The sequence below is a fragment of the Carassius auratus genome, chromosome 32, assembly GCF_003368295.1.
Source record: "Carassius auratus strain Wakin chromosome 32, ASM336829v1, whole genome shotgun sequence".
Taxonomy (NCBI): domain Eukaryota; kingdom Metazoa; phylum Chordata; class Actinopteri; order Cypriniformes; family Cyprinidae; genus Carassius; species Carassius auratus.
This window is the reverse complement of record NC_039274.1, coordinates 9,212,185-9,356,363: the sequence shown is the minus strand read 5'-3', so window position 1 is coordinate 9,356,363 and position 144,179 is coordinate 9,212,185. Positions and strand designations below refer to the sequence as shown.

The 144,179-nt window shown below is 37.3% G+C and overlaps 6 protein-coding genes across 24 annotated transcripts; 5 read left to right on the top strand and 1 right to left on the bottom strand.

The window, feature by feature from the left end:
* The first annotated feature begins 10,282 nt into the window (after window positions 1-10,282).
* Window positions 10,283-34,350, top strand: LOC113051552 (kinesin-like protein KIF18A). Its single transcript, XM_026215419.1, has 18 exons — window positions 10,283-10,436; window positions 10,917-11,289; window positions 11,728-11,885; window positions 12,652-12,756; window positions 12,874-12,984; window positions 13,467-13,664; window positions 20,135-20,311; window positions 20,461-20,535; window positions 20,691-20,791; window positions 22,614-22,776; window positions 23,254-23,418; window positions 25,641-25,762; window positions 25,989-26,227; window positions 28,534-28,593; window positions 32,634-32,988; window positions 33,107-33,199; window positions 33,313-33,422; window positions 33,883-34,350. Exons 2-18 carry the CDS (start codon window positions 10,971-10,973, stop codon window positions 34,020-34,022), a joined length of 2,691 nt encoding a protein of 896 aa, XP_026071204.1. The 5' UTR covers window positions 10,283-10,436; window positions 10,917-10,970; the 3' UTR covers window positions 34,023-34,350.
* A 17,944-nt stretch (window positions 34,351-52,294) lies between these two features.
* On the top strand, window positions 52,295-70,453 carry LOC113051551 (brain-derived neurotrophic factor-like). 5 transcript variants are annotated; one of them, XM_026215417.1, is made up of 2 exons: window positions 52,295-52,500; window positions 69,204-70,453. In XM_026215417.1, the coding sequence occupies exon 2, from the start codon at window positions 69,225-69,227 to the stop codon at window positions 70,029-70,031; it is 807 nt and encodes a 268-aa protein (XP_026071202.1). In that variant the 5' UTR covers window positions 52,295-52,500; window positions 69,204-69,224; the 3' UTR covers window positions 70,032-70,453. The 5 variants fall into 5 exon arrangements, with proteins under 5 accessions (XP_026071202.1, XP_026071198.1, XP_026071201.1 ...); XM_026215413.1 differs by lacking the exon at window positions 52,295-52,500 and adding an exon at window positions 52,843-53,166; XM_026215416.1 differs by lacking the exon at window positions 52,295-52,500 and adding an exon at window positions 53,938-54,293.
* Window positions 70,454-72,675: 2,222 nt separating this feature from the next.
* On the top strand, window positions 72,676-81,189 carry LOC113051550 (protein lin-7 homolog C-like). The gene is made up of 6 exons (XM_026215412.1): window positions 72,676-72,828; window positions 73,796-73,914; window positions 76,961-77,032; window positions 77,666-77,875; window positions 78,278-78,441; window positions 80,683-81,189. Exons 1-6 carry the CDS (start codon window positions 72,792-72,794, stop codon window positions 80,756-80,758), a joined length of 678 nt encoding a protein of 225 aa, XP_026071197.1. The 5' UTR covers window positions 72,676-72,791; the 3' UTR covers window positions 80,759-81,189.
* A 2,595-nt stretch (window positions 81,190-83,784) lies between these two features.
* On the bottom strand, window positions 83,785-114,334 carry LOC113051548 (myosin-binding protein C, cardiac-type-like). 9 transcript variants are annotated; one of them, XM_026215405.1, is made up of 35 exons: window positions 114,230-114,334; window positions 110,606-110,875; window positions 110,067-110,201; window positions 109,870-109,956; window positions 109,638-109,786; window positions 109,409-109,526; window positions 109,235-109,283; window positions 108,879-108,923; window positions 105,861-105,920; window positions 105,300-105,302; window positions 104,639-104,662; window positions 104,067-104,230; window positions 102,514-102,646; window positions 102,322-102,324; window positions 101,637-101,761; window positions 101,363-101,468; window positions 99,515-99,681; window positions 98,518-98,683; window positions 97,720-97,826; window positions 97,587-97,616; window positions 97,300-97,439; window positions 96,673-96,738; window positions 95,821-95,980; window positions 95,393-95,497; window positions 94,930-95,118; window positions 92,233-92,367; window positions 91,517-91,684; window positions 91,017-91,105; window positions 90,258-90,453; window positions 89,927-90,066; window positions 86,847-87,006; window positions 86,538-86,674; window positions 85,833-86,019; window positions 84,598-84,644; window positions 83,785-84,133 (listed from the first exon to the last, which is right to left on the bottom strand). In XM_026215405.1, exons 1-34 carry the CDS (start codon window positions 114,252-114,254, stop codon window positions 84,634-84,636), a joined length of 3,849 nt encoding a protein of 1,282 aa, XP_026071190.1. In that variant the 5' UTR covers window positions 114,255-114,334; the 3' UTR covers window positions 83,785-84,133; window positions 84,598-84,633. The 9 variants fall into 9 exon arrangements, with proteins under 9 accessions (XP_026071190.1, XP_026071188.1, XP_026071189.1 ...); XM_026215403.1 differs by having other exon boundaries at window positions 84,642-84,644; XM_026215404.1 differs by lacking the exon at window positions 84,598-84,644.
* A 3,285-nt stretch (window positions 114,335-117,619) lies between these two features.
* LOC113051547 (cysteine--tRNA ligase, cytoplasmic-like) lies at window positions 117,620-131,614 on the top strand. 3 transcript variants are annotated; one of them, XM_026215401.1, is made up of 23 exons: window positions 117,621-117,830; window positions 119,069-119,305; window positions 119,890-119,981; window positions 120,838-120,926; window positions 121,204-121,300; window positions 121,437-121,535; window positions 122,470-122,619; window positions 122,716-122,856; window positions 123,333-123,421; window positions 123,551-123,672; window positions 124,023-124,135; window positions 124,312-124,440; window positions 124,912-125,041; window positions 125,695-125,798; window positions 126,979-127,076; window positions 127,168-127,357; window positions 128,499-128,567; window positions 128,745-128,826; window positions 129,038-129,118; window positions 129,196-129,263; window positions 130,298-130,357; window positions 130,585-130,668; window positions 130,854-131,614. In XM_026215401.1, the coding sequence occupies exons 1-23, from the start codon at window positions 117,809-117,811 to the stop codon at window positions 130,980-130,982; spliced, it is 2,475 nt and encodes an 824-aa protein (XP_026071186.1). In that variant the 5' UTR covers window positions 117,621-117,808; the 3' UTR covers window positions 130,983-131,614. The 3 variants fall into 3 exon arrangements, 2 of the variants coding, with proteins under 2 accessions (XP_026071186.1, XP_026071187.1); XM_026215402.1 differs by lacking the exon at window positions 119,069-119,305 and having other exon boundaries at window positions 117,623-117,830; XR_003276915.1 differs by lacking the exons at window positions 130,585-130,668; window positions 130,854-131,614 and having other exon boundaries at window positions 117,620-117,830; window positions 128,745-128,825; window positions 129,036-129,118; window positions 130,298-130,317.
* Window positions 131,615-132,424: 810 nt separating this feature from the next.
* On the top strand, window positions 132,425-142,116 carry LOC113051546 (nucleosome assembly protein 1-like 4). Of its 5 annotated transcripts, XM_026215399.1 has the most exons (15): window positions 132,425-132,535; window positions 133,755-133,802; window positions 134,313-134,409; window positions 135,258-135,399; window positions 137,794-137,880; window positions 137,956-138,084; window positions 138,259-138,330; window positions 138,477-138,616; window positions 138,698-138,843; window positions 138,947-138,966; window positions 139,205-139,324; window positions 139,422-139,457; window positions 139,594-139,641; window positions 139,811-139,848; window positions 141,298-142,116. In XM_026215399.1, the coding sequence occupies exons 2-14, from the start codon at window positions 133,778-133,780 to the stop codon at window positions 139,811-139,813; spliced, it is 1,065 nt and encodes a 354-aa protein (XP_026071184.1). In that variant the 5' UTR covers window positions 132,425-132,535; window positions 133,755-133,777; the 3' UTR covers window positions 139,814-139,848; window positions 141,298-142,116. The 5 variants fall into 5 exon arrangements, with proteins under 5 accessions (XP_026071184.1, XP_026071180.1, XP_026071182.1 ...); XM_026215395.1 differs by lacking the exon at window positions 139,811-139,848; XM_026215397.1 differs by lacking the exons at window positions 132,425-132,535; window positions 139,811-139,848 and adding an exon at window positions 132,754-132,774.
* Window positions 142,117-144,179: the final 2,063 nt, after the last annotated feature.

Sequence of the window (144,179 nt, the reverse complement as noted above, 5' to 3'; positions counted from 1 at the left end):
TATATATATATATATATATATATATATATATATATATATATATATATATATATATATGTATATATATATATATATATATATATATATATATATATGTATATGTATATATATATATATATATATATATATATATATATATATATATATATATATACATCCAAAAACATAATCTTTTAGCTGAGGGGTTTACAAAGGTTTTTCTTACAGCCCTAGTTTAACTCTCTGCCCTCAAGCCATCTATACCTCTCAAAACAAAGTGGTATACAACCAACCAAGACACCTGCATCACAACAACAAAATGAAGCGCCATACATTACAATTCCTGTCACTCATAAAACCAGAATGGGCCCTCATCACTATTACATCCATCCATTCAGAAATCAACAGGAGCCGGTGAAATGCTACTTTAAAACAGGAGTCAACACAAGAACATCAACACATATAGATCTATATATTTTGCAGTGACATATACAAATTAACTGATTATGTCCATCAGTCAGATGCATCAGCACTTTAATTAACTCAGAAACAGCTTTCAATCAGTTAGTCTAGGCCACGGCAAGAAGGCTTTGTGCCAGGAAGCTGACTCATAAAGCACAAAAACTTTATATGTTTTTTTTTTTCTTTTTCTCTCCTTGTCTACCATACTTTCAGGGGAAGAAGTGTCTGCTGAATGAGATCTACTAGTGATTAAAAATGAAGAGAGGGAGGGAAAAAAAAGAAAAAGAAGTATAGGCTATCTGACCTTCTGTGAAGCAACTGCGCTTCCGGCCCTGGACACAAACTGTTATGCCTATTGACACCTGGCTCCCCAGCATGGGATCGGTGGTGCTAAATAACACTCAGGATCAGCAAGACGCTCTGCAAGTATCCGGCTCTGAAAGCATCGCAGTCACATATTGCGAATAGTTTTAGTCCGTTTGGGCTTTTAATTTGGGTGTAAAAAATTTGGATTGGCATCCTTTAAAATTAGCTTTTGTTCAAAGTTGTATCCTCACCTCAAAATCTCTGCTTACAGTGTGTTTGACATGTGTGAGACGGTGTGAGGGTGGATAACAATCATGAATTTTATTCTCAGAGCCTCGTTCTCATAAGTGAAGAAGCATCTGTGAAAGTGTTTAGCAAAGAACAAATATTTTTGCATCGTAAAACAACATCCAGAGTTGCTCTTAACCCCATTGCCCTTATTAGTGCACCTGCATCAAATGCGATTATGACGCTCGACAACCTGACTAGTCAGGCTTCTGTATGAAAATCTGGTGCAATAAATTACGGAAAATCATAATTCAAATAATGGCCTGCCTGTGGTTTCTGAGCTTTCATGCGAACCCCAATCAAGGCCATGTTGCTGTGATGAGTCATCGCTCTATCCAGCTGTCCAAGGGGCATACATCTGATTAGCAAGCCCACGCTCACCCAGTAGGCGCAAATGTAAATATTGTTATAAAACCCTCAGTAATAACTCCCGTGTCTTGGAGAGGCTTCACTTTATTTATTTTCCCCCACTTTTCAGCAATATTGTTCAGATGGAGACCACGTACTTAAATATCAGTTATTAAAGCAAGCAGTCAGGTGTGGGTTTCCAGAAACCATTCTTCAACTTCAGGCTTCTTTTTTTTTAAGTCTCCCACGAGGAGCTACTTGCATCATTAGTGTAATTATCCTTCACATCATTGTTGGAGTTATTTACCATCAAAGAAGTGGGTGTTTCGTTTCACGTACAGAGCTGCAGAGTGACACTCTGCACTGTGACTAATATGCCGCAATATTTACATTTTTTTTCCCCAGGTCCCTGAAGCGAGAACAACGTTATAAAATAAATAAATAATAATAGTAGAAAAAAGATCACAAATGACATGCAAATCAAAGTTCAAGGGCTGCTGTAGAGGTTGCATTTCCTGTAGAGGATTAGAACAGTGCATTTCTTAGAGATATACATACAGGAAGTGCAAAAGTGACCAGCATCGCCCTGGGGGTGGGGGTTCAACGGGCGTGTTGCCAGGGAGACTCAGAATGCTTGAGGGCCTCAGCTGAGCTCCCACTAAGAGGCTGTCCCCTCTGTGCCAGCTTAGCCACCTGGTACAGCCATGATACATTTGGCTAATGATGTCATGGACTCTCTTTCATGCCGCGCCCCCACCACCACGGCCCAATTGTTTATTCATGAGAGTAATGAGAAGTCAGGGAGAGTGAGAGACAGACAGAGAGAGACTTTGCTCATGGCCACTGATAACCCCAGACTAAACTTGCAACCTTACGAGGCTCGGGCTTAATATCTGGCCGTCAATCAGCTCTGCCATCCCTTGCCGGAGTGTTTAATTACAGAGATCAATTATTCACCAGCCTCGTCTTTCAGTGGGCCACACTCCTCAAAAAAAAAAAAAAAATACTGCCACAAGCTGAGGGAGGAGACAACGGCTTGCCAGGAAAGAGCAGAAATATCCCTAGTACAACATGTCCACCAGGAGAATGCCGTCTGCACCTTACCTAAGATCACGGACTTATTTGCCATGCATGATCGGTGCGAGTGTAACATTACATTAAATATTATTGCGGTCTGCCAGCTGTCCTACTGGCCCCGTCAATGCGCTGACGTCATGGCTTGTTGATAAATACTACGGCGTCAGCATTGCTGATTGCCATCATCAGGTCATTCACAGCCGGCCATGGCATTCATTATTATTTTAGGATCCCACTATATTTTACACAAAGTATTAAAGGGAAAGTTCGCCCATTACTGAAATTTTATCATCATTTACTCACCGTTGTGTCCTTCCAAACCTGTGTGGAACACAGAAGACATCCACACAATGAAATTCAGTAGGGTTCTGTGTTGTTCTGGACCACATTGACTCAAAAACAAATCATTTTTGGTGAGAAAATTAGTTTCCATTACTTGGTGAACTATCCCTTTATATTTAGGTGTAACCTGTTGCAGTGCCCCCCTCAAAAAAAGGAAAAAAGAATCTTTATGTTGGTGGTGTGAACAAAAGATATGCACACAAATGACAGCAGGTGATATTCTACCTCAGTGAAAGAAGAGAAAAGAAGGTGCGGCCATGATGTGCATCTTGTCAGAGGGTCACTTATCACTGGTCTCCGTGGTTTATGCAACTCTAAGCTCATCCCATTACCACCATCCAGTTCTCAATCATTGAAAGACAAACTGTTCAACTGACCCCAAATCAGACCAAAAGGTAACTTCAGCCAGTTCCAGAATCCTCCCCCGTTCTCCAGACTGACAGCTCATTAATCTCCCTTGGCTGCGATCCCTCCTCCCGGGTGACAAAGCCAGAGCCAGAGCAGAGGATTCCCCAATGCCTGGCTGTGTCCATCCCCGCTGGTCCAACTGCCTGGATCAGACACTCTCCACAGGGAGGGGACAAGATGGTAAAAACCAGAAAAGTGGGGTGTTGGAGATTTCGACTGGCAATAAAACAAATCACTTCCTGTCAGGGTGTGTCTTTAGTGAGTGGGTGTGTAAATGTGTCTCACCAGGCACTAAGAGCAGGGCCACTAAATGAGACAGGACATGAATAAAGCAGTGGCTGGCTTCAATTGTTCGTGGGCAGGCTCCAGGGGAAAGCCGGTAACTTATAATCTATCACAGGAGATTGGCTAGGTCGTGGGTGGACGTCACAGAGTAAAAAGGCCCTTTGGTGAGATCTGAGACTGGGCCCACCAGATCGCAGTGTATAAATTTAATAGACAATAACATATGCCCCTTCACCAAGGAAACTGGAGGGAAATGCACATTGCAAACTGTCAATAAGAATGAGCCTTTTGTTAAAAAGCTCTCCTCAGGACATTCTAACACCATTATGCTCCTCAGCTGGGGTTGAGGGGGTGAGGTGGAGTTTAAAGTTAAAATACTTCCTAAGTCAGTTTAATGCACAGGGACAACCTTAGTCACAACATATCTCTTTATGTTGGAGCGGCCTGACATAGCAACACTGGCTCAACCAATAGCATTATTTGGAGGTGGGGCAGTCTGTTTGTCCAACCAATGGGAGATAAGCAGAGTGATTGGGGAATACAATGTTTCCCATAAACTGATTTATTTGTGGCAGCCCGCAACTATATCAACACTGACTTCCGCAAATAAAAAAATTAATATGCCTTAGTAATCTTTCATCAAAATCGTTAACCTCCCCTCCCCCTCAAAACAACTATGATAAATAAATGTTAGACTTTGGTAAACTTTAACAGTGTTATTAAATTAGTGTTGTATGAAAGAGTAAAATTAGAGGAAACAAATAGCAAACTATGTTTGGATTTCATATCCAAAAATCAACTGTTAAATTAAAATCTCTAATATTGCATAACCAATATGGTACAGATATATGGTATAGATAACTCTAATATCGTTTGCATTACATTAAAGTCCCAACAATGCCCATTTGCCATGAAATGCCAAGCCTCTGTCCTGCCTCTCAAACCTATTCTTCTTTGAAATGTCAGTGTTCAGATTATGAGATGTGACTAAATCCTGTCAATGAAATTCATAACAAAAACTGAGAAGACAATACATACATGTAGATGCATCTGTAATGTTAGTAGGCCTGCATGAAAAGCCAGGGATAAATTAATGGTAACACATGTATACAGGCCTTCTGGCCTTTCTAGTTGGCACTGACACTATGAGACGGCAAGAGGATCCTTACTAAAGGGTCACATCTGGTTTTGAAATTGGTCTGAAATGACATGGAATGAAAACGCTGAACCTGTGAACTTCCTCATATCAATCTGTTACTCTCAGTTAAGCTCTGTGTGCACTTGAAGATTGGGACAGAGAAGTAAAGGTGGAAAATGAAATGAAGTAAAAATTAAATCAGTCTCACTTCAATTTCCATTTAACGCAAACTATCCCATCGCCCTACACACACGCACAGCCGGAAAAAAACTAATCCAACTGAACGAATCATTTAAACCAATCTTCAACTAATGTTCAAACAGAAGGGAGCAAGGTATGCATCATTTCTTGGTCAGATAGGTCACATACAGTGCAGTATTACACAAAGCTTTTGGTCTGATGTGGACAGGCATGCATGTTCCCCTCAGACATATGGATATTCCCACGCCTTTCCGCCGTCTTTTACTCCACTGCTATTGTCATTCTCAAATGGCTTTCACATTACACCCCTTTAATCAAACTGTATGATTCAAACTGGTCATTATTCAATTAGCCAAATGCTACAATCACATCCTGATGGCTAAGATAATTAGTTTAAAATGGTTACCCAGCTGGCAAAATGAATCTGCAATTCAAGGTGAATAGAATATCCAGTTGTACCAAATGTAATTTTTTCAAGGCTAATTTGGTGTCTAATGAGGCTGCTCTAGTTTGGTTAATCTATGGACAAGTGGAAGGTGAAAAAGGCCAGAATAAGAGAGAATAGAGAGAATTAACAAAGCATTTCCTCTCGCCCTCTACTCATTCTTTCCATCAATGAAGGTTTCTATAATAAGACACAAAACAGGCTCATGAAACTAACAAAATGAGAATGTAAAATGACAGGTCACTATGATTTCGTATAATATTCATTGTTCCTACTTGTACACACTTCCATATCTGTGCTGTGACATCTATCTTCACATTTCAACAGAGCACAAACCAAACCCGTTCATTTTCTCCAAGATTTGTGATTTAACTTACATTTATTTACATTGTAACATTTTATGATTCAATTATGTAATTTCTCAAAAAAAATGGGATCACTTTGTCTTTTTCTGACTTTCAGGTAGTTTCTTGCTTTGAATCAAATGTCATAATCTTATGATTCATGCACTCTACAGGAAAGTACTAAAGGCAGTACAGTTTCATGCTTGAAATCCCCAAAACAGGGCTGGGAATCACTAAAAACTGTTTTGTAATTGGCTCTGGGTGGTAAGCTAAATATGGGTAACCTTCCCTCAACTGTTTCAACAGTTCCCATGGCAATAGCAAACTTGGCCACGACACACGTTGGTAAAACCCTTAAGCAGAATGAGAAAAAGTCTGCAGCTGTCAAAGTGTTCATTCTGGATTTTTTTGTGGTAATTATCCAATTGCAGGTAAAGTGAGGCTGAGTAACCCTTCTGAAACTTGAGCACGGGAATACATTTAATATTCTATAAAAAAGAAACCATGATGTTGTCCGAACCGGACGTATAGAAGCAAAATGTTGTCAAATAAATAAAGCAAACACCCTGTCATCACAGAGCATTCAAGGGCAATCCCGCTTACGGAACAAAATTTGATGGATTGTCAGTGAGATCTCTACTCTGCAGCTGCCGTGCCAAGGGGTGATGCGTGAAAGCCCTTCACCTGTGCTGCGTAGGAGGTGGCGGCTGGCTGAAAGCCTACATTTACCCACTTTGGTGTAATTGTAGCGTTTACTCTTTGATTGCCTAAGAGCTCCATTCATACTCACTCCTGCCTCGTTGGATGAGAGCTTCTGCAGTGGGGTTGATTGCTTTACAATGGCAGATCAAAATATTAGAGTGATCCCTCTGAGCAGTCACAGTAAGCGTTTGACTAACAGTAATTATTAGGCTGTCTGTCAGTGCAATAATAAAGGAAGCTAAATTGTTAAATGGGAGGGGGGAATCTTGTTCATGCTCTTCTAATAATTACCAATTTGCAGCTTGCTTTCTAGGTTTTGATACTAAAGGCATCAAGCTATAAAAAAAATACATCTGACTAGATGGCTGAAGCCATGGCAGTAAAAGCACATCTTGTAATCCTGCTGTAACTACCACCTAGCATTAAATCAGTACGACACAGCATTTAAAATACCTGAATCATTTCTCCACGTATTAGTTTACTCTCATTGGCCAAACCCTTTAGAATGAGAAATTGCTTGTGTATATACTGTACATAATTTCATTTTAAAACAAATTGACTTAAAAGCATGTTCTGATATCCTTTTGCCCCATTCTCTGGGAGGAGAAATTATACTGAGCTCTTTTGCTCTTTAAAGAACTGATTCCCTTTCAGTTCATTTGTGTGAATTTAAATTCGTTTGGCCACAATGAAATGGAATTTAAATTGGTGAATGACAGGAGGAGAAATTTACATAATTGCAATTTAAAGAAATTGAATGTGTAATTTGTGGAAAATGTGTAGAAGAAGGTTTTGAGAACACTTTAAAAGAAGGTTTGATTTGTAAACATGCATTTAGTACTATGTACTAACAATATATTAATTGCTAACTTAATTTCTACATTTTTATCATAAAAAGATGACAAAAGATCATTAATGTTATGAAAAAAGTGAATTACTAATAAAAAATATAATATTTATAAACTAACATTAAACTAGATTAATACACACTGTAGAATAGGTTGTTCATTGCTAGCTCATGATAGCTAAATGTTAACAAATTTATCTTATAAAGTGCTACCAACACTTATAAACTTTTTTTTACTTCTAAACAAGGACATCAAGCCAACATTCAAAGTTTATCTTGACAAAATTTCTTATTTGAAAAATATGAGTTTTATGAATTTTAATTTCAATTCTAGTTCCCTTTTGCTAATTCAGTTCAATTTGAAGAAGCAAAGTGGAGTACAAAAGGCATTCTTGGTTCAGTTCTAAATGACGCACAAGCCCGCTGCATACACAAACACATCTGTGACATACATTCCTTATTGAAGCACAGACGGTGTTAATTATTATTTCATTTGATTATTTGGTTAAACGCAGGCCTTTGGCAGGCTGTCTCTGCACCAGTTGGCCCATGGGCGGATAGTGAAGTTAAGAGGTGCAAACCTTAGTCAGGAGTGGTGCGGTACTGTGTCGCCAAACGTTCTGCCAAAAACCCAACAGTGGTGCCATCACTGACTCAGTCACTGACCCGGAGCCCCCACCTGCATGAGCAACACTTTGAGCCGTAGGACCAGTGATGCCCATCTCATTCTGCCCACTAGAGCAGAAGGCCCTTTGACTCACGCCCATCTGGCCTGCTAGCACGTTAGAGTACGCCAAGGTCTGTGAGCACACTGCAAACTTCCCTACCCTTTCCAAAAGGGGACAGTTAACAAATCCTAAAAGTTTTGGTGACGAGCAACTTTTTTTTTTTTCTAGTCAAGACGGCATGTGGTTAACAGAGGCGATGACAAGTCAACATTCCGCCTCCAGGTTTTCCCACATACATAGACAAATACACAAACACTAAAGTTCAATTTTGCACCCTGTGTAGGAGTTAAAAAGGATGCACGTTATGTTCTTCTTCATTAATTAATTCCATCGAAACATGTCACGAATCGCATGATTTCTGATGATACTGAAAGTCAAAAAATGATATTTGCACCAATATTTTGATTTAGATCATATATTCATTTATGCATTTCATATTTTACAATCTTTTCTCATGAAACCAGACTTAATTACTAAACATACACTACTGATCAAAGGGTTGAAATAATTCAGATTTTTGAAAGAAGTCTCTTGTGCTCCCAAAAACTGCAATTATTTGATAAAAAATACAACAAAAAAATTTATAATTGTATTTCTTTTTTTAATATATATATATACATATATATATATATATATATATATATATATATATATATATATTTTAATTATTCTTATGATGGCAAAGCTGAATTTTTAGCATCCATTACCTGAGTCTAGTGTCACCTTCAGAAGTCATTCTTATGTTCTAATATATTTGAATTGAATTGAATTGAAGTCGTGGCCTAATGGTTAGAGAGTTTGACTCCTTACCCTAAGGTTGTGGGTTTGTGTCTTGGGCTGGCAACACCATGACTGAGGTGCACTTGAGCAAGGCACCGAACCCCCAACTGCTCCCTGGGTGGCGCAGCATAAATGACTGCCCACTGCTCTGGATGTGTGTTCACGGTGTGTGTGTGTTCACTGCTGTGTGTGTGCACTTTGGATGGGTTAAATGCAGAGCACGAATTCTGATTATGGGTCACCATACTTGGCTGTATGTCACTTCACTAATAGTAAGTGTAAACATTTAAACTCTGTGAAAGCTGATTTCCGATGAAGAACTGACCGACCTGCCCGGGTTTGATGTCTAGAAACTGCAACACCTCCTTCGCCATGACTGGTGTGTGAAAGGGTTTCTCACTTTAGGATAACATCTCCGAATTGCTGAACTCAGAATCAGGGTTTGAAGTCACTGCCAGTATAGTGCCTCTCTGGATGCCACAACGTCCTATAGCATCACCTGAACATTTTGAAGTTGTGGTCAAGAACAACGTCTCCCAAAGACCGTTTGCAGGGTGCAACCATGAAATGACTACAATATAGAGGCATTTGAGTTCTGAGCAGAATAGAGAACAGACAAATGTATTTATATTTCATGTGAATAATACTGACAAGCTATAAAATCCAAGAAGAATCATGTTGTCAAACCTGACATCTGTCTTACCTACTTTGTAGGACTCACTAAAAGTTAAATTAGAAGCTGAGATATTTTAAACTCACAGTACAAACACTAAAAATGCTAATATGCTGTGAACATGTAAAAGTAATTTAAACATTATTATTAACTCTCAAACACTTATGTCTCAGCAACTAACATGGGAAGAGACACAGGACATAAAACTCCAAACACCATACAGTACATCATAGTCAAAGGTAACATCCAACTTACAATGTAAACCAATAAAATAACACAGCAGGCTGTGAATTAACAATTAATCGCTGTTATCCTATTAAACACGACTGGTCCTTTATTCGGCGTTATGGTAGAGGTTTATGAGTTCAACTGTAAGTGACTGCTTGCGGTAAAAAAAAAAAATATAACGATTTTGTGTTCCTCCGGTAACAAGACAAGCATTTAAAATCAGATATAATCGATGTATCTTGGAACATTATTCAGAAATCTCGACAGTATTCTGTAGCGATGTTTTACATATATGTATGTGAATGCATGTGCGGCACTATTTTATTCACAATTTTTCCCATTAAATGTGTTTTAATCCATAGTTCGATGATGCATGCCTTTTCTAAAGATATTTAATATTTGTTTACTCCCTGGCCACAACTGTGAGAGTCACAGGTACCTGGGGCTTTAATTTTGGTCACATATTAAGAATACATATGGCAAAAATTAAATCCCACGAAATTACATTCAAATTGCACTAATAACAATTATATAACTTAAACCTGTCATATTTTACATGATTTGGCAATTCTACTTTTCATTTTAAGAATAAAGGTTATGCTTTATTCCACTGTGCATTAAATTCTCTTTCGCCTTGTTTTAGTCGCAGCGTAACACGTCCCTTGACGTCAGAATGTTGTCGTCCAATCAGATGCAGGTACGGAACAGCAGCTTGTTTTTGAAATCTTCGCGCTTGGGGCTTTGGTTTTGTGTACTATCAGCTCGAATGTTGTCTTTAAAGTTAAAAAGGCGAATAAAACATTCTCTTAATACCATTGTCAAATCAGTCGTCGTGGATTCATATTGTATCAGATGGTAGGTCACACATTTTAAAACGCTGACTTAATTATTTGTGATTGAAATGAGAGAGATTAGCAGTTAGCTGCTGCTGTTAGCGCAACGCTAGCAGATGCTATTTAATAATAAACATAAGAGTTTTCAAGTAAAAAATAAAAAATTCAGCTGAACTTCACAGACATATGGATCTGATGATATAGTACATTGATGATACAGTGAATGGCCTTTTATTACATAAATGAGCACCGGTTCAGCCATGCCTTACAATGAAACCATGTTATGTAACGTTACAGTCTAGGAGAATCTTATGGTTTACCTGTAATATGAGCCTTAACGTTAATTTTATTATTTAAATTCCCCTTCTGTTAGAGTTTACTTATAAAGGTATCATGCCATAGTAAAACTATTTTTTACCTACATAAAGAGGTAAACATTTTAACTAATGAAGAATTATTTGGAATATGCCTTGTTTTTAAATGATTCTCTTGTGCTTTATAGATACACAATCCTTAAGGAGCAGAGATTTTCAGTGGGAAGCTGTAAAAAAGGACAATGTCAGATGGCGAGGTCTGCAGCCACATGAAAGTGGTGGTCCGTGTCCGTCCTTTAAACGACAAGGAAAAGGATGGAAATCACAAGAGGGTTGTCCACGTTGTTGACAACCACATGCTTATATTTGATCCTAAAGAGGAAGTGGTGACATTTTTCCGGGGACAGCGGGTAGGCAACAGGGATGTGCGGCGCAGAGCCAATAAGGACCTCAAGTTTGTGTTTGACAGTGTTTTTAGGGAGGACTCTTCACAGGTGGAAGTTTTTGAGAACACCACTAAAGCAATAGTGGATGGTGTCCTGAATGGCTACAACTGCGCTGGTGAGATTTAATTTCTCTTCATTGAATTTCAAAATAACTTTCTGTGCCATGAACTTGATTTATTTATCTTGAGCTGACAGTCTTTGTCTTGCTAAAACTTGATGCAAAATGTGAATGTGTCAGTAAAATATTTTTGTTAATGAATTAAAGTACCTGGTGCCTTTTTGCCCTTTGTTAGTGCTACAAGAGCATGGCCTTTTAATTTGTACTGTGTTTTCCCTCCTCCATTTCACCTTGTTAGAGGAATTTTGCATGGTTTGTGTTTTTATTTATCATGCTTAATAATATGGTTGTTTCTGGATTTATTGACGCTATAAACAATTTGCCACTGTTTGATACGTCTCATGAATATAGGCTGTTCATACAGTTGATGTCATTATGACAGCTGATATATACCTGATAATAATTTTATTCATAAATATGTGTCTGTTTGGCCAGTGTTTGCTTATGGAGCTACAGGAGCAGGAAAAACACACACAATGTTGGGTAGTAGTGATGATCCAGGAGTGACGTTTCTCACTGTGAAAGAACTGTTTGCTCGCATGGACCTCATCAAGGAGGACAAAGTGTTTAATGTAGCCTTTTCATATCTTGAGGTGAGGTTTAAATGTCAGTGTGTTTAATAAATACATTTTAATAATTGAATGTAGTAATTTAACATTTGTTTGTTTTTGCTTCCTTTACTGATACTGATGCAGTTCTAAAATTGGGATTTGTAAGATTTTTTTAAAATGTTTTTTAAAGAAGTCTTATGCTCACCAAGGCTGCATTTTTATTTAACTTTTTTTTTTTTTTTTTTTTGGATAAAAAATAAATGAAGTAAAGTAAAAAGTGATGTTGTGAAGTAATGTAGTTAATTCCTGTGTTGGCAAAGCTGAATTTTACCAGTTGTGCTGTTTAATATTTTCGTGATGCACAAAAAGTTTGAAAGAACAGCCTTTATTTGAAATATTTTTTGTAACGATGTAAAATACTGAAACCTTCGCTTTTGTTCAATTTAATTAAACCTTGCTGATTAAAAATCTTAATAAAAATAAAAAATATTACTAACCCCAAACTAATGAACAGTACTGTGTAACAGTACAGTCATGGTTAAGGTATATTTATTTATTTATTTATTTTGCACTAATTAAAATATTAGTCATCTTAGACTTAGACACTTAGCAACATTGATGCAGAAGCACACAAAAGCAAACATTTTCAACTTTTGGAAATACCTTTTTAATGAGAGTAAAATACAGAGTGCATCTTACAAAAAGTGCTGTATTTGTGTTCGTCCTGGTTTATGGTACCTGAAGCACTGTTAGTCAGTCAGCCCGTTTGTGTTCTAAGCAATGGGTTTCTGCTCTTTCTCCTGAACAGGTTTATAATGAGCAGATTCGGGATTTGCTAACTAACTCTGGGCCATTAGCGGTGAGAGAGGACAGCTCCAATGGAGTTGTTGTTCAAGGACTCACCTTGCACCAGGTGAAGTTGGGCTGCATGTGTCATCTGTGCATTTTCTTTGACCGTGATTCATCTCATCACAAAGAACTGTTGTTGATTTGCCTTGTCTGATGTGTGTGTTATGTCATTACTTCGTAGCCCAAATCTGCAGAGCACATCCTTGAAGCTCTTGATTATGGTAACAGAAACAGGACGCAGCACCCCACTGACATGAACGCCACGTCTTCCCGCTCTCATGCCGTATTCCAGGTAAAGGGCTTCTCACAGTCTCGTCTCTTTCTCTGTAAATATCACATCCGCTTCTGTGTAACTGTTTTTATGCTGCTAGATCTCATTCTGTGTGCGGTCGCCCCCCGTGGGGTTTGAGCAACTTTACATTAATCTTCTTGTTTTGCGATCGAGAGTGAGCTACCAGTTGACTTGCGTGAATGAACAATTTCCAGGATTTTTTTTGTGTTTCCTGGAAGATTTGACGAGGCAATAATAAATCACGATGTTTGGCTTCTCTATTTATTTGATTTCTAGACTCTAAAATGTAGTTCGTCTAAAAGCAATAAAGCTTTAATCATCTCTGCACCATCTCAGTCATCTATCTGTTGATCTGGATGTTTCAGAGTTAACTGCGCAGTTCAAATCAGTGTCAGCTGACTTATAAAGTTGTCAGGCAAAAGTATAACTATTCCGTCTGACTGAATGATGTTCTCATGCCATCTTTTTTTTTTCTTCTTCAGATCTACTTGAGGCAGCAGGATAAGACCGCCAGTCTCAATCCAAATGTTCGTGTCGCCAAGATGAGCTTAATCGACCTGGCCGGCTCAGAAAGGGCCAGTGCCACCAATGCTAAGGGGGCTCGTCTCAGAGAGGGGGCCAACATCAACCGCTCCCTCCTCGCCCTAGGGAATGTCATCAACACACTCGCCAACCCCAAAGTAGGTCTACATCTTCTGTTAAGACTGAGGGATTCCCCAGATCTTGTTGAAAAGAGATCTGTTTTATTATTTCAGATTTCAATTGGATGTTTCAAACATGGGCTACAATTTGATGAAATTTGTACACTTCTTGTTAAAGGTTTGGACAGAATAGTTGTTTTTTTGGCATGATTTTAAATCTTTTAATCCAAAGAGAAATAATTATATTTTTGTTCACACAAATGCGTTGTGTGTGGTGTAGTTAAGGTGCCTGCTGCTTTAAATGCTCTTTAAAGTCAGGTGGATTCTAATTGTCTATCAATAATATTTTTATCTTTCATCAAAAAAAGGGGGGGGGGGTTGTTCTGAAAGTGATAAGTGATTACGATGATATTGTTTCTCTGTCGTTATCGCAATAGTTGTTATGTGGACTTCCTTGTTACTATAGAAGTAGAACAGTTATAACAAGTTTAAAGTTATTATTAGTTATGAAATTTTTTTTTTTTTTTATAACTTTTTATTTTATAGCTTCATCTAAAAATTTTGCCCATAAATATATGTTAATAAGTTTTTGGTCTCTACATGATCCATGAAATTTATTTTGATAAATGATGATAAATAATCACTGTTTGGCAAATTTGGAAATGCTCACATCATTGAAACCATACCATTAAATTCTGCTGAAAAACCTTGCAAGCTCTTAACACATTTTAAATACAGGGTGTTTGCGGGGTCTTTAAAAGTATGTCAAGTTCATAAATCAATGCAGAGAAAATTAAGCCCCTTAAAAAGTATTAAAAAGTCTTAAATGTCATTTTCATTTTCAACGTTCCCGTGATTTTTGTATATGCTCCCGCAAACATTCTCATATTGTATATAATTTTTGCGCATCAGGGCACCACTATCAATATGAGGTGTATTTAAATCCCTTTTGAATGAGCGCTCGCAGTTCACTTTTGGTTTTGCAATCATGCTCGGAGCACATCTATATTTATCAATGAACTCTGTATTTGTTGAGGAGCAAATCCTCCAACATCTTGTCAGTTATCTCTCCTTACTTTTACAATAAGTTTTGTCAATAGTTTTGTTTATTGGTCTAATTCTTGTTTCTTTGGGTTGCATTGGTTAGACAAAATGTATGGAAAGAGTCTTAAAAAGGTCTTAAAAGGTAAAAGATTCCTGTGTATACCCTGAAATATTTAATATAATATGCTGCCATATCTGTTGCATTCTTTCTTTTGCATTTTGCTATGTGGCTTTTGACAGTTTCCCTTGTTGTTGTTTTTTTTTTAAGCTGTAATATGTTTGTGCCATTGCTATGTGAGCATTGATGCCAAAATGTGTTTGTGGTAGTGCATTGATAACAAATTTGTTGTTCACTGTTATTGACAATGAATTTATTTGATCAAATAGTGCATCAAAACGTATGGTACTTTTATCTTTATTTAACACACACTTTAAATGCATACAATATAATATGGGTCCTGACACAAAACCAATTATCTGCAGTCCTACTGTATTGTAAAGAAATGTATTTACTGGATCACTCTTACTTATGTTTACTTTATCCTTTGTTGGTCTTTATCCAGTCTGGGTCAGCTGGGTTCATACTGTGCTGTCACTGTGGCACATTTGCTCCGATGGTGTTGACCTTCCTCCCCCTTCTTTGCTTTTGGGACAAACCCAAAGGCTCCGCTGGCTCTGTGGTTCAGGGACTGATGCTATCAGAGTTAGGAGACCTACAACTCAGTCTCTGTTGTGTACACTTATCGCTTTCCTCAGGGCTGCCGTGTGTGTGTGTGTGTCCTGCTCATTCACTAGTGCTGATTTCAGTACGCCTCCACCAGAGACATTGTGTGGAATTGTATCCAGATTTTCCATTTCAGAGGCGGTTTGAGGGTAATTTACCACCCAATCCCATTAGCCCGTGACAGATATAGAATGTAGTCTTAGAAAATAGCTGTTAAATCTGCCTCTTGGGGTTTGATTTGTGCCATAAACTATTATAAACCAATCCTTAATTATTACGGGGTGTTAGGTGGGAATTTGCTGCCATGTATGTCTCGAATCCTGTCACATTAGTACAACTTTAAACTATCATTGGTTATGAAAAAACACTTAATGCATGCCTTCTACACTACAAGGCAATTTAAGAGTCACAAAAAATACTAATAATGTAAATACTGTTTGAATGTTTGGGGTCAGTAAGTTCTTTTTTTTCTTGCAGAAGAAAGCGGTTAATGCTTTTATTCAGCAAGCTTAAACTGATTTGACATTGAGAGACATTAAAAACTTTAAAAGGAAATCTTTTAACTCTTTTTGTTGTCGTTAAAAAGATTAAAATTTTAAATAAATGCTTTTGAATGCTTTATTCATCAAATAATTCCACAACAACAACAATAAAAAAAATGTTTTGAACATTGATAATAATAAACACCATATCAGCATATTAGAATGATTTCTGAAGGATCGTGTGACACTAAAGACTGGAGCAATGGCTGCTGGAAATTCAGCTTTGTGATAACTGCAATAAATTACTAATATTTTAAGATGGCAAACTTATTGTAGATCGTAAAAATATTTGAAAATATTACTGCTTTTACTGTGTTGATTATCACATAAATGCAACCTTGGTGCACATAAGACTGCTTTCAAAAAACATATTCTACACCCAAAATCAGACGAAGAGGATCCAGTACTGTCTGTATGAACGGGTAACTGAGGTCAGTCTCTTCCTCTAGCTAGTGATATCCTTCTATAATGCCTGTAACCATAGTGACACACAACAGAATTAAATACTGTGTTGCTTTTTAATTTTTAAAATTCTAAACACTTTCAGGCAGCTCCTGCTGTTTTTAGCGTCTAAGATATTAAGACAGTTATGTCCAATTAGGTTTTCTTGTTCTCCACCTCCTAAACATTTCAAATGCGTTAGTGTCTCTCTCCGACCACACAATACCAACACTTTCTAAAATTTTCAGAACCTGATGGATGTTGACAGTCCTAACAATGGCGACAGCGCAAAGGACCACGTGCCTTATTCCATATGCATGTCAACGACACAACAGGTGACTAGTTGTCGACTGCATTTCAGCCCGTGCGGTGCACATCAACTGAACTCGCTCTAAAAATATGATTGTGGTGACTCAGGTCTCCAGTATCTCTGGCTGAGAGTGATAGAACAAGAACATCTGCTAAGGTTGTTTGTATATGCACAACGTCACTTAGATTCACACGATCCTTCAGAAATCCTTCTAATTTGCTTGTTTGGTGTTAAAACATTTCTTCTTATCAGTTTTGAGAACAGTTTTTGTGCTTAATATATGTATTTTTTTCAGTATTCTTTGATGATGGAAAGGTAAAAAGCAAGGCATTTATTTCAAATAGATAGTATCACTTTTGATCAATTGAATGCATCCTTGCTGAATAAAAGTGTTAATTTCTTACTGATCCCAAACTTGTGAATGTTAGTGTACATTCCAGACCATGCTTGATTAAGTTTATTCTGGGTGATCATAAAAGTTTGATTGCTCCCACAACCATGTGCGTGCACAACTGTTGTTTCTCAAATGTTTGTTTTCAGTGATGGAGTACTGTAGACAAGTTCACTTGTTCCAGCTCACGTCCAAGGATCTCGATTGCTGGCTTTGTTTGTGTTTATTTGCCTGAAGAGCAGAATGGAGAGAGGGAGTTTTTTTTTTTCTCGTTTGCTGTGTCTGGAATTTTTCAGCTTGCAGTACATCTTTGTTTTGTCCTGTAGTACAGCTGAATCTTAACAAGCCTTTGACCCATAAATATGGGATTGGTTGAAAACCTCATGGTCACTTGAGTTAATTTTGGTGCTAGATAATAGCAGGCCGTCTTTCTGTTTATTGTCTTTCAAAACAGGATGCATGTTCTTTTAATTTTTCTTGTAAATTGATTGTATATGTAGTCATGAACTCATTTTTTTGTGTGTGTGTGTGTGCGCTTTTGTGTGTGTGTGTTTGATGTCAGAGTATTTTGGCTGGTGTGTGTGTGTAAGGTGAGGAGGTTTGTGCCTGTCTCTGGGCCCCTCCAATAGGCAGCATCATAGGTATTGTTTTCATGCCATCCGCATAAATTAACCTGTCACACAGACGGCTCTTCTTACCCACATTGTCCTGGGAGGGCCTGAAACAGGCCACTCACACTCACACACCTTGTTAACACAGTCGTGCCAACAGAGCGAACATGCTGCCTTCAGAAATGTGATTTTTCACAGACTAGCTATCGTGATGGTGCTGCGTGTATTTTATTAAAAAAAATGTAGGTTACATAAGCTGTTTTTTTTATCACTAAAAGCGTGCCTTTTTCTTTTTGGTGCAGTAGTTCCTACCATAGAATAAGAAATTACTGAAAAGTTGGCCACAGTCTTTATTTCATCCTTTTGCAAAGGAGTTTGTGAAGTTCCCAGCAGGCCACCTCTTGATTCAAAACTATAATGAAACCATGAACGCATGCAGAGTCCAGATGTAGGCTATAGTTTGAGACATCAGCTGGATGAGATCAGATACACACAATTTTCCACATTTCCCTTCCCTGACTGCTGTGTTTTCCCCTATGTTTGCTTTGGCAAAATGTGTGTATGTTGTTCTCCATGTATGTTAACTGTTCCACTTCAGCTGTGGAAACTTGGATTTGAGGTTTGTTTTTTAATTATAAAATTTTTTTTTTGTTAGTTTTTTTTGTTGTTGTTTTTATGTGGATGCTGGGATGTGGACTGTGTATCAGTCACTAGATCCTGACATTAATTAGATCATCAGTTTGGCCATCGTTTTCTTTAAATAAATTGCTAGATTGTTCAGTAAAAAGTGGTGCAAGTTCACCTGCAATGTCAGTGGCCTACATTTTTTTTCTTTTTGATGTACTTGTTAATTTACAAGCATGACATTAATAAGAACGCCTACATTTGCTCTTAATGTTACAAACTTAATTTAATTTATACATTGAAATTGTTCATAGGAGATGAATGTGTTGCAAAAACTGAAGATTTTGGGCCAGGATGCATCACTAGCGAGAAGTATGTCATTTCACTGTTAAGTACAGTTTCATCATTTTGATTTAAAAATTTACAAGATTTATCCTCTACGGGAAGTTACTATAGCTTTTGCGATCATGTGATTCTTTCACAAAATTCAGATTGAGGGCAGGAAGTGGAAAGCAGAATGGATGAGATGGAGGAAAGTCTGTACTGTACTGGTTTAGACATTTGTTCAAGAGGAAGGTATTAACAGAAAATCATGACATATGCTGGACGTGATCCTTATGTTATGAAGAGTAGCGATTTTCAACTAAATTGAAATACTTGCCTGTCAGTAGATATAGACTAAGCAACAAATCCTGATTACAAGCGAATCCCACATTTATGTGAGAGATGCGGGATAATGTTAAGTTTGAAACTTTGCTGCATGTACAAAGTATGTGGCCATTGGTCCTGTTAGCAGCACGTAAAACAAAACTTTTATTCAAATTCTGAATTGATTCTAGACTAGATAGCGAGCTAATAGCGCTTCCATATTATCACTAAAAAGCTGTCACTCACTTTCATCGCAATCTCACAACATTCTGTGTGGAGTTGAGTGAATTCTGAGATTGAGATTGGCAGCAGTGTATCTGTTTACATATTTATTTTAGGGCTGAACAATTCATTCAATTTGTAATCGCGATTACAATTACGGATGCCACAATTACATAATCATTCAAAGCAGCAATTAATCACTCAAAGTCCACTTGTGTTATTCTGCATGCTTAAGATTTTTGATTCCTTTTTACATGTTATCTTAAGGGTTTTTCCTTTTTTTTGGTTTAAGCATAACATTTTAATACCATGCATATTTTTCCTTGTAATCGATAATAATCGATAATTATTATTTTTGTCAAAATCGTGCAGCCCCTAATTTCTTTATTAATATATAATCAAAATCGTAAAATATATTATTATGTCTCACATTAACCATTTGCGCACACACAAGCATTATCCGACTCGGTTTCTAATGACCCGCTGACAGATTTACAAGCGTTTTTCAGTAAATTTCTTGCCTTTTCCCTCCTTATGAACAGAACATTTTCGTACACGATACAAGCACCTTGTGTTTCTTGGTTTGACCGATTTGAGCATCCGTAAACAATACAAAACATTTTGAGTTTCTGCTAGTGATTCCTGTTCCTGCCCTCCAGCTGCCTTTCACACCACAGCAGTGACGTCATGTGCAAGCAACGTATTATAAGTGGCCTTGTAACAATGTTTAGCGTATTTTGGATTGCTTAATAACACTCTAAGGCAAGCCCAGTGACAGATCCATTGTAAAGTAAATGTAAACTCATTTCAGAAATGGCCTAGAATGACATTTTCACCCGATTCATGTAATCTCTGCCTTTGCCTTGTTTTTGTTTCTTACGTATTGTTGCCATTCTTTCGTGACATTCTTAAATTAGATTTTTCTTTGCTTTGGCTTGTTTTTTATCCTCAGTGTAAGAAGACACACATTCCTTACAGAGATAGCAAGCTGACACGGCTCCTCAAAGACTCTCTGGGTGGAAACTGCCGAACTGTGATGATCGCGAACGTCAGCCCGTCCTCGCTCTCCTATGAAGATACACACAACACTCTCAAATATGCCAACCGCGCGAAGGAGATCAAATCCACTGTGAGTCCTACACTTACACGCGCAGCTTCAGCAGTCCCCCGATCAACAACATGCCTCAAATCACCCATGACTTCACGTCCTTCTAAGATGCTATTAAAACGTCATTATAATATAGGTCATATTTGTGATTCTCTCTCCATGTGTTTCAGCTGAGGAGTAACGTGATGAGCTTGGACAGTCACATTGGCCAGTATGCTATCATCTGTGAAAAGCAGAAAGCTGAGGTAAAAAAACACAATGAATCTCAACCTTAATTAGGTCTTAATATGGAACTACTCACTTTTGTAAATCTGGTTTGCCTCTCCTGTTAGGTGAGATGGGTCTGAGCCACATGAGACTAGCTTGTCTAATGATAGAGTGTGTGTGTGTGTGTTTGCAGATTGTCATGTTGAAACAGAAACTCAAAGAGTACGAAGAGCGGAAGGTGGAGGTTCCTGCCCTTAATCCAATCCCTATCCAGAGGAGAGCCGAATTTGAGAAGTAAGCAGCCTACGTTCAGTCTAAAAGCGTGCACTCATGTGAAACAGCAGACTCTGTTTGCAGGCACCAGCATACATCTTGAGACCTGTATTTTTGTTTGTTTAGATGTTGTTAGTTTATGCCATGTGTGATGTGCAGCTCTTTAATGCTGTCCTTTGAAACTTTTAATCCGCCTCAATTATTCATGAGTAAGAGTACACAGGACAAAGCCAGACACCAACGCAGGTGGAGGTCTCCTTACCTCTGCATTTTTCATCAGGCCCAGTGGAGAGTGGAGACTTGTGCTTTGTGTAATTTTTTGCACCCCCCCCTTTCCTTTTTTTGGTTTATTGCTTGTTTTAGACAGGAAGTGTATCACATTTTTGCAACACATCCCATCGCCCCACCCCTCAGCCTTGAGATTTAGTCATTCTGTTTGTGTGTGGTTCTCGTCAGCAAAAACCGCCGCAGCACCCGTAGATGGGAGGGAGAAAATGAAGGCTAGGCGGAGGGAGGAGAGAAAGAGGGAAAATAACAAGGGTGGGAGGGACGGAGAGGGGAAGGAGGAGGGGGAAAAGCTGAATGAGTCTCACTCCTACGTGTTTCATTCACCGGCATCAGAATTCACAACTTGCAGAGCGAGCGAGTGAGAGAGAGAGAAGGGAGAGAGAGAGGTGCTTAGTGGCAAGGAGGGCTGGCACGCTTCTGCCCGCAGTAATAATGCAGGAGTCTGGCAGTGCCAGCGCTGCACCAACATTATGGCCCCAAATACAGCCTCTGCACTCTCTCTCAATGGACTTTTTTTTTTTTTTTTTCTAAAATCAAAACTAATACCGCCCACACACACAGTTCAGGTGATAGCTCAAAGCATTCATCGACGAGCCGTTTGCAGTGTTGCAAAAGCTCTCAGTGGAGAATATGTGTTTGAATGAGAGCGTGATGGCCTTTAGCGCTTACCTTTAATAAATAGAAGAGAAAAAGGTGCAGTAAGTTGAAATATATTCTCAGTTATCATAGGATGCATTCCTAGCCAACTGTCAGGTCTGCTTTTTATATTTTTCTCAGTGAGACTTAACTCTACCATTCAGAAGATTGGTAAGATTTTGAAATGTTCTCCAAGGCTGCATTTATTTGATTATAAATAAATTATTAGTAAAATGTTGTGAAATGTTAACTTAATTAAATCTATATTTTAAAATGTAATTTATACTTGTAATGGCAAAGCTGAATTTTCAGTCTTCAGTGTAGCATGATACTTCAGAAATAATTCTAATATACTGATTTGGTGCTAAAGAAACATTTTTTATTGTCAACGTTAAAAACAATTGAGCTGCTTAATATTTCTGTGGAAACTGACCTGTTCTTTGATTTTTAAAATAACTGGATTTATTTAAAATATAATTTTCTTCATAAATCTTTACTGTCACTTTTGATTTAATAAAAGTAATATTTACAATTTTTTGTGATATTGTACTTAGGAACTAAACCAGATAATTAAAACTTACATCTGATGTCTCATGTTGGGGATGTTTTTCTGGGCTTTATTTAAACCACAATATTCCATTAATTCTATTTGACTTCTTTGTTTTTAGTTTGTTTGTCTGTTTTCAATCAGGCAGTATAATGAGGAAATTGTCAGTAAGGTACAGGGAGCACATGACCCCTTATAGGTCTGAAGCAGTGCAGTGATCTCTGTTCCACAGTTCTTTTTTAAATATTATAATGTATACAGAGCATATACATTAACTAGCAGGAAATGTATAACGCAGAACCTATACAGTTGGTATAGGTGAGAGGAGTGGCATCCACTGAATAGAGACAATAACTCTTTTGTGTTCTGCAGGATGTCTCAGTCCCTGCGCAGTGTGTTTGCGGCACGTCTGCAGGTCCGTAAAGAGCATCTGGACATCGAGAAGCAGTTGAATGAAAGCAGGTTGACTATGAGACACAGGGAGCTGTGGCACCAGCAGAGCCTGATCTTCTTCCCCGACAACAGGGCCGAAAGGGTAACAACACTGATTCATACACACACACACAAGGGTGTTTGAAACTGATTTTCAGTCTCAAGGTTGTTTAAAAGTGATTTCATTGAGATATTTTATTATTTTGGTTTAGTTTTTTAATCATTTGGAAAGAAACAACAACAACAAAATACGTTTCTTGAGCACAGAATCAGCATTAAGACTGGATTAATTGCTGCTGAAGATTCAGCTGTGCCACCACAGAAATAAATCAAAAATGTCAATATATTCAAACAGAACACACATATTTGAAATTGTAATAATATCACAGCGTTACTGTTTTGATTGTATTTTGAATAAATATATGCAGCCTTGGTGAGCGTAAATAATTCTTTCAAAAATATGAATAGAAAAACAGTCCTCCAAACTTTTAATATTGTGTTTGGTGTTGTACATGGTAAAAGTGAATAGTTTGGTATGTGTGTGAAGCCTGATTTAGCCATCGTTTGTTTGGCGTTTTAGGCCACATGTAAGTACGAGCGTAAACTGGCCTCCCTGAAGTCTCACCAGGAGCACTTGCAAAAACGCTTGATGGAGAGTGAAAAGCGCTTCCAGGAGAACGAGGGATGGCTGCATCGCATCGAAAACGAAATGAAGCTGCTTGGACATGAAGGACACTCTCCAGAGGTGAGGGCCAAGTCACTTTTACTTCAGATTAATGCTGCACGGGCAGAATACATGTGCTGGCAGAGATGTCAACCAGTACAGCGTCTGCTATATTCAAATCCGAAAACTAAAGCACACACTCTGAAATCACAGACATGCACCTCCAATGCATTGTTGATTGTTATAGGAGCGTTTTAATGGCTCAGTTTAAGGGGCCATTTACACAGAATGTGGTTTTGGATTTAGAAATGTGAAACGCAAGCTGTTGTAATGGGGTGGGGAAGGTCTAGAAACATGTTTTTGTACAAACAAATTTGTGATTTAAGTACTTTGTTAATCTGCTTTTGCACTGATGGCCAGATTTGTCATTCACCTGTTTTGAATAATCTTACTTTTAGGATTGTCTCCAGTTTACAGTTTGTTTTTTTTCAATCAAATAAAGATAACATTTCTTTTTTTAATTAGTTAGTTAGGAGTTAGTAGACTTTGAAAATATGTTTTACTTCATGTTTATGTTGTAAAACATTTTGTGCAGAAATAGCTGTATTTTGTGTTGTTGTTTTTTGGTCCTTCAGCTTCTGGTGATATTTCTTTATTTGAGGGCACATTTCAGTCCCCGAGTGGACAGCCTTGGCCTGTTATCCATTTGGAAATGCCATTATTGAATGTTTGGATGTTTTCTAGCCGAGCATTGAAGCTCTAGGGTGCCAGTCTGCAGTGCTGTGATGTCTGAGGCAGACATGCTCCTCAGAGGCCCTGAGTAGCAGAGCTCATCTTGAGCCAAATACACTCAAAAGAGGACTAGTAGAATCTTTTGGACTAACTTGCATAAATTGCAGCTACTCTCTATCTTCACGTGCCTCATTTTTTAATATGGCAGTGATGTACTTCTCAAGCAGTTGACACATTTTAAAGCCGTGCATGCTGTTAATCAGACTGCATGTAGAAAGCAAACATTCATCAACCTACTGTAAAAACATGCACAATTCAGCATTTGTCAGTGGTTTTCTTGGAATATTGTGTAAACTTTGTTTTTGCCCTCGTTTGTGGCACTTTGATCGACATTGTGACCATTTTTGTGTCTCTCCCACATCCTCTTTTAGCTCCTCCTTCCATTTCCCCACCGGAGGTTGTCTTAATAAAAGAAAAATCAATGCTTTTCCTTCATCACTCCCTACAGCTGCTTACCTAAATCCACAGCCTCTTTTCTCGCTCTTTTTTTTTTTTTTTCTCTCTATTTTTTTTTTTTTTTTTTGGAAGTAGAACGGAGTAGTGACGCACTCGCCCCTCAAATGTTCTGTGCTAAGCTGCTTTGCATTTCCTTGCGTCAGAGGAGGTATAGAAGACTCCTCAGAAGGTGCATTTTCATTGAGACAGAAAGAAAATAAAGAGCTGCTAGACTAAAAACATCTAAGCTGTTTCATCAATTTAGCGCATAGATGAGATGGTTTAATCTTGTCATCGCTTCTTCACCCAGAAAACCTTGGCGGTCTCACTCCTGAGCTTGATATTCTGTTCAGATTTATCAAACAGACTGTCTCTGTCTGTGTTCTGATTTATGCCATATGCATAATTTGAGTTGACAATGTAAAATGATATGTGAATATCATATCGATTTTAAGGCACAATTTCATAAATAGCTTGTTTTTTTTTTTTTGTTTTTTTTTTTGTTTTGTTTTTTTGTAGAAAAAGTAAGTCTGGTTGAAAGATTTGTTGGCATCATCACTCAAAAAAAATTGTTTTTTAAATTAGGTATGAATTTAAACGAAATTTAAACAAATCATGCAATTAATATTTAATGAGAACAGCCTCCCAAAATAATAATTAAAACATATTTTTAAGAAAAAAAAGTATTGAAAAGACGCTATTAAAAAAAGAAGTTTTTTTCATATCGTAGAACATAAGCCTGCTACTTTTCCTTACTAATTAATTGCATAAATTAACACATTAATTGTAGAGGCTTAATTCAAATGTTTTGGTAAACACATTCACACATTGTGGTTTCATTGCTGTTTATTTGATTCATTGATGTGTGATGTTATGCTGGGTGCATATAAATGAAAATGATCAAATATCATAAAGTATATTGCATTTTCAGCCAACCTGTTTTAATTTGGAAATGATGCTGTTAAATGATTTTGATAAGCTTATCCACCATTAATATCAAGGGGATGGGGGTGGAGCTGTTGGTTGCAGCAACTGTTGCGTTTGTCTTTGTATTAAGATTGTGTTTCTGCATACAGGAACTGAAAAGAGAACTGCAGTGCCATCAGCTGCAGCTGCGGATTACTGACCTTCAGCAACACATCCAGCACATGAGCCACCTCATCAGTGTTCAAGACCAGGAAAACACTCACACACACAAGTATGAGTCAACACTCGTAGAGGTTTTGCACCAGGTTTCATGATTCGGTGCTTAGTCACCCTGCATCTATATGTTTGTGGGATACCATGTGCTTTTTTTATATGCTCTAGAACATTCTTTGTATAAAGTTCTGTGTGTTATTCAGAGAAATTGGACATTTGCAATCTAAATGCCTCCATCTGTATCATTTAACGATCCCACACTTGCTCTCCACCTGTCCTGTCAGGTTGGTGAACGCCCTGCTGTCCACCTGCCGCCGACAGCACCAGGCGTTGAAGGCCGCGAGCATTGCCACAGATGACGCTGAGTGGGAGGAGCTGGAGCGGCTGGTGCACAGGGAGAGGGGTGTGGTCTGGGCAGACCAGGAGAAAGCAGAGGAGTGGGATGATGGGGGCACAGGAAGCACTCATCTACAGCCCATCCTGTCTTTCTCACACCTCGTGTCTTGCCAGAGCACGCCATGCAGTGAGTGAACTCTTGATGGAAGATGAAACTTTCAAATGTTTTCTCTTTCTGTAGCAACACATATCACACATAAGGTGGCAGCTTACTTGAAACTGGTGCTATGCTGATGCACAAAGTATTTCACCCAAACCTTATAGACTTAGCTGTCCCACAATGTCTGACTGCTACACTACCATTCATAAGTGTTAAGGTGTATGTTTTTTATTTTTCCTTATTATTATTCAATGAGAACACATCAAACTGATCAAAAATGACAGTAAGGAAATTTATAATTCTACAAAAGAGTTCTAAGAAAGTATTACATGCTCTTCTTTTGTCTATTCATCATATAACCCTGAAAAAATGTATATAAATAGAAAATTATACATTTTATACATTACATTTTAATGTTTTATTTATTGGCTGCTTATTAAAATTAATAACCTTTTTTTTTTTTTTTTTTATCTTACCAACCCTAAACTTTTGAATGGTAGTGTGTTTGTGTATATGTAAATGATCCATTTTAATAACATTTTAATCATGCGTATCTTCATAATGAGCATTTGCATCATAATTTTAGCAGATAAATGTGACTACAACATCAGGCAAAACTATAGATTTGTATTTGTTTTAAATATTTTTTTATTCTATTGCTATATATGTGATGTGATTTATTTTCTGTTGTGTTTAGGGATGTTCATTTTGGTTATTTTGGTTCTTAACTGACACTCATTAACCAACACTTGTTAACCGATCATTAACTGTTAACTGACAATTTTAACTTAAAATTTAATTAAATTAGAAAGGGTCTGTGAATTGTTAAAAATACTAACATTTGTTTCCTGATTATTAATTTTACATGTGCAAATAGCAGCAAACAACAGAACATAAGGATTCACATGGTTTTTATATCAAATTACGCAGTGCTTCTGCTAGCGGAGAAAAACATAATAAATCTAGGCTATATATATATAGTACAGACCAAAAGTTCGGACACACCTTCTCATTCAGAGTTTTCTTTATTTTCATGACTATGAAAATTGTAGATTCACACTGAAGGAATCAAAACTATGAATTAACACATGTGGAATTATAAATGGAATTATATACATAACAAAAAAGTGTGAAACAACTGAAAATATGTCAAAGTAGCCACCTTTTGCTTTGATTACTGCTTTGCACACTCTTGGCATTCTCTTGATGAGCTTCAAGAGGTGGTCACCTGAAATGGTCTTCCAACAGTCTTGAAGGAGTTCCCCGAGAGATGCTTAGCACTTGTTGGCCCTTTTGCCTTCTGTCTGTGGTCCAGCTCACCCCTAAACCATCTCAATTGGGTTCAGGTTCGGTGACTGTGGAGGCCAGGTCATCTGGTGCAGCACCCCATCACTCTCCTTCTTTCTCAAATAGCCCTTGATGCCTTCAGTGGGACTCTACAATCTTCATAGTCATGAAAATAAAGGAAACTCTTTGAATGAGAAGCGGTGTCCAAATTTTTGTTCTGCACTAATAATATATATATATATATATATATATATATATATATATATATATATATATATATATATATATATAATGATTAAATAGTCCTATACTAGAAATATATTTTTACTTAATTAAAATCTTAAATACTGTTATTTGAAGGATTAGTTTTGGAGTGAGGGGAACTAAAATAACCTAGCTATGTCTACAGTGCTAATTATAATGTTGGTAAACATTTCGCGTCAGCATTAGACCCATTTCTGAATTAAATAATAAAATGCGACTTGTTTTTTTTTCTCTCTCTCTAAAAATCTAACAATTTTATACGCGTAGCGGATTTTAACCATTCAGCAAACCTTTTTGAATATTTCTATAAATTACTGAAAATAAATAAATGACTTTTTTAAACCGTTTAACTGATTGTATTAATCGGTCAAAATTCTTAACGGTCGGTTAATGGTTAACCAGTTAAAATGAACATCATTTTAATATCATTAATATCATTCTTAAATCTGTTATTCTTTATCTTGTTTTAAAATGCTATTTATCCCTGCTGTTTTGGGGTAATATCCATAGCTGAGGATGTAAGGAAGTAATCCAAAAGGATAATGTCAGTTAACTTCCTGCTTCTGAGATAACCATCTCATTTGTGTCATACAGCCTCCTCTTAGTGTTCTCACTTTATATGTGCCTCGTGTTTTACTGTTCTCCGTGTCAGTGTAATGCAATCTGCATTGTGTGAACACTGACAGATGTATGTGTCTTGATTTAGTTCCTGTGTGATGTATATGCTGGACTAAAAAAGGTGGACCAGCACAAATGAATAACAATGCCTTCTCTTCACTCAGGCTCAGAGAAACACACACGTCGATCCTCACAGCGTCTCAGACCAACACACTCATCTAAAGGTGAACTCATCTCTGTCGCCCTTTTTTTTCCCTCCAATGTCTGCTTCAATGTTTTCTGCTTAAGTCATCAATCTGTCACATTTCTCATACTGACAGCCCATGTGTGTGCCGCACTGTTGTGAAAGCTCAGAGAAGACCGTGCAGCATTTGTAAACTAGCTTTGTTTACAACGGTCCCCTTTCAGTACGTCAATCATTTATCATTCTCCATGTAAGCATCAAAAGTAAATAGTGCTTTATTAATAGTCAAATCATATCAGTGGCTAAAATTAGTAATTAATGTAATTACATAAGTAACTTTATTTTAGCTTAGAAACCGGCAAAGTTGCCTCTACAGTCTCCATACTGACTGAATGAAATACAAAAACAAGCTTTTCGCAGGATGGAGGGAATCGAGGGGTGGGAGAATGAGGAAGAGAGGAAAGCTTTGGGAAATTGGAGTGGTGAGTTATTGCTCAGTAAATGGAGAGTAATGATATTTGCTGCAGAACAGGTGTTCCTCATTTGATTGAGACCCGCTGTGGGAAATACACACATTTCAGGAAAATACAGAGATCTGCAAAGAAGAAAAAGAGGGAAGTGAGGGGGAAACAGACGGATACTATTAAGAATTATGTTTGGAAAAATATTGTCAACTTCTGTATCGATAGTACTGGAATATTTCGCATTGTGGAACATAGTTTTTATTAGAAACAAATTTCCTATGTCTATAATTCCTCATTTTTGACAAGGAGATTGGGGTGTTTCTGTTGTTTATTTTGTACACCCCCCCCCCCCCCCACGACCAATGGTTGTTTAAATTTGAATGATTAATTTCAAACACCATGTGGGATTTGACCAGGTCAGGACAGTATACGTTAGTTCTCAGTGGAAGGAAATGGAGCTTTTTGAAAATAAAGATGAATAATGATTTGTTCGCTGCCTCGAAAGAAAAACTAAATGTGATGCATATTTCACACAAAACACGGTTGTTCAGGTTTTTAGCACTCTGCTTGGGGGCTTCCAGGCTGCTCTTCTGAGCCATTGTGAGGACAAACTAGTCGCTAGCTCTGCAAGGTTTCATTTTAGGCACTTAAAAAATAAATTCAATATTCATAACCCTTATGTTCTAAACATGAAATATAGCATTTTTATTCCTGTTAGACTGATTTCAGCTAGCACAAATTTTCAGTTCATTTCTAGCTGTTTGTGTAACCGCACGGTCCTATTTTTGTGAATGCAATGGAACATTTTCAGATGTGCACCAAAATGCATTTGCTACTCCATTTTTAAAAAGAGATGCTTATTTTCAAGATTCATGCAGCAGGAAAGAAAAGCTGTGTTCAGGTCGTCCTGCCTAAAGATGATAGAGTTGAAACCTTGTCTGCAGGAACTGAATGAGATACAGAGATTCAAAGCGAGGGTTATGAATGAAGCTCCGCCCCACCCCCACCATCGACGCGCTTCATGACGATACCGTCGCTGCGCTCGTGCTCAAGTGCTCGGTGGAGAGAGGGAGCGGGAGTGTGAAAGGGTGGAAAATAGTGATTGAATAGAAGACCGAAGCAGGAGGGGTCACGTATCAACACGCCACTCCTTCCTCTCAGACTAAAGTCTGCGGTCGGTTTCTTTCCATTCTCCTTACTTCTCATCGCCCTCACCCTTTTTTTTCACATTCTATATGTTTTTGTCTGTGTGCTTCTTAGTTTTTAAATCAATCATCTTTATATCATCTCTGTGTGTCTGTGTCCTCCTCACCTCGCCATCTATGTCTAGCTTCTCAGTAGTGCCGACCCTCCGCCCGTCTGAATTTCATTCATAAAATCATTGCTCAGTGCAGGGAGGGGGAGCTATTACATATAGCATGAACCACTCCTGGATTGGGCGAGGACGATTCTGCAATAAAAAGAGAGCGAGAGCCAGGCGACCCTAATCCGCAGTGGCTTCCTCCAGAAATAGCGCCTCATGCATGTTTTAATCCCACCAGCCAAAAATACGCCACCCAGAGCACTCTGCCACCAATTACTGATCGCACCTATTCCTCTGCCTCCGCTCTGGGCCGTACATCACTGTCTGCCGCCCATCCTCCCTCTCATTTTTTATTTTTTTTTGCTTTGTCACCTGATCACCCTGTGACTCTCAAATGACGTGATATCACGGGTGCTTTACAGCTGCCATCTTCAAGAGGCCGTCAAAGCAAAACGCATTTGGTTTAACTTTCGTAAGAGGTGTTTCAGTTCACAAACTTTCTTTTGCTAAAAAAGTGAGTATAGTTAGTCATTAACAGGATGTCAGGTCCTCTCCCATGCAATCCAGATTTCTGAGAATCAGCACTGACTCAGAGAGAAGGAGAGATGGCTGTGTGTCAACAGTTTAACCAGCAGGAGCTCTGAAGCGTCGCGATTGGTCAAGAACGCTTAAGATGCAGCCGCAGTGTCTCTCTCTCTCTCTCCCTCGCTTTTCTGCATCGTGTGAGTCAGTGTGCGGCCAGGCTGCGACGTGCTCCGGCATACTCCGCCGCTCAATATCCAACGTCAGACCCCTCCAACAGCTTCCTGGAGCCTCCCTTGCCGTCCTCACCCACACACACCCACCAGCACACACATCCATGTGCTGTCTGTCTTGATGGCGCAAAAGAACCTGCTCTTTAACAACACGCTGCGCATGAATACTCACGTGACAAGCGTGGATAAATTATTCATGTATGAGTAAATAATGTTTGTGTATTTCCATCAGTAATGTAAACTTGTTGCGTGTGTGCGAGAGGCAAATGTGTCCAGGAATGTGCCTCACAAAGCAGATGACAACAACACTGCGTAATATTATAATATGGCAGTTACTTGCGTTGGTTAGAATTCATTCAAATAGCCCCAATACTTTTTAATCTAGCCGATTTTGTCAGGGATATGATTAAAACGAAGGAAACATCTGCAATTCTTGGAGTTTTTGTTTCATTAATGTTTGCAGTATAGTGCTAGAGTGTATTCTCATTGACATCATTTTACAGTGTTTCAGTTGTTATTATTTGTGCAAAGTGACAACAGGTGAATTCCTGGAGCCAGTCAGTCCCCCTTTTTGTCTTTCTGTCTATCCATCTTTAACCATCTGTTTATCTGTCTTGTATATCTGTCTGTCTTTTTTTCAATTAGCTATTAAAGGGCTTTTCTATACTCTATAAAAAAAATAAAAAAAAAACGTAACAAAAATTCAAGGACTGACATTGGAAAAATGTTAGACTGAAGTTATCATATGTCAGATTAGTTAAGTTCATGTGAGCACTAGAATTGTTTGATAAGAATTAATGTTCCCTCAAATCACTGTGTAACTTTTGTGTTTTAAAATAGCTCAATGAACTAATTAAAAATTTATGCTTTTTAAAGATCATTATTTTGTGTATTTGTGCTTTAATGTTCAAAAAACACACAAGCCATGGACTGTTAAGACAGCTGACTCCACTGTTAGACAGTCTCTCGCTCTCTCTCTCACACACACACACACAAACACACACACACACACACACAGCGCGTGTGCTCACAAATATTCCGTATTTGAACATTCAATAGCAAATACTCAAACTAATAACGGCCTTAAAATGCATTGCTGTTCTGTTGTACGTAATCTTAAAGATTCCAAATAAAGTGTTTTTGCTTTCGCCCAGATACACACAGCATCTCCCTGACATGACTGATTCAACACTAACTGGGGTTACTGAAATCACACCTTCTTTCTTTGTGTGAACATTGGGCAGCACTATGCAGATATTTCCACATAGTGATGTAGACATGTGAGGGCGTGTTTGAGTGAGCCGGTTTAAAGGGGAGTGGCAGATTCTTAACTTTGATAAAAAATTTCTCTTTGGTTTTGAGACTTTAGACTTTGCAACTTCGGGGATCTTATCAATGCACAATCAGCTTGTAACACTCCCAAGAGAAAGGAAAAGAATTGCATTGTATTACCCCTTTAAATACAGTTTAGACATTTCTTACCCTAAGGAGAGACCTTTTTCATTTGGTGATGTCTTCCAATGAAGCTGATGAATTTTGTGCTGCGTTTCTCTTTTAGGCTGTAGCCCTCAACATCAGGAAGGAAATGCTGAATGTCCTCTTAAGAAACCAATCAGGAGGAAGTTGTCTGTGTCTCCTGCTAACCCAGATGAGGATGTGCCCATTCCTGTGCTGTCCCATTACCCTCCTGCCGTTCAGGAGGTCTTAAAACAGGAGGGCATGTTCCCATTGCAGTACACTCCTGAGGGGCAGCCGCACTCCTCCGGCAGCTTTGATCCAAACACAACTATCGACATTTTTCACAACGAGGACCCAGCAGGCATTAATGCCACAGTCATCCTATCGCCTGAGCCCCCTGGCCACACAACACTGCGGGCACTACGTGCGAACAACGGAAATGAACTGGCTAAGAGGTACCACAAGATCTGAAAGCATTATAATTTGTATGAATTAATAATTGTTTTGTTAAAGTTGAATTGGGTAGTTCTGTTTTGGCTGGTGTGAATACGTTTCTTCCCAATTGGATTCTAGGTTTGAAATCCCATCACTATTAGACCTGCGAAAATCCAAACCGTCCTACATGGCCATGACCTCAGCTGCCCAGGTCAAGCGCAAGTTCAACTGGTGTGTGTTTATTGTGGGACCTGTTTGCTGGGGGGGGGTTTAAAATCATGCCTCGCTGACATTTTGCACTCTTGGTGTTTTTCAAAATCTCACTTTGTGTCTGTTTGTATCAGTTCCAACACTGGGAAAGAAGACAGTTCTCAGGCCACGGCTGCAGCACCCAAGCGCATTAAGAGAGATCGCTGCAAGGCATCGAAACCACTGCGAATCCGACGTTTCGGAGGTTAGTAAGCTGTTCTCAATGCTGAAAAATTACAGTTACCCTCTATGGGCTTCCCATTTGTATCTTGGAAGTGGAACATAAGCATCTCTTATTATATTCCATTTATGAAGTCCTCACATAATCCATTATGTTTGGTAAAGTATTGTAATAGTGTAATGGGGCGGGCCGACTGACAGCTGTGAAAGAATGTCAGGCGCACAGCCAGAAGCGCACAATCTCCTCCTCCCTCTCCCAGTGGCTCATGCACGTTCTTTCTCCTTAGTAATATAATGCCCACAAGTTGGCTGAATTTACCCCAGCCTCTAGAGGCCATGCACTAGAGTGATTTTTGCCATGTTTGTAGGATCTCGTGATTTAACTTTTTTATTTTTTCACGAATTCTTCAAGTAAACTTTTAAGATTTTTGTTTTCTTATTATCTTTTTTCTTATTCTTTCTCTGTTCTCTTCCACCACATCTAGTATCAGCGGAGAATGAGCCAAGCCGCAGAGTAGTACGGAGTGTGTCTGAGGGAAACCTCCATCAGCTTGACCAGCGGAAGCCCAAGTTGAGCTCGATGAGGCCTGTTGCACTCTTTAAAAAAGTCTCCAAGAGGATATGAGTGGTTTCCATTTGCTATTAAAAAGGCGGCGTTCTCTCAATCACTGGTCTCTCTTTTTTTATGTTGTCATTGAGCTCGTATTTGGGCTTAATTATTTCTAGAAAACTGGATTGTTTTTATGTTAATGTTTTCAAATATGTATGAGTGTAGAAAACTTGTCCAGCCTAATATGAAACTCACATTTAATGTATTAATTGATGTTCAGGTCTTGTAAAGCAAATAGGTTTTTTTATTGCCACTGAGTGACTTTTTTTTCCTAAATTTTTACCCCTTTTAAACGTTTTAATAAAAAAACTTTCCATTTAGAAAGCTGCTTTCATGTCAGCAGTTTCTATTTCATGATTGATTAAAAAGAAATATCAATTGAGAAATATCGACCCTGTTTGTTTTATTGAACTGAGCTTAAATAATTTTTACAGACAGTGTGCACAATATTTGTAGTTTCTCACTAAACTTTACAGTACAGCTGTGTACAGATAACTGCATTTAAACTTGTTTTTTTAATAATTATTTAGTATTGTAGCAAACACCAGAACTGTAACAAACTGTTTTTATATAGGTCCTTAATTTGATATTTCATTTACAACAAGTATTACTGACATTTTGCTTCAATACATCTTTAATTGCAGCGACACAACAAAACCTATTAGTTCAGTCTAATTAACCACATTCTCTGCAGATTTTTCATGCATCTTCACCTCCAACTGTCTTGCTAAAGCCGTTCACTCGTCTTGTTTCTTGCTGATCTGTAGTGTGATCAGATCTTATGGGTTCAGTCCACAGAGGACAAAAAAAGGGAGTCTGGAGACTGGCGCTTTGAGCTTTATCTTGGTCCATTTCCTGCATGCCATCTGTCTGAACCGAAAGAAAATTGAGCCTCCCATCAGGAGTGTGGCCCGTTTAATGTTCAAACTCTTTAACATATCCAACAGTACAATGAAGTTCCATAGAAGTGCTTGTCATTTTCATCAACCAGAAAAGGATTTAGCTCAAATGCTCTGCTGTAGCTGAGTCAGTCCTTGCTGTAGGTATGAGTGACAAAACCAGGACTGTTATCTACTAAACTTTATCTGTCAATAGAAATTGGTGTTTGTTAATGGTTTTTTTTTTTTTTTTTTTTTTTTTTTTTTTTTTTTTTGCTGCAAGACAATCGGTTGTTGTTGGTTGCTGGTTTTAGTGTCATGCTTAAGGAATTAACAGTAATCAATTCTGTTAATGAGGATATTATGGCATCCAGAGCAGCACATCCACAAAGCTCTGCCAGTTTGGCCCCCCATTAAGATAGTTATTAAGCTCATTATTGATTTTTTTTTTTTTTTTTTTTTTACTGAATTAGGCATTAAAATATGACAATGATTGCTTTGAAAACTGTGCTGTACAGTACAGGCTCATTTTGAATGGACAGAAGATAATGTATTTAACTTTTCAATGTTAACATGCATACATAATTGGAAAATTAATTGCGAATTATTAGTCTCTGCTCACAGTCTACTTTCTCTCCAGCTTATCTGTGCTATAGTGTCCCACTGATTTGCTTGTCTTAGCCCATTTAAATTATGCAAGGCTGATTATTTTGATATGACAAGAAGAAATAGTGGATTTTTCCCTAAGGCATAATTTAGATATTTCATGCTTATTTAATTTGCTTTGTTTGTCTCATACTTTTAGCGTGTGCTTGGCTGATCTGCAAAGAATGAAACTTAATAGTCCTGTAGAATAACAGCAATAATGAAGTGACACCAGCAGCACCCAAATATGAGAAAGTCATCTGAATTGAAGCTGACAGTCTTGGCATCACTCTTCTCAACACCTGGGAAGTTAGTACAGTTATGCTTTACTTATTATTTTGAATGTGACATAATCCAATTTAGGAATTCATCACAATGCATTGTTTGTTAAAATAGTCCAGTGGTGTAATGGGCGGACCACCTGACAGCTGGGAAGCAATGTCAAGCACACAGCCAAAAACACACGATCTGCTTCTCTCTCTCTCTATCTCTCTCTTTCTCTCCGTCTCTATTAATTGTAGAATTAAACTTGTTTAAATTAAGCAGTTTGTCTAAAATTTCTGCCAAATCGTTCCTGTGTTTTCTGCTCTTTATGGAGAATAAGCCAGGCATGGCGTGAGGAGAGCACCCTGCAGAAGCCCAAGGCAGGCTGCAGAAACTTGTGTTTATCTACAGGATTTGGGAGGCAATCAGAACTCACCTATTGGAAGTGATCAACTACTTTCTGAAATCAGTTCACTTTAAAAAGATAAACAAATGAAAATGGTCATCTTTATTTCTTTCTTTTCTTTCTTTTGTCGAAGTTCATGAGGAAAAAACAACAACAACAACATATACTTATTGTATTAAAATATCCCATAGCCGACAAGATGACTTTAGATAACCATTAATATGCATTAATGTATTCATAGGTACCATAGTTTTATGCATCATCCATTGTCTCTTCAGAGTTCTGTAATCTCAACTGCAGACTCACTGACGGATATTAGTATTTGAAAATAGCATGTAGCCTACCATTGTCATTATAAAATGTTATTATAATAAAAAACTTACACATATTTGGACTTTCAGTGTCTCCATTGTTTTACTCAGTTCTTGGTAACATTGGGACTACATGTATATTATTTCTGTATATATTTTTTTCCTCTTCACAGTTTTACATTAAACAGGAGACTAGGACTAGCCCGATCAGATTGGATATTAAAATAATGCAAAGTCGTCTTTGCTTCCGCCCAAATTGCAAAACATGAATTTGGTGGCTAAATTTGCCTTCCTAACCAATCATTGTCAAAGTTAGTAATTCAAGACAATCATCAAGTGACTTTTAAATGAATGAAAATGTAGATAAAACACAAATTAATAACTGATATCAAAACTAGTAAGACTGACTGGAGCACCACATACACTTGGAGTTCATCTTAAGCTGGAATAGGGCTCTCCATTCATGTAAAAAAAAGTTTATAATCACCATATAGTCTCTGTATTGTGCTGCATGATTTAGTATCTTGTTGGTGTTTTTGGAAAAAAAAAATATTACACTGCAAGAATTATTGAGACGAGGCATATTGTCTACATGAGCATAAATAATATTAAATATCAAAACTACAGTCATTTATTGACTGTATCCTATTTTTATCCTTCAACATAGATGAAGACAAACACGTCACAGGAATAGCACATTTCAGTTTAGGCTGGACATCGACTATAACCAGAGGCTCCTGGGCTACAGCATTACAGTAGGGACCCCTACCCTTTACTTATTTAGCTTCCTGATTATTTATGTCGAATTTTAATTGTTGACATGTCATTTAACATTTACAACACGGTTATGCTGAAAATATGAAGGAGTGAATATGCAAATTCACTCTTTGCCACAAGGCGGCGCTTGTGGAGCAGCAGCATTACAGCTTTAAAATAAATTAAACACTATGTTATTACAGGCATTATACAGAGATAATATGACAAGAAAAATACATTTAATTAATAAAATCATAGCATAAAGACATGTACACAGAATGCACATGTACACTGTGTGTGTGTGTGTGTGTGTGTGTCTTTGTGTGTGTGTGTGTGTGTGTGTCTATATATATATATATATATATATATATATATATATATATATATATACATATTTAGACTTTGCAATATTTGCCCACACTGCTCAAGTTCAGTTAAATGTGTTGGTCTGCGTTTGTAGACTGCAGTCCTCTAGTCATTTTACAGATTTTCAATGGGGTTTAAGTCTGGGCTCTGACTGGGCCATGCAAGGACATTCATCTTTTTCTCCTTCAACCACTGTGTGCTCAATTTTGCTGTGTACTTTGGGTCATTGGCATGTTGGACAGTAAACCTTCTTATATAATAAGATAAGTATTCTGTGTTTTTTTTTGTTGTTGTTGTTTTTGTTGTTTTTCAAATGTATATGTAAATGCATTTTAAATGTCTAATATTTACATATAGTATCTAAGATTTTACCCCGGCAATAAATTATGAATTAAAAAAATGTTAACCAGCATGTATTGATCACTGCGGGGACTATTGTTTAGATTTTTGAATTGCAGCCTAAACAGTAATGAGATACTTAATAATACCCTCTTGGTTTCTGCTTTCATACTCCCACAGCCAAACCTCATACTGATGTTAAAAACTCAATCGGATACCGCCTCTCTCTTTTAGCGTCTCTTTAGTATCTCTCCAAGGTGAAACACAGTGTCAGCTATAATACTGGAAACATCCTTTCTTCAACTTTGATATCAGTCTCATAACTGACAATCTGCAGCATGCTTTTATTGTCTTCTTTATTTATTTTAAAACAGCTAGCTGAAGTACGCACCAAGAAAACATGAGCACTGACACTCCCTCTGTGTTTCATCCTGCTTCTGTTCCTCCCTCTCTCTCATTCACAAAAATTGCACACTGAGCTTTTTCCCCCCTTTTTTCTGAAAGGGGAAGGCTGTGACTAAAGTTTATTAACTTCCTCTGAGCCAATGAGCTGACAGATGTGTTTCCAAGATTGTCCAATGAGACTGAGTGAGAGGTTGGAGGTGGATGTTGCTTAGCAACTGCAGGTAGAACAGGATCATGTTGAAGTCATTGTCTTATCAGAGGGCCCTGAGAGACTTCACATGCATTGTTGTGATACAAGTGGTTAAAAAAAGATGCACGTGTAAAGTGCATCAAAGCCCCAAAAGTCTAACTTTGATGGGATTTAAAAGACTCATTTTTGCTTTTGTTGAGTTGATAAAGAAATCTAGAGATTGCTGGTAAAGTAAGAGGAAGCAGTGTGGGGGAACTCCAGTTTATGATCAACAGGTCCGTTTCAGGGGTTTCAAACTCCTCATAAAAGCATATTATGATTGTAGCTATGCGATAAATTATAAAAAGAATAGAAGATGGACTTCTGAGTGTGGTGTGGTCATGCACACAGACGGGAAAACGGAGAATTGGTAAGGAAAAAAGGATCACGTTTTGGGTGGGCATTCTCCAGAATTTAAAACCAGATTGCTCCATACTGTTTTTGTGACAGGTGAGTGGCATAACAGAGGCTAACACGACCCCGCCACAGCATAAACAAACACACGCAGAACCTCCTACGATCCAACGTAGCCTCTCTCCCCCGCCAGCCAGCTCACATCACAGATGCCATGCTTTTGTACCTGGATAATGACAGACTTCAGCACCACTGTACTCCCAACATGTGAGAGAGAAAGAGTTTGCCAGCTAACACTCGATGCAGCCTTCATAACTTACAGAACAGTCCTGTGGTCATGCTTATCACTACACCTGACCTTAAGTTATATTGAACAGGTTTATGTGTGGGTGCGCATGGCACGCAGTGTCATAATGCATCATATTGAAATGTGTGGCTTACTCGCAGACCAAAAAACACATTTGATGCAAGATTAATAGTAGTTTGCAAAATAGTTTGGAATGGCTCGTCTTATTTGTGTCTATTTAATCCCTTATTGTAACATTATCTTTTAATCTGATCCTCAAGTTCTAATCTTCTTTGATGTTTGTCTTTTTAACAGAAAAAACAATCATTTAAAAAGCCTCGGCAGAAGATACAGTGGTGTAGGGGCAACGATTGGCTGGAGAGGAAGACACTGTGTTTTAGAATTAAGAAGACAAATAGGTTGAATCTAAAAGCTGAGGGTGAGAGCAACAGGGAGGGAGAAAAGAAATAGCAGGATGATAATAGTCGACTGCCTGAAAGGATGAAGATAATGAATAAGTGTGATTTGATTAGCAGGAACACCTGAGACTAGACCAGAAATAGATGATGACTCAATGATGGCCTCAACTGGAGTTGCTGAAAGTCTTTAGAGAACATGTGAGAATGGAGACCAAAAATAAAAAATGATGAAAGATGCACCAAAAAGAGGAGTACTTGAGATATGTGAATATTATTTATTTTTGATTTGATAAATATATTGATGCATGATAAAAAAATAAAAATAAACTGCTTTGGTTACACTAATAACAGTGTAAAATCCATATGTGATTACCAGAAATGACCGATGTAGAAAAACCTTTTCAAGTATCATTAAATGCTAAAAGTGCAAATTAAGCAAGCCACACACATAATATTTACAGTGAGTATTCAACTTAAATAAATGCAATGAAACATATTTATATCCTGTTCAATCACTATTATCCAATCATTTTAAAGTGGCAGTACTACTTTAAAACTAACTACAGAAAATGCATTAGGTTCAAGGTCATCAAATTAAATGCTGGCCTTTGTCTGTGTATAGCTCCTGCAGGGAGGGATTGAATATTATGCAAACCACAAACAGGTGTGCCTGTAACAATTAGCTTTTAGAAACTGAGTGAGTAATTGGCCGTTTGCCAGGGATTTGATTGACAGGCATTTTGATCAATCATAATGCAGAATTTGCCAGACAGGAGAGTTAGTAGATTAACATTAGTAGATTTAAACTGAAAAAAAGTGTTAAGACAACGTGCTTTCTGATGTTCATTCATGTTTATTTTGTGCTGTAACTAGTAGGAAGAGACTGGTTCACATGGTGCTACATCGATCTTTCAAGACACAACGAAGAGCCACAAAACAGTATTTGTTTTTTGAATTTCTTTAAAAATGACACAATTTGAAAGCTAAGAATTTGTTTCACAGCAAAATAAAAGTTGTCTGTTTTCGCGTTATCAGTGTCCTCTTTTCTCCACGATGTATTTTTCCCTGAGTGATGGTGTGTGGCCTGTCGAACATAGCAATAGTAACTAACGGGGTTGGGTCTTTGCGAAGGGTCATTTATAAAATTGTTGTAAAAAGGACAATGGCTTTCTATATAGAAAATCTATGAATATGGATGCCAACAAATTATAGGCCTACCGTTTATTTCTATACCGTTACCGTTAATCACATTTTATTTCCTTTTGTTATCATTATACTCTTTGTTCACATGCATACAGTTTGTGTCTGAACATATTCAACATTTACATGGCTATCCTAGAAGAGAACTTCACTGCTCATAGTTGTTCTTTTATAACTCAAGAGGTTTAATGGAGCTCTCAGTAATGCTTCAATTATGAAAGGTTTGCCTAAAATCCCTTAGAAGAAATAAAAACAAAGGAGGCAGTTGTTGGCATTGAGAAAGAGTGAATATTTGAAAAAAATTAATAAATAAAAATCTTATATATATATATATATATATATATATATATACTTTCTCCTGGGGGTGAGGGGCATCTATTATTACAAAAGTTTGGGCCTGTCATACGAAGGATTATGAAGCAGGAGTGTTTCAGCACACTAATTCCCAGCTTTCAGAGTGGAAAATATTCAAATAGATGGTATGGAAATCCATGGATAAGCTAAGATTTGAAATGTAAAGCAGGGTACGGTGGAGATCGACCCGCTCCCTAATGCTCACTGCAAGCTCCGCCACTCAGACGAATATCAAAATTCCTGGAACAGGGTGAAAATCCGCGGATCTGGCGCGTTTTCGGAAATCAGACCTAGTCAAATGGGACCACAGGTCCAACACTACCTAGCAGCGCACTACAGCATTAAGGTAAGCCTGATGGGAATTAAAATTCTGATGCAATATTAGTACCTTTAGTGTTCCCACAGAAACACTACCAAACAGACAAAGCAATAAGACATCCAGATAAGATGGTCCAGCCTGAAGTATTTTGGTGAGCAGTGATTACAGATGCAGAATAACGAGAATGTTCTAGTTCTGAATGCTCAGCACATTGTTTGAGTCCAAACCTTGCAAACAAAAGGTGTGTCTATACGTCACAGAGCAACAAGAGGCCAAACGCAGAGTGAAAACAATGCAGCTTCCATTCAAATATATTCAAACCAAACTACAGGAGCACCACAATGATTGTATCCAGAGTGTGGATCATCTGAAGGGCAAAGACGGCGTGTGTAGTTATGGTTACAAATGGTGTGGGTGCTTCTAAGTTTGGAGGTAGAAGCGTTTGTACCAAACCACAGGCAGAATTGCAAAGTGGTTAAACAAAATGAGGAATCAACTTCTATTTATTTCTAGTATAACTTTCTGCCATAGTCCAATGTCCTCGAATTGTTTCCAGATGACATTGTTGTCGAACTTCATCCCCTACTTACCCTTCCGTTGGTTAATAAATAGGGCGAATATATGGAGCATTGGCGTTGATGAGTCAGTCCCTGACGACCTCGCTCTTATTGTGAGGACACCTAAAGGCTGCTTATTGTGTTGCCATGGCGTCTACATCAAACCATGGCTACAGCCTTATTCTGAGGGTGAAAATGTCTTGAAGTTTGACAGTGAAATGAAAAATGGCATGTAATGTGGACACTGGATTTGATTATTAGCGGGGACATCCTCTCTGAGGATTTGGTTTTTGTTGTGGTGTTCTCACCTATAGGGGTCATTCGTGTTCAGCACTTTTTTGTGAAGTCCAGTCGATTGAGTCACAAAGAACCGGGGTTGATTATGCAACCCCTGGTGTCAGAATCCAAGGGCAAATGTCCAACCCGTCACGAAAAGCTGACAGATGTGAAGGTTTGACAATAAAAATGATTTGGCGAGGAGGGTAGGAGGAACGTGAGAGGGAGCGTCTTGATACAAATGTTCTTAAAGGTTTTCTTTTGTCTCTCTCTGCTGCTTTTTTACTCACCCGCTCTCTCCTCCTTTACCAAATATAGCTGTAGAATAATGAAAACAATATCCAGTTTATATCTGCAAGTTAGTAAGACACCCACTCTCATTTGCAGCGAGAGCAAATGACCCTGGGGATGAGTCATAACATCACTTTAAGGCTGTTTTAGTCGCTCCTCACAAACATGGCAAAATCCTATATGCGCCAGGTATCCTTACGAGATATATGTGCCCAGAAAGCTCCATTACTCAGCTGGACCCTGAGTCCTGCAGTTCTCCCCCCCCGATGCCCTTCCGAATCAAGCCTCTCTTTGAACATTTCCATTGAAAGGCAGCATTTTGCCCATGGGGAGTGAGACGAGGAGCTAATGAGAGACTTGTGCAGCTCTTCTAGATGATTAGACCTGCCATACACAAAGCCTCTGATAGAGTGATGTACGTTCACGTTGTAAATTCGTTGAAAAATATTTTTCTATGTCTTAATTTAAGTAATATATATTCTGTCATTGTTTCATTTGGGTTTTGGGGTAAATTATCATTTTAAACTTGATTTTATAAAGCGTTTTGAACAAAGTGTGAAGTTTAGCGTTATTCATTTGGTTGTTTTGATCTTAAAATTCTTCTCAAGTATCGTCAAATCAGTATCGTTCCACGTGACTTGAGTGCAAAAAAAAACTTCTCTACGTCCAAACTGATGAATGAGGATAGTAAATACCATATCTGCCTAATCTTTTCATTCATCACGCCACGGCATACTTTATACACTTGGGTTAAACACACATTATTCTACTACATTTCAGATGACTGACATAAATCATGTTCATTGTATTCAAAAACATCCTGAATCTGTCAGACCACTCCCTGCTATGCAGCTGCAGGCTTGAAGCTGAAGTGTTAACAGTCTCTGTTTTATCAGACAGATATCAACTTTGCTTAGTTTCAAGGAGAGGTACGGGGGGTGGGAGGGGGCTGTAATCGGACCCTGCAGACTAAGAGGATTTCAATGCAGCAATATTATATGTCGGTCCCAGCTAGAGGCATACAAAGGTACGCAGCCAAGCACCAGAGCAGAGCATGTCATCTAAATAGTGCCGGGCTTCTTTTTGCAGTTTATTACATCCAGCTGCTTTGTGTTGCTTGGGAGGTGGCACAAAGGAAGCAGTTTGTTTCACCCTCAACAAGCATGCTTTCATTTGCGCCTGTGCTTTGATGTATAGAAACAAGCTTTGGAGTAGGATATCCCTAACAGATCAACAGGGAAGGAATCCCACTCTTTTAGTATTGTCTTTAACAATTCCCAGCCTTTCAGCAACTACTGAACCTTACTTTAGACCACTGAGCGAACTGTCTTTTTATTATAGCGTTATGGGGAGGGCGGTATTTGTGTCTGCGTGTTTGATTGTACACATGCCAAACGTGACAGGATGGACATGTTGGAAATTGCCATACAGTGTAACAGAAACAAGTGGCGTCACGCCAAGTGCACACATGTTTGCTCAGTGTCAAAACTGAATTACAGGCCAAATAACAACATTCAGCTTGCACCTGTACTCCTTGCACTCCTTAAGACACCGCTGAAATAGTCAAGGAACTAATATGCCATTACCATGATATCCACTCCTAATGGCAAGTTGCAAATGATGATGCAACAAAACTGTCAGAAAATTTGCATTATAATACATTGCAAACAATGCGTTTTTGTGACTCCACTTCAACAAAAAACTATTGGTAATCGTTAAAGAATCTGAGGAGTAAGCTGTGTCCTTAGTTTTAAAGGGACCTTTCACCCAAATTAAAGTTTTAGCAGTATTTTCTCAGCTTTTTCTTTTTTCATCCATAGAAAACATGTGAATTATAATTTACTGGTTACTAGTTTTTTATGCAGTTACAATGAATGGGGCATGGAGCTTGCAAAAGCATGTTTAAATTTTTAAATTACGAGATGGTCATAAGCTCCATCATTACCAATAGAGTTCAGCAGAACCATAGTTGTGACCATAGTAGGCTAACAATGTTTTTGGGAAACGCACCACTGATTGATTTTGCAACCGAATCAAGTGATTTACTAAACAATTTGACTCAGAAGTTCCCGTCTTCATTCATTGTGCATAGAAAATATAACATACTTTTTTGTTCCAGAGATACAAGTTTTGAAGGAACATCAGAACTTTTCCTTTAAGGAATGGCAGATCATATTTTTAATTACAGCAAATGAGTAATTTATTTTATTTGCCTCTTTAACACCGTCATGAATTAATTAGAAAAATGAACTCTTAAGAAACTTTTTACAACTGCCAATAGTACCACAAGAGACCAAACCAAAATGGCCAACGAAAACGGCCACTGACTCACCAGATGAACAAAAACATAAACAGTGCAAGCGCATATGCTCTTGAGACTCGCGGCTTTCATGTCTAAGACCTTACAAAAAGAACAGCATTCTTTGATGTCTTTTGTACCTAATTATGTCAACAAATTAATTGCGTAATTTTTTTGTTTGTCCTATTTTGTCCATTTAGCAAAGGGTTTTACGTATGGCTGGAACAGCTCAATATTAGATGTCTATGTACTTCATGATGCAAATAGGAAAAACCTCACGGTTGCTCTCCCTTACAAACCTCAGCTATTGAAAAGCATGCAAATAAGACTAGTCAAATTAACTGCTCCTCAGGCCCAATGGGTTGGGGAACATGTAGGTTTATAGTCATAAAATATTTTGGATTAAATTATTCAATCAAATATTAACTTTTACTATTATATATAGTCTATATTTACAATAACATTTTAATTTAACGTTACCAAATTCTGGGTTGATTCCCAGGCAATACAATGAATGGATAAAAACAATATCTGAAATTTAATATGCATTGCTTTGTATAAAACCAAGCCTGCCAAAATCATAAACGTACATATACAATGGTAAAAATAAAAATCACACTTTTTATGTAAGGCAACGTATGAACACGTAAGTGTGCGAAATGAATGTGCTTTTTGGTTTATTTATTATATTACATTTTTGTGATTATTCTTGCTTGTTTGGCTTCACTTTTAATGAACAAACGACTTTATGTTGTGCAAGGAAATTACTTTTTTATGATATTAATGCAGACATCAACTTACATAACCCAGTAGCCTATATTAACTGTTATTATGTATGGTATGCAAATGAATGTCTTGGTACCTGTGTGCATATTTGCATGTGCATTCAGACATACCTCTCTGAGTAAAACTATGATGATGCCTAGAGCACTCACGTTTTAAATGATGTGTGTGTATCTAATTGTTGTGCACTTATCATGCTGATATGTAATTTTTGTTGGTGTGCAATACTAGTCGGAAAATGTTGCCAGCAATATTTGACTGTTGACAGCTTTTCACTTCTACTCTAAGTATGATCACTTTTTAATACAAACAAACTTTACAGAAAAAGACTAATGATTACAGTAGTAAAATGCTGATTTGTAAGATGATTTGATTGTTCGCAGGTTTTGAGTTCCACTTAAATTATGATTCTTTCTTCTGATAGAAATATATTCTCATAGAATAGAATAGAGTAGAATAGATTCTAAAGAATTTCAATTCTAAAGAATTTCAGAATTTAACAAACATTATCTTAAAAAGACTGTAGACTGATGAGGAAAAAGTCGATCACAGTCTTGTAGTCATCATAGTTTGACATCATCATAGTTTTTAACACTGTATGATGACTCATTATAATATAAAGATCCACCTCTTCATGTGATTCAGTCATTGGCACTTCTTGATCACAAACCTCTAGATGCTTTATTTATTTAAATCATCAGAATTCTTGAGGTAGAATTTGCCAGTGAAGAATATCAATGTGAGTATCCAATAACAGTGTCATATATATTAGCCCCAGTCTTCCCACAATTTCTGCTCAAAATTTTTAAAGCATAGTCAGATTTACCTGGAATATGTAGTACTTTGTGAATCACAGGCTTTCCAATTCAGTGTGTGCAGGTTTTTTTTGCACAGCAGGATTATTATTGTTAACTATCAAACTCAGTTAACTCAGCTAGATGCCAAGGCAACATTTCTCATTTTCATTTAGTTTAAATTGATATTAAAATGATACTAAAATAATTCAAGGCAATACTGAAACAAAGATTAATAAAAACAATACAGACATTTAAAAAGAAAACTAATAAAAAATGACAGAACAGGAAAATTACTAAAACTTGAATATTTAATAAAAACTGAATTAAAAACTAATACAAAATGTTAATAAATATATAATAGTATACTATGATGGTACATGTTATTGTAATATATATAGTAGCATAAGAAGGTGATAAGGTGAATATACCAAAATAAGCAGAAATATAAGCGTGTGTGGCAAAAAAGTGTCTTTTAAAAGTTTTTTTTTTTTAAGTTTTCTTTTTTTTTTTATGGGAGAGGGCATGGTATACTGTGCCCTTGCATTAAAATGTAACCTCACATATGATGTTTAGAAATTCTACCCACATTTACCATGTACCACCACTAGACTGAAAATAAATCCATCTTATTGAATCTGTCCTTTTCCCCTGTTTATTTGAACAATGTATATTTATGAACACTGAATGTTACGCATTCTAATAGTTGTTTATTTGGATCCCCTATTCTTCCTGGGGTCCAACAAGTTACAAAAATAAGTCAATAAAACAAACCCTAAATGTACAATTTATATTAAATATTACAAATATTTAATATATATTGTGTCATTTAATATTCCCTGAAAGAACTTTTAAACCTCTTTTTGCTTATTAAAAAAAAAAAAAGTAATGTCCGATGGCAAATCATTCAAATTTTTTAATCCTCTATACATTACAGCCCGTTGCTTTGCATTCGTTTTTGAAGCAGGAAGCAAAAAACATCTGTCTGTGTCTGAGATGTATTCAAAGCTATAACAGTAGAGCATGGCTCCGTACATGAGCTGTGAGAGTGTGAGGATGAGAGAAATGATCTGAAGAAACTACAGATATCCCCTCAGTCCTACAGAAGACTGGACCCATCCCTCCACCGACACGTGCCCACACCCACTGCTGAGGGTTATATTTACTGCCAGGTACTGTGTAAGTTGTGACGTGCAAGCCCCATTACTGATATTTATGGAACACAAATTGAAAGAGAGAAATGATACAGCATTCCCCACGGACTCATCCACTCTTAATAGTGGTCGTAAATGGAGTGAAGAAGGGGGCTCAAAAATGCTGACAGTGCAGTTCTTTCGGCTGCCATACACTTCAGTTCTCATAATGATTTTGGAGACTGAGTGAAGCTCAAATGTAATTAGGCATGACAAACAAGCGAGCTCAGGTGACCCGCATAAAGACAATATTACATTCAATTAAACTAGCCACAGAAGTTATTTTATATATTGTGACAGCAAAGAGTTTTAGGATAGACCTTTTTTCTGATGATGTTGATGCCGATATCTTAGAAGGCAGGGTGGCTGAAGGACAATATAAAAACGATTTAAAAACAATATATATATATATATATATATATATATATATATATATATATATATATATATATATATATATATATATATATATATATATATATATATATATATATACATATATAGGGGAGAGCGGCGTGATTTCAGCATGTGGGAAAGTTGAGCCTCCCCTTGTTGCTAGGCAACTTTAAAGAAAATTGGGGATGTGACCACAAATATATAAAAGGTTAACCATTTTACTAGCCCTGTGATGGAGAAAGGCCCATGAAATAATTGGTAACTACATTTAAGTAAAAAAAAAAAACTGTTGCTGTTCAAAGTGTTTTAGGAAGTTATAATATGAGGCTGTACCGTTAGCATGATGTTAGCTCTAAACTGCTGACTGGAGTAATTTAAGCCAAAGTTCTTGGGGTAAGCTGAGCCTAGAGCTTCTTATGATTATAAAGTATTCTTTTAATGCAATTCTTCATTCTATTTCTTTAATTTTAGACCAAACATTTTTGATTTTGTTCTTCGTTTTGAACTTGTTTTTGTTTTGAAAGTTTGTAGTTTTAGTTTTTATGAAATTGTATTTCCCTGCAACATTTATAAGTGGGAGGTTGAGTACTATCAGACAAGTTCTGTAAGGTTAATTGCAGTCAATTTATTTATTTCTTTTATTTATTGTTCTGTTTGAACTTTATTTCGATTACATTTTTGTATAATAATTTAAAAAATGCCTTCATAGTTGTGTTCTATATCTTTACATAAAACTTTTAAGTCATCCATCCATCCATTCTATTATCCAAACCTTGCTGTTCTTATTAGGGTTGCAGGAAGCTGGAACCTAAACAAGTATCTTGAGCCAGAGGTTGGGAAATTCCCTGCATGCATGGTCAGTCCACTATAAAACTCAAACATAAATTTTGAGAAGTCATTTTTGTTGAAATTCTCTTCCTTTGATATAGCATGAGTTGAAAATGTATATAGCATGAGTTTCAGTGGGAAAAAATCAGTGGGAAAGTTTCATTCCATGTGGCTCAACTTACCCTCTCCCTAGGCTCAATTAAACCCTTGCTGGGGGCAAGCTGAGGCAAGAGACCACTTTTTTTTTTCTATTTGAAAGCCATATTTTGAAAGCGTTTTATTTTAGATCTAAAGTGATTGTTCCCAAGCATGCACCATATCCTGAAATTGATGTACATATTTAAGGTGAACTGTCATGACTGTCATGCGCTCTCTTTAAACAGACTGTAAGTAAAAACTGATTCAACTCATACATATATATATATATATATATATATATATATATATATATATATATATATATATATATATATATATATATATATATATATATATATATATATATACATGAATCTACAATTTTATTAGTCATGAAAATAAAGAAAACTCTTTGAATGAGAAGATGTGTCCAGACTTTTGGTCTGTACTGTATATATATATATATATATATATATATATATATATATATATATATATATATATATATATATATATATATATATATATATATATATACAGTACAGACCAAAAGTCTATATATATATATATATATATATATATATATATAATTTTTTTATAATAATGTATCATTATAACTTTTATTTATTTTAATTAATATTTATAACATTTTAAATAATTTACAAATTTGTTTAAAAAATAATGTGTAAAAACGCAGAATACACGCAATCATATGCAGGATAGAAATGTACATTTCACCAAAAAGTCCCTTTGTTCTATAGGTTTGTGGAATTAGATGTTTATTAGACATTCAAAGATTTGTTTAAATGAAATAAATGCGTATTTGGTCTAAGCAATATATCGTTCGACCATAGTATTCCTCACTTCAGGAGATTCCCTTAAAGAAGTCGTGAGAAGATCTCACATGCCACGTTAATATTTTAAAATGTCCTATAATGCTTATGCATCTAAGCAGTCCAACCACACTTGTCTTCTGGCTTTTGTCAGCTAAGTGCTAAAATGTCTAATTAAAATTATTTTACTGTCATAATGGAAAATTATGCTCGCAATTTGGACTCATGAATATAACCTGATCCCAATAAGACCTAATTGTGTGTGTGTGTGTGTGTGTGTACCTACTTAACCATATTTTGGGGACAAAACTGTGAGCTAAACCTGACAAAAAACTCCAAAAACCTCCCTTTGGGGACGTCCTCATTTGTAAAACTGGAAAAAAAATATAGTTTTTTTGTTTTTTTGTTTGTTTGTTTTTTAATTGTTAAAAGGAAGAATATTTTCTGTGACGGGTAGGTTTGGGTTTAGGGTTGGTGTAGGGCAACAGAATATACAATTTGTTCAGTATAAAAACCATTATGCCTATGCAATGTCCTCATTTAGATAGATATAGTAAACGTATGTGTGTGCACGTCTGTGTGTGTGTGTACTGGTAAAAATGATTTATGAGGACACTTTCTCGAACCTTGTAAACCAAAAGGCTTATAAATTATACAGAATTCATTTTTGAGAAAGTAAAAAAGCAGAACGTTTCCTGTGAGGGGTAGGTTTAGGTGTAGGGTGATAGAAAATACAGTTTTAACTGTATAAAAACCATTACTCCTATGGAGAGTCCCCATACACCATACAGTAAATGCAAGTATGTGTGTGTGGGGGTGTGTAATAGGAGAATAAATAGCAATGTTTCAGGTTCTAAAATAAACTACCGAGCCAAAATTAAAGGTGCCGGATGAGAGCCGGAGCAGTGGGTGTAGTCTTAGGTAGGAGAAGATGCTGGTGGTCTGATTGACCTGTAGTTTGAGGTTCTGGGTATCTCTGTTTAGGAGTTACGGGGGAGGGCAGAGGTGGTGCAGAGGGCCGCATGTGAGTCATCCAGGGAGCCTGTGAAAACTGTGGGAGTGTGGAAAGAACAGAGGAGAGGAAAGGAAGACCGGCGTGATGAAGTGATGCAGTTTTGAGAAAGGAGATGAAGAGATGATGGGTTATCTGAGGGAAGTTCTGGATGCTGCATTTAGACATTCAGAGGAGCATCATTGTGGTGTCCTCAATACTGGCCTGACCCCTCCACATGAGGTACACTTTTTATGCAATGAAGCAGTATTTTATTCTGTTTAATCACTTCAAGGTCCTTCTCCCTAAGAAACAGCCTTCTATCCATCTCAAGTCTTCATTTAAAATACCTGTATACACCACAAACCATACTCACCTGTGACAGTGTTTCCAACCTTGAACCATTCGTTCTTTAAAAAATGTATTCCGTAATATCCTTGCTCATTAATGTGTCCTGACAGTGCACTGTTGATCCTCATCTGATCTAGGAGAACTAGTCTGTGTTAGTCTGCAGTGCACCAAGACCTGCGAGAGCAAAAGGGAGGAATGAATGTTAGCTCGGTAACAGACAAATGTTTAATAAAAAACAAGTAAATAACTAAACCTCTTTCTTTTTCTGTCCTACTAAAGAAAGCAGCTATATCATTCAAACCTATTCAATGGAAATGTTCCAAGACATGGAAAGTACATTAAAAGTGCATTTTAAAATTCTTGAAGAACCTCAAGAACCCGAGCTGAAGAAAAGCGGTCTCAAATTGCCGTAAATCTAAAAACCGGTGGCAGGGATGAGAGATACAGTTGTGTGTAATCAGCTTTTTCTTGAAGTAAAGCAAACTCAAGACCACAACAGACAAACACAGAGGCAGCCTGTTTGCATTAATATCCTGTCTGATATGAGGGGATCGGTTGGTATATGCTGTCATATCAAACAAATCAGTTAGATTTTTATTGTTACTGGCAGTAATCCAGGGCCCCATGTGAATGAATGAATGAATGAATGAATGAATGAATGAAAACAGCAACCTAGACTTGTGAGTATCGTCCCTAACGTCTGTTAAGCAGAACATAAGTTTCTGTGAGAAAGGGGTCTGTCCACTGATCTTTTGAACTTATTCTCCCTTTCTTTCTTTCCTCCCAGCTTGTTTAGGCGCCTGTGTGTGTCCGTGTTGCCTGAGCATACTGTTTACTGTTGCTGTGAGTTATAAATACAGTTGCGTTTCGTGTCTTTTACAACTCTCCGGCTCGAACGAATCTTGGCTCATATACGGGTAAATACCACCTATTACTCATGTTACTTTCCAGCACATTTGTAGGACACATCCAAGCATAGCGCCTCGTCACTGCATAACAATTAGATGTCTGAGTGTTCGCGCTCTGATGGAATTTTACTGATAACAGACAACGGTCATACTTGGATTTCGTGACTTCCATTTCATTCTTCTATGTCAAGATAAAGGCGTACGGGGGGAAATAACGTTGTCATTTCTTTAAGTTGACAGCGTGCTTCAAGACTGACGAGGATACAGCTTTTTTATTTTCCTATAGTACACACATAACGAAGCTCAAAACTGTATTGCACAGATGTAAGTATTGTACTTAAAACCATGTTTTCCTCTGTTTGGCTTTCAATAGCTCAGCTTTGAAGCAGCAGCAACAAGTCTCCAGAGAACTTGGTCCTACTTGGCAGAAAAGAATATTGTGAAATGTGATCTTACCTGACTTGTCCCTCAGCTGGGAACTAGCCAGATTGAAATATGTCTTGAACTCTGCTGGCTTCGCGTAATGTTGACATATCACGCGCAATGCACGCACAGACCCGCGGAGGGGAAAAAAGTGCAGATTTGAGTCTTGGATGCGCAACTTTTCTTATGGTCATTTATTTCCATTCAGCGTATCGTGGTTGTAGTTGCTACTAAACTTGACCGCCTTCGCCTCTTTCAATCACGTAAGAGCACTAACGGCTTTTCTCTTGAGCGAGGGCACTGCGTAAATCTGTATAGGGGTTTTGGGTAAATCGCGACTGGTTGCTATTTGTCCTGTCGGCACAGTCACCAAGGTGTTAGAGTTTAAGCACGCGGATATTGCAAAGGGTTATTAGATTCACAAGTCACCCAAGTGGTGGGCGATCTTCTGAGCACGGCAGAAGTTCTCATATGATGACTTCAAACAAGACACATTACCTACCAGCATCTGTTGGAGTGTGTGGATATTAAGACACTTCTATCTCCAGGACAGCATAGGGGAACATGGTAAGTAGCATGAAAATACACTTAAAGGAATAATTACTACAAAAGGCATGGCTTATGTTTACACTGTAGGGTTGGTATGAAAAGAACAGATTTTTGATGTACGAGATATACGAGTTCCCTCGTGTTTATGGACCCTAACGCTGAAGGCTATACTTACAGGAGAGTTAAGGTTTGCTAACACGAATATAAAACTTTGTAATGCTTTTTTTTTTTTTTTTTTTTTAAGTGAATTGGAGCTAGAGAACAAAATCTGGGCAAACCAAACGCAGGCATATATACAGCCGTAGAATATACAATATAATTGGGTATTTGCCTTTGTTGTACTGTGTGCCATTCTGCGCTTTGATGCCTGTTGGGCTTTTAGTCATTATACTGAAAATCATATATACAAGTGCTTTCTCTGTAATCGAGAAAGCAACATGTGTAGATATGTTCATCTGCCCTGCAGGACAAAAGCAGAGCATCAACGAACTATTACTGTGTGATTTGGGGACTTGGGTTTCAAGCTTTTTGGGGGGACTCCGCTTTAAAGGGTAATAAGCAACTTTCCAGATAAGTGATTCTTTTGTTAAGAAAACGACCGGCCAACATGTGATCACATATTAACAGAACGGGCTTACCAAGGATATATCCACGTGACAAGGCGTGGGGAAGCAATAGAGTAAAGCAATATCAAGTGGCACTTAACGAAAGTATAGATTTTTGCCTCTAAGTAACCTTAGCTGTGCTATGATTTCAGCACTTTGGACAGAGGCACCGGAGTCGTTGAACGCTGCGGACTGAGTGACACGGAGTGAGTGGACATCGCCTTTTGTGTTTTGCAGTTCTTTTTCCAAAGCTAGGGAATTGGTTCACATTTTCCTTCTTTTTTTTCGCTTTCGGAGGGAGACCGGTGAAAAAAAAAAAAACAAAGAAACAAACGCGAGGAAAAGAACCAGTCGATAGTGGGGCTGCTTTGCGCTTGGAGTTTTGTCGCCACTTAGAGCATGTGAAAGTTGAAATGGTAGAGCTGCTGTAGTGTACGCGTACTTTGCAAGCTCCACTTGGTGCACAGCGTTAACTTTGGGAAATGCAAGTGTTGGTCTTGGAGATCTAACCACTGATAGTGGTTGTCAGCTCTTAAAAAGGTAAGACCTGCTTGTTTTATTCTCCACTTTACTAGCAGTCCCTCTTGGACAGATGTTTTACTTCTACATAGTGAAATGGCACCTCTTTACGCATTTTAACTTTGATTAGTGGTTACGGATGGATAAATGTGACGCTGTGAGGTACAGCTTTGGGAAAAGTGATGTAGAGAGAAGGCACTGAGTCATGAGGCAAATGTTAAACTTACATTATCATCTTACATTTTCCCTTTACTTTACTCTATGGTTTCAGACTGACTAAAGCCGAAAACCAAATGGTGACAAAGTTGTTTAAAATGAACAGCAACAGTTCTAGCACAAAATCATTGAAAAGGAATAATGTATTTATTTATGTCTCACAGTTCACCCCTATAGAGACGTTTCGCATTTAGCAGTAATTTTACATGTTTTATTTATACACACACAAAAATACGTAAATAATGCATGTTAGTGCGTAAACAGCTGACTTTCCGTCCTCATCATAACCAAATGCTTGCGGAATTCTTGTTGTCTTAAATGCGCAATTGTCTAACACACGCTTTCATTTGCTTTCTGGATAATAGGGCATATGTTTAATAAAACACACGACTCAGCACGAGCTTCCTCCTACTTATTGTCTTGCTGAAAACGAAATGAGCCTTTCTATCTATCTATCTATCTATCTATCTATCTATCTATCTATCTATCTATCTATCTATCTATCTATCTATCTATCTATCTGTAGCTGTCATTCTTTCTTATCCGCTATAAATGTTGTTTTCGTTAGCATGGAGGGATGATTTATTCGTTGAATCGATCCTAAAGTGGTGCAACCAGCCCTTATCAATGTAATCGCGTCTGTAGCATCTCCGCCTTTCGTCATCGTGGACATATTGCTAGTGTTTTTACTACGGACCGCTTCTCCGTTTCATTCATCCCGAGATTTCCACTCCTCTCCTCCAGCATCAGCCGCTCGTCTCGCTCCGCAGCGCACAGGTCTGTCTGTGCACGCCGGACAGTTGGGAACCACTTAGAGCTAAAAGCTTTCAGATAACAGATAACATATCATGTAAAAGTATTTTTTTTATTGCCTGGCCAGAAATAGCCCGTTGGTCAAAACAGTGTGTGTGAGTGTGCGTTTGTGTGTTCATATATAGGCTATATTAAAGTGAATAAGAATTTGGATAGGCGTGGTCAGATTTTGTTCAGACTGGGTTAGATGGAGCCACCGATAAGATTGCCTGATAAGGAAATGGCTGAGAGGGTGTCACGCGTGTTGTGGAGAAAGCTGGAGAAAAGCTGTGCAAGACTGAGGCGAAATTAGGACAGTCAGCGTTTTAAAGGAGACATTCGCTGATGATTTTATGACTTTTATGCCGACTAAGTTTAGGAATTCGTCTCAGTTTCTGAGAGGGATGAGCGGAGGATATTGGCTACTGTCTTGTTTTTTTCCCTTTGTATCCAAGAATCTGATTAAAGGGTGAAGCGACTGAAAGACAAACAGACAGATATGAAAGCCCACGGGCGCCTCGTCACTGCGTTAATCAAGAGTCTATCAGGCGGGAGACATTCAGCTTGTCATTTAGCTGCTTTTAAATGATCCTTGTGACTGTTTCTCTTTGTCCGGCAGCGTTAGCTTCTTTCAGCACTGCTAAATCGGTAATTTCTCTATTAAACATTTTTCCCTTATCATAATCGTACGAAATCTGTTTTCGCAAAAATAATGTATCGAACATCTGAATTTAAAAAGGCACAGCAGCGTATGTTTTCTCGGATTAGACCGAAAATAATAGCAGATGGTTTTATAACTAGATTTTATTAGTGCTGTTTTGTCAGTGTAATCTTCGTAATGCTCTTGTCAATTTCGGGAAAATATTATGAATATTATTGTTGACATGCAACAAAAAGGTCAAGGGCGCCGTTTTTTATCAGCAAATAGACAATTTCATGCACAATTGCAGCTGTGTTTTTCAACGAATTAATTCTTGTTTTTGCTAACAGATAATTCAGTGGTTAATGTCTAAATACTTATGCATCAAAATATGAAATATATATATTTTTTAGCTTTGTTTAAAGTGAAATGTTACTATTAAACGATTATTTGATTTTGATTGTATTACACCTATGACGGCTCAGAGTCTTTTTTTTTCATTTATTGAATGCATATTTTTTATTTATAAACAAAAGGGTATATATAATGTAATTTTAGTTCATAACACAGAGGGACAGAGATGTGGGCTGGTGGTGTGGGTGTGGGCATGCGGGGGGAGGGGGGTTGGAGGCGGATGCGGGGAGGGAGGGGGTTGCTGGGGGATGGCACGACACACTTTGTATGTACGGAAGGTTTTTTATAGAACTTTCTGCAATGTACGTCATCGGATCAGTCCATAAATGGGGTTGTGTTATCTAGCTGAGAATCTCCCTCTCCGCCCCCTCCCCTCGGCTCTCCGATCGCTGCAGAGTTAAGGGTGGGCGTCAATAACAAATATGAGCCTGGTGGGTTTCAGTTCAGACACCACATAATGCTATTGTGCCATTATATTTTTACTGTTTAATCCGCGTTTTCTTCATCCCTGTTTAACCACCGCGGATGATAAGGGGATATTTATTTATGAATTAAATATAAAAAAAATTGTTTTGTTTACGGAGAGCGGATTTCTTAATTAATTTTCATAGAGATGTACCGACTTATTGCGCCTGCTTCACTTGCGGGAGGAATTTATTATAGGCCTACTGAATATGCAGAATTCCTTTGGGAAATAAAAGCCTGTGCTCGTCACAAGTGCGAAATAGAAAATGACTTTTCCCCCTTTTTTTTCATTTACCCCACTATTTTGGGAACAATAGGCTATAGACTTTCAATTTTGCAAACAACAATAGTAATCGGCTAACTATGAAAAAATGCCAATAATCATCATCGCATTAAGATGAATCACAATTGCAATAAATTGCATAGCTTGATTTACTACGTGGTGCCAAAATCATATTTCCGAGGCGTTTAGTTGGTTATTCTGTGTTAATGAGACTATTTGGACAAGTCTAAAGACATTTAGTCAATTAGCACCTCCGATCGCTGGATATTCTGCGCAAAAAAAAAACACAAGAGGTTTGAGGAATTGGGCGCGCGCTCAAGCAGGAGCGTGACTTGCGGTGCTCTAGCGCAAAGTGCTCATTCTGCTCGAGGTCGTGTGATATCTACACTTCATTGTGTAATTCCTCCATAATCTACTTGTAAACGACGCTAGATATGCATGTTCTTCTGTAATATTTTTGATAAGAACTTTCTTTGCTTTAGGGTGTTGTGACCCCAGTGTATTTACATTTGCTGTTTCACATTCAGGGTGTTTGTGTGTCTGTGAATGTATGTATGGAATATATGTTATTGATCTCCAGCATTCTAATTGAACAGTTTGACGGGGTCTGTATGATGGGATTTGCTACTTGTTTCCACCCACCTGTATGCTTTATATAAAATGGAGTGGCATTTGCCTCTCTGTATGTGTAAAGCTACAGAGCAGCATTAGTGCTCATGCCTGGCAACTAAGGCTCCGCCGAGGAATCCTGTAGCTATTCACCAACGTCAATGCTTGGGTATGTATACGCAGGACTTCTCTAACATGTTTGCAATTTGCCTCTGTGAATGTTGGTTAAGAATGGCATCCGGACTGTGTTTGTGTTTGAGCATGACTTTGATAGACTTGCTGCTATTTCTAAGGGCTCAAGGTTGTTGAACAATGCAAACTTTTTTCCCCCCACATTTCAATGTTTAACATTTCTTAGAAGTCATTTAGACTTCAGTTTCTCTCAGAATGCTTTGTAGATCAGTGATTTTCATTCTTTGTGGACACTTGAGTTCGTAATTTCTTAATCTTAATCTCGAAATCTTCATTTGTTACAATGTATGAGAAAATCAGTGCAATTTTTAGCTTACGACCATCACTCAGATCATTTTAATGAAACATGTCATGTTTGTTTATAGTGTTTGTTTTCACATGCATTCAGTTTTTTTTCCCCACAGTATATAAATGTATCCATATTTGAAATTAATATACAAAAAATGCATTATAACCACAAAAGACAGGCTAAAATAGTGCATGACAAGAATTGTCTACCTAATTATGTAAATATACTCACCCCTGACACATAAGGGTTTGTTGGGCAAGCAAAAGGCTAGATTACCAGAGGATGTGTGTACAAAGGGATAAAGTGCAGCAGAGGGCTTATACCCCACAGATACATTACCAGTGTAGCTGGTGTATGCTGCAAAGGATAGATTACAGTTACGTGGATTGTATAGCTCATTGTGTCTATGTGCTAAAGTGGATATCTAAGTGTGTAGTCCTATATTGTAGCTGCTATAAGTCAAGACTTTGAGATTTGTATCTTACACGGCTGGCCACTGTTGGCCATTATTGGCTCTTTAGTGATACCAGGGACCTGTTACATCTTGATATTGGAGAGATGAGCTGGAGAGATGAGATGAGTCTCAGATGAGCGACAGTGATGTGAGTCACACAAAGCACTGCCCAGACTCCCTTCCCTAAAGACAGCGAACCAAAGAAACAGAGAGAGGCACCTAGGAATGGGCAAACTTAAGTTCCACAAAGTGACTCACTCATTTCAATGCAATGACAAAATGGAAAGACTGGACCCACTTGAGTGAGTGTACATATGCAAACGCACGCTGCACATTACAGACTAAACAACACTAAATCATTTACGTTAACTCAGTGTTTTCAAAGTATAATCTGGGTGATTTACATGTTTTATCATTCATATTTTTGTTGACAGCTGGCTTGTGTGGGAAATGTTTGTAAAGACTTGGCTACACTCTTAAAAATAAAGATACCAAAAGGGGGTTTTGCAGCAGTGCCAAGATCCATTTGGGTCCCCCAAAGAACATTTAATAATAGTTATCGGAAGGAACCTTTTTTTTCTTGGTGTGAAGAACATTTTATATAATCTAAAACCTTTTCCACTATAAATAATTATTTTGTGGGTTTGTGAAATGGGAAGGTTCCATGGATGGTAAACGCTATTCACGGAACCATAGATAACAATAAAGAACCTTTTTTTTTTTCTGTTTGAAATCTGGTGCCATGCTGAAACGCATTTTTGTGATTTATTTGTGTTTTTCATTGCAACATCAGTAGTCAGAAATGACATTGTTAAATCCCTGTGTAAATGTGCTCTGTGACAGCACAGTGATGTGTTTGATAAATGTTGTAAACTGACTTTATTGGCCTGTCACACTAGGAGCTGGACTAGTTTTCTCATTTTCTCATTCTCTAGTTTTCTAGCACTGGCCCAAAGCTCTTTTTTTCTCTCTCTCAGTGACTCAAAAAGCCATCACCTCTGTATTTACAGCTAGTTTTGACACCCTGAAAGTTTTGTTATCTTGCCCTGGAGTAGCAGAAACTATTTCACCATTTCAGGTTTGTAAAGGACACAGATCTCCTCCATGCTGGACGATGTTCAGAGAGATGTTCAGTCATTAAGCGACAAAAGGCAACTTCAAAATCTTATTTTTGCCAATGTGTGGAAGACCTGGTCTGTCAGCTCCAGGATGGAATGTGCTACGCTGGGTCAAGACAGAACACAAGACAACAGATGGCGGGTTTTTGAGAAAGCTGAGGTGACGTCATTAGCGACCCGACCTATTGGATAGAGACACGGCCATCGCTTCTGACGCCGCTCCGACTTTCTCAACATTCAACACTTTGAGCACACCGATCCTGATGGTCAAGTTTCAGCAAATGTTTCAGCTCTAATGTCCAGACTGTATGTTTGTCATCATTTTAATGGACCCTAAAGATTCCACAAAGTTGCAGCAAATGAAAGTCAAGGTCTTCCCACAGTTCATCTCTTGCTGTATTCTCATTAGCCCATATGTCCACTTTGTGGTATTTTAGTTCTGTCTGTGGTGCTGGTGTCAACTTTGTGCTGTATGTGCAGTTCTGAATGAGATCCATGTTGTTTTTGTGCTCCTAATGAGAAGCAGAGTGATTTATTTATGGATTACCTAGCTGGAACAGCCCTAATGCGCAGTGTGAGAGCGTACATGAGTGTGTGTGCGAGTGCGTGTGTGCATTTTACCTCTCTTGGAGTCATGTCGCTCAGTAATTGCTGATGCAACTCTTTGTCATCCAGGGTTTGCCCTCTCCTCCTGTGAACCTATGGGATGAATTATATTCAACTTGGCTTGTCCCTATAGGAGAGAGGAAGGGGCTGTAAGCAAGAGTAGTTCCAAATGAGTGAAGGGGAAAGTATATTTGTGAAAGTATGTGAGTTAAGTAGTGCAAAAATATAGAGGAAGATAAGGAGAGAATAGAGGGAGAGTGTGTGTGTGTGTGTGTGTGTGTGTGAGAGAGAGAGAGAGAGAGAGAGAGAGAGAGGAGGCAGGTGTTAGCATCCACTCCCATGCTGGGAACAGCTAGGTTGAAACTGCTCCACCTCATTATCTTATGCAGAGAATAATCATCATCATCATTATACACCAAACTCATCAATATAAATATTGCATTGGACGAGATCCAAAAGCACTTGGAGCTTTAGAGTCCTGGTGAAAGTATGGGGCTAATGATGTGGTGTATAGCATGGGGTGAAAGAACAAGGATTAATTCTCCTAAACTCCTCCTGGAAGGTCATGTTTGATACGACATAGTATAAATGGTAAAGTTGCAGCAGAAGAGCAAAATTATATCACTGTTTCTATTAGTTTAAATGTCTTTGACCACTTATCTTACAAATATCAAACAAACCACTCCCATTACTGAAGGAATATAACTGACACTGGAAGAACAATGAATAGTTTTAAAAGCAATGAACCAACATCTGGCAAATAAGCTCCTTTGGCAGACAGAGGGTCTCAAGCTGACAATAGTTTAAAATATCAAATACGGAGAGGGCCAGGGAATAATAGGTCCTTGATGTGGTGGGGGCAAGGAGTGAGTTCTTTACTTTGAAGATACCTTTGTGGAGTCACAATTGCAAATATCAATTTCAGCAGATAATCTTTTGTCTTGCCACAAAAAGGTGTTTCATTAACCTAACGGCTGCCCATTAGGAAGCTGTTGCAGCCTTTAGTAGCTGCAAAGCCAAAGAATTTAAAGTTGAATAAACTATGGAGATCTAGATGGCAAAAGCAATAACTTAAAACCATAAATTATCTTTTGAACTGAGAACTGCAAAGGTAATAACTTAAACCCATAAATTATTATTTTACCGGTTGTACAGAAGAAGCTTTGATCATGAAACTAAACAGATTTCAGTAGCCTAATGTAATTTCTCGTGTCTAAATAGTCAACGAAGATGAAACCTGAAACAATACTGAAAACTATCAAAAGCCCACACTGACTCATTATTAATCAGTTGAAGGAGCACTTAAGATGCGATGACTTAAAACCCATTTTCAGACTCAATATATCCAGGAATTTAAAAGGTTTCTCTCATATGTTGACCATTCGGCTCACGGTAAACGCCATATACATACTTTCCGGTTATTCATAAGTGTCTCACTCGGTTGGCGCTCGGTCGCGCTCGCGCTGGAGTCACATGTTGCAACGTCACGGCAGGAGCAAGTTAGTTACTGTAGTCGCGAGGAATGAAGCCGTCATTTCAAGCTGGAGAGCTCTCTCAATGCGCACTACACAGCGAGCGCTCACCATGCCATCCAACTGCTTCAACCCAACTCCAAAGGATCCGCTCAGTCATGGGAGTCCATTACCTCAACCATGCAATTTCCACCATCAATAATTTAATCTATTTGCTCAAAAGCTGAAGAGGCAACTTGCAGCTGCTGCTTGGACAAGAGCGGGCGAATATCATCGCAAAATAGTTACGCGGAGGGCTTATCCAAAACATCCCAGATGACACTGTCCTACTGAATGGTCTCCTTTACGACTGGACAGAAAAGGTTGGTTTTTGCTAGGAATATAGTGATTAGACTGCTGCAGGTTTTGTATTAACTGTGCCTGAAATGAGAAGGGGAGTTAAGAAAGTAATCAAGTGTTGGATCGTGCAGCGGCAACATGACACGCTATCCTCACCTTCATTAATAAGAGACGGCGTTATTATCTTGATCGAATTTCTGATAGGGGTCAGTAGAACCCCAAAAAAGTTGTTTTGGGTCATTATACAGCGCACTTAGCTGTTTGTTCTTGTCGCTTTTATGTGTTCAGCTGTTTAATGGTTAGTTTGATGATGGGAAGGATGTGGATATTTTATTGATGTGTGCATTTTGTACGTATTAATGGCGTAAAAGTTTTACCAAACGCCATATAACAACATATTTATTCACAAAGACAGACTGCTTATACAGTTTCGGCGAAAACTATGTGTTCAGAGAATAAACGCGTTTCGTGAATTCAGTGAGACTTGCAGAACATGTAACTTGAGATCGTCGTTTAGGTTTACCGTGGAGAGTCTAGCCTTCTCCTGGAACAGATAAACTCCCAGAGCGAAGATAAAGTTTTCCAATTAAAAACGAACAGGTAGGCTAAATTATAGTTCTGGGCCGCTTTTCGATGCTCACCGGTCAAAACTGCTTAAACTAAATCATGCTGCTAGTTTATTTTCCCAAAATCGCAATTGAGTTTGTTGAAATGCTGTTAACATTTATATAATGACCAGCATGTCATATAATAGCCTACATTAAATATATAAAAACAAATTTATTTAAGATGAAAAGATGATGTTGGCTGCAGCAAAGAAAACAGGCCTATTCATTCTTATTAATCTCCCTTTTCTCTGTGTAAACTTGTTTATTTCTCAGAAAGAAAAAATATATTTATTTCTACTGGTCTATCTCTGCCTGCCTTCACTTCAAATGCGCTTTATGTAGACGAATGCGCCATCTAGTGCAAAAGTGTTGTTAAGCCTGTTAACGAGGAAAGGATGGATTGTGAGGATGCTTCTTTTTAAAGACAATCGTCTGTCTCTCAGACACCAGAATTCTAGTTTAGAAAATCTAATATGACGTTTATACTAACGTTAGCTGTAATGGCATAGTCCTATTCCCGCACCATCGCGTCTTGAGAAGGTTTTTTGATAGCTACCCGCAGGATGTTTCAAAGTCCTTAGAAAGTTCCTGAAAAAAAAAAAAAAAACTCAATCTCTACTAACATATAGAGTGGCAAATCTTAGTCCAGTTTGTTTTTTCTGTTACGAGAAAAAAAAGAAACTTAGGCGTACACATAAATTATTATCTTAAGTACTATTGTAGTATAAAGCGATATATATAGGCATAATGGAAAGGTCACTTGACTGGACTTCTGCCTTTCAGCAATGGGCATATTTTACAATCCCGAACAAGTGAGCGACTTCTACAATGACTTTCAGTGGGGTCGTCTGTTTTGTATGATTGTTTTAAAGGATTTTTAAACTGCGATGTTGATGATAATTGTACATAGCCTAATTGTACGGATACTTCTCTGGGTGTAATCTGTCGAGTTTCGTTTTACGCAATTTGCCACTAGTTTGCCAAACATCAATTATCTAAGACTTTTTAAACAAAACATTTATTATGATAGGCTATACTGTGATTATGTTAATCTGTAATGAAGTGACCGCCCGATACTGATCATACTGCGCGTGCGCAGTTTACTGTTGTTATGGTTGCCTTCCCATCTGGGGTGTATTCCAGTAAGCAGGGTTTACTTACCTTGAACTAGAACCTGAACTCTCGGTTGGTTAACCACAAGGCTTGCTTACTCGAGTTATGTGGTTCCAATAAACGCGTCTGGGAGTAAGTTCATTCAACTCAGAGTATGTTCCTGGTAAAGACTCGAGACATTCTCATAAGAGCGACGAGTCACTATAGAAACGGACGCTTAGAAAAAGCGCGGCAAGATGTTTCTTTCTTCTTCTTCTGTTCATTAGTTGTTTACATGCTTAGTGCATATCGCCACCTAACTGATGGCTGTACAATCATTTTAATTTTTTTTCCATTTAATCCTTAATCCTTCAGAATGTGATTTATATTGTTTGTTTCATGCCAATTATGTATTAAGTCATGTCAGAAATGTATTTTGATTTAGAATTTAGACATTATAGAAAATGCCGCTCCATATAACATGTAATAAATTTAAATAAATAAATATATATAAGTTAAACAATCTTGTTATAGTGTTTTATAATTTATACAGATAGCTCTTATAAATGGAAATAAAATAAATAATCATATTAGAATAATATATTACCTTATTTATTACTTATATTAGCGCTCCCTCATTAACATATCATATATATATATATATATATATATAATGTTGTGCGCTATCTGAAGGCTCGCTGAAGTGAACTAACCCTGCAACATAACCTGCTCCGGAGCAGGTTAAGTTCAGAGTGTGAGTTGCTATGACAACTAAAATATCCTGAAAATTACCTCCGTTTTTGGAACCGAAAGTTGAGGTTATCCACTTACTTACTCTTAAACATACCCGGGTATGTCACATAACCTGCTTTCTGGAATACCCCCCTGTTCCGTCTGATATTTGACAACAGGTAAAAATACACATGCCAACTTATTTAAAATCTCACTTTTATAATTGGTTTTGAAAATAATAATAATAATAATTCTAACAATAATAAAGCCCCTTTGAAACGTATATAAATATGTTGGGTATGTTGGTAAATATGGTAAAAAATTAAATAAGGCCCAACACCCCCATCACATGTGACCTACACTTACTCTAAACAGTTTCAGTCTCTCCTTTTAGTGTTTTCAGCAGTATACTGATACAGATTTCTGTAATGTTGAGAGTTTGCATTAATTTACCTTTCTCAAAATGCAGTTTTGTTAAAGATAATGGGGATTTTTGTGTTAATTAGAGCTATCCTTTCATTAAATCAAGTATATTTGGGTGTTCATCACTCTTATTGCTTTATTAGGCCTACATTGCACCTTTAACATTATTTTTTGGTTAGACAAGTTTGAGGTCTTGAACTCAATAAAAGAGCATCAACTTAACCTCTTGAAAACCCTTACATTTGACAACACAGATTTCCCCATATGAATAGAGAGTGTTCTTTACCGATGTCTTTTGTTGTGTTACCACTAATGACAGATTGTAACTATTATAGATTCTGTGTCCTCAAAGTCAGAATAATAATTAACAGCTGAGACACCTGTGTGAGTTTAGGTGATGCACACTACAGTGTTCTTGTCATTAAAACTAGAAAACCAAAGCAATCTAAAATCTTTATCATGCTACAAACATTTCCCCAACCTTTTGTGTTCTTTTTTCAGATATATAATCATGCACTGTTAAATATCTTTGTCCTTAAAGAGTGAATGCCTTTTTCATGTTCCTTTAGAGTGTTAAGACTAACAGAAAAGTATCTCTTACCACAATTCTTTTAAGTTGGAAAAACCTTGTTCTTCTGTCAAGAGTGGTTTTGGTTCTTAATCCCTCCATGACATGAATATTTAAGCAAATACAGTTGTGGGGGGATCAAGATCATGCAGACCAATCTATCCTGTCCTACCTGCCCCTTTTCCAAACAATCAAGCAGGTGCATGTGGTCTTTTTGCCAAAACCGTAGAGCTGCCACTCATGGCCAATTAAAGTACAATCATGTTTTATAGTGAAAGGCGTTTGAACGTGCTCCTACCAAGCCCCGACCATATGGATCAAATACAGCTGTGTGGATTAAGTATTACACCAAGCCTTCAGCACCTTACTTTGTAGAGAGCTTGAAAGATCACTGAAGGCTGGATGGTTTCTCATGTGAGAGGTTTGATTGATGGAAACCTTGTTTGTTGGTTATTCAATGCCTTATAATGAATCTGACTTCAAAGGTCTAACAAATGGGGCACGGAAAGCATGAATTAACAGCTTTGTTCACATGACAGTTGAACGGATTATTTCGGCATCGACCATGAAAGTCCTCTTCTTTATTTTAGACATTTAAACACACCTGAAACCATGAAGATATTCTGTTTTTTCAACCGCATTACCACTCACTTTCTTTGACCCGTAAAAACACCTGTACCGCCTTGTGTACACAAACACAACTCGTGTTTGCACATCATACCATATGATGACAGGATATTGATATCGCATTATAATGTGCAGCTCAAACACATGCATATTAAAAGCAAAACAAACATGTCCGTCAAGGTAATCTTGTCTCCCCTCGCTGCTTTGAATGAGACAGAAGGTCTCAGTAATTGCCAACTCAGTCCCAGAGCAATAAAGTGATTCATCGTCTAGATTACGTTTTAACAGGAAGTTGATTGAGAGCATAATCCATAGTGATTCTCTTGATGGAAACAGGAAATAGCAGAGTTAGAAATAAAATTGCTTGTTGTTCCTGGTGAGAAGGGACCCCAGAGAAAAATGGAAAGCAATTGCGAGCTGATGGGTGGCACTGGCCCCTAGCACCACTCCTTCTAGCCCCACTGCCCTTTTCCTCTCATCCCCCTTTGAGAGCAGAGAGAGACGTCATTAGGGTTGTTGTGCTCTTGGCCTCCACCCCCTGCCACACAACTACACACCGGTGCTCTAGTCTAATTAGGAGGGAAAGATACAATTCAGACAGCACTGTGCGCCAAAGTTCAGCAGTCAACAATAACTGACCTTTGCCCTTGCACATGATACCTCGAGTCGTGTAACTCTAATATATTTAAGGTTATGTATAACCAGTAGGATTTGGATGAGAAATGGCTTTAGTACTCCACCTGCTGTCAGGGAGGGCAACAGAGGGGATTGAAGTGTCAGCATGATTGATGCTGGTATTTCATTCAGAAGCCTCTGCAATATATATAAATACTTCTCTCATTAGGGAGACGACAGATGTTTGCTAATTGGGATCATCCTGAAACTGGGGCGGTTACTGAGCTATGCGACTCTGTGTGTGCGTAGACCCACGTTAAGGTTGTCTTGAGAGTAGGAAGGCTGACAATAATGCATCCGTCCTCACAGGCACGACACATCTGGAGGAATGAAATAAGACAGAATCACTGAATAATCCTCAGGCAGACACTTTAAATTCCGCTCTATATTCAGCAAAGGTAATTGCTGACGATGTAAGAAGCTTTTCCTGTTATGGGGAAAGCTGACTGACTGAAGTATCTTTTGACGCATGCAGAAGCAGCTTGTACACACATTTTGCGCGTTGCCTGATTTGATTAAGATTGATCTGTCCTCCACAGCTGTATCCTCGGCTCTTGGTTTTTCCATGCTTGTTTTTGACCATTTGAGAGGAGATGCTCCCACCCCATCCCCCTAGCCAAACACACACATACATGGTGGTGCACACACACGCTCACACACAACCCTCGTGGACTGCGACGTCACTGAGCGAGGGGACTTTGAGCTCATTAAGTAGAGGGCTGTGATATTCTGAATCGAGACTGTGGGACTCCCAACTGGCCTATTTATAGAAAGCACATCTCCATGGCAGTCATCGCTGCGCTAGCAAATCGCAGCCGTGGCCCCAGACACCAATTAAGAATGAAACAAATGCCTTTTAGACAGGGCGTGTCCCTCCTTCTGTCCTACCGGCCCGTGCTGCCTTCTGCTCTGGGAGCGGATCCTCCCTCTGCCTCTTCCTGAGGCTGCGTGGGGCATCAGGAGGACAGCACACAGAGAACTGGCGAAGGCTTGCTGCGGTGCTGGATATTTTTAAAATGCACCCCTCCTCCACCCCCCTTTCCCCACGCCTACCTCTCCCCTTCTCATCAGAAAAGTGAGAGTAATGGGTATTTTTTGTTGTTGTGTATGCATGTTGCCCTGTCTGTCCGTATGCGCTGGGATGCCGTTGGATGCAATGAATTGCAGTGACTCATAGAGGGACTTCAGAGAGGTAAGAGAAAGCTGCAGAGAGGAAGGGAGAGAGGAGGAATCAAATAGGTTCACGGTTTCCTGGAATCTTCATTTAGTTGCATTGTTTTTGTAGTGAGGAAAAATTTAATTGACTGGCAGTTTGTGTGTAGGTATGAATGAGTGAATGAATGACTGGCGTCTTTTTCAAGTCTTTCTACCTTTCTTCGTCTCGATGTATCTTTCTCTGATTTCAAAATCATTCTCTGCAGTTTTACTGTCTTTCCTTATCTCTCTGTCTGCTTCAGTTTTTTACTCTCTTAGTGAGAAAGATACTCATCACCCAAGTGTGTGGGTACCTTCTTCCAAATGAATCCTGCACAGCTGATTCCAGAGAAGTTTAGATGTATTTATAAATTTTGGAAGTATATAACTCGCGTATAACTCAAATATTCTAAAAAGAAATTAATTAAAATTAAAAATTAATTAAAGAAGAAAAAAATTAAAAGAAGATCATTTTATGATTTTAGTAGTAACCACTATATATTATTTTAATAGTATCAAAATGTTAAATAAAATGATATTGAATTACTCATGAAAAACCTTGATGATAGGAGCTGTTCAATGATTTTTTACATGTCACCTACATCTGTTCCGTCTGATACTCACACAAGCAGTTTACGCACCTCTAAGGGAACAGAGGAGGCAAGGGAGTATGAGAGTGGGAAGGAGAAAGGGAAGGGGAAGAGAGAGACAGAGGAGAGTGTGAGCAGTTCTCTCGTGTCCTCTTAATGATACTCCAGGGTCTCTGAATTTAGCCCGCTGTATTTGCTGGTGGGGGGAAGGGGGGCACAAACGTGCAGGTGTGTGTACAGGGACAGAGAAAGCACGCAGTGTTAGTTGTGCTCCCGCGAGCTGGTTACTAAAAAGAATGAAACAAAGAAATAACAATTTGTCACGTTTTGTTTGAGTCGTACTTTCTATCACATTATAGAAACGATTTGCAAATTTCATTTGGCACAGTAATACAATGCCATTAAAGGTGTTTAATGTAATGTTTATTGCATCATGGTGAATGGAAATGGTTGCTTTACGTTGTGTTTCTCTTCTTCCCTGTCTTTTGCTCACTCCCCCTTCCCTCTCGTCTTTCCCCTTTTGCTGTCTCCAGTTCCAACAGGTTAGAAGAGTGATGACCATCCTGTTCGTTACTATGGTTATTTCATACTTCAGTTGCATGAGAGCTGCGCCCATGAGAGAGATCCCGGGCGTGCAGGGGGGCCACCGGGCCGAGGGCTACCTGGGCGCTGCTGCCGCCGCTGCCATCACCTCGGGCAGCCGAGGCCACGGGACTCCACAGAGTGGGGGCGCGCTGCCCTCGTTCGCAGACACTTTCGAGCAGGTGATTGAGGAGTTGCTTGAAGTGGAAGGAGAAGCGACGCAGCAACTGGACCCCGGGGCCGACCAGGGCCAAGGAGGGGGTGGTCCCGCAGCCATGGCTGACTCGAAGGACGTTGACATGTACGCCTCGCGGGTGATGATCAGCAACCAAGTGCCTTTGGAGCCGCCGTTACTCTTTCTCTTGGAGGAATACAAAAACTACCTGGACGCCGCCAACATGTCGATGCGCGTGCGACGGCACTCGGACCCCGCACGGCGAGGGGAGCTCAGCGTTTGTGACAGTATTAGCCAGTGGGTGACGGCCCTGGACAAAAAGACAGCCATAGACATGTCGGGCCAGACGGTCACCGTCCTGGAGAAGGTCCCCGTGACTAACGGTCAGCTGAAGCAATACTTTTACGAGACCAAATGCAACCCTTTAGGGTACACAAAGGAGGGCTGCCGAGGAATAGACAAGCGGCACTATAACTCGCAATGCCGGACAACCCAGTCTTACGTGCGAGCCCTTACCATGGATAGCAAAAGGAAGATCGGCTGGCGGTTTATACGGATAGACACTTCGTGTGTATGCACATTGACCATTAAGAGGGGCAGATAGTGTACACAATGTATAGATTTTATTGAGAGTTCTAAAAAAGAGAGAGAAAAAAGAAAATATCTATTTGTATATATACATAACAGGGTAAATTATTCCGTCAGATGAAAATTTTATGGACTGCATGTAAAAAAGATGAAGTTTATACAGTAAAAGTGATACTACAGTCTATTTATTGAACATATTCATGATCTTGTAAACAATTAAAAAAAGATCTGATCAGTCATTTGCGCCCAGTTCAAATTACTATATCACATTCCTCAAGACATTGTGTTTTTTACGTTGCCAAGATTTTGAGAGATGAGGAGAGGAGGGGGTGAGGAAGAATTACATTCAAGAAAAAAAAAAAAAAACTAAACAATAAAAAAAATTGCATGCTGCTTCAATTGTGAATTGAGACACTGTCCACTTTGGGAAAACAAGGAAACGATTTCCGACCAAAACATTCCGTTTACATTCTCAACCGTAACAGGATTTCCTCCTCTCAGTACTCTGTCTGTTTACTATCCTCAACTTCTCAAGTTAATGTTGGAAATACATACTATGTCAAGGTGCTGTTGTCAAAGCTTTGCTGTTTATTTTTTTATCCCCACGAGATGAAAAGAGATATATATAAAATATATATAAAATTTATTCATTGACATGTGTTCTGGATTAATATAATTCATTTTGTATGTTGTGAAGTTGTTTGCAATATTAAATTGAAATATTTGAAGAAATAAAATTACTCTAGGCAACTGAAAAACAAACCCAATGTCAATAAAGTTTGAGCTCTCCCTTTGCAGGTCTAAATTTGGCACAAACTTTGGAGAGAACATCTTCTCTCACAGCGAACATACATTGGATCCTACATTCAAATAATTTCAAAAGGGATAGAGATCCATTTAAGTACCGCCCATTCTCTCACTATATATATATATATATATATAGTATAATGTATACAATAAGTATAATGTAGATAGACAAAAAATAGTTTGAGAAATTTTACAAATTCAAATTAATATCCAGTGTATCCAATGTAGACTCAACTCTCTTCCACAGAAGAACAAACAGTTCAAAGAGTTCTCAGGTAAGACCGATTGTGCACTTGGCAGGTAAATTCAATGGAAACCAGTCCCTCATGTAATGTTGTCCGGTAAGAGGGTACAGGTCGTCATCGCTACCAATAAGAGATTAGGATTTTCTTTTGTCTGAAAGATAGATCAATGGAGTCAACAGTCCAATGCACTCTACGTGATATCTGATACACCTGAACACAGACACAGACCTATACACAAACCCGCTTTCCTTCAAAGGCTGTTATCAGACAACAGAACAGAAGCTGGCTGACACTGATACACTGCCACAGATAAAGGAGGACACCGAGTTTCATCTGTTTATGGTAAGTATCTCACTGCATCAAAAGTATGTGGACAGGGCAATAAAGAAAGGATGCTCAGGCAGAGAGTCATAATAAATGATGTGCATCTTTTCTAGCAAAAATAACATTTTCAGATATACCTGAATCAAATCAAACACCATTGTGTTGATTCAACAAATGCATTGTACAGAAACTATGATAATCAAATATCAATATAAAACCCTTGCTTATTATTGTAAACGAAACATAATGTGAGCCTTTTTTTTACTGTAAAATGCAACCATGTTGCAACCACCAGCAATGGTGTCTGGACTGGATAAGGAAATAGACAATACAACATTCTCCTGGTGCAATTTACCAGAGAAACGACTTGCATAACAGAGTTATTTTCGTGAGGTTCAGATTTCCCCCAGTTCAAAGTAGTCCTTGGTAAGACCCAGCAGGGCCCTGTCCCATTTGCTACAAAAGTAGGCCATTCTATTCTGTTTCCCTTTCTACAATCCCAGCAACTAAACTCCTAGAATCACTGTTTTAGCAAGACAGCCCAGTTTGATTCGTGGTTTTGATAAAATAGCAGTAAATATCAAAGGAGTAAAATAAATAAATAAAAGAGCAATATACAGTGTCTAATGATAATACCACAAAATAATTGCAATTAAGTAAACTAATTACAGTTACAGTTTTCTTTTGCTTGATTAAATAATTTTTTTGACTGAGTGTACATTACATTCCAAGGCTCATATATGTAGATGAATCCTCTAAATAGAGTTCTTTAATTAAAAAATAAAATAATAATAATAAATAAAAATAATAATAATATTAATTAAAAACATAGAAATTAAATGTTTTCTTTATCTGTACATGTGTTACAGAGAATAAATGATGAAACCATATAATCTAAAACCCATCCACAAAACCATATCATGGCACTGCGCTGTTAACTATAGAGACTAAAACACTCCAATTCATTGACACCAAATTAATTATCTTAATAAAACAGTATTTACATGAACATTTGCACTAATATAGTAAAGTAAAAACGTATATAAAATGCTTACAGAAATTCCACTGTATAAAGTCGTGCCAAACAGTAGCCTATCCTTTTGTAATAATATTCGCAGTATAGCACGACTTACAGTACCTTTTGCTTAAATACTTAATTATCATATATAATACAATAAAATGATATTTCTTCGGGCTGCTCATGTAAAAAAAAAAAAGTGTCCGTGATTATGTAAAGTGACTGCACAGAAACAACGCAGGAATGACGTTCTTGATTCGCCTTTTAATCTCTTAGCATTGGCCACAGCGCTTAAACTCAGCTAGCTAATAACAACAAACACAGCAGCCGAGACTTAAGGCTGGAGCTGTCGCCAAACGCTAACTCTGTATCCAGGGCTAAAATGGCCTCTCTAGGAGAATCTGTTCGTCTGGAAAGAGGTACGCCACTCACTGAAACACTTTCTGTTGAATTTAACGCGCAGGAGGTTGTGTAAATCACGCTTTTTGCTCTTAACATCCCGTTGTCTCTTCATGAGGATGGATTAGTGGACGACAGCGAGTTAGCTGACATTAATTGTATCAAATGATTCGAAGAATTCAATAAATTCCACGGCGTCTATGAAAACGTATACATTCTAAAGTTTGAATCATTTTTTTCTGTCGTTAAAGTGGCGTGTTTACGTTCAATGAAAGCACACCACGAGGCTAACTTAACGTTAGCTGTCAGAAGCAGCAATCTTTTGTGAGCACTGTTAGCATGCTCACTCGAGGACAGCGTTAATATTAGAGATTAGGGTTTTAGATCTATTTTTGCTGGTTTAGTACAGTCTTTCGGTCACATTCTGACTAGCCAGCATCTTATTAGCAGTCCAGCTAATAGTTTAAGGGACTTTATATTTTGAAGAATGAGTGTTGGCAAGTAACGTACAGATTATCAAAAGCGTTGATTAATATGATCAGAGCTCTTTACATCTGTTATTTTGATATTCGTATTCTTTATTATCTAAATGAATAAGCTATTACTGTGGCTGAAGCTGAGAACCAAACATGGCTTTCCTTTAGAAGCTATTTATTTTATTTTTTTAGGTTGATTAACAAATGACATTCCTTATTAGTTGTAGAGACATTTCACACCAGTACATGCAAACCACAGTGGCATAATAATAAAAAATACAGCATTTAAGGCAAGCTATTATTATTACTATTTATATTTTAATTGAGAGATAATTACATTCTGATATATTTACACAACCATTTAATGTTGTGTTTTTTTTTTTTTTGTTTTTTTTTTTTTTTTTTAGCAGGCATAGGTGTTTAATCAATGACAGCATGTTTAAATTGATTGATGAAAATGATCATCCATGGCCTTGGTCTTGCCCTCATGGTTTTGCATGTTCTTTTTCAGACATTTCTCGTGCCATTGAGCTGCTGGACAAACTCCAGAGGACAGGGGAAGTGCCTCCCCAGAAGCTGCAGGCGCTGCAGAGGGTTTTACAGAGTGAGTTCTGTAATGCCGTCCGCGAGGTGAGTGTGCCAGCACCACATTCATGCATTCAAATAAAATACAAGTCCTTCTGTAATCTTCTAACTTATGACTGTAAAAAGTGGGGAAAAACAAACATTACTTTGAAGTGTGTAATTTAAGTGTAATTGTGCATTAAAAAATTGATCATAATTGTAGGCTTTTTGGTTGCCCATAATGATTTTGGGTGTCTTTTACAACACTGTGTTATTATAAGAGATTGAACATTCAGAAGAGATTGCTTGTGAAGGTACGATAACTTTGTGTCTTTATTTGTGCTTCAAAACAGTTAATTTTTGATAGTATGATGTACTCTGGCATTTTGCTCAATACTTTGTGTAAAGTTGGGACAACAAGACTTAATGCTACTAATGGTATTTGTGCTGAAATCTGTGAACGGTCATGCTACTCTCTACACTGCACTCATCCTGAGGGATCCCTACACTTTCAGTCTTCGCGGAGACATGAAAAACGGTCAAACGCAAAATGTTAGTGGTTTAGAAACAGTCAAATGTTCAAAATCGCTGTTTACCTTGATACCAGTAACAAGCCCATTTATAGATTTCACCATATGAAGTGAAAGAGCAAAAAAAAAAAAAGAGTTGTAATAGCTTTAACTGTGAGGTTTCTCTCTATAACAACGCAGATACTGGATGAAGCGAGTGTGTAATCTGGATCTGTATAAAAGGTGTTAATTGTGTTTGAACTGGTTTTGAGCAGCGTACATCTTTAGAAAGCGTCATGTTGGCTGAGAGTGATGAACGGTTGTGTGAAAGCCATTATATGGAGATGGTTTTTGCATGTTTTATGCAAATGACCAACCTTGTGCACACGGTTACTCGTTTATAATACTCAAAATTCATCAACATTAGAACACGTTTAAAAGCAAGTTCATGTCAGTCCGGTTGTTTTTTCTTCCTGTTAGAGCTTCCCCTGTGCATACTAATATGAAACAATTCACACAACTATTAATGAATGAGACCCATTGTCTTAAAAAATGCAATGAACATAGTGAATAATGCTAGAGGAAAAAACAACAACAATGTTTGATGAAACTACCAAAAAACGACAGACCAAAAGAAGAAAATAAAGCAGACGGATGTTACTTCATGCTCACAACCCCCCGTCTCCCTTTTCCACTCAATTCGTTAAGACTGAAATTGCCTTCATGCTTGTGACAAAGTGCTCATTAGTGTAGTACTTGGGTAGTTATTGTTGAGAAAAAGGACTGGATGCTGAATATTGATTCTTATGTCTACAAATAGCATCAGTCCATTTGTCTGTTTCAGGCTGGGTATAAAACTCTGTAGCTGTAGTGTTCTGGTGGCCATGTAGTGAATCTAAGACTGTTGGCACTTGTCTGGTCTCCTCCCTGCTGCTTGGTCATCTGTCGCGCTTACTGAAGAATCAGAAGTCTCAGCGCAAGTGATGCTCACAGCAGAAATTCTCTGCCTTGCGTGAGAGCCTTGGATTTGTGGAAAGATTTCTTTGCATGGGTTTCTTTCTTTTTTTTTATTTGAATAAAGGAAAATTATCCTACTCCTGATACTGTCTGCAAATCTAAGAACTCATCTGAAATGATTCACTCCATCATAAAAAGTATTTTCAATTTTTAGCAACAATCTAAGAGAGTGTGTGTGTGTGTGTGTATGTATACATATTATATGTATATTATATTATTATTTTTATTATGTTTATCTTATCAGTGCATCCCTACAAATAAATAAACTTGTCACTGTTTATTTATTTGTAGGGATGCACTGATAAGATAAACATAATAAAAATCTCTATATTAAAAAAAATCTATACATTCTATGCAAATATTAAAATATTACATTTTAACATCTCATTTTAAGATATGCTAAATATTACATGTTGCAGTATTATTAAATGACTATTTTTAATGATTAAATTTGAGCCATGACAAAGGTCATTTCAAATTCAGAAAATTAATCTTTGTCATAACAGGAATAATGTCTTTACTCCAGTCTTCGGGGTCAGAAATCACAATCCTTTAGAAATCATTCTAATATGACTTTTTTTTTTTTATCTAGAAAGAAAAAGCTTAAAAAAATAACATTGATATAAATTAGAAATCTAATGTAACATAAATGCAGTGAGTATTTCGTGACCACACATTCTCTGTGTATATGCTAATTACTACACATTTCACAGGAATAGATTTTTGTCAGTGGTGTTCAGGACCTGCAAACCATGTCCTCAGTCATTTCTTCTTACTGTTTATGTAGTAATTGAAATTGTATGTACTGTAATATAACCGGTAAACGCTAGCAAGTGGTTATCCATCTCCCTTTAGTGGCTCTGTAGAACATGTTGTGTGTGTTCTGTCTCTTTCCGAATTCAAAATTCTTGTAAATTCTTGTTTGCATGTTTTGTGACTCTAAGGCCACCCATGTTTCCTCTGGAAATTCTTGTTTGGGCAGTTGCATGTGATGGTGCTTGAGTTAAGTGTGGTACCTTTTGTGATAAAATGCGCAAAATATTTGATTGGTAACTCGACAGCTTTGTCTCTTAAACATTTACACTTTGCACTGAACCTCTGAATGCTTGCTTGATTCTCAGATAAACATGCATGACTCGGAGTTGAATGCTGAGGCAGTGTAGTGGATGTATAATAATGGCCCTAAATAAAAGCTGAAATAGTGGTTTACCACTGCCAAAGCATCAGAAGCAAGCCATGTAAAGAGATTGATTTGATACAACATCCTCTTAATGGTGTGGCATTCCACTCACTAATTACTGCTTGTTTAAGGCACACTTGCTTTTTACTGGTGACTGTTTACTGAAGATCTGATACAGACTAATGTGACGAATTTAAACCGCTTTTCAAGGGTGAATTATGATTCACAAGTCATTTAGTTGTGTCTAAACTAAATGGATCTTGGAAACTGCCTCAGGTTCTGGAAATCTGGTTTAAATTGTACATCTGTTTTCATTTACATGGTTGTTTAAGACCGTAGAGGTTGTACTTGTCTTGTACTGTGTTTGTGTGTTTGTGTAATTCACACAGTGTTCTGTCATTTTCAGGTATATGAGCATGTGTACGAGACCGTGGACATAAATAGCAGCCCAGAAGTGAGGGCAAATGCAACAGCAAAGGCAAGTCTCTGTATTTCTTTTAATTAAATCGACAGAATTGTTTCTGTAACTAACAGTATTCTGCGAACTATTTTTAGCATGAACATTGTCTGACAGTTAATCTCATTACTTGATTGGCTTGGTTGTAATGCCTTCTTTAACACCAGACTCCTGGCCTAAAAATATATGAGCATCTTATTTGTGGCATGTGGCCATTCATACTTTTTTGGATGTATTTTATTATATGAAGAAATACATAAATATCATAAAATGTCATCTTTAGATAATGTACATATATTCTACGAAAAAAAATGTTGAATTTTTTTTTTTTTTAACCTCACCAAGGCTGCTTTTATTTGAACAATATACCCAATATATTATAATATACCATCTGTCATGGCAAAGCTGAATTTTCAGTAGCCTTTACACCAGTCTTCAGAAGAGCTGCTCAATTAAGCATTAAAAGATGGTCCTCATTCTAATATGAACAAAAACATTCCTTAAGAATATCAATATTGACTGTTGTTCTGCTTAGTATTTTGGGAGAACAGTTTTATATATATGCTGTATAAGCACATTTATAACATTTTGCACAAGCCTAATAAATTGTGTTCACAAGTGTCTGATTTCTGACCATTTTCACTTCATTTCCAGGCTACAGTGGCTGCATTTGCAGCCAGCGAGGGTCATTCTCACCCACGTGTGGTAGAGCTCCCTAAAACAGAGGAAGGACTGGGGTTCAACATCATGGGTGGGAAGGAACAAAACTCGCCCATCTACATCTCCCGCATCATTCCTGGAGGCATCGCAGATCGGCACGGTGGCCTGAAGAGAGGAGACCAGCTGCTGTCCGTTAATGGAGTGGTATGGACATAGCTATAGCATCCTGCACATTAACAGGCACAAATAATTTAAAATATTTCATAATACGTTTTATTTTGACTATTTGAAATCTATTTGATAATAGATAATAGAAGAACGTTTGATGCATATGTTATGCATATTATGCATATGATGGGTAAAAATTGATAGCCTGAATCTACTGTAAGTTGCTTTGGATAAAAGCGTCTGCTAAATGCATACATTTAATTGAATATGTTAGCTGAATAAAGTCAAGCTGTAATTGCATCATCTTGAACACTTGTGTGATTTCAGTAGTACTAAAGCATTTAAATGACATTTAAATTTTTTTTAAATAATAATAATTGCTTTTTTTCAGCTGAAATTGAACATGTAAAATGCATGTAAACTTGTTCTGTCTTTCAGAGTGTAGAAGGAGAGCACCATGAGAAAGCTGTGGAGCTGCTGAAGGCCGCTCAGGGTACAGTGAAGCTGGTGGTACGGTACACCCCTAAGGTCCTGGAAGAGATGGAGTCGCGCTTTGAGAAGCTGAGGTCTGCCAAACGCCGGCAACAGAACAACTTCCCCCAGTAGGCCATCTTGCCTGAGCCCTCTGCCCCTCCCATCTCTCTCTCTCTCTCTCTCTCTCTCTCTGTCTTTAATTCTTCTGCCATCTGTCTTCCTCATTCACACTCACTCACCCTCTTTCTCCAGCCAGGGATTAGCCACATGTTTGGCACTCCTTTTTGTGAAAATTTTCTAAATCCTCACCTCCTCAACGGTTTTTTAACAGTCTTTTCACACACTTCTTTCTCATAGCATGAACACTACTACATTGGCTCTGGATGTTGTCATGTAGACATCTCACACACACATGCACACCTGGTGCATTACAATGAATGTACTGTCATTTGGGATGTTGATTTGTTGATTAGTTAGATATGCAAGGGGACCATTGAAATGTTCAACTCCTGGGGTCGTCTGAATGAAAATGTCAAAAAAGTGCCTCAAGAGATTTACACAAAAAAAAAAAAAGGTCTGCAGCCTCCACTATGTCACAACGTAGGCTGTGTTTTATGGTCTAAGCACAAAATGAGTGAACACTACCACCTTGTTAAAATGCTAAATGACTGTAAGTTTCATCATCTCAGTAACAGTATACCATGAAGGTTTTATGATGTATTATCATGTGCTATTCTCACTGTTTTCCCACAGAAAAAGGAAAAGTCTACCAGAGAAAAATAAAAAAACGATCTAATTTTGAGTCTCTAGAGAGATAAATGGCAGAGCGGTGACACAAGTGTCCCATTAGTACTGCTGTTTTTTTTTTCTGTTCAGCAGTAAATATACTCCTATACCAAAATAATGGCACACTAATATCGCTTGAAACGTTCGTCAAACTGATTGACTGTTCACATAATGTTTACAGTACAAACTGACTTTTTTTTTCTCTCTTTCGTGAATCTGTGGGGGAAAAAATGCTGTGAAAATCTACATTAACTGGCAAATCAGTTCAATATCAACTTTTATCAACAAGATTATTGAACTGTTTGGGTTTGTTTAGACTCTTTTAGAGCCACAAAACATTTTACATACACTCCTGATTACTCCATTTAAACATTCAGCTTTTGATGGAAAATATGTGAATGGAGTGTTTATGAATCATTCACCCAAACATCAGTTCAGAGGAGATGCTTGTGGCACTGTTTGGGCGTTAGATAAATAGAAAATGAATCGAAAATAAAACACTTTTTTTTAGCGTATGCCCCTTAAAGCACACAATGAAGCAGTCACCTAGCTCTTATTCAGGCTTGCGTTCCAGTTGTTGTTTGTGGAAATTAGAAATGTAATTTCAATCCTCACAGCAGAAACACTAAGTTTAAAACCATAGGGGGAATTTAATTGTTTTATGGCTGTTGTATCGTCTGTTGTTTCCTAACACTTTCTGAATGTTAATGTGGCACTTGGCTTTCAGTCAGCTGTGGGTCCATATGTTTCACCCAGTTCAAGCTGATCATTACAAAGATCTGCATCATGTTTCAGAAGCCGTTCACTTAAATGCTTATATTAGCATATCACGAGGTAGCAACTGAGCATAATGCTAGCAAAACAGCAATGAATGCATAAACGAATGTTTAAGAATACCGTCTTTATTCACCATTCATTATATGAGACCTGTCTTAACGAAGCTCAAGAGAAATTATTAATTGGTGCTGTCATTTTCATTTTTTCATTCATTTATTTATTTTTTTTCTTCTGAAAGTCAGGAATTAATTCACACATAGCAATGTCTGCAGGGAAAGCGATGCACATCTCGAGCTGAGATTTTATCAGATCTTCTCCAGATATTTTACTGGCTAAAAATGCAGTCCCGTTACATTCATTACTTTAGATTCAACATCTACTTGATGTTACAGCCAAATTTTAAGGACTTATTTGATATTTTTTTTATTGCTATATATATTTTTAATCCTGATTTGTCAAGATTCATATTATAAAAGTAGTTTTCACACTGTACTTTGAACCTCTTTGTACTCCTTTTCACATGTTAAAAAAATGCAACACGCTTTATGTATTTTTAACCTCAAGTGCAGGTATTTTCAGTATCTGACAAACTTGGAAAAAAAACAATCTATTTTTCTCAGTCTCTCATAAAATATTGAACGTGTCTAATTCTAGAGGCCCATGACTCACCCTGAGCTGTGAGATACGTAGGTGTTTTGGGGGTGAGAGATAAAAGGGAGGTCTGATGTCTTGCATTGAGGAATCATTTGTGTTATTGACGAAAAAGAAGAATCAAGTGATTTTCTTTTCTTTCTGTGGTGTGTAAGGTGCTCAGGTTGGCTCTGGCAACAATATCATGAATTTGGAAGCATCATGAATCACAAGAGCAATAATGAGACATGATCCGTTTCATCATCATCTCAGACAGGTTACTCACTCCCCATTCATACTTGGATTTGTCCACGGGGGGCTGACTAAATATTTTTATAACCTTTTTCTGTTGATATTTAACCCCTTTTGATAAAGTTTTTTTTTTTTCTTCTTCTTCTTTTTTTTTTCAAGAAAGCTTTGTAGTGATTTACCCTGACCACATTCTCCCTGTAATTCAGGTAACGAGACCAAATTTGCATCCATTCTGGGAGCTGTTTCAGTGTCTGGTCAGCTAGTTTGGATTGTTTTTTTTTGTTTTGTTTTTAAAAACTGTTAGTTTGTTGTATTTGTTTGACATTTCTGTATTGTCCTGCTGTATTGTGTTACATTAATGGGGATGTATAAAGACTGATCAAAGTGATATGTTTTGAGGATACAGAGTTTAAATATACTGTGGGTATAAATCTTTTGTGTGTGCTTCGTTTTTTCCTTCCTTGCGTGTGCTTGAGGGAAAGCTAGATAATACGTTTTTAGAAAAGAAAAAAAAAAGTAATTTTTATTCACATGCTGTTGCATCGTTTAACCAAACTAGCACGCATTTACCTAAACACCAGAGGGCGCTGCAGGACAGCACAGTTACAATAGTTTGCTGGTCTCAGTCTCTTTGCACAATTTAGATAAACAAAAATGATCAACAATCTTATATAAACCCTCAGTAACCGGAAACAAGCAACACAGTCAAAACATTTGCATACATCTGTCATGTGTCATAATGTAATGGAACATACTCCCAGACCAATGAACACTTAAGGGATTTGTCAGCCCAATTTAGTTTCTTGTCAGTGTTGTCATCGACTGTGTTCCCTCTGTCTTAGGTTACATCTTTAAGACAGAGCCCGCATGTCACCGACACTGAAAGCCTTACTGATTAATAACATGTAATATAAAAACAATCCACCAAGAGAATTTGACTGTGTTGATGAAGAAATATCAGCCCGCTGACCGTATTAATGAATGGATCTGTCATTCAAATGCATCCTCAAGTCTTCGTCATCTCCAATTTTTGTACAACGTTTACCAATCGTGTACATCTGGTCAAAAGCTCCATTGAAAAAATATTTAATAAAGGTTGGATTAGTTTTTAAAACGATGGATTAAAAAATGTAAAAAGTGTTACATTTAATAATAATAATACAATTACTTCCACATTCCACATATGTTTTGTAATATTTTGGCAATACTATGAGGGAAAAATAATGCCTAAAAGATTTTCAAATGCAAGGTAAGGGTTGTGGAAGTGTACGCAAGACTGCATGCCCAAGAGAAGCTTTGTAAATCGCGTTTCAAGCGTCAGAAAAAGCAGCCAAAACATTGGCTGGCTCTGAGTAAATGTATTTGGTTTCATTAGTACAGATTAATGTTTGAGAGCTGGTTATGTAGTGGACCGTGTTTGTCATTATAATATTAATTCCATTGTCTGACAACAGAAACCTTCAAATATAGTAATAAAAACAGTTTTATTGAGAATTAAATTAAATGGCTAAATTAAATTTCAGTATGTGAGCATAGGGAGGCAATACAATACGACGCACTTACGTCATAAATATGCTAATTAGCGCATGACGTCATCTAGTTCAAGTTATCATTATTTATTTTTATGAATTAAAATGTTTCAAAACACCCCTCCCCCCTCCGTTTTTTTTTTTCGTTTTTACAAATCGCACCCTGCTCATAAGTATCATTCATGTACTGTGAAACTGTAGCTTCATGCGAACGCAAAATAAATATGATCTGCATTCTTCTGGCCAAATGATGTGAGTTAAACAAAAAATAACTTCCCTTAAACACAGATGGCTAGTTATTTTTTATTATAGTTATTAACATTCAGTACTTTCAACCTACAAATCACATCATACCTTAAAAATAACAAAATGAGTTTATGATCGAATTAAATCCAGCTCCTCCTAATGACTGATAACACTACTCTTGTCTGCTGGTTTTTATAGACCGCTCTAACGAAGACAATAAAATAATTACATAAATCAATTAGTACATCAAATAATTAATTTAGTTCATTCTGTGTTAAAGGGGTGGCTGATTCGATTTTTTCGAAAGCTTGATTGTGTAATGGTGTGCAATGTAACGTGGTCAAGGCTTTTTTTTTTTTTTTTTTTTTAAACATTATTTTCCACATATTTAACTTTATTCTACACATCTTGTTTCCATTCTGGTCTGTTCAGTTCCTGGTTCTATGAAGCCCCTCCCTCAGAATTATGCAATGGGCATATTGGTTAGCATGAAGCTGTAGTTTCACAGTAAATGAATGATAATTATGAGTAAACAGTAAAATGCTGCAAATATTTTTTTCTTACTCTTGAAATATGATTTAAACCTTTAGAAAGCTTCTCTTGCGCATGCAGTCATATGTACACTTCCACAACTCTTACCCTGCATTTGCATTATTTTAACTTCATACAACACGTAAAACCAGTTTATGTGCAATATGCATGTGCACAAGGACAGAAGCACAGCTGCTAAACTTCAACATGGAGCAGATCATCCACGGTCATTCTGGCACCTCGGCCATGATGGCATGTCTGGGCATCATTTCAAACATTTCATGGCCAGCCATGCTTTCTGCTCTCACGGATAATACCACTGAGTTGACGCTTCCAGATGGACTTTGAGTGGGCTTTGTTACATTAATACCAGCAGCCTGTTGATGCTGGGACATACTTTGAACTGCGTGAGACTTTAAAGAATGCATTTGATAGTCGTGTCTTTGCTGGTATAGACGGGAGAGTGCGTCATGGTGATGTATGGAAACTAAGAGCCACCTGTCTGCTGCTCTCTGTGTGACTGTGGTTTCTTAGGCAATTAATAGCGTCTGCACGAATGACGCATTTTGATGTGTCTTGTGTCAAAGAAATCTCTAGAAATTAGGAGAGGATTGGAACCAAACAATGGAATTATTATTTGTGCGTAGGGGAAAAGCAAGTGCAAAATGTGAGTGCAAATGAGGAATATGTAATACAGTATTTAAAAGGAAAACCTGACAATAAGCATCAACAAACCTCTTTATTTAGCATGTTTTGCATAACATCATGTGGAAGGAAAATACTGAAATCACTAGACCCTACAGCATAAATCTTAAATACAATAGCAAGAAATGAACACAAGGAATAATGAAAAGCAAATCACACCTAAGCACAGACCATGGGATGTGAGTGAGAAAAGGGGAGCACAAGCAAATGAAGAAAACCGATGAAAAATTTCTTTGCTCTGTCATTTGATCATTGACATGTCATGGGATCAGTTTCAGGACAGAAGACAGAAAGAGGACAGTGTCACAGTTTCTCCAAACCCGTTCCGTCTCTCATTTCTTGCTGTCTTCTTTTGTGACTTGAGCTGCAATGAAGTGAAAGAACCATTATTAGATTACATCCTGCATTTACAAGGGGCAAAAAAGGCTACCACTGTAGAATTATCTAAAGTTACCTTTACTGCTGTTCAAAATATTTAAATACACAGCTGAGTGACCTACAGCAAGCCTGCATGCATTTCAAAACTACACTTTAAAACGGTGCTCAAGCCTATTTTGTTCATTTTAGTCATATAAAACTTTATTGGTATTAATTTGAAATTAATTATTCTTTAAATATGATTACATAGAAGCGGATAATCTCCAGTGTAGTTTGTTATGAGTTATTGCATCCATTGAAATTGTTTAGATATGCAATGCCTTTCAGAAGATTGATTTCAGTATTGAGAAGCACCCAGACATGCTGGACTTGAGAGGGTGGAGTGCTTTGTTAGTGAGAGTGCAGGAAGTGTGGGTGTAATGGCAACACATGGGGCACCGTCATGCTTACCTTGGATTTCACACAGAGCAAACCTGCGCTTACTGTTTACTCACGTTCTGAGGGAGTGAGGTCGGTAGCGAATGTGAAGGGAAACAGGAGGTAAGGAGGAAGTATTAAAGTGTGACACACAACAGAAATCATGGATCACTGGAAAGAGATCCATTTTGGAACTTTGGAACAAATGCACTTCTATGTCCAATCCAACCCAACAGTTATTAAACAAAATGAAGTATTCGATTTATGCCAAGACATGTATGTTTCTTAATTTAGTCTGAAGTAAAAGTGGCATTCTAGAATATTTTTCTTTAATCATAGCGGAGTCATAAAATAAAAGGCTAATACAGCCAGAAGTATGGATGGCTGTATCTATGTCTTTGATCTATGTCTCAGCATATATCTTTCATTCGATCATAATATAAGAGTGTTATCTTATGTTCGGTGGTCATTCAGGTAAGTTTCATTCATATGGGACACCACTGATTATGGTCCCCTCCTACAACATCTCATTTGACTATTAGCATCATGTTTTAGTGGAATACCATAAAAAAAATAAAAAAAAACCCAGGGCCTAGTATATTGAAAATTAAAACTATCAAATGAATATATAAAAAAGTAACTTAGCTTTTTTTTCACCATAAATATAGGTACACTATCATTCAAAAGTTTAGACTCAGTAAGTGTAAAATGTGGCTAACAAAACAGTTGCTTGTCCCCATTGACTTCAATAGTATAGAAAAATGTTATTGAGGTAAATGGGGACCATCAACTGTTTGCTTGCCAAAATTCTTCAAAATATCTTCTTTTGTATTTAGCAGAAGAAAGAAACTGCTGGTTTGGAATAACTTGAGAACTTTTTGCTTGCCAACATTCTTCAAAATATCTTCTTTTGTATTTGGCAGAAGAAAGAAACTGCTGGTTTGGAATAACTTGATGGTGAGTAACTGATGGCAGAATTTAGTTTTCGGGGTGAAGCATCCCTTTAAGCAGCACAACTGTTTTCAACATGATGATAATAACAATAAATGTTTTAGATCACCAAATCAGCATATTAGAATGATTTATGGAGGATCATGTGACATGGAAGACTGGAGTAATGCCTGCTGAAAATTAAGCTTTGCCATCAAAAAAATAATAATAATAAGATTTTGATTGAGAGACAAATTACATTTTAAGTTTACAATTTTATTATCAACTGTTACTAAGCAAATCTCTCAGTAACTCTTGAGTTAGAGGCATGTACTTACGGCGCACTTCCAGTTTGCATTCTACGACGTCTTCTCCACTGTCATTGATCGCCTTACACATGTACACACCTCCATCAAACGGACACGGCTTGCGGATCTCCAGAGTCAGCACACCCTGATTGCTGAACATACGGTACTTGGCCTCGTTTGAAATGTCCATCTTATTTTTGTACCATGTAATTTTAGGCTGCACAAAACATTGAAAGTAAATATCTTTACAATTTCCTTACATAAGCATTGATATGATAGACAATAATTTGTAATGCTTTTATCGGAATTATGTATAAAACAAAATGAAGCCAATAAATGAAGCCAATAAATATTTTCTGTCTGAAACAGCCAGAAAAGGCCCAACCAGCTAGCACTTATAAGAGTTCGAAGTAGTTTATTTTTGCGGATGTAGTACTTATTAATATATATATATATATATATATATCGCAAAAATAAACTAATTTGAACTCTTAAAAGTGCTAGCTGGTTGGGCCTTTTTTGTCTGTTTCAGTATCACAATATCCCTGTGAACAAAGTGAGGACCTTTGGGATGAATTGTAATGCTGACCCCATCAGTGACATTTTTATCTTACAATTCAGACTTTTATTCTCTAGAATTGCTGAACAAGCATAAATGAGTGTGATGTTTCTGTTTCATACTGCAGCTCTACTGTATAGTGCGTGGCCTTTGATATTGAGTTCACATGTGCTCACCTTAGGGATGCCTCGTACGGAGCAGCTGAGTGTAGCACTGTATCCAGCAATAACTGAGCGACTCACAAGAGGATGTGTGAACTTGGGGGCCTCAGAGAAATCATGCTCTTTGTAGGAAGGAGGCTTGTACATAATGCCTGTAAAGAAAACCGAAACCTATATCAGGGGAGTCACATGGGAATTTTAAAGACTTTAAATACAGGCAGCCTAACTGCCAATTTTTTTTTGCAGGAATGCTCTTGCCATTTAAACTGTTTATTTGTGAGCAGACAGAGCAGGCATGATAATCTAGTATATAGGCAAAATCACCTGTTTTCTGGATGTAGGCACTGTCTTTGGAGAGGCAAGGCTCTGGACTCAGACCCACCATATTCATTGCATACACACGAAACACGTACTCATTTCCCATGATCAGGTCCGAAACCACACAGTTAGTGCGCCGATACTGCTCAAACACAGTGTACCATTCCTGCAAGGAAGAGAAAAACCACACAAACGTAGTCACATATACGCAATCACAGGAATATATTACATTATAATATATATTAAAATAGCAAAGATTTATTTTTAAACTAAAAATGATAAAATTACAACCGTTTTTTTTACTGTTTTTTATTAAATAAAGTCTTTGTAAGCGACTTATTTCAAAAGCATAAAAAAAAATACTGAATGTAGTGTATTTAAAATGTATGACTTTGTGGATGTTTTTAATCACATATTAATTTATTGTAATTATTGGTCAAGTTTCATGTTTATTTGGGCTGTCTATAATACAGTTTAAAGGGGGGGTGAAATGCTCGTTTTCACTCAATATCCTGTTAATCTTGAGTACCTATAGAGTAGTACTGCATCCTTCATAACTCCAAAAAGTCTTTAGTTTTATTATATTCATAAGAGAAAGATAGTCTGTACCGATTTTTTCCCAGAAAAACACGACCGACTGGAGGCGTGACTTGTGGGCGGAGCTAAAGAATCACGAGCGCCAGTAGGCTTTTGTGTTGAGAGCGTTTGGCAGCTGTGACATTACCTTGAGGAAAAACCATCATCCAAAACAAACCATGGCTAATAGTCAGATTCAGCGTATTTTTATGATCCAGAATAAGATCCCGAGGCTGAAACTGAACGAGAGCAGCATCAGCAACGACTCGCTCCGAGCGGGGCACGAACCCGGGTCTCCAATGGGAGGCGGACGCACTAACAAGGAGACAGAGATATTTGAAGCAGTTTTACTCACCGCCTGCGGTTCCTACACACGATCGTGACCCTTTTTCGTTGGGACTGCATCATCCTTAAGAAATAAACGATACGCAAATCCGGCGTCAAACTGGGCTTTGTTTGTAAAACAAGCATCTTCGAAATGCAGGGGAACAAACACAAACACTTGCACAACTCCATTGATGCTCTGTAAAAATAAACTCCATCCACTGGTCCCTTAATGCTGTTTTTTCTTTGGTAATCTGTGCAGGGTTGTCTTGCCCTGGCAACCAAAAACACACTTCTTTTGTGACATTTCGCGACGCTCTCGCTCTGATCAGTGAATAAATGTCTGTGCTCAGCCTCTCATCAACAAAGTAATATAGCCTATGTGTTAGTTCATTTACAAATATAGGCACAAAAAATGTGTTAAGAAGGATCAATTTATCTGAAGGCAAAATTACATTATATATTTTTAAGCATAAACCTAAATTCTTTATATTATTTATGTTTGTTTGCTTAGATTTTTCTATTTTGAACCACTTGTTCATATGGTCACCAGGAAACAGTATGTGGGAACTATGTCACCACTTTTCCTTGCTAATCTAGAACACTGTAGTGTGGTTCTCAGATTTCTGACTATACCACTTTAAAATCATTGTCCATTGTTATAGGCAATGGGGGAAAACGCTGCAGGATTGCATAGCACGTGTATTAAGCCAAAGTGTCTTTACTACAGCATGTCTTTGGGAGCAGTATATGTTGAAGCAGGTAAATGGTCCGCTCATGGATGTGCCCCGAAGCCTGTAGCCTAAAGTGCTTTTATATTTAGCAGCAGAGCATCTCCGATTTCTGATTGAGATTGTCTTGTGAAACCTGATAATCCGGTGTCTTCCTGCCTACTGCTCTGGACACAGGACTAGCTCTAGTAACAATGAAACCTAAACCGGGTGCTTTTTATTTAGCCACTAACCTTAGTGGCTCAAGAGTACAAAGGGGTAAAGAGAGCACTATAATGACAGCACTTAAATCAGAGCAAGGCCGTAGGCTAAGATTTCAGCATGCTTGCACTGAAGTGGGCACAGGTGCTCCAGTTTGGTGTGCAGCAAGGGTCATTTTGGAGCTTTGGTGGGTACTAGATGTTCTGGATGCTGTTCCCTTGGCTCACAATTCAGTGCCACTGGCCAACTGTACGTCACAAGAGAGGCTATAAACTCAGTCTCGCTGCAATGCCGTGCCACTAATGAATAGTGCACATACATTACTCAGTTACCAGGAGTGTACAGTAGTGGTACCTGGAGAAGAGGGTATACTCTTAATCTATGGCAACAATTTTTTTTTAAAGTGGCCCAGCAAAGGATGAAGGCCATTTGTTTTAAACAGTGACACGTAAGACTCCAAAGTAGGCCAGTAGTATTTGCACATTGTCACTTAACTTCTGCTGCTTGACTTCATGGAGTAAGCATCATTATGAAATCAATATTAGCCACAGAAAATGTGTTTTATAAAGAATTGTGCAGCTCTATGCCAATGTGTGACTGTCTCTCCCATGCCACACAGTGACATGATAATTTCGAACCCTGACATATGTTATTAACATAATTTACAAGGTCCTGTTATTAAAAAGTGCTCATCTTGGCTGATGTCTTCATTTGATGTTGTAGTTGAATACTGATTGGGGTGAAGGACAGAGCAAGCACAGGCGTAATCATATTTCAAGGGAAATATGTTCCTGACCGCATCACTGTCTTAGGTGTTTTTAGGGAATACTTACATTTATGTGATTGGATTAGCTACTCATGTGCTGGACTGTCATGGTTTTGGCTAAAGCAGGACAATAATACTGAATGATGCGCATCAGAGGTGATTTAGAAGTGGGTGTACGCAATGCTGACTGATAAAGAAGTGGGTATATGCCGTGTAGCACTGCACTACACCACTGTCAATTACAGTGATCACAAGCCTAGCTGCTGTAGACAATGGCAACACAGGGAGGTTTATCTAAACACTAACTCTTTCTCTTTCTCTCAAATTCTCTCTGTGAGCCCGACTTTGATTACTAACAGTGCCTGGCATATGTACTATAACAGTTCATACGTACAGTATGACTCTGTCAAAGAGACAGGAAATTAAATAAAACAAAATAAATAATTCTCTATTTTAGCAAAAGCCCAAATTTGTAAGTGTAAGTTTACCATGGTTTTCTTATCAGCCTTCTGGATGTTGTAGCCTGTGATGTCGCAGTTGCCATCATCCTTGGGTGGTTTCCACTCCAGGGCAACGTTGAAGCCCCAAACATCTACCACCTTTAAATTTTGGGGTGGGCCTGGCAGGTCTGACATTAGAAAAGAACAAATTGTGTTTGGATGTTTACTGATGCAATCAAACAAACTTGTATTGTACATAAGATAACACCTTCTGTTACTCCAAACTATGAATACTGAGTGTAATTCCTAGATGTTATTCTTGCACAATTGTGACAAATCTAGTCAGGTTAAACTTACGGTGTATGGTCTAGTAACTCACCAACAATCTGTATATTCACACTGGCCCTGTCCTCCACATTCTCAATTTGCACTTGAACATCATATTTCCCAGAATCCTTTCTCTCAGATCTCCTGATGAAGAGGATGGTATCAGTGTCGCTGTTTCGTATGCTGACCTGCTTAGGGTCCAGAGGCTCATCGTTCTTTGTCCAGGTCACTTGAGGCCGTGGTTTACCCTTAAAAGTGAGGTGAGTGAAGAATGAGTCGATACATCTCATTGGTTTTTATTTGTATTACGGACAAGAAACAAATAAAATGTACTTATATGAGTGGACAAACAGATAGAGATGGATATATGTTTTTGGCCACTATAGTTCCCTACAGGGGAGTTACAGATGCCGTTCGGACTCATGTCATTGACTACCATCTGTGTGCATCCTCTCTCATTGAATTTCAGCCATAGAGCTCAGAGTATTTATAGAGTGAGAGGATGAAGATCAATGTTTCACAAACTGGGTTCTGTAAACAAACAAGTGGACAAGCTACAGTCTAGCCAAACACTGAAGCTCTGGCTGATGGAAAATGTTGGAGGTCAAGGTCTGCATCAAAAGAGGACAGCCAATGGTTTCATATTGCGACAAATAATACAGAACTTTACTGGATCTTTTCATACGACTCACAGGATGCCTGCCAAGAAACAAATCTAATTTGTTTGCATGGATTAGTCACATGTTGCACAGCATCATTTTGCTAGTGGTGTACACGTTTCAAACACAATTTTAAGGATGACTTATCTCACCTGGAAGGGGATTACCAGGTTAATCATGTCTCCTACTTTCTTGATAAGTGTCTGGCGGAGGTTACGGGGTACCCAGATTTTGGGTCGCTCTGCAATAACAGAATGCAAAGGATTCACATGGTGATGGATGGATGGATATCCACTTAAAAATAAAGCTATTTGCCTGAACATCAGCATTAATAAGCCTAGTTTCATTCTATTATCAGGTAGATTCATCTGTACCATGAGGCATTAACACAACACAATTTAGAGCAGTAGTTCCCAACCACTTTCCTGAAGCCACATTCCTCTTCTTTGTCTGACACACCTATTACAGGTCTTGGAGTTTCTAAATGAGCTGATGATCTGAATCAGGTGTGTTGGGAGGCTCCAGGAATGTGGTTGGGAACCTATGATCTAGAAGACAAAAAGCCAATACATTTGAATCTCTAGCTGTCCACACTGTGCAAAACCCTTTCCTAAAATCGTAACATTCAAAAAATATTATTTGTGTAACTCACGCATGATTTCACGGATGGTGACTGCTTGTTGCAGTGTGGCAGGAGGGCTTGGGCCCGCCATGTTATACGCCCTTACGCGGAACTGCATCTTCTCTCCGGTTGGCAGGTCACGGATGATCACAGAGGTCCTGTCTGTGAGACCCTTAAATGCAGGGATCCATTCATCAGCTATAAAGATGAAATAAAGGGTTTAGACACAGAACATTGAGGATTTATTCTGAATAGTACTTAGAGATAGCAGTTAAAAATCAAATATTGTACACCTGAATTGCTAGAGCTACACTAATGCTCAAAAGGTTGGGATCGGTGCAACTTTTTTGTAAGAAAATTGATTCTTGCTCCTTGAGCAACAAATCAGCATTTTAAAATGATTTCTGAAAGATCACTGAGGACTGGAGTAATAGCTGCTGAAAAAGCTTTGCCATCACAGGAATAAATTACATGTTTAAATATATGAATAGAAAACAGTTAATGTAGCCTTGGTCAAAATAAGAGACAAAAACGTAAAAAAAAAAAAAAAAAAAAAAATATATATATATATATATATATATATATATATATATATATATATATATATATATATATATATATATATATATATATATATATATATATATTTTTTCTTACATATACCAGGAATAGTGTACACTCTTTAAAACCATTCTGTCAAACATATTAATCTTTAAACCATCCCATATTCAAAGAAACACACTTACAGCCTTCCTTGCAGTACTCCACCCCATAGCCTTCAAGCTCAGCTGAGCCTATTCTTTCTGGAGCCCTCCATTTCAGAGAGATGGTGGTATCACTGATGTCCTCCACACACAGGCCAGTAGGTTCACTGGTAGGAGCTGTGGACAGGAAGTCAAATATCTTCTTGTATAAAGTTTTGTTCAAGTACAATTGCTTGGGTAAACTGATGTATTGGAGATGAGCTTTGTCGGCTGACAGCAAGGAAAGCCTTGTGCGTATGATGTATTTTAAGTGCAACATTTGCTATATTACACTTATATACTGTGACTAAGCCATCAGAGTAAGTACTGAAGACTGTTTAATACATGGCTGGACTTGTCACTGTTGTTTCCAGTAAAGTCTCACTGAACAATATGAGAAGAGCATACTGTTGTCACTAAACTAACCAGCCATGGAAACTATGGAAGCAACCTCAGTCTTGTGACCACTTACCTTTGAGACTTCCTTCACAGAGAGCCTTTCACTACTGACAAGAATAACCAACTGGGTTTAACTTGTGCAGTGGTGAAAAGGGCCTCTTGAAGATATACATGCTGTCTGCTGTGATTTGCAAGCAAGCTTCAGTCTAAAATATTTGTGCCATATTTAAGCGGCAATGACATGCCCAGGTCGAGCTGTGTTTTTATGAAGACTGTGAACTTGCAGCAAATCCAAGAACATCTATTCATATCTAGCCAAGAGTTATCTAGAGTGGAAAGATTACTCAATTACTTTTCCTACAAACAACTGTTTATTGCTCTAAATATGAGGCCAATAGGAATAAACAGTGTAAAATGAGCAGGCGTTGCCTTGTTGTACTTATTCAGTCCTTAAGGTGCATTCATCACATTTACTGTTCTTCTGTAAATGTTCATGTTGAAACCAAGTTATTTCATTAGGAATTAGCAATCGTAAATGAGAGCAAAAGATTTCCACAAACAGATTTTGCATCGAATTTAAGATCCAATTTTGCCACATTGACGAACAGAACACTGCTGGGTTTGGAAGTAACTTCTGTGTAAACTGTGCTTTATTCAACACTACACTACTGACATTTTAATGTTTTTTGCCTGCAACATTTCACTAATCTTTATATGCAACCATACACACAATGACATTAATGTCAATTTGTTAAATCATGACGTAAGTAATGTTTCCGGGTCCAAGTCTCTACTTGTTTCTATTGAGAATGCTCAACAGCTATTTATGAGCGCGGTTTATTCATATAAAGCTAAGATTTAAAAAATGCACAATCTATACCATAGTTTCCGGGCTCAAGACATCCCAGACAACAAAATTTTAATGATTCACAAGAGATGAATCACTGTCTAAATAATTGAGATTTTAAAATGGCAATAAAGGTTAGGTTTGTGATTTTTTTTTTTTGGTAGTACAACACACTGTAAGTATATATTAGCACCATTTGTTATTTGCTTTTGGCATCTGATTTGGACCCGGAAACAGTGACTTCAGACTTAACAAGCAGACATGCTACATGCTCCAAGTTAAGCATATCAATACCCAAGCTTAATACAATACCTATTGTTATCAAACTGGTTTAGGTTTTATGCCACTCTATGGTGTATTCTTGAAATAAGTTAAGGACAATGATGCATAAAGATATATAATATATAAAGATGTCATGAAGACTGGTATAATCCCTGCATTGATAATCTCCACAAAAGATTGTTAGAAATAAACGCCTACTGCCAACAGGTTTAGGCTCTGGTTCCGGCTCTGGTGGGGGGAAAGTTTCCTCTGGAGGCACTTCTGCAGATAGTGCCCCTTCCTCTCCTGGTGGTGCTGCTTCTGCTGGAGAAGCTCCATCTTCAGAAGGAGCAGGAGTTTCCTCCTCAGCTGGAGGTGCAGGAGCTTCAGTACTGGCCTCTTGTGCAGGGTCTTGTATAGCTGGTGCTTCTGGCTCTGGCTCTTTGGATTCTGCTGGGACATCGGGCACTGGCTCGGCCGGTGGTGCTTCAGCCGGTGGAGCCTCAGCTGGCTTCTTCTCAGCAGTCTTGGGGAGCATCGGTTTGGTCATTCTGTCTCTGGATCACTTCAGTCTGGTGTGTTCTACAAGTAGAGTCTCCTTAAAATCGTCTGTCTGTTCTGTAACACCTGCTGTGGTCTTCTCTTGGCACAGAGACGGTGACAGGCAAGCAACAAAGGAAGTGCAGTGTCCTGCCCCCTCCTCTCTTTTGACAATGCCATAGATACAGCTTTGCAAAGAGCTAACATGCCATTATTTATAGAGAAGGGTGCCATGGATAGTTTCATAATCAGCTGTCTTGTAACAGACAACAGTCTAGATAGCAATGCTTTTAATGCAGCTCACTAGAAGATTATGTTAAATATGAGCAAACAATGAATGCAAGAATATCATTAACATGTCAATTGTTTAAACTGAAAAAAAAGCTTTTCAGACTACTTTATCAGAACACAACCTGTTGATTGTAACAATTAGATGAATGAAAAAATGTGGCTGATTAGCTCAAACTTCATCCAAAAGTGAAAATTAAAGATGTTAAAGAAGATATTTTGTAGAATATGGATAAACAAACTGTTTCAGTTTCCATTGATTCACACTGTATGGATATCCGTATCAGAGGCTTAAAGAAAAGCAGAGAAAACAAACGAGTCCCTATTATGAAAGTGAAGTCATAAATCAAAGCAGTGGAACTCACCGACTGGCACAAATGGCTGGGAGGCAGCACTGGGGCGTGACATGCCGATGGCGTTTACTGCGTAAACACGCATTTCGTAGGCTACACCCTCAATCATTCTCTTGGCTTCATATGTGGTCTCTTTATAAGGATCAAAATTAAGTCTCATCCATCTATAGCTCTTTTTCTTCTTCCTTTCAAGAACGTAACCTGAAAGACATTAATAGTGCATTGTTATCATCATGCACTTCCTCTACAGTGCACATTTAAAAGCACATTTTGCATTGGGTAGCTTCTTCATTATATGCATGCTCCTATCACTTAACTTCAAAGTAGATATATTTTGTATTAAGTTAGAGGTTGAGCAAAATCCACTGATAGTTCTCAGGTACATGTGATGTAAACAAGATTTACTTAATAGAATAGGAACTACTTATAATGACTACTTATAGTGACTACTTATGGTGTAATACTAGTAAGTCACCTATGACTGGCTGGCCACCATCAAAGAGTGGGGGATCCCATTGGACAATACAAGAATCTTCACCGACACTAAGGATTCTGGGAGCTTCAGGTGGATCTGGCACATCTGTAAAACATTAAAAGCACAGTCAAACCATTTCTTCTGTACAGCTAATATACCGCTATGTCAAAGGCATTTAGCTCTCAAATGGCAGCTCTCTTCCATAGATTTGAATGTTGCAGTAAAAATAAAGTGAGTGATAATAAACAGCCAGAAAGAGATGTGGACAGTTAAGTTTGTGTCCTTTTGCTGCATTTTATTTTAGTGCAGTTCTGAAGTGTACAAAAGATTGCTGCAACATGGCTAATAATAAATAAAGGCTTATCTTCAGCCTCTCAGAGATCCGCTGGGAAATGTACTCATGGTAATGGGGTTTAAAAAGGGCTTACCAACAACTTTGACATTAATGTCAGCTGTATCCTCTCCAGCAGGATTGCGTACAATGACAGAGTACACGCCCTCATCCTGACGCTCCGCCCCCTCAATGGTAAAGATACAGTGACCTTTGGTACTCTCCACATGGACACGCCCATGTGAGTCTGTCAGCACCTGAACAACCAATCAAAACCACTTGTTAAAAATGGCTTTCATATCAACCTGGATCAGTCACAGGCCTTCAAATCTGAATTCTCAAAACCAGGCAATCAAGAATAGATCACAGAGGAAGTTCTAATATAATACTTGCAAATGCCAAAATACTCACAGATACAGCAGTTATCTGAATTTCCAGAAGATATACATTACCTGTTAAATACCCCCAGTTCCTATGAATGGAATTATACGTTATGATCTTTAGATTTTAAAAGTCTCACTCACCTTGTATTGTATAGAGTTGCGTGTGTGGTGTGTGTATGTGAAAAACTTCACATACACTGTCAAGATCTCAAACGTATTATGATTTGTGTGTAAAAGTTATGGCTGTGTTAATATTATAGCAGTCATGTTTCCTTTTTACCCAGGAAAAGACAAACCGCAGTTAAAAGTAGAAAATACATTTTTAACAATTTAAATCACTAATAATTTTTAAAAAGTAGATAGATAGATAGATAGATAGATAGATAGATAGATAGATAGATAGATAGATAGATAGATAGATAGATAGATAGATAGATAGATAGATTAAACTGATTGCAACATCATACAACACAGGTCAATAACATCACAGCCAAAGCAAGAAGCAAATCAGACACATGATTATGTGCAGTGTACAAGTAGTTGTGATTGTTAAGGCCAAAACTCACTTCACCGTTCTTCACTGTCCATGTATGCCTTGGTTCAGGACGCGACTCTCCCTCCTTAAAGCTACCCTACATGAGCAGAGCAGAAGCTGTGAAGCCATGGCAACCAGGTCAGAGGTTAAGTGTGAGAAAGTTTACTGTCAACCTTCCATTTCAGCACAAACTCTCAGTCCCAGTGAGCCTCGACAAGACTTTCTGGTTATGGCTGGGAGATTTTACAGTACCTACCTGTCAAGGCTTCTGAAGCCCAGCTGATAGATCTCCTGTTACATTTGCAGGACATCTTGGCAAATTGTAAAGAATTGCAGTACACACATAAAGTATACCCCAAACTGCAGATGAATTTAAAAAAACATAACTTGACCTCAACAAAAAGAAAGAAAAAAAAGAAAAGATTTTCTAACTAAATATCATTCTAAAGGAGAAGTTTATTGTAGGTTTGGGTGTTCTGCTGTAGTCGACCAGGGCTGTGTTTCCCAAATGCAAGTAGATCTTTCGGATCATTACTGCCAATGGTTTATAAGATCAACTTACGCTTACAATGCTTTTGGGAAACACAGTCCAGACCTATTCGCACAGACAGGGATTGTTAGAAATCGTTACCAGACAAACTGAATGACTAACTCCTACCTTTTCTCCTTTTGTCCAAACCACAATAGGGGCAGGATCTCCAGTAATTGGTACATCTAGTCGCAGTTTGTTTCCAGCTACAACCAAGATTGTGGACTCAGCGGTGCGGCCCATGCAGTCAAGATGAATCTTGGGAGGATCTTTAAAAAAAAAAAAGACACGTTGACACATTTCTCAAAAATTGATTGGTACTTTTTTTTCCCCTTCCATTTCAATATTTATGATTTAATGGAGTTCCCAAACACACATCAACTGACTTATTGTAGTAATGCTGCTTTTATTTTTACCTTGGCGTGGAACAAAATCAATCTTGACCTCTGCGAAGATAAAACACAATCATTTGAAAAACAATGGCACAGATTTTTTTTAAGAGTAGTTTAAACTCACATTCAAAAGTAATAATTAAACTAGAGGATGTACCTAAAAAGTTGAGCTTGGCAGAGAGATTGAAGGCATAGCCCTCAGGAACGAAGGTGTAGTCAGCCTCATCCTCTGGCTTTACTTCATCAATGGTCAGCTTATGAATCCTAAATATAAATATTTTTTATTTATTAAGAATGGACCTTGTGTCGTTATAACGCTACATTTTCTCTGACAATGACAATTGTTCAGTAGTGTTCTTAGTTTCAGTTTTGTTGATCTATTTTGATTCAGAACAAGTTATTTTAAGTTATTAATAACTTAAATGAATCACTCAAACATGTGACTCAGGCACTGAAGTGTTGGCAAGGTTTCTGATAACTTTTACAACAAGGGGAACAAAAAGAACACTGGATGAAGGTAAAGTGAAATGAGTTCTAAAACGCCTAAAAAACTACAATTACCATAAAGTTACAAGATACTGCAATGTTTTAGACATGTTTTTGTGATTTATGTAAACACAAAGTTACTAGGTTAAGTACCATGAAAAGGCTAGAGTAGTGTACTTTTTAAAAGTTACACTTTTAAATTTTACTTTACTATTATTTGCTATGAATATAATATTTTATTACACTTTAAACTTCATACCACTTTTAGAGCTGCTTTGCTTTTGGCAGTGTTTTTGTGGGTGGACTTACTTACATTGTCTAGCTACCATTCAGTTTAGCCACATCTTAAATGCTTGTTTTAACTTAACCAGGCTTGTTTAACCTTAATTGGAGGGATGAATGCATAGACTTTGCTTATCGACATCAAGAAGTCTCCAACTTCATATTAACCTAACACATGTGCACTTACCTTCCAATGTGTGTGATATGAGTTCTGGCATCAGGTTTCACCTCCACTCCGTTTTTGTACCAGACGCCTTTCACATTCTCATCAGATACCTCACATTTGAACACAGCCTGGTCTTTGGCCTTCACCGTCAGGTCAGCAATGCTTTGATACACCTCTAGCTGTTTCTCTAAAAGTCAGAGGTCAAAGAGAACGATGTCATCACACATGACCAAAAACCATTCAACAGCATGAACTTCCTGTCTGTTGTGGTTTACTGAAGACAGAAATCATATAGGTCTACAGCAACATGCATTGATGTTTGGGTGAACATTCCCTTTAAGATAATAAAGAGAGGTGGGGTAAAGAAAGCTAACAATTCCACCAATGGGATGGTAGAGTTACAGTTTTACTTGGCAGATTCTTTTCTTTGTTTTTTTTTTTTTTTTTTTGCACCTCTTGTACTTGATCAAAAGCCCAGACAAACTGGTAGCAGACATACCTGTGTATGAGATTGTTTGCTCGTAAAGTGCTACACATGCTTGAAGACTTAGTGTAGGTGACAGAATGAAGGAGGGAGAAGGGAGAGTGAGAACGAGACAGAAGAAAACAATAAAACAAAATGGGAGAGAAAGGGAATGAGTCATAAATCTTTCTTAGATGCTAATAAAAGCGAGAGATGGAGCAGCGTGTGACAATGACAGAAAGAGAGAGTGTTAAACCTGCCCTGTTCAAACATATGGGTCAGGAGGTCTAACAATAGCTGGCATGTGCGCATTGGGAGTGATAACCTTGTACAGAAGTGTCTTTGCCCATGTTTTTTAAACTGACGAGAGGTGAAGTTTGAATGACATAGACACAAGTGTGAAACCTTAATGACTGCCATATGTGCAAAGTACTTTTTTAAGTATAATTTTTCCATCCTTTTTAATAAGTTATAGTAATCTGAAAACATATGTGGCTAGGGTCAGAAGTTAGCAAATATAGGAGGCCTTAAAACTCTCCAAATTAAGATATGTACCCTGAACCATGAGCTCTGCTAATGATTGCCCTCCATTGGTTTTCACTCGGTAGTGTCCACAGTCCTCCTTGGTCACATCATTAATGATGAGGACATGCTTACATCCATCTTTCTTGAAGCGGTACTTGAAGGACTCATCTCGGGTGAGTTCCACACCATCTTTCTCCCTGTACAGGTCAGAAGTTTGGTATTAATGGTTTTCAAGAACTGAATATACTGTAGGTCAATTCAACAATTTGAACAAGGAGCAGCTTTGAGATTAAAGGACAGAACCATATAGGGCCTTAAAAAATGAAGATTGCAAAAGAAAAGTTCATGAAGAATGAGAATCTAGAGAGAAATAAAGAAATATTGAATAGTTTTAGAGTTCCAGGCATGATAACTTCAGAAAAAGAATATTTATGTCACTCAGACAGATATACTCTTTGCAACTGAGCTGATAGAAAAAAAATGAGGTACATTTCTAGTTGTTTTTTTACATATTTTTTTTTTTTTTTTTAGATATTCCACTTTTAAAGAAAAAAGTATCAGCTGTATGCAAAGCCACATTAAGATTTCCAAATCTCTGGGACTGAACCATTAAGGGCCTTTAAAATGAAGATACCAAAAGGAAAGTTTGTTAAGAACCAGAATCTAAAAGGATATAAGATATTAAGATATCTTGAATACTTCTTGAGTTATACGCATGCAAACCTGAGGCAAAAAATAAATAACAAAAAGTGCTTTTTGCCATCTTTGAACTGTCACCATTAGAATATAATTAAACAAACATTGCAACAGATTATTATTATATACGGCGGGGTTTAAGCAGACAAAATGATTGGAGAAGTCTGCCATATGTCACCAGAGAAAAGTTTTCAGCACAAGATCAGTTATGAAATTTTAATGGAACAATATGAGGTTAAAAAACCACAACATACATAAATTCAGTTGGAAAGAAATCTATGACAGAAAAGATGTTCAATTACAAAATCAAAGGGAAATTCCAAGAAGTTTGCACCTGATCATGAAAGAACAAAACCAGTTTAAAAAAATACTGTACTGTAATGATAAAAACCTCTGAAATGCAAATCTTGATTTATGATCATTACTGCAGGGTAGTGAGAGCAATGGGATAAATCAAATGGCTCAAATAGTAAAGGCCTAACTATTTATATCAATTGATAGCTGCTAATCTTTTCACATGCACCCTTGAGCTTTTATTCCAAACAGCAAACGATGCAACTCTACACCATACACTAGTTCATTCCAATCAGTTTAGACTAAAGACACAAAACCACATTATAATTAAATCTATTACACTTGTAATATGAAAAAACAATATTGTGGTGTTCCAGTACTAGGAACACTATCTACTTTTTCTAATCATCAAAGTCATCCACTATTCAAGATAGTGACTTTCTCATTCCATTCTAGGACACTTGTGAGGTGCTAAAAGGCTGCTATGACCTTTTCCAGGCACTGATCATTTACAGCCCAGGGTGATATAGAGCCATGGCAGAACCAGCACTCACTCATGCACCACCATCTGTCAGTCACTGTGACTCACTCACCCAGCCAGCCAGTCAGCCATGCTAAAAGAAACACATATGCCATCTACTGGACATCTGTGGAATGCCAGGACTCTGACTTATCCCGGACAGCTTGAGAAATGGTCATCTATTCTTTAAACTCTTCTTTGGTTGTGTTTGATATCTTTGGTGTATTGCAGTTTAGTACAGATATCAGCTTTTTGAGTTCATTGTGGGTGCGCATCTGACCCGAAAGGCCTTTTTAAAAATATGTCCCGGAAAATGTGGTACTACTAATGGAAGGGAAAAGGTAGTGTGTGCATGTTGACAGACCTACCATTTCACATGAGCCCCCTCTTCAGACACTTCACACTCAAACTCTACTCGTTCTCCCTTCATGACCATCTGATCCTCTAGATTACGTACAATCACAACAGGAGGCTCTGAAGGCAGGGAGAGATGTTTATTAAAACACACACACACACACACACACACACACACACACACACACACACACACACACACACACACATACAAATAATATAAATTAAAAAACGCTAGAATTCTGTAAAATGTTGTCTTTTCCATAAGATCTCTGTCTGTGCAAATACCTTTAACAAAGAGCTCAGTGACGGTCTTCTCTTCTCCAATCAAGCACGTATAAGCAGCATCATCTGCCAGCGTACAGTTGTTGATTGTGAGGAAGCGTTTGTTGCCTATACTCTCAAAGATGTACCTGTGGGAAGATGAGAATTTTATTTTTAATTTAGTCGCAGTCCCAGCGTTGTTCTCTAGATGGGGACAAAGCATCAATGTTGGAGAGGCTCTTCCAAACAGATATGAACAATACAGTACATATCAGAAAATCAACTAAACACTCATTTAACACACACACATAAAACATAATAATAATAATAAAACTTGATAGGACAATGTAATGTCAAAAATATTGTGGCAGACAAATAACAGGCAACTGTTGACATATGAGAAGATTCGTTTTAAAATTCTTCAGTTCACAAGGTGTATTTTTAAAAAAAGGTCACTGAAAGATGTTATCAGCCAATGAGGATAGTTTTTGTTCTATTGTTATTTGAGTCCTTAAACATCTGACAGCCTCCATCTGTTGGCACAGCTGACATCTGTGTGTACAGAGCTATGCATTCTTGGAAAGCTGTCCCTGTATATACATAGTCAACAGGCTGTTTGAAACATCTAGCCCCACAGAGACAAGCCTTGAAGTTGCTGATTGGGTTTACGCTGCATATTGTCGTAAGCATTCTGCTGAGTTCCACTCACTTGCTAGGGTGGACAGCGGAGAGCAGGCAGAGCAGTCCATCCATCCGAAAGCACACGGTGTTGTCAGAAGTCAAAGAAATAGACAGTTAATTGTAATCCTTTCCATGTACTTTACTACTTTAAGAGAATGCATAACACATGTGACTCCATTTTTTCCCCTTTACATTACAGTGAAAGGATCAAAGTAAATACCTTCCGGTTGGGTGGATCTCTTGTCCGTTTTTTAGCCATTTAACCTCTGCGTCTGGATTGGCCACTTCAATTTGCATTTTGATCTTGTGTCCCTTTTCGACTTGGTAAGCTGGGTCCAGTTTCCTCAAAAATGCTGTGGTTAAAAATAAAAATAAACATTTAACACTATCAGAAAGAAATGTGCAGCACATGAGCATGTTTAAAAAAAAGTTTGAGGTTTTCTAATGAACAGCAAGAAAAATCTGAAGTAAGAAAACTACTGACAGTAGGAATTTGTAGTCTGTTCATATCCACTTAATATTACTTCACCATTATCACTGCAACTCAAATCAGTCAATGACTTACAGTGCCTTGAAAAAAGTATTCTTTTTTTAAACATTTTGTTATGTAGCTGCCTTATGTTAAACTGCTTGAAATTAGTTTTGGTTTTTATTTCACATCAATCTACTCTCCATACACTATGACGACAAAGCAAAAAACAGATTTGTAACAACTTAGCAATTTTATTAAGAAGGAAAAACTGATAAGTACTATTCATACCCTTAACTCAGTACTTTAGTTGAAGCATCTTGGCAAGCCCACGTCTTTTCGGGTATGATGCGACAAGCTTTGCACCTCTGCATTTGGCCATTATCTGCCATTCTTCTGCTCACCTCTTCACCTCTCAAACTCTGTCAGGTTGGTCGGGGGCCGACAGACATTTTCAGGTTTCTCCAGAAATATTAGATTGAGTTCAAGCCCAGGCTCTGGTTGGGCCACTCAAGGACATTCACGGAGTTGTCCTTAAGCTACTTGTGAGCTGTGTGCTTAGGGTCATTGTCCTGTTGCCCAGTCTGAGGTTCTGAATGCTCTGGACTAAGTTTTCATTTAGGCTATCTCTATATTTTGCTGTGTTGAGCTTTCTTTCTACTCTGACGAGTCCCTCAGTCCCTGTTGATAAGAAACTTGATAAGTCTTGACTGTTGGGATGGTACTGTGCAGGGGATGAGCGGGGCCTAGTTTCCTCCATACGTGATGCTTAGAACTAAGGTTCATCAGACCAGGAAATCTTGTTTCTTGCAGTTTGAGAGTTCTATGGGTCTTTTTTTTTTTTTTTTTTTTTTTTTGCATAGATTCCAAGTGGGTTAAAATTTTTGCTCTGATATGCATTTTAAGCTGTTTTTCACCTTTTGTTGAGGAGCGTGTGCCTTTCCAAATCATACCCATTTAATTGAATTTTTAATTGAAAGGTTAACTCCTCTCGAAGTGTAGTAGTAATATCTACAAGCAGTATTGGAATCCTCCTGAGCTGAAATTCAAGTGTCCCAGAAAAGGGTATGAATACTTATGTAATGTAATTATTTCTGTTGTTTTATTTTTTTTTAATAAATTTGCTAAGTTGTCACAAACCTGTTTTTCATTATAGTGGATGGAGATTAGATTGAAGTGGGAAAAATAAATAATTTAAAGCAGTTTAACATAAGGCAGCAGCAAAACAAAACATGAAAAAAGGCACTGTGTATATGCCTCTTGAGTGGCCTGTACAGTTAACTAAGTTCAACAAGGTTACAAACCTGCACTTTTCTTCTCTTCTTTTTTCATTTTTTTGAGTCTCTTCAGCATCCCCCGCAGGTCCGTGATTCCATGCTGGAAGGCGATCTTTTCATACTCGGATGGTGGAGCCTTCTGGAGTATTTCCCATATGTCTACCTCAGACTCTGTGCTCACATGAACAGCTCTGCAGACCCACAACAGTGGACAGAGATCGATCAGGACACGTAAATCAAGTCGAAACATCTTGTATCATCACAGTGTTTTAAAATGGTTCTTTAAAAGTTTATTAAAGGGATAGGTCACACACACACAAAAAAAGAGAATTCTGTCATTATTTACTCAGCCTGATGTTTTCAAACCTGTATTTTGTTTTCTTCTAAAGAGCCGCAAAAAGTAAGGTAATTATGAAAATGCGTTTCATCTACACAGTGCACATCAATGGGGTCAAAAATAGCAATGGAACCCAGTCTTTTGTTCTGCAGAAAAAAAGTCATACGGGTTTGGAACAACATAAAGGTGAGTAAATGATGATAGGCATTAAGCATGTAAAGCACATAATTTGTTCAATCCTGTATGTTTCAAAAAATCTTACCTTGGGCCAGTTTTTAAGAAACTGCTGTACTTATGTAGTGGCAGAACCCAAGAGTCAAGCATGGTAAGACAAACCACAGCAGATTATTGCACATTATCAAGTTCTCAGATCACATAGCAACTTATTGTTAAACAATCAAGACCATTTTAGTTCCATTTTTAAAAAGGCACTTAAAACATGCAGTCTACATTGTGGCCTATAGAAACTTCCTTCTTATTCAAATGTTTAATCTTCATGTGCCTCTTGTGTTTATTAAACTAAAAGGGTTGGAAACTATTTGTGTGGACGTACAGTGTTTACTGACATAACCAATTTGCTGTGCTGTCAGAGTCAGTGTATGTGTTATGAATGCGTGGCATGTGAAAGGACGTAGGAATCGTGAGAGTTCTAGGTTTATGTGATTAATTAGGACTATATGAGTAGTGAGGAAGGAGTCTGCTAAAAATAATTCATGCATGACTTGGTCTATCTAGGTCCAAGTGGGTGTGCAGTCTGCAGAGTGGAAAAACTTAGAAGGACTAAAGTTAGCAATCAGTGGCTGATTAGGAGAGAGAATAATCCTGGCATCCTACAAACACACACACACACACACACACACACGGCAATACAACATTCATCATTTTTTCAAACACAACCAGTCAGTTCAGTGTGACACACTTACTCTCTGAATATGGGAGAGGAACAGCCACAGAGGAGAAAAACAGGAAAAAAAAAAATATGAACATAGATAAGCTTTAGAAGGAAAAAATCATTGTGTGGGTCAAATGGGAAGAAAATAATAATAATAAATAAATAATGACTAACTAAAGCCTACATTTCAGTGTTTGAAATCACATTTTATAAATCTTTATTTTATATTATTTTAGACTTCAATAATAAACAGTTCTTTTTACAATGTTAAAGAAAACTTAAAACACACATATGTAAAACGAATAAGAAATATTTTAGATTTCTTTGATTCCACTATTCATAGGTCACTATCAATCATTTGTGACACTGAGCATGTTATTTGCTTTGTACAAGATGTTTTCTGGATCTTGCTCAAATCATGTTAGCTCATGCCGATGACATTAAAGGTAAATCGTTCACTTAAAATATTGCATTTTCATCAGTGGTCTCAGATTTTGGACCCACACTGTATTCACTGGGGACTTTTTTGGACAGATAGAGAAAGTGGACAATGAATGTATGTGACATATTAGATCTCTAACTAAAGCCTCACCTCTTTTTCAGTAAAGCACTGAAGTCCAGTTCTCCTGAGTCTTCACCTGCATCTGTGCTACTGTAGGACAGAAATTAATCACAGGCCACAATTCTCACATCATTATGTACATTTTAGGAAAAATTGCTTCTCTAACATTAAAATGCAGTCATTTATTAAATATGGATATATATTTAATACATTGTTTTGTAAAAGAACAGAATATCAAGTATGTTTATGCAAATTACACATGTACATGATGTATTATTATCTATAAAACATATGGAATGGATGAACACTACTGTTCAAAAGTTTTGGGATCGATAAGATTTTTCAAAGTTTTTTTTTTTTTTTTTTTTTTTTTTTTAAAGAAGTCTATTATGCTCTTCAAGGCTATATTTGTTTAATCAAAAAATTACAGTCAGAATAGTAATGTTATTAAATATAATAAAATAAAATAACTCTTTTCTTCAACTGTTATATATATATATATATATATATATATATATATATATATATATATATATATATATATATATATATATATATATATATATATATACAGTGGGGATCGAAAGTTTGGGCACCCCTTGCAGAATCTGTGAAAATATGAGTAATTTTCAAAAAATAAGAGAGATCATACTAAATGCATGTTATATTTTATTTAGTACTGTCCTGAGTAAGATATTGTACATAAAAGATATTAACATTTTTTCCACAAGACAAAAAAAATGCTGAAATTATTAAAATAACCCCACTCAAAAGTTTGGGAACCCTTGGTTCTTAGTACTGTGTGTGGTCACCTGATGAACCACGACTGTCTTTCTGTTTTGTGATGGTTGAGCATGAGTCCCTTGTTTGTTCTGAACAGTTAAACTGAGCAGCGTTCTTCAGAAAAATCTTTAAAGTCCTGCAGATTCTTCAGATTTCCAACATCTTTACATATTTGAACCCTTTCCAGCAGTGACTTTATGATTTTGAGATGCACCTTATCACACTGAGGACATTTGAGGGACTCAAACACAACAATTAAAAAAGATTCAAACATTCACTGATGCTCCAGAAGGAAACGAGATGCATTAAGAGCTGGGGGGGTGAAAACTTTTGGAATTTGAAGATCAAGGTAAATTGTACTTAATTTGTGTACCGGGAAACATACAAGTATCTTCTGTTGCTTACGAAGGGCAGAACTAAATGGAAAAATTATATTTCAACAATATAAGACAAATTTGGCCATCTTCATTGTGTTCAAAAGTTTTCACCCCCAGTGAAATAATGCATCTTGTTTCCTTCTGGAGCATCAGTGAATGTTTGAATCTTTTTAAATAGTTGTGTTTGAGTCCCTCAAATGTCCTCAGTGTGATAAGATGTATCTCAAAATCATAAAGTCACTGCTGGAAAGGGTTCAAATATGTAAAGATGTTGGAAATCTGAAGAATCTGCAGGACTTTAAAGATTTTTCTGAAGAACGCTGCTCAGTTTAACTGTTCAGAACAAACAAGGGACTCATGCACAACCATCACAAAACAGAAAGACAGTCGTGGTTCATCAGGTGACCACACACAGTACTAAGAACCAAGGGTTCCCAAACTTTTGAGTAGGGTTATTTTAATAATTTCAGCATTTTTTTTGTCTTGTGGACTAAATGTTAATATGTTTTATGCACAATATCTTACTCAGGACAGTACTAAATAAAAAATAACATGCATTTAGTATGATCTCTCTTATTTTTTGAAAATTACTCATATTTTCACAGATTCTGCAAGGGGTGCCCAAACTTTCGATCCCCACTGTATATATAAGGTCGAAACTGAATTTTTAGCAGCTAATACTCCTGTCTTCAGTGTCACACAATCTTTCAGAAATCTTTCTAGGATGCTGATTTTGCGCTCAAGTAACATTTATTTTTATTATTATTTATGCATTTTTATTCTTTTATATGCACCCTTGCTGAATAAAGATATTAAATTATTTCTTTTTTTTCTGTTTTTACATTTAAAGATGGATCTTATTGACCCCAAATATTTGAATGGTAGTGTATACTGACACATGTATACAAGATGCACAAACAATACATGCACATACAGATATCATTAAGCTACACTGAGGAAATAGAAACTGGAGCAGAGCTGCACTATACTGTAAACACGCTTTGATGGAGGATGACAAAGTTGAGTTAAAGACACAGAAATGCTGATGTACAGATGAAATCCATAGCAGACATTACTGCACATATCAAAGACCTAGTCAGCTATATGCTTATTATAAGGCAACAATATTATAATAAGTGATCAACTTGTCTTCCTTTTGATAGGTAAAGCTAGTAGTATTTAAAAGATGTGTATGTATGACTCATGATGAACTGTCTTTAAGGAACTTCTTAAAGACACGAAAAAGAGCAACAAAACAGACACATCACTCAAAGTTTGTGCAGCTGGTTCCACTGATTTTGACAAGGTGTCAGCCAAAGTTAAGAATTGCATCAAGAGATTTCTTCTATTACATTTCAAGAAACAAGAATTAAAGTACTTCAAAATGGTCACAGGCAAATGCCGTTTCTGATTAAACTGGTGGCAGCGTTATTAGTGTGATCCTCTAATTTGCTCAGTCTTAATCAGTGTCTGCACTTGAAAAGATCAGTGGACAGGGAAATCATATTCACTTTAAGGCCCTCTGCCTCCGATACACCAGTAAGGAGGGTTTTTAGAAATGGCCCTTCTCACAAAAACAGAGAAAAGTGTGAGAAGAGATGGAGGAAGACAACAGAAAGGAAATGAGAGTTGGGAAAGGTCCTTGGAGAGTGAGTCATAAAGTGTCAGCAATGACTAATATCAATCTCCTTAGATGTTGCAGACAAAGGGAGAAGATTGAAAAGGACAGAGAGAAAAGGGCAAGCTACAACTGATGACTGATAGAGGGACACGGATGGACACTGAAGGACACAATGAACTCTTTTTGATGACAAATCAAAGGGTTTGGTTGGGTAAAGACAATGACTGTGTGAATGTATCCCCTGCTGCAGCAAACCCCATTAGCTACCTGCCAGGCTCTCCCATCTTCTTCTTACCACCTGCACTGATGCTCCTGGGTAATCAGTAGTTCCAAAAAGGGTTAATGCAATATCAATACAAAACTTTCAATCCAAAATATGAACTCAAATGCTTTCTTTACATAAAAACAAACCACATAAAGAAGCGCTAGGATCTACGCACACAAAATGATCAAACCAACACACCACACGACATTCAAGAAAGCAAACAAACCAGGTAAGCACTTTGCTGAAATAGCATGATACTGCTGGTCTGCATGAGTCACATCACTTTTTAACATTTTATGAAGCAATTGTTGAAATAAATACTTTGTAGTTTATTAAAAACACAAAGACAAATACTCACGTGCGTCTAAATGCAGAGCGAATATCAAACCCATCTGTTGTACGAGCCTCTGGAGTAGAATGTGCACAGTGAAATGCAAACATTATCAAATTAATTTGGGACAATTTTCAATTAAAACAAACAATTCATTCCTTGTAGATATTTATCAAGCATGCATTTGGTTATTTTTATTACCATGCACTGCCAGGTCAAAATTGCAGCTGTCAAACTTGTCTCTAGAGGACACCTCACAACGGTAAGCTCCAGCGAAGTTGGCTTTAGCTGCAATGATATGCATCTCGAAGGTGTACACCTGAATAGAAATAAGTGTTTGGTTAAGTTTGCTTATTTTCGACTTTCAAGCTTTTCTAAATATATTGAGATGGTATATTACACAACTGTTTGGTTTTGACCATTGGCAGACCTTTGTGTTGCGGTCATAGTGCTCTTTGAGTTGAAGGTGCTTTCCTGACTTGCTGGCCAGATCCATCCACTTTCCTTTGAACCATTTGACTGTGGGCTTCTTCAGCAGAGATTCACCACACACCCGAGCAACAAAAGTAATGTTCTCACCTAAATGGGGTGACAGATTGGAAGAAATTTTTTATTTCATATGTACTATTAATTTCTTAGTGATCATAGGCCCTGTTACTCACCTACATTTACCTCCCCACTTTGAGGCTTTTCAGTGAAGAGACCAGTAAGGTCCTGCCTTGTGTCAGGTTGATGACTCTCAGGCAGACCTAGAAGAACAAACAAACAAAAAAGGTTAGCTATTCATCTAATTTTACATTTTTGAAATGTTTACTATTAATTTGCATATTTAGATACGCCTGTGTGTTTTCATATTCACTTTCAGGTGCTACGCCATCTGATACGGTTCCACTGGTGTCTGGTGCTAAACTTTCGGTAGGTGCTGATGGAGTCTCTTTAGGCTTAGGTTCTGCAACTGCAGGATCTGGGGACACAGCTTTTTGTGGTTCCTTCACTGCAACAGTGAAAAAACAATCCTTAAAATGTCTTTCAGGCAGATTAAAACAATTATATTCTAAAGCTATTCCTCTGGTATTTAATTTAACCCACACTTATCTCTTGTCCATGCACAATGCCTAACAAGATTACAAGCTCCACCAATGGACACTTTTACGTGTTTGAAAAGCTATTCGAGTTCTGGTGAGTTTCTCAAATTCCACAGTAGGCTGAGAAATCCTTATGGTGATAACATGCTCAGAAAAAGTGCTTTAAAAAAACAACCAGTTGCGCCTCTAGAAAAAAAACAGTGAATCAGAAAGGAGAATTGGTTTGTGGTGCTCTGTTCACAAATAAGCCAAAGGTGTGGTAAAAGTGAGTTAAATACAGGAAATAGTGCGTCACCATCCAAACATCACCCACCTTCTGATTCTTTTATCTTTAATTCAAATTTGACCTTTGACACCCCAGCAATAATAGCATATCCCACTGCATCCTCCTGAACTACATTGTTTATGGCGAGAGAGTGCATATTGCCCTCCGCTGAGATGGTGTATTTGTAACTGGATGAGATGTCCTTGGAGTCTCGCTGCCATCTCACTTTTACATCAGGCTTCTCAGTCTCTGCTTCAAATATGACTGTTGCCCCAATCTCAGCCGTCTGAGTCTTTGGTTTCTTGGTGAAAGCTGAGACTGAAGAAGTGAGGGAACCAGTGTTGGTTTAAAGAAAAAATGCATTTCCAAAATCTCATAAAGCTCGTATCTATGAACATATCCGGCCCTGACCCAATTTCCTCTCTAACCTCTCTAAACACTTGTTTACTGTAGAGCGCATTTAGTGGTGCAATCAATGTGTTCTATGTACTTTGACGCAACGTGTTGTGCCCTTCAAATCCGTGTAGTAATATTACCTGCCAGTTTACACTAATGCTACCAATAGACTAAACGGTGTTTCATTTCCATAGCAGTGACTCTTCAGTTAGAAGAAGTCCACTTTCAGAATGAAAATCCTGTCATCATTTACTCATCCTCCACATCCTCCAGTTTCTTTCTTCTTAAAAGTTTACGTCGTATTTTCTTATCATCTTCCCTCTGAACAATGCATGTTAAAGTAGTGTTCATAAGCCAGTTCAGCTTTTTTTTTTTACAGCCGTAACCCAGGAAACACTGTGTCATTGCTGTTCATAAGCGCCACCTGCTGTCAGAGAGTGAATCTGCGTCTTATTTAGCTCATCTGCTGTTTCATTCAGATATGTGTTATGTAGTATAGTTTCACAAAACTAAAGTCAGACCATTCTGTTTTTGCTTCAAATTTCGAAATTCTACCGTCTAATTTAGATTAACTCATGGCGCACATATGCTGCATCTTTGTTTGGATTATGATTCAAATCCAATGGTTGCCTCTAATTTTAAATGGATTAAGCAGACAAAGCCTTAGTTCTCCCTTCCTCAAATCTTGCCCTGGAGGTCCAATGCACTGCAGAGTTTAGCTCCAACCCTGACCAAAGTCACCTGTCTGCGATTTTCGAATGATCCTAAAGACATTGATTGGCATTGATTAGCATGCTCAGGTGTGTTTGATTAGTGCTAGAGCTAAACTCTGCAGGAAAGTGGATCTCGAGGTCCAGATTTGAGGATCCCTGCCTTAGTTTGTTCATATTAAGAGATTTCTCTCATTTGTGTAACTTGTTTGATTTGGGGTTTGTTTTAAAATTACAATTTAGTTTTGTTACATCTCCATTTTACAAGGAAACATGCTGTAATAGCCTAAACGACTCACTATTCAATCTCATTTTGTAAAAAAAAAAAAAAATCAAATCAAAATCGTGAATAGAATCGAGTCGTGATTGAGTGAATCGTTGAGGGTGTTCAAAAAGTGTTATCTCAGTTGTAGTTATGTAACTCATCAGTGCTGTTTGTCTAACCGTTTGTCCTCCTGATCTCACCCACATCGCTATAAAATATAAAGATCTGTGTAGTAAATCAAATGGTTTTGATATGTTTTGTAATCTGATCCATATTGGCGGAAGTTATAGACTTTAAGTTTAAATGCAAATGCTATCATAGTTTTGGAGCACACTAGCATAGATAACCGTAAGGCTAACACATTCATACTAAAAGTCAAAAAAACTTCCATTTTGATTTCATGGGGACTTTAAGGCAAAGTTATTACCTGGTCAATTTTTTTTTTTTTTTTTTTACTTTTTTTGCAAGCCAATTAAGTGATATGGTTCTTTAGCTAGAATTCTGTAAAACTGTCAAAATACCAATGACCCAAGTTATATATATATAAAAAAAGGTGTAAAATGTACACAGTAATGTACTCCTAGCATATATTATGAAAAGCTTATACAATATTAAATGACTGCTTTAGCCCTTCTGACACTTGAAGGTGTTGCTGGAACTTGATCTTCATGGCTATTGTTACTCACATGCCTTGAATTATTAACTGCTTATTCATCTTTCTTTCTTTAACTTTGAGTTACACATCTTCAATCACATCAGTGCAAATGGTTCAAGCATAAAACAAGCTAACCCTCTGGGTTTAAAAATAGAATGCATTTGCTCCCCATTGAGAACTGCAGGCCACGTTGACACAGCCGCAGGTAGCTGCTAGATGGATTAGCTATCTATTTCTGTTTTTTATCAAGTACTGGACTCTCTCTCTCTTGCCATTTCAAAACCATGGGCATCCACATTGCCTTTATTCCACAGTGATAATAATCTAATAATGATGTCTCTGTGGTACATATGTTTCGAAAGATAATGTCTGTGAGATAAGCATAAAAATTGTAAATTTGACATTTGAAATGTCGGGTTGAATGTCTACTAGAACAATTATATGTGAGAGGTAATTGCCTAGAGTGGGAGGTCATGGGATAATTAAAGCCACAGAGTGTCAGCCAATACTCACTGGAGTTTGCAATAAGCTAAGATGGGAAGGGAAACTATTTTATGAAGGTGACATTTATCATGAAGCTTATACTAGATGCTAATGGTTGTCAAACATTTAGTTCTTATTATTCATTTATATATTTGAAGACAAAATGGATGAGAACCACTGCTCTAGACTCATAGCAGGACATCTCTATAGCAATATGCTCTTAATAATAGTTTATCATGACTGAACAGACTTTGTTTTGAAGGCATTTGAGTGCCACACCTAAGAACTAAATGTTTGACAACCATTAGCATCTAGTATAAGCTTCACATATATATATATATATATATATTTAAGACTTATTGGGGCCCTATTTGGCCCTGGCACCTGGTCGGGAGCCATTGGTCTACCGCCTTTGAAATACACTGAAGAGCTTGAAAAAGGAAAGAGAGAGTGTGAAGAGAAAGTGTCTGCAGGTTAATTTTATGACTACCACTAAACTCCATTGCTTAATACTGAAAAGTCATGCAACAGCATTGTTAGAATGCTGTAGGTCTTAGCGAATTTCACTGCAGTGGGCTGTCAAACAGGTGCTATCACATTATGGCAATCTTTTAATTCCTGCTTAGGCAGGGTTATTCCTGCCCTTTAAAAAGCCCTTTAGTCCTCTGCCATTATTCTATCACATTTGCTTAGACAGGCCAATTGATATTTTGGTTTAAAAGAAGACAGTTTATCTATCTATATATCTATCTATCTATATATATATTGCCAATAAGAAATTGAAGAAAAGTGCACATAATACTCACATGCTTTGAATGCTTTACAGGCTTTAAAACACAACAGCTGTAACATGCCTAACTTTTTATAAAAACATTGTGACAATATATTATGGAACTGCTCATTCAATATCTGTTGTTCAAGTTACTACAGATTAATTGTTCAAATGATAACAGAACAAGAATCAGATGTGCAGGAGTTCAAATGATATCAAATACATAGTCACGGAAAACCCAGCACGCATAGGGTCAAAGTTCAGAACGGAAAGGTAACATTCCCTCAACCAAAAGCTCAAAACAACACAGATTAAAAGTCTCTCCTTACAGACAAAAATCTGTTATATACACAAATGTCAAATAGAAATAAGAACAAAATCACTGGCATACCTGTCTTTTTAGTTGGCTCTGGCATCCTGGTTGAGTGTCCCTATTGGGCTCCAACAGGCATTGTGGACACCAACACCAACACTCCTCTTTTAATAGATACCTCCTGCCCCACACCCCACAAATGTCACACAGTACATGCCCCAAACCATCGTGCCCACCCCTTGAGCCATCTACCACCATGATTGAGCACACTATCCATCACCTCTACTGGTTGACAGAACTAAAGAATATAAAGAACTATAGGATGAACGATAAGGGAGCAGGTAAATTTAGAGTCTGACTGTACCAAATCATCTTCAGATGTTCCCTCCCAACCATACTGCTCAAAGAAAGGGCTCAAACACTACTTCTGTTTTTGTTGGTGATATTTGTAGCATTCTTGAACAACCTCTGACATTGCTGGACCTTCAGGAAGCCACAGCTTTTACATCTGCAGTTTTGTATTCAGTGCTTGTCAGCAAATAAAGAATAGGTTTAGGATGAGCACCTACTCTCTTAACATAAAGGACATAAGGTATGAGGTAGTTAATTGTATCAATTTCTATCTTATTCTATCTTCTATTCTTAATTCTAGAATTAAACAAAGACATGATATTGTTACTTCATAATGAAGAGCGTGTTCTTGCTATTGAAGACTGAAGCCCCTAGAAAATATCTTATTGGACAAATAGGCTCAAAGCAACTGACATCCATTATGAAAAACCGTAGGCCTACTTCCCCACAACTTCAGGACCCCTTTCCTCACGCCACCAGTCAAGCATTGCTATGTTTGACCTTTCTGTCAAGAGTTGAATGATAATGATGCTTGTCTAGTGCACTCATTCAAATAACAGTGCCTGAATTCGTCCTGGTACTTGAGTTCATTCTACGGGGTCTATAGTTTCAAACTGTTATTTACTTTAATCAAAAGCATGAAATTATGTTTAAATCTAACTTTTTAAACAAGCTGACCCTAAAAGCATGAATGGACTAACATTTCATGTCTTTTTCAATATTCTTTAAAGGTTGTTTTATTGGGGAGTCGTATACATAACTTTGCAACTGTTTTCAGTTGCATGCTTATGTCCACCTTTTGACCCTGAGACATAAAGGACACAACTGCACATCAACAATCACTGACTTTTGATTTATGTATCTTGCCTGGCCTTAACTTAAAAAAAAATCAGACCTGTCATTTAAACGGAATATCTTAATACATAAATATTGTATTTTGAAAGAATCCTCTTCACTACACTACACTACTACTTTTAGTAACATTGCAAAATAGAGTTAAAACCCCCTAACATACTGATGATTTCATTGTTTTTGTTGAAAGGACAGATCCTTGGTGTCCTTAAGAAACTTCTGGAATTTAAAAGTCATATTGTATTAAATAACCATGCTTATCAATTCCATGTACAACTGTCCTTGAGTTTGATGTGTTGTATAGCCTGCTCTTTTGACCACTGTCACACAGGTCTGTCAGCACCTTGTCATTCCAGCATCAGACAGCGTCACGCTAGCTGTTGCATATTGACAACTGGATGAAAGACTTCATTCAGATGAAGATACGACATGAAAGAAAGTTTCTTACAGTTGTTGTAATGACTATACATTCGCTGTGGGCCCTGTAACTGGCTTTCTACTAATCTAGGTGTGAATCCAGAAGGATCTGCCAAAGCTGAACCACAATGAACTGGAATTATCAACCTCTGTGACATGTTTTAGTGCAATTTAAGTGTTTCATTGTAAAATGAATAACCAGTTAAACTAATTGGATACAGACATACAAATGCATTTATGTATGCACATGATGCATTATGTATTATGAAGGCCTCTCGAACACAATCAATGCAAATAAATCAAGCATGCACACATATGTGGTGTTCGTCACTCTCGAACATTCCATTGGCATTCTGTGAGGGGAGGTCCGTGTCGTCTGGCCTTCAACAGCTACAAGCAATCTTGCCCTTGTCATAGAGGTTAGGGGTCTGGAGTCTGTCTGGAGTCCCAATCCAAAGTGCTGGTTGACAGGGTCCTTGACCTATGACGAATGCCATGAAATTGCGCAAATAGCACGTGGCAACTAAGCTAAGTGTAACTGTACAACAACAAAGAAAGAACAAAGCAAACTTTGCTTACTGGCAAGTGCTGTCTAAAACCAGACGGATTTCCTTTCTAGTAAGATGTCATAATCAGACAGGTTACATGTAAAACCTTAATTATATTCAGTTGCTTGTGATTTTGTTAGACTTCAGCGTTTAAAATGGATTGTCCACCCGAAATGACAATACAGTCGGTTTACTCACCCTCCTGAGGTTATACTTGGATTCCCCCTAGTGGTCTGTCCATGTGTACAAATATCAACACACACACAAAGGACAAAAAAAAACAAAAAACAAGTGACATTCTAATCTAGTAACTTGAGACAATATGGGGGGGGGGGGCGTCTTGTATTTTTATATTTAGGCCTAATATTTACATTCATCATGATGGAAATGTTTATTGTAAGCAATTCATTAATTTAATTAATATAACTCTCTTGTCCTCTTCGCTTGGTAGGCAGACTCCTTCATGGTCAAAAGTCACTGAAGCCTCAAAAAGTAACGTTTTTTTAAAGGAAATTCAATCTAATAGAGTTTATTTCAATATTTTTTTTTTTTTATTCTTATTTAGATTTTTTAGGGAATTTTATGAAACTATGCGATATTTAAACAATTTAAATTAGCTATTTTTTATTTCTTCATTTCTGTATTATATTTTTTATAAATACAGAATTTCACATTAAAATAGACTGAAGGCATTTAAAACCCATTTTTTGAAATGAGAACTGTGCCATCAGAATGGCGTTACAAAATAGCTCCCACCACATAATTTCTTCATTTTTATCAGGTTTTGCATTTAGATATATATTTAGACATTTTAAGTCAGAGGCTACGTTTTGTCAAGGTTTAGATATTTTTGGTTATATAACTATCAGGTTCTGTGTGTGTGTTCACCTTTTGATTCCAGCACACTTTTTTTTCTACACAGTGGCTGATTTGTAGTTTGAAACTTACCAAAGCTTTGCTGAGTTTTCCGGTGTATTTATTTATTTATTTATTTATTTTTTAAAGAGAAGGTTCCAAGTGTGAGTTGTTGTTTTTGCTGTTGTTGTAGTTGTTTATCTGAATAATGTCCATGATTTTATTGTGTTCACATTGCTAATGAAACAAAAATCACCAAGTGTCATGTAATTCCGATGAAGCTACGATTTTTAAAATTTCTAAAAATAAAAATATTTCGGTCAAAAATGACTGAAGAGGCCCAGAGGGTTAATCATTAAAATGGCTCATTATTATAAAAGTAGCTAGTATGTGACTTTTATTTTGGAGCCAAGGGAGCTTTAACATTTGCCCGGATGTATTATTCTACAGTCAAGTAACGTGATCGGCGTAGAAGAACGTCGGATCTGTATATGATAAGAAACACAGGAGATTCCTGTACATGTTCTAGAGATCCTTCAACCAGCGTTGATTCGTGCATGTCGTGTGTTTCATTTTGATTTCCTATCAGGTTTTCCGGACACGTTATTGTTGCATCAGATAACGTTAGTGGAGAATGGCAAGCACAGGAGAAACAGGTGATATTTCTCTATTTTACGTATTTTGCGATGTAACAGGCATGATTTACGCTATGAATATTAACGCGTTCCTCCTGTAGAGGCCTGTTTAAAATGAATCATTAATGCCGATTCTGTTCAACCCTGCAGCTGTTACATAACGTTTCCCACTATTTGTTCTATTGTTGTACTGCTCTTATCATAAGCATGTTACGTTAATATTAAATGTGGCAACATGCCTGAGTCTCTCCAGTTAGGGTTTGACTGTCATATCGTCATGGCTACTTGTCTCTCTGAACACTTGAGTCTCTCACTTGTCTCTGCTGAAATCAGACAGACACATACTGTAAAGAGTTAAATGTTTTCAGATTTAACTAGGAATGAGAATCGAATGGAACTGACCCACCTCAGTTCCTTGACGTTTACTTTATTATACTGGTATTATTTGTTGGTCTTTTAGTGAAAGAAATACAGACTTTTGCAAGATTTGATAAGATCATTATCAAATTAAAACAATACAGATGCAACAACATGTAATGTTAAACACAAACACAGGTGTATATATATATATATATATATATATATATATATATATATATATATAATCCTGTTAAGTAAATGAGTCAGATGTTTTCAGCCTGGACTGATTCATAAGTGGTTTTGATTTAATAATCAATAATCGTTTTCTTTTGCACGTCATGCACATTTCTCAGAATGTTGTCATTAATTTTTTATATAGTTTCAATAGCATGTTAACAACTTAAGTGTTTTTTTTAGCATTATTAATTAATTAATAATTAGTATTTATTCATATTTGAAATAGCTTTTTAAATATTTTTAATTGTAGTTTAAGTTTAAGTGGTTTAGATATTTTTATCTTATTTTATTTCAATTAACAAAAAATATTTTTATTGGTTTTAGTTAACGGTAGCAAGTTGAATGGCCCTTTACAGATTTATTTGTTCTCCAAATACGTTCATCTCTTGTAAGATATGTCTTAAGATATTTTGGGTATTTATATGTATTGCTATTTATATGTCTATCTGACTTAAAATGATCAAATGAAATGAATTAAAACGAATTTAAACTCCGTTATGAAATTAATTGACAGAGTTGGGAGTGTATCTTTTCACATTTGTGTGTTAGCTGATTATCACAGCTTATGTAATGAGGTTAGAGAGGATTACAGGTGACATTACAGTCATACTCCATGGGCCCCAAGCTCGTTTCTAATGTGTTTATGCCCTTTTCATTTCCAGCCTTTAATTATGGTTTCTTACTGTGCAAAAGTGAGGATGCTCGCAGGGTTGAGGCTCTGAACGAGTACTTGAGCGGTCGCAGTTACCTGGCTGGCTACTGGCCTTCGCAGGCGGATGCAGAAGTCTTTGCGCTTCTATGCAGGCCCCCATCCGAGTGTCATGTCCACGCCCTGCGCTGGTACAAACACATAGCTGCCCTGAAGCCCCAAACATACTGCCAGACCCCAGAATGCACCAGTGAGTAGACAGAACTCCCCCTGTCGTAGTCAGGGTGCATGAACGTAGGCAGTAGCTGAATAGTGGTTTTATTTTGTACTTTGAGTTAGTGGTTTATGTGCTGAGGACATTTGCTGTATGTGTTGCATGAGCTTGAGCGTGTGGGTAGTTTGATGTGTTAGTTAGTAAAGATAGGTGTTGACTGGAACCTGACAAGGAATGTACAGTCTAAACAAGACGATCACTTCTCAGGTTTGTTCTGGACAGGACCGGTATGGCTTGAGTTATAGGTGACTGACACACACTGTGTGACCGAGGTGTTTGTGGTTTTAAACAGTTTCCTTCATCAGACACAATGTGGCTTTGTTGGCATATTGTTTATTTCACTTTTGCACTGTGTATGTGTTACTTTCATTTATACGTTTAGTTTTCTATCAGAAAAACAACCCTCTCTTATAATATTGCATCGGGTGTGCACTGTGCACCAACAACTATTTCCCGTGTGTTGCACCTGTTGTTCAGTATAAGGAATGAGTCTTTCAAAGTGACTTATTTTATATTAAACAAAGTCATTTTGGTGAAAAAAAGTGTCTCTTGTTTTTCAGCGAAGGGAAAGCGTGTGCAGCCACCATGGTCTCGTCCAGAAGGAACAGATGTTTCAAAGCTGCGTCTTTACAATAGCCTCACACGGACCAAGGTACAATATGAAAGATAAAACAAAGTGTGGCAGATATGTAGATCATTACTAGACTAAATGAACACTTTTTTATATTTTATTGTGCTATGTTACTGTTAGCTGAAAGCATTATCAGATTAACCCCCCCCCACCCCAAAAAAATCAACATATACAATGTCAACAGTTTTTTTTGTTTTGTTTTGTTTTTAGAAATGAATTATTATATTCAGTGCACATGCACATAATTGATAATACATGAGAGTGAGGACATTTATAATGTTACAGATTGAAGGATTTCTAATTCAAATAAATGCTGTTCTTTTGAACTTTATATTAATCAGAAAATGTGCGAAATATTAAGCTATTAAGCTACAGCTATTTTCAACACTGATAATAAGAAATGTTTCTTAAGCATAAAATAAAAACAAAACGGCATATTATAATTATTTCTGAAGGATTATATGACTGAAAACTGAAAAAAATAGTATATCCATTACAGGAATAAATTACATTTTAACATATATTAAGATGTAAACCATTATGTTTAATATTAATAATATTTCACTGTATTACTGTTTTTACTGTATTTTTAATTAAATGAATTCAGTGTTAGTGAACACAAGAGACATGTAACATGGAAAAATGTAGTAATGTTTGCTGAAAATGTAGCTTTGCTATAACAGGGATAAATTACATTTTAAAGCAGAATAAAATATAAACAGCTGTTTTTAATTGTAATAATATTTCACTGTATTACTGTTTTTACTGTATTATTGATCAGACAAATTCAGACTTCTTTCATAAACATACAAAATGGTTGCTGTGTTATAATAAACTGCTAAAACCATTCATATCCGTCTTGTTTTGTGCATTCTAGGAGGTGTTTGTCCCACAGAAGGGGAACAGGGTTTTGTGGTACTGCTGCGGCCCCACGGTTTATGACGCTTCTCACATGGGTCATGCCAGGTGACATATTCTCCATCCATCCATTCTTAGCATGTCTTTGTTTTCAGTATGCCCCAGCTGTTGAAAACAGCACAGTAGACACAGCACGACAGTCAATGAAAAGGCTGAAGCAGACATTCAGCATTCAATCCAGGCTAACAATTTGTTAGCCGTGTATGTGTGGCTGTGAAAAAAACGACTGTGTTTGAATATGGTTTAATGAACACAGGCAAAAAGGGCGTTTTTGATGGGTCAGTCCTCTGTGTTTCATGAGGATTCAATGTTTTTATTCTTTCAGGTCTTACATTTCTTTTGACATACTTCGGAGAATATTGAAGGATTATTTCAAATACGATGTCTTCTACTGTATGAACATCACGGATATTGATGACAAAGTAAGAGCAGTGTTTGCACAGTGTGTGAATGTTGTCGTCCTTAAACTGTTATACTCTGTATAACCTTATATCTTGTGCTTTTGGTCATATGAAATGTTACTGAGGGGACAGTAGTTTAAATCAATCTTCATTTCAGATCATCAAAAGAGCCCGACAGAACTACCTGCTGGAGCAGTATGGAGAGAAGAAGCCCAGTCCCTCTCAGATACTGCAGGATGTGTTAACAGCCCGAACGGTGAGGGGAAAATGAAGCAACCATCACTCCAAATGAATCCAGTCACTGAGAGTACCAACTGAGAGACACCATCAAATCAAAACTGATCATTCCTATTTTTATGCAGTGTTGAAGTTAGAAATGATTTATCCATGCAAATCATTATCAAAACATTTTTTTTTACATTTTAAAACATGCTCATGATTTTGAATCAATATCATTAACATGCCCTCTTCTTTTGCATCAATTCTCTGATGACGGGTGTGATGGCTGGACAGAAAGCTTGTCTAATAGCATTCCAAGTTTCAATCACTCCCCTCCAGCAACCTGTGACTCACATGAAACGATCGTAGAATTAGCAAATGACTATGAGAAGATGTTTCGTCACTATAGACCATTTTTATTGATTTATTTTTGATGTCCTGATGTTCTGTCAGGTGAACAATGGACATGTTGTTAATCAACAGTACATTCCTCTAAAGGCACTGTCCTTCCGTCTCTTGAAACCTTGATTTCATTCAAAAATCGAATATGTCACTATCCTGACTAAGGTCTATAGGGAATTCCATGCCAACTTTAAGATAGAATACAGAAATAATGCATGTTCTGCATATTTGAATCATCTGCTTTAAAGAGTTCGTTCATCCCAAAATGAAAATGATGTCTTTAATTACTCACCCTCATGTCGTTCCAAACCAGAAAAGTCCTTCAGTCGTCTTCGGAATACAAATTAATATATTAAGCTATCTGACCCTCCATATACAGCATTACAACTGAAATGTTCCCAGACCCAGAAACACAGTTAATAAGCTCTTAGCTCTGAAAACTAAATGGAATCATGTCCACCTCAATCCCTCTAGACTGTTCGTTTCTGTCCTTCACTAAAATGTATTTATTGCTTTCATCTCTTTTGCCATCACTGTGCTTTAATGCCATTTGTTTTTACTGTGTTTAGCCATTTAAAGCCAAGCTTGCTGAGACTACTGACCCAGATAAGAAACAGATGCTGGAGAGGCTGGATGCAGCAGTGGATGTTGCCCTTGGTCCCCTGCAGGGGGCAGTGCAGAGCGGCGCTGCAGGCCATACACTCCAGAATCAGGCACAGGTTAAACACAAATTAACATGTGCTTCATCAGATCATTTGAATTCATGGCATGATTCTGAAACTAACTTGTTCTTTCTTAATGCTTTTCATTGTTAGGTCTTATTGGAAGAGGCTAAGGATCTCTTGTCAGATTGGTTAGACTCCCAATTTGGGAGCCAAGTGACAGAAAACTCAATCTTCTCTTTGTTGCCAAAATACTGGGAGGGAGAGTACCATAAAGATATGGAAGCCCTGCATGTGAGTAAACTGATACTGACGAATAATTCAATAGCTTGAAAATGATCCAACTTTTGAATCATTTTGAAATGAACTAGCTATATACACTACCGTAAAACAAGGTGTGTTTGGTAAATTATTATTATTAATAATAATGTTTTTTATTAATAATGTTTTTAAAATAAGTTTCATGTTTACCAAGGCTGAATTTATTTGATCAAAAATATAGTAAAAACAGTAATATTGTGAAGTATTATTACAATTTAAAATAACAGTTTTCTGTTTGAAATATATTTAAAAATGTTATTTATTCCTGTGATGGCAAAACTGAATTTTCAGAAACCGAAACCATTCTAATATGCTGATTTCACAGTATTATCATTGTTGAAAACAGCTGTGCTGTTGTGTTTTGTAGTGTATATATTGTGATGTGTTACGTGACTCACTGATGTTATGTCTGAGCAGTGATGAAAGCCTGTGGTGTCTTTGATTGACAGGTCCTCCCTCCTGATGTTCTCACACGGGTCAGTGAGTATGTGCCAGAGATTGTGGAATTTGTCAAAGGAATTGTGGACAATGGTTATGGGTAGGAATAGAGCGGTCTTCTTTCTAGATTGATTATTTTGATATTTCATGATATAACCCAGAAAAGAAAAGAAAAACAGTACTTTCAAAGAATATGTCTAAGAATGAATTTCTGCTCTTTTCTCTCAAGATACGAATCAAATGGATCGGTATATTTTGACACCGCAAAGTTTGATTCCTGCCCTGCTCACTCTTATGCCAAACTGGTACCAGAAGCCGTTGGTGATCAGAAGGCTCTTCAAGAAGGAGAAGGTATAGGACTACATTGCAAAACGTCCCTCAAAATTATTTGCACTTTTATTTTTATTTTTTCAAATGGATTTTTGAGAAGTACAATAAATGTATCCAGCTCGACTGTCTATAATTTCCATGCCAGTAGATGTGGAAATCCAACAATCAAACAATCCAAAAGGGCAGAGTTACTAGATAATGCATACAGCTCTATAACAATCTGAGCAGTGGATACATCAAGCCAAAATGATCCATTATATTACAGAATGTCATGGATTTTTTTTTTTTTTTTTTTTTTTGCTATTTCATGATAAGTGTCTTTTTCAGTGTTCACCTGGACAATGAATGTTTCTTTTTTTTTACTTTTGCAGGAGACTTGAGTATCTCAGCAGAGAGACTCAGTGAAAAGAGATCACAGAATGACTTTGCACTGTGGAAGGCCTCCAAGCCTGGAGAACCATCTTGGGACTCCCCTTGGGGAAAGGTGAGGAAGTACACATCTGGAAAACATGCAGGTTTAGAAAATAATTAGATGAACATGTTGCCTTAAAATGCCTTCTCATTTGGAAACTTAGTAGTTTAATATAATAAAACAAAGTTTTAAATGCACCAGACATGTTTGTAAGTTTATTACTTGAAATTCTGCTGGGACTGTTAAAGGGGAGACCTGGATGGCATATTGAGTGTTCTGCCATGGCTGGATCCATTTTGGGAGAGTCCATGGATATCCACGGTGGAGGTTATGACTTGCGTTTTCCTCATCATGACAATGAGTTGGCACAGTCTGAGGTGAGAAAATTACAATGTGCTCATATGAAAATGTTAAAAAGCTATTATTAGAATCCAGTTCAGTATTCTCTCCAGGTTAATGCTACATTCACGTCACAATGGAATTACCATAATTGCAAGTTTTCGACTAGTTATACCATTCATGTCTTTGTCAAACTTGTAATTAAAAACGGATTTCTGTTTGATATGCATGCTGTTATAGCCACTGAAATGGTGTGCTTTTTTATTTTGCGAGCGCATATAGAGGTGAAATAATGTAGTGATTAAATATTTTGCTGTCATCAAAGCTGCACACGGAAACATTCTGGCGTTTCGTGCATTGCCACATAAACAGATGTTTCTGGTTGTTATTAAATCTTAAGACTAATGATAAAGAACTTGATCCTGGCCCTAGCTTCTTGTGTATCACACCTTTACAATTTTATGAAGTATGTTGCCATTAAATAATGGATTTGTAAATTTATTTAACAGGCTTATTTTGAGAATGATCACTGGGTACGGTATTTCTTGCACGCGGGTCACCTGACCATTGCAGGATGCAAAATGTCCAAATCTCTGAAGAATTTCATTACTATCAAAGATGCTCTGGCCAAACATACAGGTAATCATGTACAATTGTAGCATTATTAGAATCACTGTTACATATTTAGTTACACACATACATATATCTGTCAAAGACTTTATGATTTAAAGGTTCAAAAGGTTTAAATGGTTGAAATTGTTTGAATTTGAATAACCTGAATTTTTTCGATTTCCAAATGAAAATAATTTCTTTAGATTTGTATTACTACTAATATTATTATTTTGAATTCTTTAAAGTAAAACAAAATTACTGTGTTTCAAGGTCATTATAAAAGCGTCTTTGAAAATGTCACAGATTTTGTCCTCTTTAATGAAAGCGCATGTTTTGTTCAGGTCAAATGGATTAAGTAAAAGAACTTTATTCATAACTGTCATTATTTTTGACCTATGATATTTTCAATAACTTTTCAGATAAATAATGATTGAGAAAAGTCATATATCTTCAAGGGGCAAGGAAGGTATTTTTAACTAGATAAATACACCATTTGACATCTTTGCCACGATGCAAAGATAATTAAGACCTTGGCATGTAAAAGATTTTGAAAGATTCCTCATTTGTCATTGAGCTATATTAGTTTCAGTGGTGCCCATACATCTGTGTAGTCATTTATTCTGCCTTGTACGTTTGTCCCAGTTTTTGAGATTGTGCATTTGTGCTCTGTTTCTTTTCAGCAAGACAGCTTCGTTTGGCCTTTCTGATGCATTCATGGAAAGACACATTGGATTACTCCAACAACACAATGGAGTCAGCCATCCAGTATGAGAGATTCATAAACGTGAGTGAGAAAGCAGAAAGAAGAGGCAGTGGGAGAGAAAAGCACCCAAATTCATAGTCTATCCAAATGTAATATCTTCCACTTATCAGCATGAGTGCACAATAGGCTTATCTAGATTCCTTCAAGAACCTAGAAGGTCAGAGAATAGCGCGTGTCCTTCAGGGCGCATTAATTCTGTCTTGCACTTCTTTCCACCTATCAATTACTCTGTCACCAAGGAATATAGCATGGGCAGAGTTCCAAATTTGCCTGAAACGCACAGGCAGCCATTAGCAAGGGAAGTATGCAAAGGTTACCTATGACTGACCTACATGCTATATTTTCTCAGACCAGCCTCACTTGAACTTGAGGTTAGGATCTTAATGAGACGCACTGTGTTTTTCCTTCCACCCCAGTTCACCTCCAAAGGCTGTACTTGAGTAAAAATGAAGACGACTTATTAGAAGGTGATGCAAAAATAGTGCAATTCCCTCAAAGGATTTTGGCTGAAATATTACTGGAGATGAATAGAGGTTCTGAGGTCCGAAATTAGAAGCAAAAGCTGTAAATATTCAAAGTAAATTAAAAAGCTGAGAATGTGTGTAGTGTGGGAAATTAGTTAACACAAAAACAGTATTTCAAGTGGTGTCTTAACAGTAGCAGCATTTGTACCGTTTCAAATACCGTATTTTTCGGACTATAAGTCGCACCTGAGTATAAGTCGTATCAGTCCAAAAAATATGTCATGATGAGGAAAAGAAATATATATATATAAGTTGCATTTATTTAGAACCAAGACCCAAGAGAAAACATTACCGTCTCCAGCCACGAGAGGGCGCTCTATGTCTTCAGTGTAAACTACAGGATCACTGAGCAGCATAGAGCGCCCTCTCGCGGCTGGAGACGGTAATGTTTTCTATTGGTTCATTTCTCTCGGTTTATGTCAAATTAATTTAGATAAATAAGAAGCACCTGACTATAAGTCGCAGGACCAGCCAAACTATGAAAAAAAGTACGACTTATAGTCCGGAAAATACGGTAAACACTGTTCTTTGAATCTTTTCATTAAAAAATCCTGAAAAAAAAAAAACGTGCGTATCCAAACTTTTAAATGGTTTAGTGACATTTAAACTCTCATTTAAAGTGAGAAAGTGGTATATAACTTGTTGTGTTCTGCTCCTCTCTTACTTGGCTTGCACAGGAGTTCTTCCTAAATGTTAAAGATATTCTGAGGAGCCCTACAGACATCACTGGCCAGTTTGAGAAATGGGAAGCTGAGGAGATTGAACTAAACAAAAGGTGACGTATATGTTACTTAAGACTTCATTGTGTTTCTCTTAAAAAATAAAGCTTTATCACTCATTACAGTCATTTGTGTGTGTTTGTGTAGCTTCTATGAGAAGAAAACATCAGTTCATGAGGCGCTGTGTGACAACATAGACACTCGTTCGGCTCTGGAGGAGATGCGGGCTCTTGTCGGTCAGAGTAACACCTACATGGCTGCCAGAAGGAGTGCAAAACTACCACCTAACCGCATGCTGCTGCAGAGCATTGCCCTGTACTTGACAGACATGCTTAAGGTAGCATAACAAAAAAGTAGTTATACAGAGCTTGACTTTGGACATAATAGATACCCAGTGTTTCCCACAGCCTTGCACTCTATTTGTGGTGGCACTCCCCTGCTCCATATATACATATATAATGCACAATAATTTTCTGCCAGCAGGAGGAGCTTTTACAGCGGGAGAGATAGAGGTTTCCCCAGTAACGGCTGAACACAAAGTAGAGCTCAGCTCACAAATGCTACTTTATTACATTAAATGCAAGATGAAATGAAAATGACATCAAATATTTTCTGAAAAGACAGTCGGTTTCCTTCTGAAATACAGTGATATAAAAACACTAGTGCTGGTTTTTGATTTTTAAACATGCAGTGCTCATGTTTATTCAATGAAGTCAAAGCCTTCTGGAAAATCTATTTGTCTTGGTCACTTTTGATATTTTGGCGGCCTGTCACAAATAAATCAATATATCGGAAACCCTGGATACCTGCATACAACAAGAGAACGCTTGTTTCTATTTTATCTCTAAAAGTCTTTAAACATATTGCTACGTTTAAAGCTAAACATCTGGTCCTCTCCTAAAATCTGAATAAACTGTACGAAAGAGTATTACGGGCCAAGCAATAAAAAACAAAACAGGGGTGCACGATAAGTATCGGCCGATAATTAATGCGCATCTCATCAGTAAAGCCAGTTCTCTAATCAGCAGTAAATTCCATCAGGTGCGTGATTTCAAATAGAGCAGCTGTTACTACACCGAGCTGTTGTTAACTAACAAGCTGTACATTAATTATCGGACGATATTTATCGTGCACCCCTAAAAAAAAGACATCTTGAGATTAATTAAATTAAATGTTGAAAATGATCTAATTAAATTATTTGATTTTGACTTTTTTTCTCCAAATTTAACTTTTTTTTTCTCGAAACACACCAACAGTTGTTTCCTCATAATTTAATGAGTTTATTCTCAACATTTCATTTGAAATTTTACAAGTTTAATATCACATTATAATGAATTTAATCTTGAGATGGTTTTATTTTGTTTATTATTGCTTGGCCCTAATCCTCTTCCATACAGCTGAGATTAAGAGACCGAAACCAAAACAATGGATGCACATTGATATGCTTGCTATATGCTTGCTGTTTTCTGCTTTGACAGACATTTGGAACAATTGAGGGAACTGAGCCCATCGGCTTCCCAGTTGGAGGAAACGGACAGAATGCTGATGTAAGATCATGTTTGATTCAACAAAGGTTTTCCTTTTAATTTATTTTACAAAGCCAGACTTGTGAAAACATGTCATTAAAGATTCAATGTAATGTTTTTTTTTTATCGCGGATTGTTGTCCACCATAATGACTAATCTGTTTTTAAACTCCTCTTAATCTTTTGATTTCTGTTTCAGTTGGAGAGCACAGTCATGCCCTATTTGTCAGTGCTGTCAGATTTCAGGGAAGAAGTGAGAAAAACTGCAAGAGAGAAAAAAGGTAAATCTCTCGGGGTGTTTTATCTATTCATATTTTAGTGTAGAGACCTACCATCATTTGGTTTCTTCTTGATTTATTTCTTTATAGGATTCGTTTCTTTTTTTTATGGGTGTTGTTGTAGCTATACCTCCAACAGACATTTGCATATAATACAGATTGTGCTTTTTATGCAGAAAAGAGAATTCATTAGTAAAATGTGTTTGTTTTCCAGTGACAGAATTGCTGCGGCTGTGTGACGAATTGCGTGATGATACTTTACCTGAGCTGGGTGTGCGATTGGAGGATCGGGATGGTAAATGAAAGCTAGAGAGATTTTATTAAACCCTGAATGTCATGGAAAATGACAGTGCTCTTTGTTGTTTTTCTAAGGACTGCCCACATCTGTGAAATTGGTGGACAAAGAAACGCTTCTGAAGGAAAGAGAAGAGAAGAAGAAGGTCATTTCAGAATCCGTCTACATTTACTGTGACATCTCTACTTATTTTATTTGGAGTCAGTGGTGTAGATTTTGTATCTCTTTTCACATACAGTATAGTACTGCCAGAGATGTGCTGGTCTGGTCACATTAAGTTAAAATGAATCATTAATCAGATCAAAATTATCTCTCCACCAGGGAAAGGTGATATGTTCCTTCTGTCAATGGAAAAACATTTCTTACCATATCAGGCATCACAAAAGTGATTATTCAAATGCAAACCAGGTCATGAAAAATTGATTTAGGCCTTTCTAGCTAGTCAGTGTAAATGACCGTCTTTAGAATGAATTGTAAGGACTCAAGTTGCACTGGATTATTGTTGTACCTTCTTTGAATTACTTCTTTGAACCTGCTCTGAATGCATTTTGCAGATCAATTATGATTCACCTGAGAAGGTCACAACAAAAAGTATTTCTAAAAATAGTGGGGAGACTTTATCTATTAGTTTATGAGCATCAGCGCATCTTCAGATTTGAAAATTAAAATACACTATGAACACACTACCGTTTAAAAGTGTTCGGTAAGATTTTTTTTAAACTTTTAAAAAAGAATTAAAATAACGTCTGTTTCTGTTTTAACATTGATGCCAAAGATGAATTTTCTAATACGCGGATTTGATGCTGAAGAAATGTTATTATCAGAAACGTTTATTATTTCATTGAAAATGGTCATGCTACTTAATATTTTTGTGGAAAGCATGACATGTTTTATTCAGGATTTTTGTGATTTTAAAAGAACAGCATTTATTTGAAATGAATCTTTTGTAACAATGTAAAAGTCTTTATTGTTATTTTTAATAAATTTAATTCAATTATATCCTTGCTGAGTTAAAGTATTAATATCTTTAAAAAAATAAAAAAAAAAGATCCTAAACTGTGCTGTAAATGTTTGGTCAATTTTTTTCAATGTTAAATTAAAAGATCAAATTATTATTTTGTTATTTCATGTTAATGTGTACTTCATTCTTATATTCCACTTATTCTTTCATATTTCTAGATGGAAGATGAAAAGAAAAAGAAAAAAGAGGAGGCTGCCAGGAAGAAACAAGAACAAGAGGTGATTAGAACAATTCCTAAAACTCCCTGACACACTTCATAATTTACTCATCCTTCATGTAAACAGCCTCTCACGTCTATTGAGATCGATCTATATATAAAAATTGCACTGCATTATTGCAATTGCATTAAATTGCATTTAAATACATTGAGAGAAGTGTATTCTTGTTAGTGCTTCATTGTTTTGAATTGTTTGTATTATAAATATTTGTATATTTTATGTCACAGATGGCAAAGCTGGCAAAAATGAAGGTTAAACCCAGTGAAATGTTCCGGTCAGAGACTGACAAGTACTCCAACTTTGATGAAACGGTAATGCAACCCATTTAGTCTTCTTTCTCATAAATGACACTCTTTTTTTGTCACAATACTGTATGTCATATCCATTTTGAGACTATTTGATTATGTGATTATTGGTCTATAGGGGATGGATTTTTAATCGTTTGGTCACATCTGTTCAGAAATGCTAATAGTACATCTGTTCTTTGCCTATACAGGGCTTCCCAACGCATGATGTTGAGGGAAAGGAGCTTAGTAAGGGACTGGCCAAAAAGCTTCGCAAGCTTTACGAGGCTCAAGAGAAGCTGTATAATGAATACCTCCAGTCGACCCAGAACGGGAGCTGAGAACCTGATGTGTTGAGTCTGATGTGACCTGCCATCCGCCCATACTGTCTATTGTGAACTTGTCTTGTGTATGTCAAAAGGCAGCAAAACTTAAAGACATCATCTGCGAGTTTTGGCTCTAAACTTTGGCAAGGTTTTACTAAATCCTTCTGGTCATGGTTGGAAGGTTATTGTTTTTTTCGATGCTCTGCAAACATGACTTTGAGAGGTATTTTATGACTATGATATTAAGGGTACATACTTTTCATTGTGTGTTTTCTGCACACATAAAACACAGATGCAATTATATCGTAACTTTTCTAATGTGGTTTTGGGTGGTTTATATGAAGTATGCAAGAAATGTTAATATGGAAAAAGATCAAACATTCAGTGTTTTCATTATGGATTTTATTGATCTGGTTGGTCAAAGAGGTGTTTTCTCAGAAACACTGTTTACACATCAGCTAGTGATAAACATGATTCCTCCAAAATCAAAAAAATCTCAGATAATACAGGAATGAAGGGACTTCAGGTTTGTAGGTTTACAACAAATGCAAAAACAGAGGCATACATAGGAGCACCAATTAGTGTTAGTATTAGCATACCCTTTATAAGAACATGAAATACTAAAATAAAAAGGATTTTGAATAATGTGTGATGCTTATTTGTCCCATCTTATTTAGTCAAAGGTTGCCCTAAGGCTTCTCTATAAGTGTTGTTCAAACAGTTGTAGTCTAATACAGTGTGAACAACTACAGAAATTTAGTTTACAGCCATAAAACATCTGCACAGTGTTTCTCATTAACCTGTTGAACGTATCGAACTGAACATTTTCAGTTTTTATCATTACAATGGGTAGAGGAAATGAAGCCATAAGATTCCATGTCCTCCTTGACAAGTATCCAGAGTGGAAAATATGTGTGTAGGCAAGGTCTTTTAAATGAAATAAATCAATTGATTTTTAGACTAACTGAACAAAAAATGTAAACACAGTTTATGTGGGTTCCAGCGCATGCTGGTATTGAGGGAAATAAAAAGGGATAAATTGGCAAAAGAAGACCCGAAGACAAGAAATATAGATATAAAAATACACTTAGTAAATCAGACATAGAAGTTATCATTAAAGATAATATTAATAAAATGTCGCAGGTTCAGGTGGAAAAAAGAAGACATTTATACAGCATTAAAAAGTGTTACAGAGTTTTGTAATCTGAGGCTGCAAGAGGAAACTATTTTAACAAGGAAGGAACTACGAATGGGCATTGAATAATAGATTGAGATTAAAAAAACTTATTGAGTCTGCCTGGCACACAATATAAAATCAAGGCTGTCATGACTTTACTGAGAGAAACTCAGCTTGTAAACAGGATTTATTTATTTATTACAATATATATACACACAAACACACAGAGAGAGAGAGAGTAGATTTTAAACATTTATATCCCAGTGAGTTCACACTTCAGTCTTGTAGATGGCGGTAAAGTACTTCGGTTGCAAACCGCCAAATAAAAGCCATAGAAGAAGAAGCAGCAGCTTTACCGAGTCTATCAGCTGAACAACACCCGCTGATTCAGGTAGGAAAACAATCTCCCTTAATAAAATCTTACGTTCTACTTTGCATTTTACCTTATCTAATAATTACCTCAACCTAATACATATCACGAGTGTCCAGTTTACGTCAAGCAGAATGGATTATTTTTCCCTGGCTTTAACTTTAACTGCATGATACTAATGTGCTGATGTGCTCTCACTGCATGTCATCTTTGTTTTGATAAAGTTGCGAGTGACTGCTGCAGATTGTTACAGTTTACAGGTCAATTAACAAACAATAACCCCGTAACCTGTTACCCGCCGCATAAGTTACCCGGGGTGTGTTTTGTGGGGGTCTGTTAGCCTGATAGCCTGTGACGTTCCCACTTCACCCGTCTTCAGTGTTGGTTTGGAGATCTTCCAGTGTCACTACTCCGTCAGATGTGCTAAACCGGTGATCGCGGAGATCTGATTTAATCTGTTATGATCTGGATGTGGCTAGTTTAGCGTGTTAGCCGCTAGCATGAGTCCCTCTCTGAAGGGCGTCAACATAAACATCTGTTTGTACCTTGATTTTGAGCTGCTGATTTCATCTTTGCAGTTTTGCTGCTTGTAAAAAATTGAACGTTTAGAATTGTAAACGTATTATTTATTTCAAATGTTTGGCTTCCTCTTACCAGCATTTGCAATGGTAAAGAAAGTTTTCGCCAAAATTGTAAATCAATAAAACATGCTTTTGGGATCTTTTGAAGCTAATAAGTTTTCAAAATCTTTTGTTGCTTATTATGTTTACTCCGATTAGCATACGTCATTCTTTTTTAGAATTCCTATAATAATTGTTGTTGTTGTTATTTTTGTGCTGTAATACCATCATATTTATTTTATTTTAGTAATATAATAATATGTATTTCAGTAATATAATAATGATAAAGCAGTAACTATAAAATGACCATGTTAAATGTCTAGCTTGAGGATTTTGATTTGAAAATATTAATAATAAAATTAACTCAAATTTGAAGCAAGCACTTCCAGCAAAGTCATTTAAGCAGCAATAATCTAAATGAATGGATTCAAATAGAAATATTTAACATAACTGGGCTCCACGTTGGTTTTTATGGGTAAAAAATGCCTCCCAAAATAAATGTTGGGGTGCAATTATTGCCCCTGATTAAATGATTAATGTCTGATTATGCAGTGTGGTTACATCACAGTGTTGTTTTGGTTTTTTAGACAAGCTGAAGTTGTATTTTGTGTTTTTCACAGAATTTCTGAGCCGTGTTATCAAGATGGATGCTGACAATGAAGCCAAAGGTATAGAAACCGTGAATTCTTGCTACTGTGAATAGCAACCTTGCATTTTTCACATGAACTATAACTTGTATAGCTTTCGAAATGCTGACACACTTATGAGCTGGAAGAGAACATGATTTTATGTGTTACTTCAATTGCCTTGTAAATAAGGTTTTGGATTCAGAGTGGTTCTCAAACAAAACCCATAATAAGATAATGTTTCAGCGTAAAAGTTTCATGGAGCTTCAGCACATCGCTGCTGCTGGTGATTTAATGGAAAAGATTGTCTCATAGGTTCTTTTAAGAAATTTGTGCAAGCTCACAAATCTACTGAGAGTGATATCAAATCAGAAACAACAACATTTGAAACAATAGTGGTCTTTCATTGCGCTGAACATGATTTAGTGCTTCCTTTAAGATGGATGTCTGTTTGTGGAAAGGACCATGTGTGCAGTATAAATGTTATTTGAGAGTTGATATTATTATTTTTATTTATTTATTTTAATGCTGGTGATGGCATGTTATTTTCAGGTAAGGTGAGCGACCAGGCGATGCAGAACCCACAAGTGTTGGCAGCTCTTCAGGACAAAATAGACAGTGTCTCACATAGTGCTTCCATCATGGACAGGTAAGCAAGATGAAACACTGAGGCTTTTCTTTCAAAACAAACTCATAACTTGCAACCATAGAGACTAACAGGGCAAACAACAGTTTTCCAATTCATTGTTTTTATTTCTGGTCATGGCATGGTCATGTCTTTTTTATGTAAACTATTGCCTAACTGCATTTGGCTTATATTTCCTGTGTGAATTTTAAAACTGTGCATTGCATTTTTATTGTTCATCGTGTTACGTATAAAGAGACAATATTGCTGCTGTAATATAACCGTCCATCTAAGGGGGGAAAACTCTAGTGAGACCATCTGCCTGTAACCTGAAATCAGTCTCTGCATGTGAGGTTATAACATAGAAGTCAGTCCTAATGCTGTGTATCTATGTGTCTTTGTGTGTGTCAGCTTGACGATGCCCAGAGAGAGGTCACTCACCCGTGAAGGCTAATTCGCTCTCTGAGTTTGGCTGTAGTTGTAGTGTTCATGAAAACGATGACACAGACAACAGTATTTGCACAAAACAGCAATAATCCATTTGTGTGTGAACACTGCAAGACCAAAGATAAAGCTTGTGGAAAGGGCACTGGCTAGAAAGCAACTTATCTTTTTAAAGCAAGCAGTCAGCTTATTAAAACAGATTTGATGATTGCAGCACACAATTTATAATTACGTCTCTGCTGTTTGCCTGAAGCATGTGACTCTTATTATCAGAGGTTAAGCACAGATTGCGATGTGAACTGGCATCTTGTATCTCATGCTCTTACTTCAAACCCATCTGTTGACCCCAGAGAGTAGAGAAATGTGCAGTACCGGACACCCATCTGCTCACACAATGTCTTTCTTTTCCTCTCCCAACAACTTTCCAGCTTACCAAAGTCTGTGAAAAGAAGAGTCAATGCCTTAAAGAATCTTCAGGTTAACAGCACGCACATCGAAGCCAAGTTTTACAAGGAGGTGCATGAGCTGGAGAGAAAGTATAGCGCTCTCTATCAGCCGTTATTTGACAAAGTGAGTTGGATTTTCGTGTGTATATATGTATGTATTTCTTTTAGCATTATGATATGTGATATATATTTACATATGCTACTATTCAAAAGTTTTTTTTTATTTAATAAGAAATTAATACTTTTATTTAGCAAGGAAACATATAATTAATCAAAAGTGGCTTTTCGCCGCTAGAGGACACGTTTTCAAAACAAACAAAAGGCGTTTTCATCATGGGAGTTGTGATCTTCATCCCCACAGCCCTGAACGAGCGTGACATGTGGCTCAGAAGCAGCAGAGTTTTTACAATTCCTCAGTCGACCGCTTCTGCTCCTTCTGATCGGGCGTATGTGGGGGGAAAAAAGCAGCGCTGTTTTATCAAACTAGATCCGTTTGAAAGTTCTGTTATAATGCTACTCTGTGCATTACATTTGTTACAAAAGATTTCTATTTTAAATAAATGCTGTTCTTTAGAACTTTCTATTCATTCACAAATCCTGAAAAATATTGATCATAGTTTCCTCAAAAAATATAAAGTAAATATTAAATATCATCTGTATGATACAGAGTCGCGTGACACACACAGTGATGAAGCTCGTATGTGTTTGTAGTACACAAGCCATGGACGGTTAAGATCGCTCACTCCACTGTGTGACTCTCACACTCTCTAACTCACTCACTCACACACACACACACACACACGATGCGCAAAGATATGTAGATATGTTTGGGCGTGTCTGAACGAGCTGTTTTAGGGGGCGTGGCAGAGTCATAACTTAAAGAATAAAGAATCTCTTTGGATTTGAGACTTTAGTCTTTGCAACTTTACAGATCTTCTTTATGCACCAAGAGCTTGTAACACTCCAGAGAGTAAGGAAAAATTGAAATCGCATCATATGACACCTTTAAAAACTAATGTAGCGTTGACAATGACCGACCCACTGAAGATGGGTCCAAGTATGAAATGAAAGAAGAGGCTGCATTGTGTCTGTGTAAAGTGGACCTTGTTTTTTTCTCGGGTAAATGGCGGATAAAGTGAGGGAAGAGAATTCAGAAGTGATGGTCGCATAAAAAAAGATTTCCTCTAGACCAAGAGAAAGTATACTTCTATTTAATAGTTTTAGAAAGTCCCTAGAAAAAGAAAAAGTTTAAATTAAACATATGCGACAATCTGCACCTTTTATATTTGTTACATTTTTGTTTTATATTTTTATTTATTTATACCTTTTATAATATGTACACAGTGGGGCTCGAAAGTTTGGGCACCCTTTGCAGAATCTGTGAAAATGCGAGTAATTAAAAAAAAAAATAAGAGAGATCATACTAAATGCATGTTATATTTTATTTAGTGCTGTCCTGAGTAAGATATTGTACATAAAATATATTAACATTTATTCCACAAGACAAAAAAAATGCTGAAATTATTAAAATAACCCCACTCAAAAGTTTGGGAACCCTTGGTTCTTAGTACTGTGTGCTGTCACCTGATGATCCTCGACTGTGTTTCTGTTTTGTGATGGTTGTGCATGAGTCCCTTGTTTGTTCTGAACAGTTAAACTGAGCAGCGTTCTTCAGAAAAATCTTTAAGGTCCTGCAGATTCTTCAGTTTTCCAGCATCTTTGTATATTTGAACCCTTTCCAGCAGTGACTTCATGATTTTGAGATACACCCTATCACACTGAGGACATTTGAGGGACTCAAACACAACAATTAAAAAAGATTCAAACATTCACTGATGCTCCAGAAGGAAACGAGATGCATTAAAACTTTTGAACACAATGGAGATGGCCAAATTTGTCTTATTTTGTTGAAATATAATTTTTTTCCATTTAGTCCTGCCCTTCGTAAGCAACAGAAGATACTTGTATGTTTCCCGGTACACAAATTAAGTACAATTTATCTTGAACTTCAAATTCCAAAAGCTCTTAATGCATCTTGTTTCCTTCTGGAGCATCAGTAAGATATTGTACATACTCTTTTACGTACAATATCTTACTCAGGACAGTACTAAATAAAAAATAACATGCACTTATTTTTTGAAAATTACTCATATTTTCACAGATTCTGCAAGGGGTGCCCAAACTTTTGAGCCCCACTGTGTGTGTGTGTGTACATATATATATATATATATATATATATATATATATATATATATATATATATATATATATATATATATATATATATATATACCTTTTATAATTTAAATGATAAAGAATTCCTCCTCCTTCCTACTCCTTGTGCTTCAATTCTTGATTGTCCTGACATTTGAAACAGTGTCTGTATTGTATGCAGGATCTGTTTTTTTTTTTTTAATGTCCTGTAGGTTTCAGTATAGCTGTACAGTAACACTCCTTTAATTTGTCCAGATGGGTAATATGATATTCTTTCACACGTGGACGTTTTGTGTGTTTCCAGAGAAGAAACATAGTCTCTGGGGAAGTGGAACCCACTGATGAGGAGTGTGAATGGCAGAATGACCATGAGGATGAAGCAGCATTAGCAGTGAGAATAATCTGTCCACTCACATTACAGATCAGACAGAAGAGCAGTCCTCTAAGAGAAGGCTTTCTTTTTCAGGAAGATCTAAAGAAGAAAGCAGCTCTAGAGGAAAAGACAGAAGATGCAAATGAGGAGAAACCCAAAGGAGTTCCAGAGTTTTGGCTGACCATATTCCGGAGTGTGGACATGTTGAGTGATATGCTGCAGGTGAACCAGCAGAACATTAGATACTCTATTCTTTTCTGAGTACTGATTATTTCATGTTTTCTTTTGCCCTGTAACCTTGTACAGACAGTATACAACTTTATATTACATGAATACATTTTACAGCACATTTGAAAAGAAAATCTATGCTGTCTATAATGTTCTCTTTCTTAACAGGAGCATGATGAACCAATACTTAAACATCTTCAGGATATTAAAGTGATATTTTCTGGTCCTGATCAGCCCATGGTAATGACAATATGAATTAGTTGATTTCAAAGCGAACCCTGTGAACTGAACTGAATTTTTAAACCTCTTTTACACAAAATATGAAGTTCTTGTCATAACTGCTGTACAAATCGGATCATTTTAATCATACTTATAAATGTTTTCAGAGCTTCACTTTAGAGTTCCATTTTGAGCCCAATGAATACTTCACCAACACGGTCCTCACAAAAGTATACAAGATGAAGTCGGAGCCAGATGCAGAGGATCCGTTTTCATTTGAGGGACCAGAGATCATCGACTGTGATGGGTGAGCACTTCTCAGACAATACCTGCTCAGATTGTCAGCAGCTTTCCGCACTTTTTCATTATTCCTCTCTCCCATTGGCAGGTGTCAAATTGACTGGCACAAAGGCAAAGATGTGACGGTAAAAACGATCAAGAAGAAACAGAAGCACAAAGGCAGAGGTACAGCGAGGGTCATCACCAAACAAGTGCCCAATGACTCCTTTTTCAACTTCTTCAACCCTATTAAAGGTACGCAACATGACAGATGTGTAATATTAATTTAGATGTTTTCATACTTTAGGTTTACTCTCTTGCTAGTTCATGAAGTCACCACTATTTTCCTTTCTTTTAGTTTCACCAGACAGAGAGCTGGTGAGTATTTTGTCTCTTTCTTCTTTCTTTCTGGTTTTAACTCGTCCATAGCTTGGTATTTATTTGACCTGATGTCAATTACATATAGCTCTTGAGTGTCAAAAAATAAGTTGTTGCCTGCCTTATCCAGCATTATATCTTCTTTTAGACACGAGTGGTTCGTTTCACTTGAATGTTTAGAGAACATTTTTAAAGCAAGGATCAGTTAATTTTCATCTTCTTTTGCTTTGTTCAACAGGATGAGGATTCGGAGTACACTTTAGCCACAGATTTTGAAATCGGCCATTTCTTCAGGGAAAGGATCGTTCCGAGGGCAGTTTTGTATTTCACAGGAGAAGCTCTGGAGGATGATGACAGTGTACGTCTTTTCAAATGACTATTTCTTGTCTTACGCCGTCTATGCTTGAGAAGAGTAATTGCATTGATTTGTGATTTGTTTGTGTCTGCTAATGCAGTTTGAAGAGGAGGAGCTGGACGAGGGTGAAGAGGAGGTGCGTTCACCATACTGTATACATTTTGAAGATTGAGGAGGCAGTGTTTTATGAAACTTCACTGTTGAAATCAGTGATGTTTAATGTGATATTATGTTCAGCTGTGTAGACTAACACTGTGTTTTGTGTGAAATAGGACCAAGATGAGGAGGAAGAGGATGATGAAGAGGAGGGGGATTCCAAGGTCAGTGTGAATTTAGATCATAATTGAACTTAAATATTAAATGGAATTACTGTCTCTTTGTTCAGTGTTCCACAGTCTCTGTAACTAATAATTTCTCCGTTTTTGTTTGGATAAATGTTTGATGATTAATGATGATTGTGGTTGTTCTCTGCCTCCCGTTCTGCCCTAGTGACAGGCATAAGTCATTCTCACCTCATACATTTCTAGGTAAGAAAGAAATGTCATGGGTCCATTCTAACCTTTGCCTTCACACTCCTTATATCTGCTATCCCGTCCCAACAGCACACCTGTGACATTATACCAAGCCATTTGTTTCAGAGAATTAAGGCCTTGCCCAAAACCTCAGTTCAGGACTGTAACAGAAAAGAGAAGAGAACAGAATCACAGCTGCTGTATCGGAGAATTTTGGACAAGGTCCTTCCATCCATTTTGCTTAATGTGTCTTGCTTAATAGTTATTGATGGTATTTAGTAGGTCAAGTACTTTTCCAGCTCAGATATGTGGCGGCATCTTTTGAATGCATAATGTTGCTATAACTTCACATCCCGCTGTTCAAGGTGATAATCAAGCATAGACAAGCCGAGATCATGGTTTTCTGAAAAAGAATATGCAGCACAACTGTTTTCAACATTGATAACAATAAGTAATGTTTTAGAGCACCAAATCAGAATGTTAGAAGGATCATGTGACGCTGAAGACTGGAGTAATGACTGCTGAAAATTCAGTATTTTAAATCATAATAATATTTTGCAATATTAACGTTTTCACTGGATTATTTTTCAAAGAAATACAGCCTCCGTGAGGAATATATATATATATATATATATATATATGTGTGTATATGTGTGTGTTTTTTTTTTTTTTTTATTTAACCATTATATTAATATTTATCTTGAATGGTAGTGTACATTCTTTTATTCTTTTATTTTGTCCCTAATGTCTACTCTTAATGTTATTCAGGTTCCTCCCATCGGTCTGAAATTAGTTTTGTCTTGACCCTTTCAGTCACTTCATGATACCATACCAAATCAGTGCTGTGTATGGTTCGTCATATGAACCTGCTTTGCAATGATTTGTATCATGAAAAATGTTAATATTTTGGGTTTGCAGTTTTAGAAACTGAAGGATTTCAGAACAATCTTTTTTTAATCAGCTAATTACTAATAAATTATTTGTTTGCACTTGAGTGGAACTTTTGAGTTCTGAAAATTACGTTGTTGTGTGTGGTTATTTTTTTCTTTTTTTTAAGTACAAGTGAGATTTGGTTCATTGTGATATGACTCCTTCGTGCAAAGGAACTGCATCAGACATAGCACGTTTTCTTTTGGTGGATCAGGCTGTGGTGAAAGACGCTTTTTCCCATTTAGTGATAATGATGTATCTGCAGTACAAAAGAGTGGTGATTCACTTTAGATTCCCTGATGTTTTTAATCTTAATTAAATGACTGCATTCACATTGATGGTGCTACAAAGGCCTAGAGAGATGTGTCAGTGTAAATGTGCTTTCATGAAGCCGCTCTTCTGTGATGAAGATACATCTTCTCTTTCTCCTACACTCCTCCTGCCTCAAGTTGCAGATACTGTATCAAGTTATTGAATAAAATCTCTCTCCGTTTACCCATCCCTATCTTTTATGTTGTTGTTTTTGTTTTTCAGACTGGGAATCCTCAGCCTGCAGAGTGCAAACAACAGTAATTTGGATCAGTCACTCCTGCCACTGTCAAACCCCATCAGCTCACCTAGAATCAGCTCTGTAGTGCGCCTACATTCCCTGATGAGCACACCATCAAAAACAAAACATGATGCAGTACATTGGTAAACTAGTTTATTATCCTACAAAATGAACTTTCTATATTAGTTGCTATATTACAACACTATAGATAAATTGGGCAATTCCAGATTACAGTTGGGCCTCAGAATGTAGATATATACATAAATAAATGTACAACAATTTTTTAATTCATTATTCAGACATAATGACTGAAGATATCTCACTGCATAGCCAAAATAAAACATTGACTTGCAGGTCTGAAACAGTCTTGCAAGCATTGTTCACATTCAAACAGATGACATTTTAAGACTGAATGAAATAAATGGGATCGTATTCTAACTTCCTGTGCACATCTAACCTTTGTGAAGGTTGCTTGTATTTAACATAGTTTCTTTTCTCACTTTTGAAGTGTTCTGTGTCATCGGCATAACTTTTTTTTTTTTTTTTTTTTTTTATACAGCATATCTATTTATGTACTTTTTGAACAAAGCTGCATGTTTATGCACTTATTTATTTATGGAATCCTAGCCAGCTAGCCAGTCCAACTAATGTTTCAGTAATATGTTGTAGGCATCAACTAATTGTGTTGCCAAGTCTGGCATTTTGCAATATGGACATCTAACATTTCCATTTTCATTTCACTTTCTCTTGAAGTTCATAATAAATAAATACATCTCTGCACTCCACTTCATAAGTATGCTCAATTGGTGTAGTCTCTTTGTTTTTTTGTTTTGTTTTTTTATGTATTTAAATATACATATCCATAATGCTGGAATTGCTCAATTTAGATAGTAAGATGACAAAGACGATAGGGCAAAAGTCCAAACTGCAGATGATCACATGACCTGAAAGTCACATGTTTTATGTGATCACATCCTCAAGGTACAACATCACATCCTCGACTGAATTAATTTATTTTGTGACTTGATCTCATAGGTTACTCAGGGTTTTTTTATGCCAAGATGACAGTGTGCGGGTATCCAGCATTGTGAAACTGTTGATATCTAACCTGCTTTATGTTCTCTTTTCTTTGTAAAAGAAGGAAGACTTTTGAAATGTAGTTTTAGTTATAATGGAGTTATGTATACATCTTTAACATCTTTATATTATTGTTTTGAACTCCTTTTTTTTTTTTTTTTTTTGTCTTGTGCTTCTTGTTGGATCCCTGAGAGAATAAGTTTTGCTGATTTATGTACTGTGCCCAGTTGATTATAGCCTCTTTTAGCATTTTAAAAATGCTTATGCTGTACTGCCCAAGCACTTACATTAAAAATAATAATAATAAATTAAACAAATACTTTTAATGCCAAAGAGAGTGGTGTGGTTTTACTTTACCACAACCTTTTCATTTCATGTCTTCTGCCGGATAAAAGGCCAGCATCCGGGGAGCACCTGGGAGTTCAGTGCCTTGCTCAAGGGCACTTCAGCCATGGGTACTGAGGGAGGAAGAGAGCGCTGTTCATTCACTCCCACCCACCCACAACTCATGCCTGCACTGAGACTCCAACCGGCGACCTCCTGGTAACTAGTCCGGCTCTCTAACCATTAGGCCACAGCTGTCCATGAGGGGTGGGAGTGACATGCCAGTCACTTCCCAATAGGTGTGTTTGCAGCGGTGCTGTGCAAACAGATCAGTGTAAGAAATCAAAGTACCACAAGGCCAATTGGAAAACAGTCAGCAGCGCAGCTTCAAATCAAGCACTCCTAATGTCTATTAGCAAGAAACTGTGAGTTGCACACAGGGAGTCAGGAATTCCAACTTTATGAACTGATTGTCAAGCACTCACACACAGTTATACTCACTCTCTTTTATATACCGTCACTAAACTACAGGTGATGTCATGGTCCCTGCCATTCTCTCTTCACCAGAGGGACTGAAATCTGAAAAGGCCTCAACACCATGATAAATGTACACCACTGTCCAAAAAAACAAAACAGAAATGTAAAGAAGTCTCTGATGTTCACCAAGGCTACATTTATTTGATTACAAATACATTAATACAATAACATAATTTATTATTATAGAACATACAGTGCATAGCATAAATGACTACACCCCCTCTAAAACTTAACAAATTCAGCAATTACTCTTTAGAAGACATGTTAGGGTTCTTTGGAGAAATAATGTTCCAACAAGGCTGCTTTATCATTTACCAAAGAAGAATGCCTATGTTATTCTGCCAAAAATGAGTACACCCTCCTGAAAGTTATTAAATAAAAAGGCTAAATAAGGCTATTTTTGATCAAGCATAGTGAATCAAAACTTTTAAAGAAAAGTAATTTCCTGACAAAAAAAGTGTTGTACAGCCCACTGAATCATACTCAGACTTAATGCTGACAACAATGGAACCACTTGGGAGAGAACTGTCAGTGACTTATTTCTTAACATAAAGGAGGACAATGGTACAAGAGGAATACCAAATGATTGTTTTAATTGTGAAATATAGCAGAAGTTGCACCAACATTCAAAAACAATGGACTTGTGAGAAGGCTCCTGAAATACTCTCTTCACTTTAACTTTTAATTTCTGGTCTCAAGAGTACAAATCATCCAAAATGTCCTGGTGTTGCTAGAGGAGGAGTACAGTGAGAAGTGCTTGGTACCCACAGTGACGTTCAGTGGTACTAAAGCTTTTATATCGGGATGAATGAGTGTGATTGTGTGTGTGTGAGGGAGTTGTGCTTTATCAATGCTGGCATGAGTTCAAACACTACTGTGTGATGTAATACAAAAACATGAAACATAAGATGCTACCACTTCCCTCATT

What these genes read in the sequence shown, in the direction of transcription:
- LOC113051552 (XM_026215419.1), top strand. Translation starts at nt 10,971, where the DNA reads ATGTCAGATGGCGAGGTCTGCAGCCACATGAAAGTGGTGGTCCGTGTC. An exon ending in GAAAACACTCACACACACAA is followed by an intron (nt 25,763 to 25,988) that starts GTATGAGTCAAC and finishes CTGTCCTGTCAG; the next exon opens with GTTGGTGAACGCCCTGCTGT. An exon ending in TTGCCAGAGCACGCCATGCA is followed by an intron (nt 26,228 to 28,533) that starts GTGAGTGAACTC and finishes CTCTTCACTCAG; the next exon opens with GCTCAGAGAAACACACACGT.
- LOC113051550 (XM_026215412.1), top strand. Translation starts at nt 72,792, where the DNA reads ATGGCCTCTCTAGGAGAATCTGTTCGTCTGGAAAGAG. An exon ending in TGCTGTCCGTTAATGGAGTG is followed by an intron (nt 77,876 to 78,277) that starts GTATGGACATAG and finishes TCTGTCTTTCAG; the next exon opens with AGTGTAGAAGGAGAGCACCA. An exon ending in CAACAGAACAACTTCCCCCA is followed by an intron (nt 78,442 to 80,682) that starts GTAGGCCATCTT and finishes GTGGTGTGTAAG; the next exon opens with GTGCTCAGGTTGGCTCTGGC.
- LOC113051548 (XM_026215403.1), bottom strand. Translation starts at nt 114,254, where the DNA reads ATGCCAGAGCCAACTAAAAAGACAG. An exon ending in ACTATGACCGCAACACAAAG is followed by an intron (nt 109,527 to 109,637) that starts GTCTGCCAATGG and finishes ATTTCTATTCAG; the next exon opens with GTGTACACCTTCGAGATGCA. An exon ending in GGAGTACTGCAAGGAAGGCT is followed by an intron (nt 91,685 to 92,232) that starts GTAAGTGTGTTT and finishes TCATCTTTATAG; the next exon opens with CTGATGAATGGATCCCTGCA.
- LOC113051547 (XM_026215401.1), top strand. Translation starts at nt 117,809, where the DNA reads ATGGCAAGCACAGGAGAAACAG. An exon ending in ATGAGTTGGCACAGTCTGAG is followed by an intron (nt 124,441 to 124,911) that starts GTGAGAAAATTA and finishes TTTATTTAACAG; the next exon opens with GCTTATTTTGAGAATGATCA. An exon ending in AGTATGAGAGATTCATAAAC is followed by an intron (nt 125,799 to 126,978) that starts GTGAGTGAGAAA and finishes TGGCTTGCACAG; the next exon opens with GAGTTCTTCCTAAATGTTAA.
- LOC113051546 (XM_026215395.1), top strand. Translation starts at nt 133,778, where the DNA reads ATGGATGCTGACAATGAAGCCAAAG. An exon ending in AGGATGAAGCAGCATTAGCA is followed by an intron (nt 137,881 to 137,955) that starts GTGAGAATAATC and finishes TTTCTTTTTCAG; the next exon opens with GAAGATCTAAAGAAGAAAGC. An exon ending in CTCTGGAGGATGATGACAGT is followed by an intron (nt 139,325 to 139,421) that starts GTACGTCTTTTC and finishes CTGCTAATGCAG; the next exon opens with TTTGAAGAGGAGGAGCTGGA.